General features: G+C 42.3%; 2 protein-coding genes across 3 annotated transcripts; both read right to left on the reverse strand.

The window, feature by feature from the left end:
* Nucleotides 1–8008: 8008 nt before the first annotated feature.
* Nucleotides 8009–85745, reverse strand: LOC137331392 (mucin-4-like). Of its 2 annotated transcripts, none has more exons than XM_067995164.1 (37): nucleotides 85571–85745; nucleotides 85143–85323; nucleotides 82883–83008; nucleotides 81972–82094; nucleotides 78556–78672; nucleotides 73433–73672; nucleotides 72706–72828; nucleotides 68909–69031; nucleotides 66991–67119; nucleotides 66450–66569; nucleotides 62369–63490; nucleotides 56571–56704; nucleotides 55478–55642; nucleotides 53184–53339; nucleotides 52246–52376; nucleotides 50236–50324; nucleotides 48627–48809; nucleotides 47931–48068; nucleotides 47705–47824; nucleotides 45899–46107; nucleotides 45632–45707; nucleotides 44064–44237; nucleotides 43230–43331; nucleotides 40257–40487; nucleotides 39822–39965; nucleotides 38393–38571; nucleotides 36660–36822; nucleotides 36444–36542; nucleotides 24685–24879; nucleotides 23398–23513; nucleotides 21222–21280; nucleotides 19498–19703; nucleotides 15194–15362; nucleotides 13538–13726; nucleotides 12452–12501; nucleotides 11268–11374; nucleotides 8009–8847 (listed from the first exon to the last, which is right to left on the reverse strand). In XM_067995164.1, exons 4-37 carry the CDS (start codon nucleotides 82033–82035, stop codon nucleotides 8791–8793), a joined length of 5679 nt encoding a protein of 1892 aa, XP_067851265.1. In that variant the 5' UTR covers nucleotides 82036–82094; nucleotides 82883–83008; nucleotides 85143–85323; nucleotides 85571–85745; the 3' UTR covers nucleotides 8009–8790. The 2 variants fall into 2 exon arrangements, with proteins under 2 accessions (XP_067851265.1, XP_067851264.1); XM_067995163.1 differs by having other exon boundaries at nucleotides 62369–63703.
* Nucleotides 82857–101788, reverse strand: LOC137331106 (mucin-like protein). The gene is made up of 12 exons (XM_067994711.1): nucleotides 101620–101788; nucleotides 101176–101406; nucleotides 97487–97606; nucleotides 96629–96840; nucleotides 94810–94879; nucleotides 92452–92619; nucleotides 89915–90031; nucleotides 89498–89761; nucleotides 88946–89092; nucleotides 85571–85755; nucleotides 85143–85323; nucleotides 82857–83008 (listed from the first exon to the last, which is right to left on the reverse strand). The coding sequence occupies exons 1-12, from the start codon at nucleotides 101786–101788 to the stop codon at nucleotides 82857–82859; spliced, it is 2016 nt and encodes a 671-aa protein (XP_067850812.1).
* Between the last annotated feature and the right edge of the window lie 12899 nt (nucleotides 101789–114687).

Below are 114687 nucleotides of genomic sequence, written 5' to 3' on the forward strand. Positions count from 1 at the left end.
AGGAGCAGTAGCCCTAATACTGACCGCTGGGGAACACCACTGAATATTTCCCTCCAGTCTGAAAAACAAGCATTCATTGCTACTCTCTGCTTTCTTTCCTGTAGCCAATTTTGTATTCACGCTGCCACTGCCCCTCTAATCCCATGGGCTTCAATTTTGCTAACAAGCCTATTATGTGGTACTTTATCAAATGCCTTTTGAAAGTCCATATACACATCAACCGCACTATCCTCATCAACCCTCTCTGTTACTTCATCAAAGAACTCAATCAAGTTAGTCAAACACAATTTGCCTTTAACAAATCCGTGCTGACTTTCATTTATTAGCTCATACTTCTCCAAGTGCCAATTAATTTTGTCCTGGATTATTGTCTCTCAAAGTTTCCCCACCACTGACATTAGGCTGACTGGCCTGTAATTGCCCAGTTTACCCTTCACCCCTTTTTTGAACAGAGTTGTAACATTTGCAATCCTCTAGTCCTCCAGCACCGTCCCCCCATCTAAGGAGGATTGGAAAATTGTGGCTAGAGCCTCCGTAATTTCTGCCCTTACTTCCCTCAGTAACCTCGGATGCACCCCATCTGGACCGGGTGACTTTTCTACTTTGAGTACTGCTAATCTTTTAAGTACCTTATCTTTTTCTATTTTTATCCTATCCAATATCGCTACTACCTCCTCCTTTACTGCTACAATGACAGCATCTTCTTCTCTAGTGAAGATGGATACGAAGTATTTATTTAGTACCTCAACCATGCCCTCTGGCTCCAAAAGAAAATCTCCTTTTTTGTCCCTAATTGGTCCCACCCTTCCTTTGACAACCCTTTTTCTATTTATATGTTCATAAAAGACTTAAGGATTCCCTTTTATGTTAGCCACTAATCTATTCTCGTACTCTCTTTTTGCTCCTCCTAATCCCTTTTTTAGATCTCCTCTGTACTTTCTGTATTGAGCCTGGTTCTCTACTGTATTATGCATCTTACATTCGTCATAAACCTCCTTTCTCTGTTTCATTTTAGTCTCTATATCTTTTGTCATCCAGGGAGCTCTAGCTTTGGATGCTCTTCCTTTCCACCTCGTAGGAATCTTCTTCCCACTATTTGGTGGCCTATAGTAAAGACCCAGTAGCGTAATAGCTCCTCTATTGTTCCTTAATTCTAACCAAATAGATCCTGTCTTTGACGTCTCAACTACATCATCCCTTTCCCATGCTATAATAGTTTCTTTTATCAATACTGGCCCATTTTCTTTCCTTCGCTATCTTTCCTGAATACCTTATAGCCAGGAATATTAAGTACCCAAAACTCCCCTTCTCTGAGCCAGGTCTCTGTTATTGCCACTATATCATAATCCCATGTGGCGACTTGAGCCTGCAGCTCACCAACCTTATTTACCACGCTACGTGCATTTATAGACATGCACTCCAAATTCATCTTAGACTGCCTCGCATTTGCCCCCTGTCTGATCCCTCCTATTTCTGAACTAATCTTTACTCTAGTGCTACTTATCCCTCCCAGTCCTCTGTGCACCTTGTTTCTCCTCTCTAATGTTTCATCCTGGTGCCTAACCCACCGCCAAATTAGTTTAAACCCTCCTCCACAGCACTAGTTAATATCCTCGCGAGGACATTGGTCCCAGCTCTATTTAGGTGCAACCTGTCCATGTTGAACAGATCCCTCCTGCCCCAGAATTGGTCCCAATGCCCCAGGAATCTGAAGCCTCCCTCCTGCACTATTCCTCCAGCCTGGCTTATCCTACTATTCCCGTACTCACTACCGCGTGGCACTCGAAGATTATTACCTTTGAAGTCCTGCTTTTTAACTTCCTTCCTAGCTCCTGAAACTCTGACTGCAGGACCTCAATCCTTCTCCTTCCTGTGTTATTGGTTCCCACATGGACCACGACTTCTGGCTGTTCCCCTTCTCCCCCTCAAAATGTTCTGCACTCTCTCAGTGATGTCCTTTACCCTGGCCCTGGGGAGGCAACAAACCATGCGGGACTCACGGCGGTTCCAGAAACGCCTGTCTATCCCCCTGACTATTGAATCCCCTACAACAACTGCATTTCTTTTGCCGAGTCTCCCACAGTGCCGTGGATTTGCCCGTGACTGCGCTCCCCCGAGGTGTCAACAACCTCACTGGTATTCAGCACTGAATACTGGTTTGTGAGTGGCACACTCCCAGGGGACTCCTGCCTGCCTGTTCCTCCTAATCTGCCTGATGGCCACCCACTCCCTCTCCGCTTGAACTCTCTGTAGCCGCGGGGTGACCACCTCCTGAAACGTGCTATCCACAAAACTCTCAGCTTCCTGTATGCACTGTAATGATGCCAGCCGTCCCTCAAGCCCAGAAACTCTGAGCTTCAGCTCGAACAGTTGGCAGCACTTCCTGCACATGTGGTTTTCGAGGACACACAAAGTATTCTGGAGTTCCCACATGGCACAGGATGTGCGTGCGACAGGCCCCAGCTGTCCTGTCATGTTGGTTAATGTTATTTAAACTGTTTGTTTAGCTTTAAGGCAATTTACTGTTTATCTAACACTAAAATACTTGATAGAATTTTTTTGAGCAGGTAACAAGGAGGATCGATGAGGGTAACACGTTTGATGCAGTGCACATGGATTTTAGCAAGGCTTTTGACAAGAGCAGACTGATCAAAAAAGTAAAAGCCCATGGGATCCAAGGGAAAGTGGCTAGTTGGATCCAAAATTGGCTCAGTGGCAGGAAGCAAAGGGTAATGGTTGACGGGTGTTTTTGCGACTGGAAGGCTGTTTCCAGTGGGGTTCCGCAAGGCTCAGTACTAGGCCCTTGCTTTTTGTGATATATATTAATGATATTAATGATTACTAATGAAGGGGCTCTGACACATATATTCAGAACCTCTCTGGCCACAGGGGATGTGCCAGAGGACTGGAGAACCGCTAATGTAATACCATTATTCAAGAAGGGGAGTAGGGAAAAACCGGGGAACTACAGGCCAGTGAGCCTAACATCAGTGGTAGGAAAATTATTGGAAAAAATTCTGAAGGACAAAATTAGTCTCCACTTGGAGAAGCAAGGATTAATCAGGGATAGTCAACATGGCTTTGTCAAGGGAAGATCATGTCTGACTAATTTGATTGAATTTTTTGAGGGGGTGACTAAGCGTGTGGATGAGGGTAACGCAGTGGATGTGGTATACATGGATTTCAGTAAGGCCTTCAATAAAGTCCCCCACAGGAGACTGGTCAAGAAGGTACGAGCCCATGGAATCCAGGGTGCCTTGGCACTTTGGATACAAAACTGGCTTAGTGGCAGAAGGCAGAGGGTGATGGTCGAAGGTTGTTTTTGTGACTGGAAGCCTGTGGCCAGGGGGGTACCACAGGGATCGGTGCTGGGTCCCTTGCTGTTTGTGGTCTACATTAATGACTTGGATATGAATGTAAAAGGTATGATCAGTAAGTTTGCTGATGATACAAAAATTGGTAGGGTGGTAAATAGCGAGGAGGATAGCCTCAGTCTGCAGGACGATATAGATGGGTTGGTCAGATGGGCGGAACAGTGGCAAATGGAATTTAACCCGGAAAAGTGCGAGGTGATGCACTTTGGAGGGACTAACAAGGCAAGGGAATACACAATGAATGGGAGGACCCTAGGCAAGACAGAGGGTCAGAGGGATCTTGGTGTGCAAGTTCACAGATCCCTGAAGGCAGCGGAACAGGTAGATAAGGTGGTAAAGAAGGCATATGGGATACTTGCCTTTATTAGCCGAGGCATAGAATATAAGAGCAAGGAGGTTATGATGGAGCTGTATAAAACACTGGTTAGGCCACAGCTGGAGTACTGTGTGCAGCTCTGGTCGCCACACTACAGGAAGGATGTGATCGCTTTGGAGAGGGTGCAGAGGAGATTCACCAGGATGTTACCAGGGCTGGAGCGCTTCAGCTATGAAGAGAGACTGGGAAGATTGGGTTTGTTTTCCTTGGAGCAGAGGAGGCTGAGGGGGGACATGATTGAGGTGTACAAAATTATGAGGGGCACAGATAGGATGGATACTAAGGAGCTTTTTCCCTTCGTTGAGGGTACTATAACAAGGGGACATAGACTCAAGGTAAAAGGCGGGAGGTTTAGAGGGGATTTGAGAAAGAACTTTTTCACCCAGAGGGTGGTTGGAGTCTGGAACTCACTGCCTGAAAGGGTTGTGGAGGCAGGAACCCTCACAACATTCAAGAAGCATTTGGATGAGCACTTGAAATGCCATAGCATACAAGGCTACGGACCAAATGCTGGAATATGGGATTAGAGTAGACAGGGCTGATGGCCGGCGCGGACACGATGGGCCGAAGGGCCTCTATCCGTGCTGTATAACTCTATGACTCTATGACTCTTTGAATGTGGGGGGCTTGATCAAGAAGTTTGCAGATGATACAAAAATTGGCCGTGTGGTTGATAGTGAGGAGGAAAGTTGTAGACTGCAGGAAGATATCAATGGGCTGGTCAGGTGGGCAGAAAAGTGGCAAACGGAATTCAATCCAGAGAAGTGTGAGTCAATGCATTTGGGGAAGGCAAACAAGGCAAGGGAGTACACAATAAATGGGAGGATACTGAGAGCTGTAGAGGAACAAAGGGACCTTGGAGTGCATGTCCACAGATCCCTTAAGGCAGCAGGACAGGTAGATAAGGTGGTTAAAAAGACATACGGGATACTTTCCTTTATTAGACGAGGCATAGAATATGAGAGCAGGGAAGTTATGCTTGAACTGTATAAAACCATGGTCAGGCCACAGCTTGAGTACTGCGTACAGTTCTGGTCACCACATTACAGGAAAGATGTGATTGCACTAGAGAGGGTACAGAGGAGATTTATGAGAATGTTGCCAGGGCTGGAGAATTTTAGCTATGAGAAAAGATTGTATCGGCTGGGGTTGTTTTCTTTGGAACAAAGGAGGCCGAGGGCAAATTTAATTGAGGTATATCAAATTATGACAGGACTAGATAGAGTGGATAGGGAGGACCTACTTCCCATAGCAGAGGGGTCAGTGACCAGGGGGGATAGATTTAAAGTAGTTGGTAGAAGGATTAGAGGGGAGCTGAGGAGAAATTTTTTACACCCAGAGGGTGGTGGGGGTCTGGAACTCACTGCCTGAAAGGGTGGTAGAGGTAATAACCCTCAACTCATTTGAAAAGTACTTGGATGTGTACTTGAAGTGCCGTAACCTACAGAGCTACGGACCAAGTGCTGAAAAGTGGGATTAAGAGCTGGATATCTCTTTTTCGGCCGGAATGGATACGATGGGCCGAATGGCCTCCTTCTGTGCTGTAACTTTCTATGATTCTATGATTCACTAAAAAACACTAACCAGCCACTAAAGATACTAACCATTGAGAACAATAACCACTAAAAACTCTAACCAATGAACTAAATACTTACTGCCTCATCCTCGGTACTTCTTCTTGTCTTGTGACATCACTTTTTGACTTTTTGATTCCTCGCGAGACCCCCTTTATGCTCCGCTCAGTCTAAGGAATTGGGATGTGGATGATGGCAGGGGAAATGTAGTCTTAGAATAAGTAAGTTAGATTCCAGAAAGTGTAGTCACTGTTTAAAAAGTATCTGTAGAGAGTGAGCATATGTTTAGTTGTTACTTCCTGGTGAATGTTGTTGCGTCAAGTAATGGAATGTGCTGCTGAAAGGGTGGTGGAAGTAGATTCAATAATAACTTTCAAAAGGGAATTGGATAAATACTTGAAAGGAAAAAAATTACAGGGCTACGGGGAACGAGCAAGGGAGTGGGGGCTAATTGGTTAGCTCTCCTCAAGAGCCAGCACAGCCACGATGGACCGAGTGGTCTCCTTCTGTGCTGTGTCATATGATAAAGATAGGATAATCAGATCGAGTTGAGAGTTCATTTCTGTGTCTGCTTTCAAACTGCTTTTGAGAGTTGGATGATGTCAGAGGAAATGTAGTCTTCTTTTTATGAAGGACCTTGGCAGAAGTCTTGGAAAGTGAAGAACATTGTGAGGGTGTGTGGGAGGAAGTGTGAAGTGACTTTATTTGTTGAGTCAACAGTAACTTCTTGAAAGTTTTGGGCTCTAATTTGTGCTCTCTTTGCTCTGGCAGCAGGCTGCCGGCTCTCTTGTTCCACTTCTTCTCATTCTTGTGAATCCTCTTCATGCTGTGGGGATCCCTAAGTAAGACCCCTTGGTATGTAGACCATGGAATTGAGTGTTTACTTGTAGGGAGGAGATACCATTGCTGCTGCCTAATTCTAAGAGCCTCCAACCTAACCTCTTTCATGTGTTCATCCTTCTCATCTTCATAACATCAAAATAAATGTATTTCCATTGAGTAATCCATGTTTAGAGTGCAGAGCATTACTTTGAGCAGTGCTGAGAAAAAGTTGTTGCAAAGGTCTTCACTCAATACTCAAAGTAGTAAAATGGTTGCTATGAAGGTAAAGAAACACCAACTTTTAGTAGCAGGATGCAAAATGGCCACCTCAATGTGGTATCCAACTCGCATACATTGCAGTAGTTTTTACCATCACTGATATCACGGTAGTAATTATTTGGGTCAGGTTTGGGGCAGAAATGGAGGGGAGGGTTCAGCCACACCCTCTTGACTGCAATTAAATGTGGCAGAATAGACATGCGGCAGGCTTTGAAGGGAACTGGTGAGTTTTTGGGAGGAGAATTCAGGTGCAATTTTTTTTGTGTGGGTATTTGAGTTGATAGCCTTTAAGAAAGCACTTTCCTCTGTTGACCACCCCAAATCTGCCCCCAAATGGGCAGTAATTCAAAGGAAAAACCCAGTTTTCTTTTTATTATTTGTTCATGTGATGTGGATGTGGGTGTCGCTGGCGAGGCCAGCATTTATTACCCATCCCTAATTGCCCTTGAGAAGGTGGTAGTGAGCCGCCGCCTTGAACCGCTGCAGTCTGTGTGGTGAAGGTTCTCCCACAGTTAGGAAGGGAGTTCCAGGATTTTGACCCAGCGACGATGAAGGAACGGCGATATATTTCCAAGTGACTTGGAGGGGAACGTGCAGGTGGTGTTGTTCCCATGTGCCTGCTGCCCTTGTCCTTCTAGATGGTAGAGGTTGCAGGTTTGGGAGGTGCTGTCGAAGAAGCCTTGGTGAGTTGCTGCAGTGCATCCTGTAGATGGTACACACTGCAGTCACTGTGCGCCAGTGGTGAATGGAGTGAATGTTTAGTGTGGTGGATGGGGTGCCAATCAAGCGGGCTGCTTTGTCCTGGATGGTGTCAAGCTTGTTGAGTGTTGTTGGAGCTGCACTCATCCAGGCAAGTGGAGAGTATTCCATCACACTCCTGACTTGTGCCTTGTAGATGGTGGAAAGGCTTTGGGGAGTCAGGAGGTGAGTCACTCGCTGCAGAATATCCAGGCTCTGACCTGTTCTTGTAGCCACAGTATTTATGTGGCTGGTCCAGTTAAGTTTCTGGTCAATGGTGACCCCCAGGATGTTGATGGTGGGGGATTCGGCAATGGTAATGCTATCGAATGTCAAGGGGAGGTGGTTGGACTCTCTCTTGTTGGAGATGGTCATTGCCTGGCACTTGTCTGGTGCGAATATTACTTGCCATTTATCAGCCCAAGACTGGATGTTGTCCAGTTCTTGCTGCATGTGGGTACGGACTGCTTCATTATCTGAGGGGTTGCGAATGGAACTGAACACTGTGCAATCATCAGCGAACAGCCCCACCTCTGACCTTATGATGGAGGGAAGGTCACTGATGAAGCAAGGTCTGCGGGTTCAAATCCCGCCGTGGCAAGTTGTGAAATTGAATTCAATAAATCTGGTAATTAGTGTGCTGGCACCAGGAAAAATGACCATTGAAGTTACATAAAGAAATCTAACTGGAACTCACCACCCCCAACTGGTCTGGCCTACACAAGACTCCAGTCCTGCGCTAAGTGGTTGACTCTTAATGCCCCCAGGGCAACGAGGGATAGAAAATAAATGTGGCATTGCTGTGTTACCCGTAGCCCAAGAGCAAGTAAAAAATCTTCCACTGATTAGATCAATTGGTAGCTTTATTTAAATCTTTGAAATTTTTATATATATTTTGTATAGAATTTTTAAATGATTTGCTTTAGAATAAATTACACATGACTCCGTCTCCAGTGCTTTTCATAGAAATAAGTTCTGTTGCCCTTCACCAAATAAAATACACCTTACACACTCAAACTGTATTTTACTTATCACAAAAAAATCAGATTCTAATTATAGTAACATTACGTGTAATTTGATGACCAAATATTCATATATCAAATATAGTAATGCAAACATTATAAAAGTAGTGCTCTAAAATGATACATATACATGTTTTAATGATGATTGTAAATATGATTTGTAAATGTCAACATTGAAGAAATATTGAGATGTTATATATTATGGTAACAGATAGTATTCTCAACAGCTGGTATTCTATTGATAACTCTCACAAAGTAATGAATGGCAATTGACTGTAAATGATAAGGTGATGATATCACCAGACACCAGGAACAAAACACACCCCTTTAATTCATATGAACCTTTATGGAATTTACTGACAGCATTGTTTTGGAGAGTACGAGTTACTAATTTGAACGTAAAGTGTTTACTACATGATATAATATTGGAAGATATTGTTGATTTAGAGGATAGATAACAAAAAACTGATTCAAGTATACATATCTAAGTAACCCGTATATTTATAGTACGTTCTCGGTGCAGCACTTCCTTTATGCCAGTGTGTCACTTTTCGCAAACTACAGACAGAAGCTTCCTTGAATTCTTCAGTGCTATGTTGCTGGATTTACGGCACATCTGTATCAATACCATTCTTCTTGAGTGATGGTCTTTCAATTTTTATCTAAAAATTGAGTATGTTCATTAGGTATGGTAGATACTGTACTTAAGGTTTCAATATACCACGAATGGCTAAATGTAAGAGAGAGAATATAAGAGATGATTTTGAGCTTCCAATGGGAAGCTTTGCTCAGAGGGATCTTAGGTCAGAGACTAGCAGCTAAAGTGATATAGCCAAATCCTCAGCATGTGCTCCCTGTAAGTACAGCTTTCCTGCTGAGATGGGATCATGGAATCACTCCTATACTATACTGAGGCTGCAGTTTTCTGTGCATTTTTATTTTTGCTGTGAACACAATTTAACAAGACTACATGATATGAATCAGCAATAGTCAACAAGTATCTGGCAAATCAAATTAATATTGCAGTATAAAAACTGTATATGGGATCCTATGTTATATAAAGAGGGGTATAGAGCACAAAAGCATAGAGGTTATTCTAAATCTGTACAAATCATTGATTAGGCCACAGTTACAATAGTCTAGTTCTGAGTGCCTTACTTTAGGAAAGATGTCAAAGCCATGAGGGTGCAGAAGAGATTCATTAAGAGGATAGCAAGGATGAGAAGCTTTAGTTATAATGGTTTGAAACTGAACTGCATGAATTGAGCAAACATGCAAATGAGGCATCTGAATTAAAGAGAACATTTTAGAGCCGTGGAGGGCACAGGAGGAATTTTTTGACACAAAGGGCCTTTTAAATGCTGATGTAGGAGAGGGTAAAGGAAGCATGGAGCTAGGAGTCGCAACTTGGTGATGTGAAAGTGCTGGAAAATGTCAGAGGTAATAAAAGGCTAGGCACAATCTCAGAGACAGAGAGGGTAGGGAATTTCAGAAACAAAGTAAGGATGAGAGACATCAGAGACAAAGAAAGGGTGGAGGATCTCAGAGATACAGAAAGGGTGATGGATTCGAGAGACACAGAGAACGTTGAGAATTCCAATGAGAGAGAGATAGTGGAGGATCTTAAAGATAGAAGTTGGTGGAAATCTCAAAGACATTAGAGCAGGCAGAAGGTTGGATCTTGGAGACAAGTAACAAGCAGGAAAGAGGAATCTCAAAGTGGGCCGAGGGGAGAAATGGCCTAATCCGAAAAATGCACACAATTTTCAAAATTGTAAAAAAAATCAGTAACTTCTTGAGATCAGTGAATGGTTTATTCACATCTCTACTAAATAACAACAAAATTATTTTAAAGCTATCCTCCTGTGACAGACTTCTGTAGTCTTTTTGTTCTGCAGTCTATGTACACGTGTGCATGAGTGAAAGAGCCATGATGTGGAGATGCCGGTGATGGACTGGGGTGGACAAATGTAAGGAATCTTACAACACCAGGTTATAGTCCAACAGTATTATTTGAAAATCACAAGCTTTTGGAGGCTTTCTCCTTCATCAGGTGAGTGTGGGATTCCATGAAGGTTACCGCATATATAGTCAGAGAACAATGCCTGGTGATTACAGATCATCTTTCCAACTGCCCGTTGTCAAGGCAATCAGATAGAGAGACATTACATACAGGACTACTGAATATACAAACGGTCCGAACCCAAAGACAGAGAGAGAGAGAGAAAGAAACATCCGAAAGGAAGAGAGAGAATGACCAGTTGTATTAAAAACAGATAACTCTTTTTTCGCTGGTGGGGTTACGTGTCGCGTGACATGAACCCAAGATCCCGGCCTCAACCGGGATCTTGGGTTCATGTCAGGCTACACATAACCCCACCAGCGAAAAAAGTTATCGGTTTTTAATACAAGTGGTCATTCTCTCTCTTTCTCTTCCTTTCGGATGTTTCTCTCTCTCTCTCTCTCTGTCTTTGGGTTCGGACCATTTGTATATTCAGTAGTCCTGTATGTAATGTCTCTCTGTCTGATTGCCTTGACAACGGGCAGTTGGAAAGATTATCTGTAATCACCAGGCATTGTTCTCTGACGATATATGCGGTAACCTTCATGGAATCCCACACTCACCTGACGAAGGAGAAAGCCTCCGAAAGCTTGTGATTTTCAAATAAAACTGTTGGACTATAACCTGGTGTTGTCAGATTCCTTACATGAGTGAAAGAGGGAATTGGTAAAACCAGTGGAGCAATTACGATGTGAAGTCTGGACCAATTAAGGCAGCTGTTCTTTTGTAATTGTTAAGTGACAAATGTCACTTTTATACTTTTGGTTTCATCCAAATATGGAGCACAAAAGCCTCTAACCACAGCGCTGGTGTCATTTTATGTGTAATATTGGAAGTGGACATTAATACTGTGGTTTGTGAGGTTAATGGTTTTACCACAATATTACTGTACCAGGATTAGAAACCATTAGTGAACAGATATGAACGAAGTAAGCCACAGAACGATGCCTGTTATATTTCACATATTACAATATCCATATCACCGTGAGAATCAGTGGCAAGTTATGTGTTGTTTTATACCTCTGCAGCTGGGCTGACGTTATCAAGAGATGGTTTCCAGGTCATAGAAGACAGATTCTTATTGTCCAATGAAGGCAACACATAGGTATCTTGAAACTTGGAAGAAACTGAAAGAGTAAATAAATTTGATTTAAAAATTACATTCAATAGGTACCATGTTGAAATAACGTGAATAAGCTTCAGCAAACAGTTATGTAAACTCAAGACATCAAAATAAAAATTCACTAAATGATGGATTGCCACAATTATTTTAATAATATGCACATAGCACATGAAAAGAACAACAGAGGTTCAGTGACGTATGTTCAATTTGACTAATGCGTAACTGATTCACTTATTATGCCAATGTTACTTGTACCACTGCTGGGAAATGGCTGTGGTGCCTCCTGCAGCATAGTGTGGTTGATGATGCCGGCTGAGTTTTGATTTTCTCACCTTGCCGAGTGCAATTGATCAGTCTACATTGAGCAAGGTATCTCTTTATATTTGAAACCCCCCCTCTGCTATCCTAGCAATGCTGGATGCCATAAACATACCAGCATTCCTGATGCTCAGTGGTTGCTAAGCTGCTAATGATGGAAAATCTGCCATATGGCATTGTCCCCTCATTAATGTCTGATTTAAATGTGCTGCCCAAATATGGGCAGATATATTCTATTTTTGCTGTTAGTTCCAGCAGGAAATCCTGGACGTAGTGGCGGATTCCAGGGAGCCAATGAAAACTCCTGTCCCATCTCATGTCCCAACCTCCTAATTACTGCCCAAAAGCAGGGCAGAAAATCCAACTCTCCGAATGGGACAAAATTGATTTCCTGATATTAATTTTAAAACAGGATTTAAAGAAATAGACAGTTAGCTTTGTATCATGGTCAAGTTAGAGGGGTTGGTCAACTTGTGAGGCTGTACTGTATCAGGTCTTATGACAAAGAATATCATAGCCATAAGTGTTGCACTAAAATACTTGTATTTGTTTGCTATCATAACTGAAATGAACCCCGCTATTCAATGAATCCCGCAAGGTTACGCTACATCGGCAACAAAAAATATATACACATTCAAAAAATGCAACAGCGATACAAAGGCTGAGTTAAACATGATGATCTAACACACACAGAACTATTACTCATGCTTGGTCTGGAGAGCCTGAGGTATAAAACATGTAAGATTATAACTATAATACTTACACGGACTCTTTTGCCAAGAGAATGTTGTGTGGTGTTCTGCATTTTCAGTGCTGTTAAAAAAAAACCTCTGAGCTGTTAGTAAACCTGAGTGGTACTATATCACCCTTTGGATTGTTAATAAACAGTCCAAGAAATCAGTGATTTTTTTTTCAATTCAGCCTTATGCAATGATTGCAACAATCTCAATTCCCAAGAATTATTGACTATCTGACATAAAAAAATTAAAAGGGCCTGAAATTCTTGGGGGTCCACTCTGTTGGAACCCCTACCCCAGGCTGGAGATCTCGTCCCAAATCTCAGGGATGGGGTCATCTGCAGGACCGAGGCAGGCTGTGCTTGCAAAGGCGCAACAGCAGCGCCTGTTCCAAATTGCCAGCAGAAAGGAGGCCCAGGGAGGCCCTATTCTCTTCACATCATCTGCTCCCAGTGGAGCAAGCGGGTCTCTTTAGGAAGTTAGTGATCCCCTCTGGGATCAATTACCTTACTCTCGTAAAGGTTTAGGACCTTTTCACAGATCTCAGCTGGTTCTACTGAGGTCTACGGAGGGCGTAAAGAGTACAATTCTTGGGGCATCCAGGCAATTTCCCCAGACACGCCCCTTTCCATAGGGAGGATGGGCGGAAGACCCCCAACCAAAAAATGGTTGAAGCTAAAAAAAAGTGGAATTCAGACGTAACCTGGGTTCCACACCATTTTCTGGTCCCTTGATTGGAGATCTGCCCTAGTTGTGCCTTGGGCCAGACCAGAATTTCACACCCCAAAAGTTGAAGTTAATTCACAGGTCACACTGCTGATACATTTTCAACCACAAATAGATCTAAATGTGCTCAAAGCAGTCAAATTAATTCTACATTCAGTAGCAATTATTTTTCAACAGTTGGAATTGCAATTCAGTTAGATTGGCAGTGTAGCATAAATTCAGGGCACAATCTTGTGATTCATGGCTTGGTGATAAACATTACATAATTCCCCACCATGGGTTTGAGTACTTTATTATAATTTTGCACATAGTCTAAGATACAAAAGTAGTAACATTTTGTATAATCCCCTGCAATGTTCTTAGGAATATAAAGCAATGTAGTATACCTGCATGTGTCATTTATGAGTCTTTCTCTTCCACATATTCTACATTTCCATACAATTAAAAATATGGCTAACATCAGTAAGAGCAGGAATGCTAAGGCTCCAAATAGAATGCCAAAAAATGCTCCAAGGTTCATGGTTAGATGTTCACAGCGATCACCGTAACTTGAATATATTGTTCTTGGAACACATCTGTAAACAAACACCAAACAGCATCAGGCACTGATATCATTGAAATCCTACCTAGCAAGATACCACTATAGATCTTAATATTATCTCTTTGGAAACTTTTGATTTGAAAACTTTTAAATGTTCAGGCCAACCATATCAAGGGCACTGGCCATAAAAATCTACCCATCATAACAATACACAATGAATTCAATTACTATTTACATTTTCAGTCTTTGATGACCATGGGTAGATAAGTAGCAGTCAAGAAATGATAATATGGAAATATAAAGTCTGGAAATTTCCTGCAGTTTTTGTTGTGGGAGGAGTCTCCACCACCCCAAACAAAGTACTTGCCACAGAGTGGGTGGGGCTGAGCGGGTGGTAAGGTCTCCCAAGACCGGGAGTTTCTGCAGTCCCCGGAAACAGTGGCTCCCATTGTAAGTGAGTCACAACTAATAATTTTTTTAAAAGGCCTGTTCTTCGGGCCTCGGCCAAATTCTTGCCTGGACCTCAAGGTGGGCCCCACAACTGCCGCTCCAGGGGACACTGCACCTCCTTTCACTGGACATACCAGCCTCTAGGGAACTGTATTTTTAGGGCATGGCTGTGCAAAGTTGTCCTGCCACATGCAGTCTGAACACGTGCAAATTTGTCACTTTAATGGCATTTAATCCAGTATGTAAGGACTGCTGTAAGCCAGGAGGTCCATGTGAGAAGTACTTTAACTATCTTTTTGCTTTATTGTACAATATTTAAAGAAGCAAAGTAGCAATCAGCTGGGCCATTTCTGAAAACTTTAGAAGCCCTTCCCAACAAAGCTTTTATTCTCAGTTCCATGTAAGCTGAATTTAAAATTTTTGGAACCACCAAATCTGTGTACTTAGCTGATAAACCAAGCCAAAAAGTTCACCAAAGCAAAATGAAACAATCTCAGGTCGTTCTAGTTGGCTCGTTAGGTGAGTACAATTTGAGAGACTCTCTTGAGTTTAACACAGTTTGCTGAAATTGAAGAAGTATTCTGGGGAATGATGTTTGAAGCACTGTCTGGCAGTCTTTCTGAGATAACCCAGAGGCATCTGAGAAATGGTGGACAGAATTTTGATGAAGGGTCATAGGCCTGAAATGTTAAACCTACCTTCCTTTCTCTGCAGATGCTGCCTGATCGGCTGAGTATTTACAGCATTTTCAGTTTTTATTTTGGTGGACTGGTTTCACTGACTAGAACTTTGAATAAAAGTGTGAGGATTAGATTTTGAAGGCGGAATGTGGGTTGGATTTTTCATTCAACTTTTATTTGGAAGTACTTTTCAAGGAGAAGAGCAATTATTTTTTTTTTAAATATGCAAATGATATGAACACATTTTGAGATATCATTTTATAGTGTGAGGTTGGCATATGTTGCCGTAACGACGTGTATGCAAATAAAGATAATTTCCTTCTACTTTGGTGAGGAACTGCTCAATGTTTTAGAATAAGTGTATTTCATACGTGCACACAGGTCCAGTTGTCGGATGCTTGCACTCTGCCTGATTCAGACAATAACCCATGGCACAAGGAGATCGGCAAATCACTCCACTTTGGTCATCCCACTGAAGCTTGTAACCAGCAAATTTAGTGTCATTGCAGCTGAAGTGATTCAGTAGCTCGTTGTATGATACTGTAATAAGAAAGAAACCATTCAGTATTTTGATTCAGTGGGGGTAATTTTAACCTCTCCCATGACAGACAGGAGAGGGTCGGGGTGGGGTGGGTTAAATCGGTAAATATGTGAAATCCAACTCCAACCCTCCGCGAACGCGCCTATTTCTGATTTAACATTGGCAGGTTTGGGGGAGAGCGAGTAACCTGTTCTGGAGAGGCAGGTCCATGATTACAATATTTAAATGAGACTCCGTTCCTCAGATTTTGGGATACATTTCAATTTACCGGCTGCGGGCCGGGTTTCCCAGGGCTTGGGAAACCCGGCAGCTAAAGGGAGGCGGGAGGTGCCGGCTCCAGCAGGTAAGTGCTTTTCCAGCACTGCTTGTGAGACAGGAGGAGCAGGAGTGCTTCCCCCCGGCCCTTCAAGCAAATCTTGTGCGGCGATCTGCCGACCTACTCGTGATCTACTGACCCTTCTTGATCTTCCGACCTTCCCCGCGATCTGCCGACCCTTACCACTATGCCCCGATCTTTCCCTCCTTTCTGCGCTCCGAGCTCCACCCACCACGCCCCAATCTTTTCCAATTGCCGGCGACCATCCCCAAGGGTCGCGAGCTGCGGCCTTGCACTGCTGGCTTTCCTGCCTGGCAGCTGGTCAGCCTCGCAATCTGGCTGGCTGCCGGGCGGGAAAGGAATTAAAAAATGTTGACGTTAAATTCGACAGGACCTACGTGTCGCCGGCATTTCCAGGTTTCCCTGCCGTAAACACGTGCCCTGCTCCCTCCCCGCCTCCCCGTAAGTATCGGGGCCAGTCTAGCAAATCAAATAGTGTATTGATAATTGATTATAGTAGACATTAATGATAATACATAGGAAAGGGGCACATTTGAGGGGAAAAAGACCAAATCAAGGGAATGATGGCTGAGGTACTAAATGAGTACGTTGCATCTGTCTTTCCCAAGAAAGAAGATGCTGCCAAAGTCACAGTAAAAGAGGAGATAGTTGAGATACTGGATGGGCTAAAAATTGATAAAGAGGTGGTAATAGAAAGGCTGGCTGTACTTAGAATAGATAAGTCACCCGGTCTGGATGGGATGCATCCTAGGTTGCTGAGGGAAGTACGGGTGGAAATTGCGGAGGTACTGGCCATAATCTTCCAATCGTCCTTAGATACCGGGGTGGTGCCAGAGGACTGGAGAATTGCAAATGTTAAACCCTTATTCAAAAAAGGGTGTAAGGATAAACACAGCAACTACAGGCCAGTCAGTGTAAACCTCGGTGGTGGGGAAACTTTTAGAAATGATAATCCGGGACAAAATTAACGGTCACTTGGACAAATATAGATTAATTAAGGAAAGCCAACATGGATTTGTTAAAGGCAAATCGTGTTTAACTAACTTGATTGAGTTTTTTGATGCGGTAACAGGGAGGGTTGATGAGAGCAATGCGGTAGATGTGGTGTGTATGGATTTCCAAAAGGCGTTTGATGAAGTGCCACATAATAGGCTTGAAGGCAAAGTTGAAGCCCATGGAATAAAAGGGGCAGTGGCAGCATGGATACGAAATTGGCTAAGTGACAGGAAACAGAGAGTAGTGGTGAATGGTTGTTTTTCGGACTGGAGGGAGGTACACAGTGGTGTCCCCCAGGGGTCGGTACTAGGACCATTGCTTTTCTTGATATATATTAATGACTTGGACTTGGATGCAAAGGGCACAATTTCAAAATTTGTAGGTGACACAAAACTTGGAAGTGTAGTAAACAGTGAGGCGGATAGTGATAGACCTCAAGAGGACATAGACAGGCTGGTGGAATGGGCGGACATGTGGCAGATGAAATTTAGTGCAGAATTATAGAAAGTTACAGCACAGGAGGCGGCCATTTGGTCCATCGTGTCCGTGCCAGCTGATAAAGAGCAATCCAGCTTAATCCCGCTTTCCAGCACTTGGTCCGTAGCCCTGTAGGTTACGGAACTTCAATTGCACATCCAAGTACTTTTTAAATGAGTTGAGGGTTTCTGCCTCTACCAACCTTGCAGGCAGTGAGTTCCACTACCCTCTGGGTGAAAAAAATTCTCCTCAGCTCCCCTCTAATCTTTCTACCAATTACTTTAAATCTATGCCCCCTGGTCACTGATCCTTCTGCTAAGGGAAATAGGTCCTCCCTATCCACTCTATCTAGGCCCCTCATAATTTTATACACCTCAATCAAACTCCCTTCATTGTCCTTTGTTCCAAAGAAAGCAACCCCAGCCTATACAATCTTTCCTCATTAGCTAAAATTCTCCAGCCCTGGCAACATCCTCGTAAATCTCCACTGCACCCTCTCTAGTGCAATCAAATCTTTCCTGTAATGTGGTGACTAGAACTATATGCAGTTCTCAAGCTGTGGCCTAACTAGTGTTTTATACAGTTCTAGCATAACCTCCCTGCTCTTATATTCTATGCCTCGGCTAATAAAAGAAAGTATCCCATATGCCTTCTTAACCACCTGTCTACCTGTCCAGTTATCTTCAGGGATCTGTGGACATGCACTCCGAGGTCCCTTTGTTCCTCTACACCTCTCAGTATCCTCCCATTTATTGCGTATTCCCTTGCCTTGTTTGCCCTCCCCAAATGCATTACTTCACACTTCTCCGAATTTCTGCCCACCTGACCAGTCCATTGATATCTTCCTGCAGTCTACAGCTTTCCTCCTCACTATCAAATATGTGGCCAATTTTTGTATCATCTGCAAACTTCTTGATAAATCCCCCCACATTCAAGTACAAATCATTGATCTATACCACAAACGAGAAGTGCGAAGTGATACATTTTGGTAGGAAGAACGAGGAGAGACAATATAAACTAAAGGATACAATTCCAAAGGGGGTGTAGAAACAGAGAGACCTGGGGGTATATGTGCACAGGTTGTTGAAGGTGGCAGGGCAGGTTGAGAAAGCGGTTAAAAAAGCATATGGGACCCTGGGCTTTATAGAGACATAGAGTACAAAAGCAAGGAGATTATGATGAACCTTTACAAAACAGTGATTCGGCCACAACTGGAGTATTGTGTCCAATTCTGGGGATCGCACTTTAAGAAGGATGTGAAAGCCTTAGAGAGGGTGCAGAAAAGATTTACTCGAATGGTTCCAGGGATGAGGGACTTCAGTTACGTGGAGAAGCTGGAGTTGTTCTCCTTAGAGCAGAGAAGGTTGAGAGGATATTTGATAGAGGTGTACAAAATCATGAGGGGTCTAGACAGTGTAGATAGAGAGAAACTGTTCCCATTGGCGGAAGGGTCGAGAACCAGAGGACACAGATTTAGGGTGATTGGCAAAAGAACCAAAAGCGACATGAGGAATAACTTTTTTATGCAGCGAGTGGATATGATCTGGAATGCACTGCCTGAAAGGGTGGTGGAGGCAGATTCAATCATGGCTTTCAAAAGGGAATTAAATAAGTACTTGAAGGGAAAAAATTTGCAGGGCTACGGGGAAAGGGCGGGGGAGTGGGATCAGCTGGATTGCTCTTACAGAGAGCTGGCACGGGCTCGACGGGCTGAATGGCCTCCTTCTGTGCTGTAACCATTCTATGATTCTATAATTCTATTTAAAATATGCATGTTGAAGAGTAATAATTGGGCTAAGGTTGGTCACTTCTATACTTCATGGATAAAATCAAAGAAAACAGGCTAAGGATTATCTTTTCAAATCTCGGAAGTTCGAAAAATGATTAACATGATAATTACCACCAATTGCATCTATATTGCTATTGTCTGTTTTGACACTTTGTGCTGCTCTGTAGTTTATCTGGCACTTCTGATTTTTGTTTTCTGATTTGGTCTTTTTCCCCCAAAAAAATCCACGCACAAATACACTTTGATAGAAAGCAACTTCTAACTTTCTGCATCTAGCTTAGATGTTCTTTGTTGCCAGATTAAACTGTTGCCGGATTTATTCAACAATGTGCTTTTATTGGGCTTTAAAAGTGTTTAATATTGTCTGGGGGGCTAATTGAATTAGTCTTGGGGCTAGGTGGACACCCAAGTCTATTTTAAATAAATCATATAAAGCATTTTATCATGTCACCTAGAAAATGATTATTGTTATTTGAGCTTAAAATTCTCACGTAGCATTTGTTCATAAAATATTACGTAAAAATCTTACACTTACATTTAGTTATATCTTGAATGTCAGTTGTAGCTACAGGCTCAAAATAAATATCAGCAGCTTTCGAATAACAACTAAACCCTTGTATGCTGTTGAAAGCTTGCATAATTGCAACATGTAATTCGTCATTTAGGAAATCAATGTCTGTCTTGTTTCCATTGTAACAGAAGAATAACATAACAATAGCAGTTACTTTTCCTCCCTGTGACCTGTTGGCGTGTAGCAGAGAAAGAAATTAATAATGTTTATATATTGATTCATAACTTATATTTACTTTGTGATGTATAATAAATGCATAAAAATATAAAAATATAAATATAAATGTTTTAATTTTGCTGGAATGACAATTGGGCCTACTGGAATCAATTGTAACTAGGATAGATACTCACAAATTTGATCCCGGTGGAAACAATTTGAAGAAGTTGCCAAAAGTTATGGCGTGGATTTTAACTCCCGGGCAGGACACTGGCTGACCGCTTGGGAGTTGCTGTGTGAGGCCCAGTCCATTTTAACAGCTGGGCCGCATTAATATTCGCCAGCCAGCTGACCGCTCGAAATGGGCTTTCAGAGGCAGCAAGGCAGCTTCCGTCCTGTGAAGATCGGGCAGCTGAGAGGCCGCCCAGCTGGCAGTCAGGATGTTCGAGATGATTTCGCAAGTCGGGGTTGGGGAGGAAAGCGGGGGGATCCTGCGACGGCAGTGGCCCAAACTTTCATAGTGGGGCCCAGAGGCGCACTCCTGCTCCTCTGAATCCCACAAAAATAAGTTTCTAAACTTAGCTGACAACTGAACCCCCGGCTTTAAAATAGTGGTGGGGTGGTAATAGGACCGCAATAGCAATAGCACCGATAAGTGGACCGCAGGGAATTCCCTCTTTATGCACAATGATATTCACATCAATAAAAATGTTGTAAAAATATTACATTGTTTCAGTACCTTCTCCATAAGCTATTTCAGACATGTCTCTATATCTATATATCTGTACAGAATTTTAAACCTACAGAAAAAAGGATCAGACAAATTCATAAACCATTCCATTCGTCAGGTTTACAGGCAGTGACACTGTTTAATGGATCAAGCATTCCTTCGCTCCTACCAAGACTAAGGTGAAAAGGGTGGTCTTAAGATTTCAGCCATTCAATGATATTCCATGGAATATTATTAGACAGCTAGTGCTAAGCAAGAGAAGCTATGGTCCTGTAACAATGCTTTAAAAATCCTCAGAGAAAATTATTTTTCTAACTTCTTCTAGTGACAATCCTGAGTCTGCTTTTCATTAAACTTCGAATCTGGGAATTTTCCAAATATCTTCTTCAGTTGCAAAAATGAGGGCATGGATTGCCTGTTGATTAGCTAATAAGAACAACGTATATTCAGCATAATTATTTTATAAATTTCTTCTCCCAATTCAGAGTGGGTATATGGGGAAACCTTGTGTGGTTTGTTTTTGAAGCCCATCTGTACACAAGCCTGCAGCATGATGTATGGTGGCTGTATCCATTGAGAAAATCAAACAAAAAAAACAAATCCGTGGAGGCATACAAGTAACAAATAAAAACACATTACTTTTAACACTGATCTAATAGTTATTATTTGTTCTCATTCATGGGTTGAATTTGAACTCAAATCCTTAAGTGGAGGATAATTATAAATATTTCCATCTTTAATATATTGTGTGGTTTTAAAATAAGCCTGAATATATATTGATCAAAACTTAAACTGTACCAACCGGAAATCAGCTGTCGAATTGTTACTGAACCTTGGCACGTTCGACATAATTTCAAGGACCTATGAAATTTAAAGGAACAGTTGAATAAATTTTCATCTTCATGATAAACCTTAACACATAATGACTGTCTGACATGCAAGTTAAACTAATAATTACAAAACATATTACATCCTTTTTGTATAATTTTTCAGGAACTATTTGGACAGAAACTATTTCCTATTCTAATGTTTTATTGGAAAGCACAGAAACGGGAGTAGATTTTGACCTTTGGGTGGCCGACCAGCGGATCGGTGATTTTGAGGCTTGAGCCTCATTTGAATCTGACTGGCGAGCTATGGACGCCAAATGGGCTGATTTTGGGCCACAGGAATGTCGGCTGGTTGGCAGCTGCAGATAGGGCCCAGTACTTTCCTGAAATGGGAATAGGGATCCTTGGACCCCAATTTGCATTTTAAATAGCCTACTGCATGACTCAGGGGTCAGTCTGGCCGCTGAGTTGTAGATTGCTGTGACCACAACAATGGCAGGAACAGTCGCTTAATTTATAATACAAAGAATTGAAATTAAAAATTCTGAACCTAATTATTATTTCAGCATGGTTGAACCAATAAAATGTTTTAATTGATGTTATAAAACATTATAGCTGATGTTTCTTTTAGGCTCTAATGTTCTATTGGGAACAGTGTGCAAATTCTAATGAATCAAGCCTGTTCTATCCAGATCCCATGTGCGATTATTCTATCATTGACTATCCTGCACACATCACCTGTTGATCTCCTACTTTATGGATACTATTTTCCTTCCCCTAACTTTGTGAAAAAGCAATTACATAGTGTCGTTAAAAATCTCTAATTCTCGCTCTTCTTTTTCAACAGATATTGCTCAGCTTATTTAAGATGCCAATTGACACTGAATCAATCATTTGTTACTGCTATCTGTTGGTCACCATCATAATTCCCCTCAGAACTGGACCTGTATACTGCAATGCTTAGCTGACCCAAGTTATACTGTCTGCTCCTGTGATGCTCTCAGCCCAGGCCCAATGGAGGTGCATTGGTACTAAATTTGCTCGATGGCTTCCAAATATTGGTTGTATTTTTAATTTTTTTTTATTCGTTCATGGGATGTGGGCGTCGCTGGCGAGGCCGGCATTTTTTGCCCATCCCTAATTGCCCTTGAGAAGGTGGTGGTGAGCCGCCTTCTTGAACCACTGCAGTCTGTGTTGAGAGATAATTCATGCCCATTGTCTGCTGACATTAAAAAGATTGAAAGTGAAGCTTCAAAGTTCCCAGGTGGCTCAATGGGCTATCCTAGGAATTTAACTCAGCTTTGCATGAGACTGCAGCCAGTATGAAACCCAAGCAGTGTGAGACTACCTCTTGGAGATGATCTCACACATCTTGCACTTAGAATGGTCCACAGTTAGATTGCTGACCTAATACCTGAGTTACACGTCTGTTTCACACTGACACAAATACAACATTATAATTAGCCAATTAGATTGATTAAGTCGATTAAGCATTTTTACAATATTAGAGAACACTTGTAAGAATTTATTATCTTAAAAAAAATTACATTTATATCATCTTATTTGCACTGTCAGGCAAATTATTGACTTGGTTAGGAGATTCACCAAATGTTACCAGAGCGCTAAGGGTTAAGTTATGAGAATAGATTACATTAACTAAGCTTGTATTCCCTGAAATATAGAAGGTTAAAGTTTGATTGAGATTTTTAGGATTTTGAAAGGAATTGATAGGGCAGATAGAGAGAAACTTCTTCCGCTGATGGGGGAGTCTAGGACAAGGGGAGAAAACATTAAAAATCAGAGTCAGGCCATTCAGGAGAGAAGTCAGGAAAGACTTCTTTACGCAAAGGGTGGTAGAAGTGTTGAACCCTCTCCTAGAATAAGCAGTAGATGTTAACTCAATTAATAATTTTGAATCTGAGATCAATAGATTTTTGCTAGACAAGTGTGTTAAGGGCTATGGTGCCAAGGTGGGTGGATGGAGTTAGGATACAGATCAGCTATGATCTCATGGAATGGCGGAACAGGTTTGAGAGGCTGAATGGCCTACTCCTGTTACAGTGTAACAGATACAACAGTATATCTGTTGAAACAGTTTTGATTGTCACTAAGCAAATGTTAAACAAGCAGTGGAAAATCAGATCATACCTTTGCTGTGGTGTTACTTGTCAGAAATGTGTAGTCTGTGCTGTTTCTGTTATTTAAAACACTCACATTAACACATCGTAGTGTCAAATTAATACTGACTGATCTCTTTGGAATAGCTGAAAATAAAAACATCAAAATGTATTTTCCCACAATTGATATTTAACGATGCTTAGGTATGTGTCATTGCTAATCAAAGTAAAGGAAGAACATCCAGAAATCTGACAACCATTTTCTACTTTTCACCCACTGACAATGCAAACTGCTTCTAGGAAAGGGAAAGTTCCTTCATTACTCTTGTAAGGTAATATGTGGTTCAATTCCAACCTCTCAGCAGCACCATTATAACACTAGTATGACATTATGATCCCTTCAACAATGTGGTAATGACAGTTCATGTCCAGGCAGACATAGTCCAGGAGTGTTCGAAACAGTATCCTTGATTATCATTATTGCATTAAATCCCATTATAGAATGATACTGTGAGCTGCCTCTCATTTCTCCCCTGTCACCTTTAAAATGTATTTTTGTCAGATTAGCAGGAGTACATAGATTCATAATGCCATGTGAACAAAAAACACAATTTAAAAAAACCATTCTAACAATTTCAGTTCCATGTAGCAGGTTGTAACTGTGATAATTTTTTGATAAAATTATAATGTGTCTGAATGAGACAAATCTAAAATAGGTAGAGAGGAATAACTCTGCTAATTCGGATGTCATGCAAACACAAGATCTTTCATTGTGTACTTACTTGTGACAACACAGGTGATCCAAACCAATCCACAAATAGATTTAATACTACTGTTCTTAAAATACAGTGTAAGCACAATACAAATTTAAATATGTTCAAACTAATATCGACAATATATATATATAAAATATATTCTGCAGTACTGTTTAGGAAAATTATCAAGATACATAAATGTTTCACCAACAGATTATCTGGTAATTACTCTATTTGATGTTTGTGGGATCTTGCTGGGTGTAAACTGACTACAGTGTTTGCCTACAAAACAACAGTGATTACACTTCTAAAGTAATTAATTGGCCGTGAAGCCCCTTTGGGCATCCTGAGGATATGAAAGGTACAATATAAATGCAACTTCTTCTTTCTTTTATCAGTTGACCGTTAGGATTATCTATTATTTCAGCACAAGTCAAATATCTGACTCATACATTTTAAAATATCATGAGAACAATCCTACTTAGATTTACAATTAATTGACAATAATGACTGAAAAACAAACATGTTTCTAAAGTTACAGTACATCAGATATGTTAACATACTTGACAACGGTCGTGGAATGAACTGCAGTCTTGGATCTGTGCACCGATCCCCTATGTACTGACGTGGACATTGGCAAACTGGTTTGCAACCATCAGCAGGGTTGGGTACACAGGTTCCTCCATTAAAACAGAATGAGGGAGGGCATTGGGAAGAGTTACACGGCTCCGGCAATGCAGTGCAGGTCGTACCATTTCCTAAAGTAGAGCAATTCAAAGTATTAAAATAGAATGAATATTAGCATTCTAAACTGATACAGATGGATATTGTAAAATAATGCTTAATTACATTTGCTTTTGTATAAATATATATTTGACTGGATTTCTTCAGTTTGCAAAAAGTATCACTTTTCTAGATAACTAGAAGGCACTGACAACCGTTCTGTACTATGGAAAATATAACATACTGTGGTTCACGTAATGGTTCAGACAAAGATAGCATGCAACTTTTCCGCATGTAAACAGCCTTGTTTTGAGGTGAAGAAGCCTTGTAGTAATTCAGCATCATTACTAAGAACTACATGCATAATCATTTTTTATTTGAGGTAATAGATGTTAGTGCTCTGGATCACTTTCTTAAAATAACAGCATCAAGCATTTCCAAGTCAGGTATAGTATGTACAGGAACTAAGCAAAGCACCCACCACTTTGCTCTTTTAATGCAACTTAAACAAACATCAGAAGAGCATCTACTACACAAGGGTAAAGAATTCAACCATCTCTATCAGCTATCTTCATGGCTTCTCTCAGTGAGGTTGCCATTTTTTTTTTGCTGAACTGTGGGTTGCTAGGTACTGTTGGGTCATGCTGACTAGCACCTGAGTGGCGACCACTCAAATTAACACGTTAGGCAATTTATGGGGTGAATGGTGTCAGCCCCGAGAGGAAATTCCCTTTTTTTGCACTTTGGGGCAGACACCCAGAATTTCTGGGTCCTGCCTCTGCTGGTCCTCTGCCAACCCCTGCACTCCGGAATTACACCCCAGCTTTTGAGGAAATTCAGGGTCACTGATACATTGTGTAACATTCCAGCCATTATAAATTAGCTTGTCATCTGATTTACCATGAGCAATGCCACAGGAGACCAACTAGTAAGTTAAGAAAAGTTTATGTTGGAAATTTAGAAAAGAAAATTTCAAGCCATAACTGCAAAATATTTTTGATTGGCCCACTGTGTCCGTGCCAGCTGAAAAAGAGATATCCAGCTTAATCCCACTTTCCAGCACTTGGTCCATAGCCTGGTAGTTTACGGCACTTCAAGTGCTCGTCCAAGTACTTTTCAAATGAGTTGAGGGTTTCTGCCTTTACCATCCTTTCAGGCAGTGAGTTCCAGACCCCCACCACCCTCTGGGTGACAAAAATTCTACTCAGTTCCTCTCTAATCCTTCTACCAATTACTTTAAATCTATGTCCCCTGGTCACTGACCCCTTTGCTAAGGGAAATAGGTCCTCCCTATCCACTCTATCTAGTCCTGTCATAATTTGATATCCCTCAATTAAATCTCCCCTCAGCCTCCTTTGTTCCAAAGAAGACAACCCCAGCCTATCCAATCTTTTCTCATAGCTAAAATTCTCCAGCCCTTGCAACATCCTCTTAACTGTCCTCTGTACCCTCTCTAGTTCAATCACATCTTTCCTGTAATGTGGTGACCAGAACTGTACGCAGTATTCAAGCTATGGCCTAACCAATGTTTTATACAGTTCGAGCATAACCTCCCTGCTCTCATATTCTATGCCTCGTCTAATAAAGGAAAGTATTCCATATGCCTATTTTACCACTTTATCTACCTGTCCTACTACCTTCAGGGATCTGTGGACATGCACTCCAAGGTCCCTTTGTTCCTCTACACCTCTCAGTACCTCCCATTTATTGTGTACTCCCTTGCCTTGTTTGCCCTTCCCAAATGCATTGACTCACACGTCTCTGGATTGAATTCCATTTGCCACTTTTCTGCCCACCTGACCAATCCATTGATATCTTCCTGCAGTCTACAGCTTTTCTCCTCACTATCAACCATACGGCCAATTTTTTTATCATCTGCAAACTCCTTGATCAAGCCCCCCCAACATTCAAGTCCAAATCATTAATATATACCACAAAAAGCAAGGGCTTGCAGGACCCTACAAGGTCGCTTCCTGCCACTGAGCCAATTTTGGATCCAACTAGCCACTGTCCCTAGGATCCCATGGGCTTTTACTTTTTTGACCAGTCTGCCATGTGGGACGTTGTCAAAAACCATACTAAAATCCATGTACACTACATCAAACACGTTACCCTCATCGACCCTCCTTGTTACCTGCTCAAAAAAGTCAATCAAGTTAGTCAGACATGACTTTCCCTTAACTAATCCATGCCGACTGTCCTTGATTAACCTGTGCCTTTCTAAATCACGATTTATGTTGGTCCCTCAGAATTGATTTCAATAATTTGCCCACCATCAAGGTTAGACTGGCCTATAATTACTCGGTCTATCTTTTTCTCCCTTTTTAAACAACGGTACAACGTTAGCAGTCCTCCAATCCTCTGGCACCACTCCTGTAGCCAGGGAGGATTGGAAAATGATGGTCAGAGCCTCCGCTATTTCCTCCCTTGTTTCTCTTAACAGCCTGGTTTACATTTCATCTGGGCCTGGTGATTTATCTACTTTCAAAGATACTAATTCCCTTAATACTTCCTCTCTCATTATGTTTATCCCATCCAATATTTCACACTCCTCCTCCTTAACTACAATGTCCGCATTGTCCCCCTCTTTTGTGAAGACAGAAGCAAAGTATTCATTAAGAACCATACCCACATCTTCCGCCTCCTCTAATAGGCCCTACTCTTTCCTTAGTTATTCTCTTGCTCTTTATATATTTATAAAACAATTTTGGGTTTTCCTTAATTTTACTTGCCAGTATTTTTTCATGCCCTCTCTTTGCTTTCCTAATTTCCTTTCAATTTCACTCCTGCACTTTCTATACTCCTCTAGGCTTTCTGCAGTATTGAGCTCTTGGTGTCGGACGTAAGCTTCCTTTTTTGCCGTATCTTACCCTGTATGCTCCTTGTCATCCAGGGGGCTCGAGATTTGGCAGTCCCACCCTTTTTTTTTGTGTGAGCATGTTTACTCTGAACCCCTTGAATCTCCCACTTGAATGTCTCCCACTGCACTGATACTGATTTAACTTCAAATTGCTGTTTCCAGTCCACTTTTGCTAAATCACTTCTCAGCTTAGTAAAATTGGCCTTTCCCCAATTTAGAACTTTTATTCCTGTTCTTTGTCCTTTTCCACAATTATGCTAAATCGAACTGAATTATGATCACTACCATCAAAATGCTCTCCCACTGATACTCCTTCCACCTGCCCAGCTTCATTTCCTAAAACTAAATCCAGAACTGCCCCCCTGCCCCCCCTTGTTGGGCTTGCTACCTCCTGGCTGAAAAAGTTCCCCTGAACACAATTTTATGAATTCTGCGCCTGTTAGTACTGGGTTAACTTCGATATGAAAGTTTCATTTAAAGCATGTTAAAGCTCATCGAATTGGTTACTATTTTAACTGTGAATCCTTGATTACATGTGCAGCTGAAATTTCCAGCTCTGTTACTACAGACAGAATTGGGCGAACACGGTGAACTGTCACATTCATTAATGTCACTGCAGAATGTTCCATTGCCTAGAACGGTATGAGAAATGGAACATTGGATTTTAGTACTGCAAAGTGTGTATTAATCATAATTTCTTATCCATCGTATGTTTTGTAAACTTAGGGAAGCAGCTTTACCCCACAATGAACATAATGCCATGAGTGGTTCATTCAAGAAGGTAGCAACCTCATGACGAGTTAAAAATTACTTAGAAATTATCAGTTATCACTTAAAAGGTACAAGTGAATACTTGAAGATAAGCCAATTGCAGGCTTCATCTTGGAGTATTTCTTCAAGTATATGGTAATCATGTTCTTACAATAATTGGCTCTGAAATTCTGCAGGGGTTCTCCCAGTCTCCCGTATCTCCGGCTGGAGATTGGTGGAAAGCCCAAGGAGACAGCGTAAAAGGTAGAAAACTGCCATTAATGCCATTTCCCTGAGGGTTCTGGCAGTTACCCCCATGGAATTAAAGTGCCCTAATGTACTTCATCTTTTATTGTTCGGTTCACATAAATATTTTGTCCACCTTGTTCTGTAACTTCTGAGCTGTCTCCTTGATTTCATAGCCTTTCCTACTGTGGTACCATCTTTTTTTTTATTCGTTCATGGGATGTGGGTGTCGCTGGCAAGGCCAGCATTTATTGCCCATCACTAATTGCCCTTGAGAAGGTGGTAGTGAGCCGCCTTCTTGAACTGCTGCAGTGCGTGTGGTGAAGGTTCTCCCACAGTGCTGTTAGGCAGGGATTTCCAGGATTTTGACCCAGAGACGATGAAGGAACGGCGATATAGTTCCAAGTCGGAATTTTGAGTGACTTGGAGGGGAACGTGCAGGTGGTGTTGTTCCCATGTGCCTGCTTCCCTTGTCCTTCTAGGTGGTAGAGGTCGCGGGTTTGAAAGTTGCTGTCGAAGAAGCCTTGGCGAGTTGCTGAAGTGCATCCTGCAAATGGTACACACTGCAGTCAGGGTGCACTGGTGGTGAAGGCAGTGAATGTTTAGGGTGATGGATGGGGTGCCAATCAAGCGGGCTGATTTGTCCTGAATGGTGACGAGCTTCTTGAGTGTTGTTGGTACTGCACTCATCCAGGCAATTGGAGAGTATTCCATCACACTCCTGACTTGTGCCTTGTAGATGGTGGAAAGGCGTTGGGGAGTCAGGAGGTTAGTCACTCGTCACAGAATACCCAGCCTCTGACCTGTGGCTGGTCCAGTTAAGTTTCTGGTCAATGGTGATCCCAGGATGTAGATGGTGGGGGATTCCACGCTGGCAATGCCATTGAATGTCAAGGGGTGGTTCTTAGATTCTCTCTTGTTGAAGATGGTCATTGCCTGGCACTTATCTGGCGCGAATATTACTTGCCACTTATCAGCCCAAGCCTGGATGTTGTCCAGGTCTTGCTGCATGTGGGCACGGACTGCTTCATTATCTGAGGGGTTGTGAATGGAACTGAACACTGTGCAATCATCAGCGAACATCCCCATTTCTGACCTTATGATGGAGGGAAGGTCATTGATGAAGCAGCTGAAGATGGTTGGGCCAAGGACACAGCCCTGAAAAACTCCTGCAGCAATGTCCTGGGGCTGAGATAATTGGCCTCCAACAATCACTACCATCTTCCTTTGTGCTAGGTATGACTACAGCCACTGGAGAGTTTCCCCCCGATTCCCATTGACTTCAATTTTACTGGGGGTCCTTGGTGCTACACTCGGTCAAATGCTGCCTTGATGTCAAGGGCAGTCACTCTCACCTCACCTCTGGAGTTCAGCTTTTTTGCCCATGTTTGGACCAAAGCTTCAACAAGGTCTGGAGCTGAGTGGTCCTGGCGGAACTCAAACTGAGCATCGGTGAGCAGGTTGTTGGTGAGTAAGTGCCGCTTGACAGCACTGTCAACGACATCTTCCATCACTTTGCTGATGATTGAGAGTAGACTGATGGGGCGGTAATTGGCCGGATTGGATTTGTCCTGCTTTTTGTGGACAGGACATATCTAGGCAATTTTCCACATTATCGGGTAGATGCCAGTGTTGTAGCTGTACTGGAACAGTTTGGCTGAAGGCGCGGCTGGTTCTGGAGCACAAGTCTTCAGCACTACAGCCGGGATGTTGGTGACTTCAGCCAAACTGTTCCATAGCCTTTGTTGTAACCAGTGCACTCAGCCATTTCTTGATATCACGTGGAGTGAATCGAATTGGCTGAAGACTGGCTTCTGTGATGGTGGGGATATCGGGAGGAGGCCGAGATGGATCATCCACTCGGCACTTCTGGCTGAAGATGGTTGCAAACGCTTCCATCTTCAGCCTTTTGCACTCACATGCTGGACTCTGCGATGATTGAGGGTGGAGATGTTTACAGAGCCTCCTCCTCCCGTTAGTTGTTTAATTGTCCACCACCATTCACAACTGGATGTGGCAGAACTGCAGAGATTTAATCTGATCTGTTGGTTGTGGAATCGCTTAGCTCTGTCTATAGCATGTTGCTTCCACTGTTTAGCATGCATGTAGTCCTGTGTTGTAGCTTCACCAGGTTGGCACCTCATTTTTAGGTACGCCTGGTGCTGCTCTTGGCATGCTCTTCTACACTCCTCATTGAACCAGGGTTGATCCCCAGGCTTGTTGGTAATGGTAGAGTGAGGAATATGCTGGGCCATGAGGTTACAGATTGCACTGGAATACAATTCTGCTGCTGCTGATGGTCCACAGCGCCTCATGGATGCCCATTTGCAAACTTGACTAACTTGCCTTGAGTTTCTGAATCTATGATGTGGAGATGCCGGTGATGGACTGGGGTTGACAATTGTAAACAATTTTACAACACCAAGTTATAGTCCAGCAATTTTATTTTAAATTCACAAGCTTTCGGAGGCTTCCTCCTTCCTCAGGTGAACGTTGTTGGAAATGAAATCCTCGAAATGAAATCGCATTTATAAATCACAGAACAATGCTTGGTGATTACAGACAGTTTTTTCAACTGCCCGTTGCCAAGGCAATCAGTGTGCAGACAGACAGGTGTTACCTGCAAGGTCTCCGAATATACAAATCACCAAAAAAAAGGAGATAGAGAGGTAGAAACATAGATAAGACAGCAACCAGTTCTTTACCCAAACACACGGAACAGCCATGGGGACCAAATTCGCACCCCAATACGCCAACATTTTCATGCACAAGTTCGAGCAGGACTTCTTCACTGCACAGGACCTCCAACCAACACTATACACCAGATACATCGACGACATTTTCTTTCCATGGACCCACGGCGAGGAATCACTGAAGAGACTACACGATAACATCAACAAGTTCCATCCCACCATCAAGCTCACCATGGACTACTCCTCAGAATCAGTTTCTTTCTTGGACACACGAATCTCCATCAAAGACGGGCACCTCAGCACCTCACTCTACCGCAAGCCCACGGACAACCTCACGATACTCCACTTTTCCAGCTTCCACCCTAACCACGTCAAAGAGGCCATCCCCTATGGACAGGCCCTGTGAATACACAGGGTCTGCTCAGACGAGGAGGAACGCGATGGACACCTACAGACGCTGAAAGATGCCCTAGTAAGAACGGGATATGACGCTCGACTCATCGATCGACAGTTCCGACGGGCCACAGCGAAAAATCGCATAGACCTCCTCAGGAGACTAACACGGGACGCAACCAACAGAGTACCCTTTGTCGTCCAGTACTTCCCTGGAGCGGAGAAACTACGCCATGTTCTCCGCAGCCTTCAACATGTCATCAATGACGACGAACACCTCGCTATGGCCATCCCCACACCTCCACTACTCGCCTTTAAACAGCCACCCAACCTCAAACAGACCATCGTTCGCAGCAAATTACCCAGCTTTCAAGAGAACAGCGTCCACGACACCACACAACCCTGCCACGGTAACCTCTGCAAGACATGCCAGATCATCGACACAGATACCACCATCACACGAGAGGACACCACCCACCAGGTGCATGGTTCATACTCCTGTGACTCGGCCAACGTTGTCTACTTCATACGTTGCAGGAAAGGATGCCCCAGAGCATGGTACATTGGCGAGACCATGCAGACGCTGCGACAACGGATGAACGGACACCGCGCAACAATCACCAAACAGGAGGGTTCCCTCCCAGTCGGGGAACACTTCAGCAGTCAAGGACATTCAGCCACGGACCTTCGGATAAGCGTACTCCAAGGCGGCCTTCGAGACACACGACAACGCAAAATCGTCGAGCAGAAATTGATAGCCAAGTTCTGCACCCATGAGGACGGCCTCAACCGGGATCTTGGGTTCATGTCACGCTACACGTTACCCCACCAGCGAACAAATGTTATCACTTTTTAATATAACGGGTCAGTTGCTGTCTTTTCTATGTTTCTACCTCTCTATCTCTGTTTTTTTTTGGTGATTTGTATATTCGGAGACCTTGCGGGTAACACCTGTCTGTCTGCACACTGATTGCCTTGGCAACGGGCAGTTGAAAAAACTGTCTGTAATCACCAAGCATTGTTCTGTGATTTATAAATGCGATTTCATTTCGAGGATTTCATTTCCAACAACGTTCACCTGAGGAAGGAGGAAGCCTCCGAAAGCTTGTGAATTTAAAATAAAATTGCTGGTGTTGTAAAATTGTTTACAATTTCTGAATCTAAGTCATTGATGTGAATTAGAAACAGTAGTGTTCCCAACATTAAGCCCTGGGGAACCCTACTCAGTCCTTCTCCTCACCCGAATATAACTCCACTAACAAATACCCGGTGTTTTCTACCCTTCATTTAATTTCTTAAGCCATTCCCAAGATTTATCCAGCATCATTTGAACATAACTAGTACCTTTGGGGTAGAACTCTGTCAAATGCCTTTTGGAAATCTAAATACACCACCTTATCGAATTTCCCACAGTCCACTTGGGTTGCCACTTCCTAAAAGTAGTCCCGGAAGATTGTCGTGCAGTTTCTGAAACCTGATTTACCAGGACTAGGGGAGGTCCTGTGGTTAGGTAGTATCGGGAGTGAGCGGTCTTGTGTTTTGTAGAACTGAAGTGGGTTCAGGGGTTTTGTAGGACTATGGTGAGGATGTTAAGATTTAGAATGAGTGGGGCTCCTGAGGTCTTGGAGTACTGGGGGGAGGATTGTAGTATGTGGTAATCGTGAACTTGCTGAGGTATAGATGTGGTGGAGGTTGGAGTATTTTGGACTTTGGGAGAGTTGTTGCGGTATGTTGGAATATGAGGGGATCCTGTAATGTTGAAGTATTGTGGGGTAGGTCCTGAGATCTGGGAGTCAGTTCACATCATCTGGGAGAAGTGGGTTGGGAGTCCCAGAGTATGTGAAGATTGGGCAGGGAGTTTTGGGATATGAGAAAATTGAGATGGAATCTTACAGTCTGGGAGCACTGAGAATGGTTTCTTGAGTGTCTGGAGGCAATGGGAGGGTTTAGGGTGCTAGGGTCTGGAATCATTGGGAAGGTGGTCTTTGGGTGTGAGACGACTAGCAGGGTAATTCTGGGATCTGGGAGTATTGGTAGGGGGAATCGTGGAAAATGGGTTTGGGCTGTGGTATGGGATTGGGGGAAGGGTAACCAAGAGCTTGCGGGAACTGGGGAGAAGAACACATGGGGTTGTGAGAGGTGGGGGGGAACAATAGGGTCTGGCACTATTGAAGGAAAGTTAGGTGTAGTTTTGGGGTGCTGAGGTCTGACAGTATTTTTGGGGAATAGGGTATATTGTTATTAAGGGGGAGGAAATGCAAGAGAATGGAGAAGTGAACCTTCATCCATTTCCCTGGAAATTTACAATTATTCTGAAGCTATTTATTTAGTAGTGATCTGGGAACTAGCTATTAGTAGATTAATTTTTCATACTGTATTTGCCAGTAAAAGTGCACCATGCACTTTAGTTAACCGGCTCAGTGCCAGGAAATCACTGGGAAGGTAACACAAGAGTTGGGGCCAATTGAGAGGCACAATGACAGCAGCTGGGAGTGGTGGGGCTTGGACCAGGTGATAGGAATGATGGTGCCAACAGGTAGAGGGTAAATAGGATTCACCAATCGAAGCAAATCATCAGGAATAAATTTAATGTTCCACAATGGTGCTTGCCTCGCACCTGAGCAGTACAGCACCTGTTCCATAATCCAAAGCAGATGACACCAAAAATAACAAGCTGGGAAACATGATTTATGGGAGGATAGAGGGAGAAACTACAACTATTTCTGATGAAGACCAGGTATGGTAATAATGACCAGTTCAGGTCTGTATTCTGTAGATATATTTAATTCTGTTATTGTGAAGTATGTCATTTTTAAAATGTTTTATCATCTATTAAAATGTTACTATTGAGTCATGCTGACTAGCACCTGAATGGAGACCACTCAAATTAATACATTGGGCAACCTATGGGGTGAGTGGTCTCAGCCCCGAGAGGAAATTTCCTTTTTTTGCACATTGGAGCAGATACACCCAGCATTTCTGGGTCCTGCCTCTGCTGGTCCTCTGTCAAACCCTGCACTCTGGAATTACACCCCAGCTTTTGAGGGCATTCAGGGTCACTGCTTGTTACATTGTGTAATACTCCTGAAATTACCAACATAAACTTTTGTTAACGAATTAGTTGGTCTCCTGTGGCATTTCTCCTTGTCATCTGATTTACAAGGAGCAATGCTGCAGGAGACCAACTAATTAGTTAACAAAAGTTTATATTCGTAATTTCACCAAATTTCTTAAGTCATTCCCAAGATTTATCCAACACCCGCTCAGCTTTGAATATAACTGGTACCTTTGGGATAGAACTCTGTGAAATGCCTTTTGAAAATCTGAGTGCACCACGTTATAGAATTTCCCACAGTCCACTTGGGTTGTCACTTCCTAAACATAGTTTGGGAAGATTGTCATGCAGGATCTTCACTTTCTGAAACCTGATTTACCAGGACCAAGGGTGGTCCTGGGGGTTAGGTAGTATCGGGAGTGAGTGGTGAGTTGGGTCGAACTGAGTGGTATCGAGTGTCTGGAAGGAATGGAAGGGTTTGGGTTGCTAGGGTCAGGAAACATTGGGAAGGTGGTTTTTGGGAGTGAGACTATTGGCAGGGTAATTCTGGAGTTTGGAAGTATTGGTAGGGGGAATCGTGGAAAACGTGATTGGGTCGTGGTCTGGGATTGGGTAAAGGGTATCCAAGGGCTTTGGGGGATTGAGGAGTAGAACACATGGGGTGGAGGTTGGGTCTGGCACAATTGAAGGAAAGCTCGGTGTAGTTTTGGGGTGTTGAGGTGTGACAGTATTTTTGGGGAAGAGGGTATGATAGTATTAATGGGGAGGAAACTTTATTCAACCAGCCAGAAAACCACTGGGAAGGTAACAGAGGAATTGGGGTAAGTTGAGAGACTCAATGATGGCAGCTGGGAGCGGTAGGGATTGGACCAGGTGATAGGAATGATGGTGCCAATAGGTCGAGTGTAAGTGTGATTAACCAATTGTAGCAGATCATCAGGAATATCTACATATTCCACAATGGCACTTGCCCCGCACCTGCAGTACAGCATCTGTTCCACAAACCAAAGCAGGTGACAAGAAAAGAAACAAGCTGGGAAACATGATTCAAGGGAGGATAGAGGGAGAAAGTACATCCACTTCTTATAAAGACCAGTCATGGTAATAAAGACCAGTCCAGGTCTTTATCTTGTAGATAAATTTAATTCTGTTATTGTGAAGTATGTCATTTAAAAAATGTTTTGTCATGTTTAAAATGTTATTTTTGACATCAGAAAAGAATGGTGGATTTGAAAAATGTTTTTAACAATTTGTTAATCTCTGGCTATCTTTTTAACAAATTAATATAGGAATAAATTTGCAAACCATCCATTCAGCTGGAAGAAACTTACTTGAAGTGGAAAAAAAATTTATAATCATCCAATCAATTGAAAATATTTGGATAAATTTGACTATGATTAAGAATGACAGGAAGTGTAATGAATTTGTGCCTATTCAAAATCATTTAATAAAGTTTAGCTATATTATAAAGAGCAAGGTATGACTTTCAACATAGTGGAACTATATAGTTAATAAATTTTACTGAGTTGTGCTTGAGGAACATTAATAATCATACAAAAACATGTACATGATGACATTACATATTATTTACATTACACTTACTTGAAAATCCTGAGTTGCAAGTACAATTATAACTTTTCACAATGTTGATACATGTTGCATTTAGAGGACACTGGTTGTTGTCCTTACACTCATCGATATCTGTTGGGAAATATACAATAAAGTTTGAATGTAGTTGTCTGTGTAATACGCTTATGTACAATGATATTACAAATTTTGCTCAATCTTTCTGAAATAGGAGAATTAAAGATAGGTTACCTGAGCAATGTGTACCATCCCCAGTGAGTCCAGCGGGACAGGACCCACAACCAGAAGAGGAGTTGCAGTTTATTCCAGGGAAGCAGCTGGCACTCTGACACCGTCCAATTGTAGATCGACAGTCACTACTAGTGAATCCAGGTGCACACTTACAAGCAGTTTTCTGTAGAAAAGCAATGAGTAAAATATTTGGGTTGCTGTAAATATTATTCATGAGGAAATTGAAAGTTAAGCATTTACAAATAAAACAAAGTGGAGGCTTATGAGAAGGCACAATGTTCTGACTGAGTGATGGGATTTAATATATGCTGATTTTCTCGTCTAAGCTGTATCACTGGAAATGTGTGCCAAGATGGGACCAGATGGCCTCCCAGAGAGAAAAAGGGAAAACACGGGTGCCAGAAGTGATAGGGCAGGTATGGGTATTTCCCATGGCAATAATGTATGACTCGCGGGTTTAAGGTGGCGCACAACAACTACCTGGGGCCCTGTGAGTCAACCGTTGGAGCTTTGCTAACAGCAAGTCTGGCCTACCCGTGTCATTCTACATCCAGTGTTCCTGGAAAAATGGAAGGAGAGTCACGTGAGCTGATTCTACACATACTTTTGCAGTTGGTTTTAGAGGAGAAAGGAAGAAAATACATCTTATTTAAAAATAACCAGATTTCCTCCTCCTCAGTACAAACTTGAATGATGTAATTGCATCAAAACATCTCAGTGAGCACTAAAAGAATAATATGCTTTGTAATTTTCCTGTTATTTAATATAAAATGCTTCACTGTTCTGGCAAGTAAAGCTCTATTGTGTACGCCAATGTAAAATGCAGCACAATTCAGTAACTAACAGCAGTTTGATGTGCATATAGCAGTTATATAGGGGGTTATAAAGAACTCTGACAGTTTGCTGCATCGAAAACACGTAGGAAATCTTTCCCCCGGTTTCTCTGAGATAGATTGGTTTCACCTTTTTGTTTTGCTTTACTCTGAATTTAATTTTTCTGATATACAAGGGTCCATCTAGAGGGTAGTTGAGGAACATGTAAATAAATAAGTTTATTTACTAGGTGAGTCTACAGTTTGAATGCAAAACACTCTAGGGTCGATTTTTCAAATTTGCACTCCTGGTGAGGAGCTTCATGCACCAGGAATGCATGTCTGGAATTTTGCTGCATGTCAGAAGGCTCCAAATTCCGACAGGTACTCTTGGTACATGAAGTACATGTCAGAGCACAAATTCATCAAATCTGTTCTTCTGTGCGGTTCAACTTACAAAGCTGAACCAGGCAAAATGTTAATTCCAGTGAAGGGTTCAAATAACAGGGAACATAGGTTAGAACTTAAGAGTCAGGTGCAACATTTTTACTCAAAGGTAATAGACTTGTGAAATAAATTACTGGGGAAGGCCATTGAAGTGGATAGCATAAGTGGGTTCAACAGGCAACTTGAAACTTTTCTGGATACAGAGTGATTGAGGGATATGGTAAGAAGGTGGGAAGATAGATTTAAGATCTATGAAAAAAGGATAGAATTGTTAGGCCTAATAACTTTTCCCTGTTCCTGATGCTAGAGTGAGCTGGCTGCTCCAGGACTCACACCTGTAAATATTCGGGTTTCACCAGTTCCATTGCATTTCATGTTCTACTGCTAGTGTTGTAACTTATCAAATAGCAATAGTACCAAAGTTGTTTATAGGTCAGTTATGTCTAAATCAATTTTTTTCATTTGCACACTCACATAGAGAGAGGAGCCATTGATGCGAGTGGTTTCGTTTCTAATGCACTGTCCTTTCCCACCACAGTCACATACCACTAACTGGGGTCTAATGACTGAGAACAGTTTATTGGACCCAACTGCTTCAATTTCTAACGATATTTCATTTGTGGTCTTTGGAAGCCAGGTTAAAGTTCCATTTTCTGTTGAGTTTTAAAAAAAAAGTCGATTAAAAGAGGTGTGAAAACAGACGGAATGACTTGTTTTAATTAATCTCACTCATTATTAACATTTTATCAATACAAATAATTGACCTTGACTAAAAATTGTTGAATATGAAGTTTATTCCATTGAATGAGGGAGATCTCAAGCCAGCCGGGAGTAAATTTTATGCAGGTCTTCATCACAAATGGCATAAACACCATATTCAATAAGCTCATTTGCAGAATTTGTAAAATATTAAAGTCTCAATGTAAAAATGAGTTTCCCTTTTAACAGTGGAGTTTGCCTGGTGTGGTAACCTTTTATTGTTCAAAGCAGAATACTTTGAATCAGGGCAGTTATTTTCCATAAGTTCTTGTGGTTATAGTTGTGTCTGTTTATTAACTGCCACTAGTGCTATTATATGTACATTTTTGGGACTAGATTTTGACAGATGATTGTGTACCAATGACGAACCGGATTCTTTCCCCTCAGTCTGGTTCAGCAAGAACTGATTCGAGTACACCGTAAAGTTCAAACAACTTTAATAGCAGATCTTAGTCTGTAGCTTCAATTCAGATTCCTGAGAGAATCCGAACGATTCTAACAGAATAAGGAGACCAAGACAAAGACAAAGACTCATACCTTTATACAAATCCATAGAGGTTGGAACATCATTATATTGATCTGCCATAAACATGGAGACATTCAGACCAGTCCTTGACTCACATCAAAGACCTATCATTGATAAGACAATGCAGGCCTGCTGACTAAGCAAACATATGGCCCAGCAGGAGGGCCAGGCCACTTGTATCAATCTCAGTTACTAACTAATTAACCCTTTCTAACCATTTTGCATTCTGCTTCTTTGCCACGTAGGCATTTCAATATTTTACTAAAAACTGACCACGTAGGGATTCTCACCAACACTCCTAAAATTGCATTATAATAAGAATATTAATCCTCATTGAAGAGAAGCAGCTCCTCCTGCACCAGTGTGACAATTTGCACTGTGCTATCTATTACTTTATTCTCTGCAGTGTAACTGTCCAAATCATGAAGTTTTGTGCTGTAAACTCATCTTTACTTGGAAACTGTGATTAAAACTGCCCAGACCCGAATTACTCGGAATCATTAGCAATCATTGCAGGGAACGTACAGTCATCTCATTTTGGGTTTGAATCCAAAAAATGAGTTTGTTTTTATAAGCTACAGTGTTTTAAAATGAACACTATTTTGGATAAAACATTACCTGTTACATTCAGATCTGGGGATACATAAGGGCTAAATAGAAAAGTATTTCCCATTTTATCCGTTGCTGTGTAGTAACAAATTATTTGCCAATGCAGTTTTGTATAAATCACAGACTTTCCTTGAATGGTAGGTGGATATGAGTCTAAAATAGGATGAGAATGTGAAACAAATGATTAAATACTGCTGAGTATGCAGACATTAAATTCTCATGAGTGTAATCTCAATGATGTCAAGCAGGCACAATGCAACTCAAAGTTTCTCAGACAAACTAGCTACTTTCCAACTATATAAAATCTATTCAGGATACTAAGTTTACAAGCAAATGTCAGCCCTGATGTGAATAGAGAGGTTTTCTTTGTACCTTACACAGATAGATATTAAGCCACATTCTCAGTAAATAATAGCTCTTTATTTTAGAGTTACAATTGCTTACTTAGTCTTTCATTGACTTGATCAAATTCTGTGATGTCCGCTGCTGTGGCCAATCCGATGTTTGTTTCTCCTGTACTTATTGCATCAAAAATACATTGAGTGTTATTTTTGCACTCAGTGGCCAACATGTTAAACAAGGTCTCATTCTGTTGTTGGAGATCATCCAGAAAGAGAGGTTTAAATGAATTGTTTGCAGCTCTTAACAAAACGGAACGGTTACTGGGCACTTCCCCTGTTGGTCAAGATAATGAGAGAAATGAGTAATGGATTAGGCTGATGGATACTACATATTGCATGTGCAAAACTGTGATAAGAGCTTTGTGTTGTTATAAAGGAAGTTGTATTTTTCCCATGCATATATTCAACACATGACACAAGTGTTCTGTTTATGTAGTAATAGTATCACTGTGTCGTAATTTATCATGTTTGAATAACTCTTTATTCTTCTTCATTCAGCATTCTCTGCAGGAGTCTGTCTCTTGTTCAATTGGTCCTGAAAAATCACTTGGACACTCGTACGAAATTGAAGCTATTGTCAATATGTCATTAGCTGTTCATGCTCTCTATACAAGGTAAACAGTGTACCTGAGTGACAGTTCATTTTCCTCCAGCTTTTGTGTGAGATTACAAGCTAAGCTTATTATTAATTCTTCACGGGGTTTTTTTTCTGCTCATCAACTTTTTTCTTTTTAGAACAAGAAAAAAGGAGGAACTGAAATTGCATCAGAGGTTACAGTCAGTAAACTAATCATGATGGCTTTGCCAATCCTGATGAAAGGGTTCAAACATCATAATTGATGCCATCACCTAGATGGGCATGGCCTATTTAAGCCCCTGGAAGGTGTGGAAAGTGCAAGATAAAGGAAATAGTTGCAATACCTATCTTGGTAGGGTGATCTTCGTTCTTCAAGCGAAGCATTCTTCACACACTGCCCTCCCTCCCAATCACCCCTACAAGCTCGGAAAAGTGTTTTTTTTGTTTACAATTACGATGTATCACTATCCAAATACTGTAATAAAATAACACTCAGTATATTGATTGTCTTTTATAGAGGGCGTGAACAGCCAATTGCTTTATGACATGACATTGTTCAAGTTACTCATCTGCTTTCTGCAAGACCACCAGCTCTAGGGTTAGTTTCTTGCGGTGTGCGAAAGAATGAAGAAGACATGACAAAGGTAAGCAATCCATTTGTTGTTCACATTTCTACATAAGCTTTTTATTAGTTATTACAAATTTGCCTTGGGCATAGCGCAAAACATGTGATAGCGAATCGGCAGCCCAATTTTCTTTTCCATTTTGTGCTACTGCCCAAGACGGATTTCACCCCCATTTAGGAATTAATAATGACAAAAAAATCTAATATCACCATTGGGAACTCATACTTGAGCCAATGCAGATTCAGCTTAAAGCGGCATCATTCCACTGCTGCTTTAAACTGGTTCCCCAAATGACACAAACTTAGAAAAAAAATGAGAAAAGATTCAAGTCAGTTCCCAGCTCAGGATATGTTGAATTACAGCCAGGAGTTGTGGGATGTACAAAAAAATTCAGAGAGTGGAATGGAAAACGGTGTCTCTTTATTCCTTACTTTTCTTCTTCTCCTCTCCTGAAGGTGCTGATTGATACTGGTGAATGAATCCAGAAAATCTAATATCTCATTCGAGTGGCCATTCTTCACTTGTAATCTTACACACTTAGGGGGTGATTTTAAACCCCAAGGGTGGGTGGGAGTTGAAAATAGTTGTTTTTTTGGGTCGCGACCGCAAAATTTTTGGACTTGGCATTCCCAATGGAAAGCATGTACTTTTCCACGCTGACGTTAAACCCAGGTTGCGGTCCCGACCCAAAAAACAACTATTTTCAACTCCCACCCGCCCCTATCCCACCCGTTCTTGGGGTTTAAAATCACCCCCTTAGTGTTCGTAGGCTATTTGACAATGCAGAGCGTCACACGACAAACCCAATCCTGTTCTCGCTCAATAGTTACACCACACATACTTTTCATTGGGGGTTGTTGGATTACAATCAGGTACAGTAACCATAGCCAGTTTCTCTCACTCCTCCCAACCAGGTGATTCCAAAGCCAACTGTCGTTCCCCTACCTTTGACTAAGATTGACTAGATCAGCACAGGTTGGTAATAGAACCTGCACCTTCCTGGTCATTAAGGCTCAGTTACTTACCTCTTAATAAACTGAGGTTATTGCGGGATCTAATGTCATTATTCCTGAGTTACAAAATAACCAACTAAAAGTTAAACACTGCATTCCGAGAACAGGTGCATTATAATAAGCCTGTTTATAATTGCTGATAGCATGAGGAACATCCCAATTATTGCTTAAAGGCTAAATGATGGATGCTTAGGACTTCAATTATTGCCTTGAATGGATTAAACAGAGAACAGTGATTTTATTTTCTGGAAGAGCACTATTTTTTTCCTGAGGTCCCACATTATGTTGTGTCATGACCTGATAATCCGTGAGGTCCTGTATCATACTGCTGCCTCATCCAATGGCAAAAAGCTGCATCAAGGGCAACAGAAAGTTTTAATAAATCTAATCATGCAGAATCACAGCAGCAATTTAGTCTCAGAGTTCAATGACTAACAAACCATTTGGGTTTTCGCCATCAGTGTTCTGTCTTCATTAGAACCTTATTCTTTCAAAAAGAGTATCCTCCATAAGAATTCTTTACGTGACTATGTTAAATGATATGTGAATGAGTTCATTACAAATGATTTGCTGTAAATCACATTTCACAATATCTGAGTTTACAATGAACAGAATGCACATTTCAATCAAAGTTCTGTACTGGATACACCAAAGCCTCAAAACACTAGTGAAACCACTAAGTATTTGTTTGAGTAACAACAGTTAAAATCTTCCCCTTGTATATAAATGTAAGTTGTTTTTGCTGTATCCAAACATTCTTTACAGCTAAACTACTACTTCAGAAACTTTGCTGAACTCACATGTTAGTCCATAATTGAAAATTGTGGATTCCGTGCTATTGGCTGGAATAACAGACCCATTAGGCATTGTGAAATCATCATTTGGGTTTCCATTCCATACACCTATAAGCAAATAGAGAACAAGAAATAAGTTGTGATGTGGAGATGCCGGTGATGGACTGGGGTGGACAAATGTAAGGAGTCTTACAACACCAGGTTATAGTCCAACAGCTTTATTTGAAATCACAAGCTTTCGGAGCTTTCCTCCTTCGTCAGGTAACAGGTTTGGATTTTGATTAACAGTGTTAGAAAAAATTTGTCAAATTTGACAGGAATTGCTTTGAAAGACTGTGCAAATTTTCCAATAACAACATGAACTCATTTTAATTTTTAAATTACAAACTTACCATGCAGCCATCTATTGTACTAAACAACCAAATCAATTTGCATTTCTATGTATAGTTATGAAAAAGCTCCAGATGATAACAGGTAGGTAAAGGAAGTTAGGAATAAGGGAAATTGTCGAACTGTAAAGCTGAAGCAGCTTGAGGAGCTTGGAGGAACCATGGGCAAGAATATGAGGCAGGGCCCTTTTCTGTGTTAAAATTTGGATAGTTTTCAGGATCTTTATATAAGTTTCCGACGATTATAATGCTGTTTAATTCTTCCATTACCTTTAGCTGAATCAACTCAACAAAACAAAGTCAGATGGCTTTCAGATGGAATTATAGAATGATAAAGTAATAGATAAACTACATTTGGTGCATTTCTTTCTACATAAAGTAAACATTCTATCTGTTTCTTAAAAAGGTGGGAAAGGGAACCCACATTTGTCATCAGCAAAAAATGACTTACCAAGAAGACCCTTTGTTTTGTTCATATAATCTTCTGGCAAATTGGTGATCGCAGATAACATCCCATATTTTGCTGATACTGTTAATGAAATTCCATCACCAAATGAAGCTGTCACAGTTGCATTTCCAATCTTCTCCAAATAAAAAGTACCTTCACGATATATTTCTTTGTTATCTGTGAGGATAAAACAACATGTGAATATTCAAGGAGACATTATTTATTTTTATATTTCATTTGACACAAAGATTCTCCAAAAACATTTAAACCTGGAAATGATAGCTAACGATATTAGCAGACGAAAGCTGAATGCATTACAATGACATTCCTTCCTCTGCTATTTTAAATGGGTTATCACCTCCTCTGAAACAGCGGACACAAGAATGTCATATGAACATTTTAAGTGTTTGTCCATTAATATCACCAACAGCAATTTCTAGGCTATACTTACTTCCCTTTCTAGGCTGGGCTGCTGCATTTTACACTCAGATTGCCATATCAGAAAGCTGTCTTAATAGTACATTTATTTAGAATTTTAAGCAAGTTTAGGCAAGATAGTGAAGTACTGAAAAAGTGGAAGAAAACTTCTTTCATCTTTATTTCTGACCAATGTCCTATGCAGTGCAATATGATCGGGCCCAAAGAACCACGGGTGGCACATCTTGATCGAGATACGTCCACCCCAGATCTCCACTGCTGACCCTGTCAAAGTTGGCTGGGTGAAGGGGAGGTCCTACAATTTGCATGGCACATGTGGGGTTCCTTGGTCAGCTGGTACATCTGGTCCAATCCGGTTTACCTGCGCTGACCATACGCCAGGCCCAGAGGAAAGCCTGGGGTGTGGAAATTCTGATGTTTGGCCCCACCCCTCCTTACATCAATGCTCTCGCAGAAGGCCAGTCCAGAAACTTCGACATGATTCCAACGGACATCTGCCGAAGTTATAGAGAGAGTCTGCTGGAAATACAGATGGAAAGAAAATACGGGTGGGATGTGTGACGAGCGGCCAATCTGATATCGCCTGTTTTACACCTCTGTTGAAGTAGTTAGTTCTGGCAATGGTGTTATGGCCTGCCCCCATACCCCCTACTGGCTGGCGACCGAAGATGGAAAGGGAAGTTTTTTTTTCTGCTCCACCCATCGCACCGGCACGCCCCACACCCCCCCAACAACCAGGATGTTTTCAGGTAATCAAGGCTTTCTGGCTGCTGCTCTCCATAATGACCTGCAATTGGAGGCCTTTAGCTATGTTTACATTTCCTGCCCGCTCTGCTGCCGTTAGGCCCTGGTTTGGAAGGGGGGGTGGGGTTTGGTGGGAAGGGATGGTATACCTTAGCCACAGTTGCCCTGGGTCCTGTCTAATGGATTGATCCTGGGTCAGGACAGGAACAGCACGGAAGTTGGGGGGGGGGGCAGGAAATTCTACCCCTGTATTGCTCATGTTTAATTATAATTTAATGTTTGACTTGCATAGAAGTTCACAAATGATTCACTGTAACCTTCAACGTTATATTCAGTTTACAACAAATTTGTATAGTTTTGAAGCAGTCAGAAGAATAAATTAGTCTCACCTTCAGTAAGAGGCTTGTACCTCTTATTATTTAATAGTACATCAATTGAGTCACTGCCTTTCAAATTCATCTGGACCTGCCGAGAAATCATGAACATCACCAATTAAAACAATAGTCACAGCACCTATAATAGTCACAGCACCTATAATACCAAGGCGGTTGAATTTCCTCGCCATTTCCGGTGCATATACCATATACCAAGGCGAATATGCAATTTTATTTGTTTATTCTTATGCTTTTCTGTTTTGATATAAAATCTTTACTCACTGTGGTCGTTTTGGTTGAGATGTGCTGGGCTGTGAATGCCATGAAGTTTGTGGCTTGAGCTGTACCAGTTTGGGATGTGCGACCATGGAGCTTAAAAATGGTTGTCCCATTGGAATCATTAACATTAAGCACTACAAAATCACCAAGGCCATTAAAAGTGTAGGAAAGCCCATCAAGGGTGATGAAATGGGGGTCTCCATTCATCATGGCTATCATAGCAACACACAAAAAGAACATGTGAAGATTTAACAATGTATTAAACTTCAAAACATCAACATTATCCAAAATGAAATTTCAGAGTAGCTCCTTGTTTCAACCTACAGCCTACAACTGGATTTAGCTATTTACATCATCTAAATTGATCTGAATTCAGAATGAGAACCAATCTTAAACCTCATTCCTATTAAATACAGTTTATAGCAAAAGTTTTTCATTGAGGATCTGAGAGCAGAAACTTTCCAAAAGAAACATTTAAACCAATATCTTGCTGCTTTTAATATCAACAAGTCGATCTCATGTGATGTAACACAGAGGGAGTCACGACCTGAGTGCATTAGTCAGGTCAAGCAGAGTTAGAACTGGGGGAATAAGTCAACCCAGGTGGGGTGGGGAGAAAATAGATGGGGGGAGAGGGAGAAAGAAGGATGGGCAGAGGAGGGGGCTGGGAGAGAGGAGAGGGGGATGAGGATTTAGAAAAGGTGGTGGAACAAGAAGGGTGACAGCGAGGGAAGAGTGAGGGGGTTGGGGATAGCAAGAGCAGGGAAGCTATCAGTGGGGGAAAGGTTGCTAAGAACATGCCTTGCTTTCCATAGGCCTTGATTTGCATCTCAGTAGGTTGGGGAGATGCCTGCAGACAGATTGCTTTCCCCCCACAGGCAGTTTTTTTTCATTTCTGTGAGGGAAAGGGTAACATTGAACGCCCTTTCCTCCCCTTTTCCATATTTTGAACTCGAGGCGATGGGGGTGGGGGGTCATATTGAGATTCCATTCCCATCTCCTCTCCCCGATTTCAAGCTGGCTGGGGAGGGGGAATTCAGCTCACCTGGCCTAATCCAGTCTCAGATTTGAATCTCTGCTTGGTGTTGGAGAGGGGTGCAGCCTGGAAGAAGCCAAATCAATTGGGCTCAGGAAAAAAGGTACTGTGCAGGTGAGAGCAGCCACTGATGGGGGAAATCCAGGCTGAGAATTATGTGCAAAGATGCTTGGGCAGTAAAAGTACATCTGTGACAGGTGGAGGGAGTGGGTAGGGGAGGGGGCAGCTAACTCTTAAAATGAAGTTATTGCGTGTGATAAACTCTGCTGATGGGGGTTCATTCAGAGTTCAGTGATGGGGTCGCTGTGGACCTGCGGTCAGGTGAAACAGAAATGGAACTGTCGCTGTGGCTGCCATTGCTTTGAGTTTCAAGCACAGGTGATGCCTGAATTTCTGACAGAATTAAATAAAAGTTATTTTTTTAACCGGTCAAGAGGTCTACCTTTCGGACTCTGTATTGATGACACGTGACGCAGGTTTTAAAATTCTGCCACAGACTCTGGGTCAGTGCATAATATCAGTTATGGGTTATGCAATTAACATTGCATGATTGGATTTGTAACTATTGTAAAAGTATATCACAGCACCACCTACAGGCATAACTGGTACTACACCCAAATATTGGCACTGTTAAAATAGATTTTGCCATACACAGAGTCTGACATAAGAGTTTTCAATGTATGCTGGAACAGAAGGTTGCAACCCACTCATAATTTTTAATATTGTAACTTTAAAGAGATTTTCAGCTCTGTAGCTTGAATAAAGTAAGTTACCTCGGGATGGTGGCTTGTAGTTTTCACAGGTAATGCTTGGTCTTTTCTGCCTGTAATATTCACAAAATGCTGGGTTGTCTATTTTTTTGCAGCACCAGTCGTATGGTTTCAGGTCGAATTCTGTGTGGGAAGATTGATAAAGTATGTCAATTGTGCACTTGTGTTAACTGCAAAAATGGAAAACAAAGTAGAAAAATATTTTCAACAGTTTCAAATAAAAACCTACCTTGGTTCTTGGTTGAGTTGGATGACGTCCAGTATCGTTCCTGCCAACCTTCCAAAAGTGCATTCTTCTTGTTGTAAGCACACCTTTGACCAGCATTAAATGCATTTGGACTGGCTTTACGAAGAAACTTGGTTGAAGCTGTACAAATTCAACAAAGATTGCTTAGAATTAATCATATAATCATGTCACAAATCATTGCGGTTTTCCTGATAATCGGAAGTATCATCTTCTAGTGCCAGATGGAAATGGTGTCCTGCAACTTCCTTGTCAATAGCCATGCTTTCTATTGCTCAAACTGTGCTATGATAAGAAGATTGAGGTAAAGCATCAGATATGTATGTATTTATGGAAAATAACTTGAATTGACGATACACTCACTTATAAAATGCTTCATAAAATGCTGTATTAGCAATAGGGAATTCTGTTACTTTTACCACTATAGCCTTTCAGCTTCCCTAATGTTTCTTGGAATTTGAGGAAGTCTTAAGAATGTACTTTCAAACCTGAGAGATCTTAACCATTCTAAACATACAACGTGATACATATTAGCATTATTTGGCTTAGTTTGTTTGACTTGTAGACTGCTATATATATATACTGAATTTTAACCATTTTGTTCATTTCGAATCTAAAAGAAATAATAACTGGGTCATGGTTTGTATTCAAAAATTCCACAGCAGCCATAGAATTCCTAACCTGTTTCGTAGTGCTGGAATTGATTGTCCTCCTGTCCTTGGGAAAAGGTGCATGGACAGGAAAGTAAATTTTGGTTCCATTGAGATGGCTCTGGCTCTAATGCAAACCAGTTCAGACATTCTGCTTTGTAATTTTTCAGTGGAATACCCTGAGTCAGATTATACTGCCACAGGCCTTTCAAATCTAAAAAGAATTATAAAATAGGTCAGTATTTAAATGTAAGCAAATTTCAGTGTTACTCTTCAAAAATTAATGATTATGTATATTTAACATATATATATATATATATATATATTTCTCTTTACGTGATCTTGGATTGAAATTAAATTACGTCAAATTTAATTATAAATTTTGGTGTAAAAATCTGGGCACCAAAAATCCTTGGTTCCCTTGGCACACTCCTGCCATAGTTCTGGTGGGAGTGCAGAGGAAGGGCTGCAAACTAGACTGGGACCAGGATATGCCGGGCCCCAGGCTTACATGAGGAATTCATGTGGCCTTTAATTTGGGGCAGAACTTCCACCAGCCCAAAATAAGGCCACTGATGCGGAGGGGGCAGGGCCATGATGGGAACTCACAACGTTGGAATTTCCCACATCCCTTGCCTGGCTGATTCCCTGAGAAGAAAGAGATGTACTGGCCTCTTCAATGGTAGTTGTGGAGCCGATCAAGGAGGTCCAAGCCTGGGTCATGGCCTGAACTCATGAAGATCTTTAAAAATTGGGCAACAATTTTTGGTCTCCTTATACCGGGTACAATTCAACCTTTCAAAGAACATTTCCGGTGCCCTCTTCCACCCTCGCAAGTTTGGCTTCCCTTCTGCTGGGATTTCTGGCCTCCCCTAACTGGCAGGCATCAGAGATATGTCCCTGACACCCGCTGGCCAAATTAGAATCATACAGCACAGAAGGAGGCCATTTGGCCCATCATACCTGTTCCAGCTCTTTGAAAGAGCTATCCACTTAGCCCCAACAAACCACCCCCCCCCCCACCAACCCCCTGCTCTTTCCCCATAGCCTTGAACATTTTTCCTTTTCAATGATATATCCAATTCCATTTCAAAAGTTACTATTGAATCTGCTTCACTACTCTATACACAAGTCCAGGCTGTTAATATAAACCAAAAAAAGCAGTGGACCAAATATCGACTACTGGGGAACACCACTGTATACTTCCATCCAGTCTGTCAGTGGAAATAGTTTCACCCTATCAACTCTATCAAAACATCTCATAATTTTGAACACCTCTATTAAATCTCCCCTTTACCATCTCTGATTTATATTTAAGTGAGGTAATCTCCCCTGACCCCTCACACTTTGGTGGGGTCAGTGCTAGAGGCCAGTGGTGAACGTGATTCTGCCATGACTGCCCTGTGTTTGTCGGGCCACTGATTTTTTGCTGCCAATGTTTAACAGTATTATAAAGTTATATGATCTAATTTTGAAATTGGAATATATTTGTTAGGCTATTAAACTTTAGACATTGAGTGCCATCAAATATCTACTTATTTTGCATAAAACCTTAACTTCATTGTGTTCTATAACTTAGTTATAGATATTTTCTTTATTTTCTATCATTTCTTGTTAACATAGAATAAATGGAGATAAACCTGTATTTGTTCCATGATATTTATCGGGCCGATAGCTTTCAGCATCAGTAAGGTTCATTTGTTCATCGTTCTTAAAGAATCCATCACCACTATGATAAAAATAAGAAACATGCATAACGAGGTGTATCCTTTGCTGACATAGATAATGACCCATCGAGGAGTTGCAAGAACAGCAGCTGAGGAGTGCTACTGCGAGGCACATGCCTCTACCAGAGTGGTCATCAAGAGAACCAATGGGGTTTTAAAGGAGTGTTTTAGCTGCCTTGATAGATCAGGAGGGGCTTTGCAATATAATCCATATTGAGTATCTGATATGGTTTTAGCTTGCTGTGCCCTGCACATCAAAAAGGGCCTGAACATGGACATTCCTGGGATGGTGGCCCCAGCTGCTTTGGAGGTAGAACAGCATGGAGTAGAAGATCAGGAGGACCATCAACTGGATGACTCAACTTATCAATGCAGTGTTCTCATCTGTTAAATATGGTTTACCTTTTGTCACCACTGCCATTACTCCTCCCTCACCTTCAAATAAATGTACTCCATCCAGTACCTATCCTAGAACATCACATCACATCACATGTCTTTGGCCAAATATGGCCAGGCAAATCTTAATCATCAGATTTAATATTTCAGCACGAAATACACGCAGCCTTTCCTGTATGATGATAATCTCCATGAATAACAGAGCATGAAATAAATGCACATTCTTTTTTAATACAAGGAACTCAAAAAGAATCATGAGCCAACCTATTCTTTCCTCACACCAGGCACGGGTCTAAATGTGCCCTTCTTTCTCCTATTTCAATACCTCTCCCAGGTGCAACCGAAGAGCCAGTATCATGAGAGGTGGTTGGCTGCTCCTCTGATACAAAAAGCAGACGGGACTGAGGTGGCTCTCCTCTCATGGCAGCTAGCTCCTGGGAGGAAGCTACTGCTGGCTGTATCTCTGGAGCTTCTGCATGGGTAGCCTGGTATCCCATCCTATGTGTCACCTTTCTGGTGCTCTGGTGGGGAAGGCTGGATGCCTCACATGTGCGACTGTCCTAAGAAATGACAGCCTCATATGGGTTGTCTCCAGCCACTGACATTCCAATGAACATTGGATACATGTTCTCATTCATTACTGGTCTGGCTGGTCTAATGACAGTTTTGAGTCCATTTTGTTTTAAACTGCTGGCTGGCACTAGAAGAGTCAAATATTCACATTCCTACTTCCTCTGCCTTTACAGTCCCTAGAACAATCACTTCTTCAAGTGTTTTGGGACCTCTGAATAGCGCTGCCAAAGTTATCTTCGTCTGCCACTGAAGTTGGGCGTCTTGTGGTGGCCATGCTTTAAGATAAATGTGGTGAAAGGTAAGTGGGGTATTGGGAAATGTGCCTTATGATCACTGTGGTCTCCTGAAGGTTCTGATTGCCTTTGGGGTCAGAGAGGAATTTCTCAGATTTTTCCCCCTGACTTGACCTAGGGTTTTTAAAAAATCTGTGCTTTTGCCTCTGCCAGGAGATTATGTAGTTGCTGGTGGGTGGAGGGCATTGGGGATCATGATGCTTCACCACACGGACTGCAGCGGTTCAAGAAGACAGCTCACCACCACCATCTCAAGGGCAATTAGGGATGGGCAATAAATGCTGGCCTTGCCAGCGACACCCACATCCCATGAACGAATATAAAAAAAATGCTAAGTTGCACCATGACTGTATGGACATCCTTGTTTAACCAGACGGTCTTTTCCTGTCTCCCACTATTGCATATTCGTATGTTCTAAACACTTTGAAAGGGTGCAAAAAAAAAGCGCAATTCTTAGTGTTACCTGTCCCGGTACTGTGTATAAGCAAAAAATAAATCTGAATGAGATTAAGGAAAAGATTGTTGTTAGAAAATTTCCAGCACTGCACTGGTGGTAAATGCCTGATTAATAAAAAAATGTAAACAATAGTGATATTATGGTCTATCTCTGAACAGTTTCTAAAGGAGTACAGTAATTTACTACACAGAGAGCTGAACCTACCTGTTGAAGCCAATAACAACATTTTTAGAAGCAAGTCTTGACACATCCCAGTTCATTCCTCCAGACTCATACAACATTAAAACGAATGAATAATAGCCATCTGTAGTTACAACTGCTTGGTAGGTGTTTGTCTACAATTAAGATGTGACATTTGAACATAATTGTTAGATTTTTGATCTGATATTAAAAATAATGAAACTAATTATGATATAAAATTATCACATATTAATGCAGGTGTGTAACACAATGCTAGAAATCTTTGTTACATATTTCAGGGGTCAATTGTAGGTTAAAGGTTCTTGGGAATAATCGAGCATGGTTTTGCTGTTTTCAATCTGTGGGTTATAAATATCCCCGACACAGTAGGCCGTCTAATAAAAAGGGAGAAGCACTAATCCTTTCAATCAGCTGTGAATTGCAATCAAGCACCTCAAATACCACATGGAGTAGTTGAGGCGAATAGCAGAGATGTATTTAAGGGGAGGCTAGATAACCACATGAGGGAGAAAGGAATAGATGGATATGCTGATAGGGTTAGATGAAGTAGGCTCGTGTACAGCATAAACACTGGCATAGACTAGTCGGGCTGGATTTCTGTGCTGTAAATTCTATGTAAAAAATAGTGCTGGGAAGGTACTCAACAAAAGTGCTGTAGATTTGGGCATTACAGAGTAAGGAACACCAATCCAACTGGCCAGATGCTACAAGCCCGATGACAAAGAGTCAGGGAAAGAAGGCACAAAATTTAGGAAAACAAAAAGCAAAATACTGCAGATTTTGGAAATCTCTAATATTTTATTTGGATAAAAAAAACTATGGCCACCTATAACCAATATTTGGCCTATTCAACCAGAATTTTATTTTCAATTGTGCTAACCTGATGATGGATCTTGCTGATATAATCACAACATTAATATACTTAAATGAGATAATAATACCTTGTTTTTTGTTTCAGCAGCAGGGGATGCAGGTACTTTATCCCAGGTTATCTTTAAGGTCCATTTTGCCTTATATTGAACCTTAGAATACTTTTTTATTGTCGTTTCTACTTCCTGTATTAGGCCAGGAGATTCAGATCCAAAAGTTTTGTATTCCTATAAAACAAAAGAAATACAATTCTAACAAATAAAACCCACCTCAGGTGATTATGGAATGTACATTATCTAATGCTAAATGATTACAATAGATATGTAGGAAAATACAGGGCTGAAGAAAACTCTTGTCCAGTCCCAAAAACAAATACCCCTTAAATGTCCATCCAATTATCCTTTAAATTTTTCCACATTATCAGCTTCCATTTTATCTCTGGGCAGTTATGTTCATCACCTTCTGAATAAAGTTTTTAAATCTGAACTACCTTTTGAGCTTGAGTTTGTGTCCTTTGGTTCTACAGTTTATGGTAAGCTCAAACATATCAGGGTTCAGTTTATCCATCCCTTAAGGACCTTGACTACATGAATATAATTTCCCCGAGCCTTCTCTGCTCCAGAATAAAGAATCACAAGCTTTTCAGCCTCTTCTCATTGCTCAGATGCCTTAAACTGGTACCAATTTGGTTGGCCCTTTTCTGCAGCGTCTCTGATATCTGGATATCCTTGCTGTAGTTATTAAATACCTTTTTGAATATTTAAAATAAAGTGAGCAGTATGATTAAATAAATCATAGTTCGATCAAACTCACCAAACATCATATAATACTGAATAAAAAAACTTTCATTTATATAGCACTTTTCACATCCTCAGGATGACCCAAACTGCTTCACAGGCGACAAGGTACTTCTGAAGTGTAGTCACTGTTGTAATGTATGAAAATAAAAATTGTTCCTAAATATGTTCCTATACCACCTTTCAACACATGTGCAAAACTATTTTTTCCAATTTTCTCCTGTTTTAATCTCTGCTTCAGAAGGCAGAGCCCATTCAATAACAATCAGCAACAGGAAACTCAGCTGTTTTTTACCCTCTGAACTGAGGGTGTGGAGATCGATTAAAACATTGCATTGCTGCCAGCTGAGTTTGGTGCAGCTGACAGTTCCCAGCAACCCTGCTCATCAATTAAATATTAATCCCTTCCTTTCATCCAGAAAAAGAATCAACATTTTGCATAATTAAATGCAAATAATGTTATTGATGTGCCAAAAGACAGTACTATTTTTAGTGAAATAGTTGGTAGCACAACTAAGTCTCTCCTGTTTTCTGTGGGGTTCCAGGAAATTTGGCCCCATTATCTCTCAGATAAGAGTGAGGTCCAACTACCATAGATTTAGTTTTTTTACAATCTAGGCTGATACGTCAGTGTAATACTGAGGGACAGCTACACTCTTGGAGGTGCTGTCTTTTAGATTAGACATTATAGAAGTTTACAACATGGAAACAGGCCCTTCGGCCCAACATGTCCATGTCGCCCAGTTTATACCACTAAGCTAGTCCCAATTGCCTGCACTTGGCCCATATCCCTCTATACCCATCTTACCCATGTAACTGTCCAAATGCTTTTTAAAAGACAAAATTGTACCCGCCTCTACTATTGCCTCTGGCAGCTCGTTCCAGACACTCACCACCCTTTGAGTGAAAAAATTGCCCCTCTGGACTATTTTGTATCTCTCCCCTCTCACATTAAACCAAGGCCCTTTCAACCCTTTTAGCTGGACGTAAAAGATCCTATGGCACTATTCTAAGAAGATTAAGGGAGTTTTCCCAGTGTTCTGGTCAATATTTATCCCTCAACAACACCACTAAAACAGGTTGTCTAGTAATGTATCTCATTGCTATTTGTGGAACCTTGCCGTGTGCATATTGGCTGCCATGTTTCCATACATTACAACCATGACTTTTCCAAAGTAATTCATTGGCCATGAAGTGCTTTGGGACATTGTGAGAAAGTGAAAAGCACTATATTAATTGCAACTTCTTTCTTTTTAGGTTGTGCATAAACTCTGTGGGAAATCATAACAAATTAGCTTCAAATGTTCAATTATTTTGTCTGCTGCTGACTTTGCTGCATGGATCTTGTTTCACCAGTATACTAATTACTGTACTCAGGCACGTGTTACAGTCTGGCAAAAAAGTCACCCTACACTTTACCAATAACCTCACTTATTTTTCAATATTTTCCAGCAACACCTTGACCAGCATATCAGTTTTTTTTCATCATTAAGCATTCCATTGATCAAATTTTAATTCAGCCTGTTCGCAATAGAAATTACTAACAATGTGTTCAATGTTAATTCTACCTGATAAAAAACTGCTCCAACACCAGCTGAGAGGTCTGCATCACTCCAGAACACAGCAATCATGGGTGGTTTAGAACTTGTAGTAAATCCATTTAAGAATGGATTGGTATAATTGAAGACCTCAGACTCTGATGGTGGAAAAACTATCAATCCATTATCTGTAAACTATCAATCAAAAAAGACTTTTAGTGACTTAAATAAGTAGTATAAAGGTAATATAAACAATGGGAGTGTTGACACAGATGAATTTCAAAATTTAATGAATCCAATTATGAACAATATTGTCAACCTTATTAATTTGATAGACATGTAATACTCCAGATATTAGTTATCTGAAAAATTGTATAAAATTGAAGAAATGGCATTTGGCTGGCTGACCATTAGGAGGTGTGTGAGGATGATTAGACTCATATCCCAAGGCACTAATTTTCCATCCAGGTGCTGGATAGGCACAGCAGAGATGAAGTGCACTGCGTCTCTGCAGGCCCAGAGCACTCGAATTTGGTGCACTGGGTCACTTGCATGGTCAGGTTGCTCTTTCGGTATAGGCCCACCCCCTGTCAGGGCTTTGTGCCTGGGGGCAGGAATATAGGTGCAGCTGCAGGCCTGAGAGGCTTGCCATTGCAGGACTAGCTGCCAGTCTCTGGGTCTTCTGGCTGCTGTTGGAGAAGCCCTCAAGATATATTTCCTTTTGTTGCACAGGAAATTGAGGCAGGAGGGCTGGGAACATCCCCTCCCACCTCGTTTCCATGACTGCCCTTATCCTGTGCCTGTTGCAAGCGCAGGTCCAGGTCCACCGAGCTGGGGAAGCCCTGGAATTCTGAAAGCATTTCCCAAGCACTTTGGAGAGGAATATTGGGGCCTATAACTTTACTTTGCTCTGCCTGGGAAAGTGCATCACTTTTGTTTGGCAGTTCTCTCTGATGATTTAGTTGCGGGTCCTCAATTGTGCATGGTAAAGCATAATTATACATTATGCACTGTGCTGCTGGATTACTCCATTATAATAGATATTAATCACTTTATTAGCATTCTGTTTGTATTCAATCTGTGATGAACTAATGCTATAGTTGAAATCACTTTGAATACTTACATAAAGTAAAGGGTTCAGAGTTTTCCCAAAAGGAAAGGAATATTCTGGCTTAAAAATAGGAGAGGAGACATCAGATTCAGTTGACGTCAGCATTTGATCACCAGCTTTCTCTCCATATTCAAAATGTCTGGCAGCTAAACAAAAGAAAAATAAACGAGAATATGAAATAAGAGAAAAATTTTCACCAAAAAAGGTAGAAACTAATTTTTTTTAAAACTCATTCTCGGGTTGTGGGTATCACTGGCAAGGCCGGCATTTATTGCCCATTCCTAACTGTCCTGAGAAGGTGGTGGTGGGACATCATCTTGAACCAAAGCTGGTTTGATACAACTGAGTGGCTTGCTAGCCTACTTCTGAGCACAGTTAATAGTCAACCATATTGGTAGGAATCTTACAACACCAGGTTATATTCCAACTGTTTTATTTGAAAATCACAAGCTTTCGGAGGCTTCCTCCTTCGTCAGGTGAGTGGACCTGACGAAGGAGAAAGCCTCCGAAAGCTTGTGATTTTCAAATAAAACAGTTGGACTATAACCTGGTGTTGTAAGATTCCTTACATTTGTCAACCCCAGTCCATCACTGGCATCTCCACATCATGGCAACCATATTGGTGTGAGACTTGAGTGGCACAATGACACTGTATTAAATCCACCAGCAAAACCACAAGGTGATTAGCTTCCTTTATTGACATAAAGGGCATTGGAGGCAAACCATAATTTAAATGATCACTTGTTCAGCTTTCTTGTGTTTGGTGCCCTTCGGTGATTTGAGTTAACTTAGAGAAAACAATCTGAATGAGGAAGGTGGGTTTTCAATTTACGTCGTTATGAGTGACAGGGGAAAGAAGTAACTGAGTTCTAAATTCTTCCTCAGCAAAGAGGCAAGCTCCAAAGGACTATGGGTCGACGATAAGACGACAACACTGTAGTATCGATTCAACAACCTGTATGTCCTGCCTAGAGTCCAGAATTGGTGAATTTATTCTTCTATGTGTAGAATCAGATTAACCATTTAAGCCGTCAGCGGATAATCGCTGCACTTTCTAGTCTGAGGGACAGGTGGATTATACTGTAAATTGTCTGTAAGACAATTTAGCTTACGGATTTGATAAAACATTTTCTCAGACTGTGGATTTGATATTAATTTCATACTTGTGGATTGTTCAAAAGGAACACCTGAATAGTACAAATCCATCAAATGTGTGCGAACCTTTTCAACCTGGTCACTGTTAGATTTCAAGCATATAACTTTGAGGGCAGAGTATTTTACATATGAAGATTATGCTATTCTATATTTGTTTCATTGGATTTAGTTAAAATAGTGACTTTTGTAACAGTTATTTATCTTAAGGGAATTTTTTTGCTGTGGTGCTCCTGGCACACACTGAGGGCACTTACGGGAAATAGCTCACCCCCAGTCCATGATTTTCCATTCATTCACTTTAATTTTCTGAAGTGGAAAATCTCACATGCATTATTCAAATTGCCTACATTATAATTTTTAAATTATCAGAGCTAGTTTCTTGCAGAACTTGGTAATTCCCACAGAGAACACATTGGGCCGGATTTTGCTGTAAAAATAACGGTGAGACTAACACCACTGATTGGTTTTTGTAAAAATTTGTTCATGGGATGTGGACATCGCTGGCAAGGCCAGCATTTATTGCCCATCCCTAATTGCCCTTGAGAAGGTGGTGATGAGCCGCCTTCTTGAACCGCTGCAGTCCGTGTGGTGAAGGTTCTCCCACAGTGCTGTTAGGAAGGGAGTTCCAGGATTTTGACCCAGCAACGATGAAGGAACGGTGATTTATTTCCAAGTCGGGATGGTGTGTGACTTGGAGGGGAACGTGCAGGTGGTGTTGTTCCCATGCGCCTGCTGCCCTTGCCCTTCCAGATGGTAGAGGTCGCGGGTTTGGGAGGTGCTGTCGAAGAAGCCTTGGCGAGTTGCTGCAGTGCATCCTGTAGATGGTACACACTGCAGCCACTTTGCGCCGATGGTGAAGGGAGTGAATGTTTTGGGTGGTGGATGGGGTACCAATCAAGCAGGCTGCTTTGTCCTGGATGGTTTCGAACTTCTTGAGTGTTGTTGGAGCTGCACTCATCCAGGCAAGTGGAGAGTATTCCATCACGCTCCTGACTTGTGCCTTGTAGATGGTGGAAAGGCTTTGGGGAATCAGGAGGTGAGTTACTCGCCACAGAATACCCAGCCTCTGACCTGCCCTTGTAGCCACAGTATTTATGTGGCTGGTCCAGTTAAGTTTCTGGTCAATGGTGACCCCCAGGATGTTGATGGTGGGGGATTCGGCAATGGTAATGCTATCGAATGTCAAGGGGAGGTGGTTGGACTCTGTCTTGTTGGAGATGGTCATTGCCTGGCACTTGTCTGGTGCGAATATTACTTGCCATTTATCAGCCCAAGACTGGATGTTGTCCAGGTCTTGCTGCATGTGGGTACGGACTGCTTCACTATCTGAGGGGTTGCGAATGGAACTGAACAATGTGCAATCATCAGCGAAAATTCCCATTTCTGACCTTATGATGGAGGGAAGGTAACTGATGAAGCAGCTGAAGATGGTTGGGCCTAGGACACTACCCTGAGGAACTCCTGCAGCAATGTGCTGGGGCTGAGATGATTGGCCTCCAACAACCACTACCATCTTTCTTTGTGATAGGTATGACTCCAGCCACTGGAGAGTTTTCCCCCAGATTCCCATTGACTTCAATTTTACTAGGGCTCCTTGGTGCCACACTCGGTCAAATGCTGCCTTGATGTCAAGGGCAGTCACACTCACCTCACCTCTGGAATTCAGCTCTTTTGTCCATGTTTGGACCAAGGCTGTAATGAGGTATGGAGCCGAGTGGTCCTGGCAGAACCCAAACTGAGCATCGGTGAGCAGGTTATTGGTGAGTCGTGCCGCTTGATAGCACTGTCGACGACATCTTCCATCACTTTGCTGATGATTGAGAGTAGATTGATGGGGTGGTAATTGGCTGGATTGGATTTGTCCTGCTTTTTGTTGTCAGGACATACCTGGGCAATTTTCCATATTGTCGGGTAGATGCCAGTGTTGTAGCTGTACTGGAACAGCTTAGCTAGAGGGGCAGCTAGTTCTGGAGCACAAGTCTTCAGCACTACAGCCTGGATGTTGTCGGGGTCCATAGCCTTTGCTGTATCCAGTGCACTCAGCCGTTTCTTGATATCCGTGGAGTGAATCGAATTGGCTGAAGACTGGCTTCTGTGATGGCGAGATGGATCATCCACTCAGCACTTCTGGCTGAAGATGGTTGCAAACGCTTCAGCCTTGACTTTTGCACTCATGTGCTGGACTCTGCCATCATTGAGAAAGGTTGGCACCAGGTTGGCACCTCATTTTTAGGTCCGTCTGTTGCTGCTCCTGGCATGCTCTTCTACACTCCTCATTGAACCAGGGTTGAATTCCTGGCTTGTTGGTAATGTTAGAATGAGGAATATGCTGGGCCATGAGGTTACAGATTGTGCTGGATTACAATTCTGCTGCTGCTAATGGCCCACAACGCCTCATGCATGCTCAGTTTTGAGCTGCTAGATCTGTTCTGAATCTATCCCATTTAGCACGGTGGTAGTGCCACAAAACACGTTGAATGGTGTCCTCAGTGTGAGGACAGGATTTTGTCTCCACAAGGACTCCTACCAATACTGTCATGGACAGATGCATCTGCGACAGGTAGATTGGTGAGGACGAAGTCAAGTATATTTTTCACTCGTGTTGGTTTGCTCACCACCTGCTGCAGACCCGGTCTGGTAGCTATGTTCTTCAGGACTCGGCCAGCAGTGGTGCTACCAAGCCACTCTTGGTGATGGACATTGAAGTCCCCCACCCAGAGTACATTCTGTGCCCTTGCTACCCTCAGTGCTTCCTCCAAGTGGTGCTCAACATGGAGGAGGACTGATTCATCAGCTGAGGGAGGGCGGTAGGTGGTAATCAGCAGAAGGTTTCTTTGCCCATGTTTGACCTGAGGCCATGAGATTTCCTGGGGACCGGAGTCAATGTTGAGGACTCCCAGGGCCACTCCCTCCTGACTGTATATCACTGTACTGCCAACTCTGGTGGATGATGATCGTAGAGTCTGGGACGTTGGCTGAAAGGTATGATTCTGTGAGTATGGCTATGTCAGGCTGTTGCTTGACTTGTCTGTGGGACAGCTCTCCCAATTTTGGCACAATTCCCCAGATGTTAGTGAGGAGGACTTTGTAGGGTTGACTGGGCTTGGTTTGCCTTTGTCGTGTCCGGTGCCTGGTAGTCTGATGCCGGTGGTCCGTCCGGTTTTATTCTTGTGACTTTTCGTTGCAAGATTGTACAACTGAGTGCTTGCTCGGCCAATTCAGAGGGCGATTAAGAATCAAGCACATTGCTGTGGGTCTGGAGTCACATATAGGCCAGACTGGACGACAGGTTTCCTTCCCGAAAGGGCATTAGTGAATCAGATAGGGTTTTTACAACAATCCGGTAGTTTCATGGCCACCATTACTGATACTAGTTTTTTTATATTCCAGATTTTATTTAATTAATTGAATTGTAAATTCCCCAGCTGCCATGGCGGGATTTGAACTCATGACTATGAACGGATTATTAGTCCAGGCCTCTGGATTACTCGTCCAGTAACATAACCACTATGCTACCGTTATTCACGTGCAAATTGGACAGCAACTTCCGGTGACCGCACACGCGCAGTTAAACGTGGAAATCGGAAAGTTGCTGTCCAAGATGCGGTGCTCCTCCAAAAGCCGTGTGAAAATGGCATCTCGCTGTCTGGCTCCCCATATTGACCAGCGTGAAGTTCTTGTACCTGATAGGTTCAGACTAAACTCGCCAAAAAATGTTAGGGCTTGCCTATTCCAGTGTAATTACCATTTTAAGAGCGTTATACGTCTTAATTACTGCCAAACAACCTCTCTGGCACTGAAAATCAACTGTAGTCTCGTTCCTTTAGGTATTAATTATTATTGGACATTTAAAAAAAATTTTAATTAACATTTTTTTCTTACTTTTTCTTTCTGCCTCTTTTAACTCTGTCTCTGAATTCAATATTTCTTCCCCTCTCTTTATTGTGCTTTCTGTACCTGATTTGACATTGAATTCACGATTCTAACTTCCACTTCCTGGTTCAGTCTCTGCGCAGCTCATTAATGATGCTTCAATCCGATTGGTTCAGGAGATACACAGCTGCTTGCCCTGTTCACACAGGTCCCAGATGCCCTGTAGAGGGCGTTGGGCTTTTTGGATTTCTAACGTGCAGTAACTTGCCATGCAAAATCTCACAGAAAGTTTATGGGCAAAGGCAAGTCTAACCAGTGGTGTCGCTCACTACACAATCCGGTCCATTAATTGAAAATTTTCATCTGGATATTCAATGCACGTTTTCTGGCTGGAGATTGGCAGAATCCCTCAGAGAAATGGTGTAAGTGGCTAAAAATGGAAGTTACGGTGGTAGACTGGGACAACCTGGTGGAAATTCTCTCCCTTTGTCTTTTGTGCTCCCCATGAAGAGCTTAGTGAGGCGGGGACACATTTCGAGATCTGGCATTCCACTGGACAGAAAATCATGGACTCCCAAGGTGCCTTGCTGCAAGTGCAGGACTGTGGAATCACCTCTTTTGAGAATGGAAAACTATGATGAGGGCTACGCAGCCTAATTCCTGATATGCGTTTCTGTACCTGGAGCACTAAAGATGAAAATTTACCCGATAATGATTACAACTTGGTTCATGTTTTACATCAAACTTCAATTCAGTTTATCATAGATAATGAAAGTACTTACATGCAATACCAGAGACAGTAGTAATTCCAGCTGTGGTAGTTGAAGTGGTTGTCGTAGTTGAGGTAGTTGAAGTGGTTGTAGTAGTTGAGGTAGTTGAAGTGGTTGCTGTGGTTGTCGGCGTTGTGGGGACTGTGGTTGAAGTAATTTTGAAGTTTGTTGCAGTTGAAGTGATTGGAGTAGTCGTGGGGATTCCTGCGGCTGGAGCAGTCGTGGGGATTCCTGTGGATGAAGCAGTCGTGGGGATTCCTGTGGTTGGAGTAGTCGTGGGGATTCCTGTGGATGAAGTAGTCGTGGGGATTCCTGTGGTTGGAGCAGTCGTGGGGATTCCTACTGATGAAGTAGTCGTGGGGATTCCTGCGGTTGGAGCAGTCGTGGGGATTCCTGCAGTTGGAGCAGTCGTGGGGATTCCTGTGGATGGAGTAGTCGTGGGGATTCCTGTGGATGGAACAGTCGTGGGGATTCCTGCGGTTGGAGCAGTCGTGGGGATTCCTGTGGATGGAGTAGTCGTGGGGATTCCTGTGGATGAAGCAGTCGTGGGGATTCCTGTGGATGGAGTAGTCGTGGGGATTCCTGCGGTTGGAGTAGTCGTGGGGATTCCTGCGGTTGTACTTGTTGTAGGGCCTACAGTTGTAGATGATGTAACTGTAAGAGCTGCTGCCCTATTTGCATTTGTTCCTGTGGTTTTCTCTGATGTTGCCATTGTAGTAGATGTAATTACAGTTGAGGTTGGTGCAGCGATAGAAGGTCCAGTGTTTATTTCTCGAGCAGCACTGGTAGATGTGCCTGTAGTGCTAACTGTCGATGTTGCATCTGCTGGTATAGTAGTAATAGAACTGGTGATATATGCACCAGTGGTACTACTTGTTGATATTGCAACTGCTGGTACTGAGGTAGAGGATTCAGTGGTAGAGGTTTCAGTGGTGGAGATTTCACTGGTGGAGATTTCACTGGTGGAGGTTTCACTGGTGGAGGTTTCAGTGGTGGAGGTTTCAGTGGCGGAGGTTTCACTGGCGGAGGTTTCAGTGGCGGAGGTTTCGCTGGCGGAGGTTTCAGTGGCGGAGGTTTCAGTGGCGGAGGATTCAGTGGTGGAGGTTTCAGTGGTAGGTGCAACTGTGGTACTACCTGTTGAGGATACAAGTATTGATGTAGGATTAGATGTTTGATTGGTTGATGCACTTGAAATACTTGATGTTGAAACGGTGACTGTGGGAAGGCCTGTAGAAGTTGTGTTAACACTTTTCATATTGGTTGTTGTGATTATTGGTATGAAAGTGCTGGAATGGTTTCTGGTACTAGGTAATGTTGTGGTCGACATGGTGTTTAATTCAGTCGTGTCTATGAAAAAACATCCAAAGTTACATTCATTTAATGTTCTTCAATATAAAACCTAAGACTAAATTAGATGTCTATTAACAGCACTAATTCCCACCTCAAAAGAATAAAATAAGTAACAATCAGCCTTTCAATATTCTCTTTTTCTGCTACATCAGCATTGAAGAGCTGCCATGAGGTGCCATGGAAGGGGCCAGGACAGATTGCAAATGGGGAGGGAAAGCATTCAGAACAACCTACCATTCAATTTGCCTTTCAAGGGGATAAGCTAGTTATAGCTTCAAAATTGCTGCTTTGCATTCTTCAACAACAAAACAGCTTTCAGTCATATAATGACTTTAATATAATGAGACACCCAAAAACATTTCAAAATATAGGGCAAGAGTTAAGGGAAGTTAATGCCGTGGTCAAAGAGGTATATTTTGAGGAGGCTTTTCAAGCAAGAGAGGAAGGTACAAGCTGGAAATTAGAGCAGGAGGAGATTGCAGAGATAGGGGCTATGGAGGGATTTGTAGATGAGGATGAGGATTTAGACATCAAGATGCTGGGGGTGGGTACCAGTGGAGGTCCTAGAAGAAAGAGAAGACAGATGAGTGGAACTTAGTGCAGAAGAATGAGAGGAATGTTGGAGATTGATCCTGGAAGTGAAAAAGGCATGGCTGAGGATTTCAAAGGAGGTGGGGTGAAATAGGCACAGAGGTAAGTGATGCTTTAAAGCTGAAAGAAGGCTTTCCTGGTGATGGCTCGGGTGGGATTTGAAGTTCAGTTTAGGGCCAATCAGGATACTGGGATTATGCACCATCAGGCTCAGTCTCAGTGAGAAGCTTATTTAGAGTAGGGGATTACGGTGTGGAGTTACTTGGTAGCTTCAGTCTTGCCATTGTTGAACTGGAGAATGTTCTGATTCATCCATGACTTATTGTTGGGCAGACACTGGAATGACACAATTACAGTTGTGGAGTCGAGGGTGGTGGCAGTAAGATAAAGCTGGCTGTCATCAATATACATATGGAAGCTGATCACATTCTTATAGATAATGTCCTTGAATGATAGCATGTAGATGAGGAATAGAAGGAAGCCAAGGATGGAACCTTGGGGCAAGCTAGAGGTAAATGTGCAAGCATGGGTGGAGACATCATTACAGAAGATGTACTGGCTCTGATGGGATATGAATGGAACCATGAGAGAATGGTGCTATGGAAGTGTAGCAGGAGTCGGACAGGCATTGAAAGAAGGTGGAGTGGTTTACAATACTGAAGGCCAAAGATAGGTTTAGGAGGACCAGGAGAGATAATAGTTTACAGTAACAGTCACATAGGATACCATTTTCTTCTGTGTTTGTACTTACTGAGTACATAAAATAGAGTGCATAACTTCATGAAACTAGTTTTGTACTTGTTCCTTGACCCACCCAATTCTTAACTCGCTTTTATACAAAGGGAAAAGGTCTCCTCATAGTCACTGGTCCTTCTGCCATCACTCAATAATAAACCACATTGATTGTTGAACATAAAACTTTTCCCCCTGATGCAATCTTTATAGGGTAGCAGTATCTTGGCATTGGTTTTGTGTTTTCAAGCTACATTGCACACTGCCTAATTTTGTTCTGTGCTGACCCCAGTGAATGGCTCAGGCAATATACTCAGAATTTCATTACCTTCTGAGTCCCCTCCCTCTATACACACATCTCTGTACTTTGAACATTGTACAGGGAACCTGCTGGTCTCCATAGCTAAAGGCAGGCGATTTGGTCCCCATCATTTTGGCACTTTGGTGACTGCTATTTTATAATGATGAAATCCAACCATTCCCACATGGCCTTATCTTTACATACATAAACACAAGGTAAAATAGAGGAAAGAAAGACACGAGTATCTATTACAAATCCTTCTAGGGTTCAGCGACATCAGTTGTTCACATAATTGTCTGAGTGGGGTAGATTTCAACTTGCCACCTGATTTTCCTTTGCATTGAATTGAATAAAAAGGAAAATTGGGTGGTGTCAGTAATGGCAGATCCACAACGCTAGTTTTACGCCTGGACAGCAAGTTGAAAATCTACCCCAGTGCCTTAATTTTGTGAGAGTAGACTCATGCTACCCGATATCCACTTGCATGATAGTATAACCCAGAGGCAGGACAATAAACAACCCTTGTGATCTGGACCAGATATTCACTTCTTTCACACATGTACTTCTTCAATCTCTCCGAAGATGGACCGAGAAAACATTTGGTGAGGTGAGGCTTGATACAAATCAGTAAGCTGCTTCATTTCACATGAGGGAATAGTTATAATATTCACTTGGGTCAATCAGTACAAGTTATCTTTGTAGAATGTTACAAAATAAAGAACATGCCATGCTTCCCCACATCACATCTTATTTGCCAGTATCTCAGATATAAAGGTAGATATTACTGTTGGTGATATTGTGCATCTGCTTAATGCACTCAATTTAAATTCCTTTTCCAACCATTATAAAGGAACTATTAACCATTCATTCTAATTGGATTAACACCTCTGTTAAAATAGTAGAGAAGGGAATTTGGTCTGAATGTTTGTACAATAACATGAAAGAAGGCAAAATCTCATTGAGAACACATTATTCTAATCCATCTTTTGTATGTATGTTTTTGATAAAAGGTGACTAAACTGGTGATTTTATACAGAGTAGAAAGGCAAATGTGAACAACAGCTGTTACAAGACCAATTCTTCCAAGGACGCAGTCCAGTGTTTAAATATATTCCTCACCTGTACAGTTGGGTCCTTCATATCCCTTTAGACATGTACAGTTGAAAGAGCCCTTAGTATTGACACACATGGAATTATTTTTCCCTGAACAGACATTAGTATCAAGACACTCATCCACATCTGAAGGGATAAAGCAGAAAAATAATATTGTTATTCATTCCAAGAAAATTAGGGATGATCTATGGTTACAATTGTATTTTACAATGCTGTGTTTGGGGTACATCTGCATTTGTTACTCCTGAGAGGCTGGGTTAAATTTTATGGAGCTCCAACTTTTTGAAGAATTATGTGTGATAAATTGCCACTCTGCCTGTATTTTTATACATCTTGATGTCAGTGGACTAAATCTAAAGAGTGCCCATCCTTACGGTGAATGATATGTTATATTGCTTGGAAACTGAGTTATTTCATTGCTTGCCCTGGGTAATTGTCCATGGAGATAAGGTAAAATTTAATCTTTTGAGTTTAGGCCTGGTTTGCACCTGCTTCCTATGAACCATAACCTTTGGAAACATATAAAATTGGGAGATTCTATACTTACCATTGCAAGTAACACCATCTCCAGAATATCCAGCCTTGCACTGACAGATATAGGAACCCTCCAAGTTAGCACAGATACCTTGACTTTTGGAGCAGTTATTTGTTTCTGCCACGAGGCATTCATTTACATCTGCAGAGTACATTTTCTGATATTAGTAAATGGATATCCACGAGACCTCATGTAGTGACTGGGTCATAAAAAGGAGCAACTTAGGTGATTTTATTTAACTTTTTAAAAATTACTGTCAAATAAAAGGGTTTAATTTTCCACATTTCTGCATTCATAATTATCTGTTGAATTAAAATTCTCCCATTGTGAATTATGCAAAGAAACATTATGGATATGGTCATCAATAAGACCGTCTAATAAACTGTTCTTATCTGATATTTTAATTTTTTCATTAAGTAATGGAGAGAAAATGGCACAGCCTGATGCAGAAACTGTCAGTCAGTGTTGAGCTGGAACTGAATACCTTCTCAAAATGAGTAAAGAATGGATTTCACAATGCTAGTAATGGTAGGGACCATTTAAATTTACCAAGTGCCTCCCTCGATGTCTCAATGGATAAGTATAATGTGTGATGTGCACAGAAAGCTCAGAGAAACCTAGAAGATCCTAGATTTGTTCCTTTTTGCTTCTTTTGAGTTAACTTATCATTGCTGGGACACTGGCAATACTATCGTTGACTTCAGCATCCTCAAGCTATGGAGGGAAAAACTTATCAGGGTTCCCCCTCCTGGGGCATGATTTTATCGGGAAGCTGGGAAGGGGGCGGATGCGACTGGAATTCCTGACGGGAAACCCGGATATACGGGTTTCCCATACTTCCTGACGATTTTGACGTAAGGACGTCTTTTTTTTTGTACATTTCCCGCTCGACATGCCAGCTTGATTGACAGGCTGGATCTCATCTGGACGGGAGAGAAAACAGCGAAAGGACGTGAAAAGGTAAGTGTTAGATGGGGGAGAATCATTGGTGGGGTGGCTCAATCATCAGGGGGCTATCATCGGGCTGGGGTATCGGGGTCGGTGGTCATCGCGGGGGTCGGGGATCACGAGGGGTGGTCGGAGATCGTGAGGGGGGTGTCGGAGATTGTGAGGGTGGTCGCTACAGGTAGGCTTGTTGGGCCTGGGGGAAGCACTCCTGATCCTCTGGGCCCAGAAGCTGTGCTATAAAGGCACTTTCCCACAGTTTTGGACCTTCTCGCCTCCTCTCACGAGGTGTGAAGAAGGCCCAGGAATCCTGGCCCCCTGGGGTTAAAAACAAAAAATCTGTAAAAATAGAGGCCCGCAAACTCCTTAAACGCTGATACTGACGGACCCTCCTCCTGAGAGCGGGTTGGTCCCCCGCCCCTCGCCCAGCTCCGTTAAAACCAGAAGTGGGTAGGTTGGAGGTGGGTTGGGGGCGGATTTTAGATTTTAACAATTTTTACTGCCTCTCCACCCCCAACCCACCTGTTTTTCCCATTTAAAATCATGCCCCTGATCAGCAATGAGTGTGTGTGTGTGTGTGTGTGTGTGTGTGTGTGAGAGTGTGAATGCATGTGTGTGTTGGTTGGTTGGTTGATATATGGAGAGTTCTATATGGGTTTAGCTTTGTGGTTCTCATGATTAAATAGCCAGTGTCACTCTCCAAGCTGGAGAATGGCCCCTTCGGTGAGATTTTGTAGAGGTGAGATGAAATAACTTGTCACATTATTAATTACTTTAATATTAAGGGTTAAACCAAATAAGTAGCTGAATGAATTGAACATAACTTTAACACAATAACAATTGTAATAAGTTTATTAGCCCTTGGCTCAAAATTCCTTTACACTGGTGTAGCAACCCTGAGGAAAATTAATCCCAGCATGTTATTTATCACATGTTGCTGACAGTCAATGGTATCAGGTGAAACTATTTTACAATCTGTTTGTACCTCTGCATGTTCCACTGGTATTCAAAAATCCATTCCTGCATTCACATTTAAAGGAAGCTTCAGTATTAACGCACCGTTGCCCATTATTTGAACAATACACTGGATTTTGGCATTCGTCGATATCTGAAATGACAACAAAACAAGATAATTGTACTTCAAAACTAAAACACTCAGATCTGATTTGCATTCCCCGTGCAACAAGTTTGCTTTTTAAAAATTCTTAGGTGGTTCAATAATTGAAAACAAACAGGGATAGATTGGAATAGAGCATTATCAATTAATTCTGTCAAATTTCCCTTTGCTAACTACAGTATGTTTTATGAACTTTGCAATTTAATTTTTTTTTACCCCCTCCACCACCTGCCATTGACTCTAACTGCACAAACATCAGTCTCATTACTCGTGTTAGAGTAATGCCCCCCAAGTAGAGGGAGGCTTGAATTCATGTTGGCTAGGACAAAAATAAGACATTTTTGTCTGTGATGAATTATTTATTGGATTCTCTCTTGCTGATCAGAGTATACACAGTTAAAATCAACTACAGGGGTAAAATTAGATGTTCCTGTGGGAACAAAATGTTATATAATATGCTAATGTGTGTTGAGTGCAGAGCCATTGTTATCATCCTTCCCAGCGGTATTCCTGATAGCTGTCTGGATAAGTACGGATTTCCAACAATTATAGGTCTTGAGCTTCAAAGGCTGCTGGAGATTATTTTGACCAGCAAATATCCGTGGTATGTGGAAGCTTGTGAATGGCTGACTACTAAAATGTTCTTTGTTGTACTGTTGCTGCAAAGAAATTGGGGAGCTATAGTGTGAGCTATATTGCACCAAGCTGTCTGAAGCCAGGAGAGATAAGGGGCAGGTCAGTCATTCCAGTGGCCAGTGGCAGGTGGTGCATAGCCATGCCAGAAGTAAGAGATTTGTTTTATGTTGGTAGTTAGCACAGAGAAAGAGCTTTTGTTATTTTTGCATCCCAAGGAGAATAGTGAAGTCTGCATTTACAATAAATCTATTGTTTTTATTTTAGTAAAATTTATTTACCTGTTTAATATTTAATATACTTGTCTAGTAGTTAATAAGTTAAGCCATAGTCTGAAAAAATGTTTAATTTTCTGCCTTCTGAAGTCAATAAGGTCATGTGCAGCTTGTGATACATTCCAGTAAGCCGGAATGCAATGACAAGTGTTCTCTGTTCAATAACTGAAGCTCACTACATTTACCTAAATATTGAGCATGAAAAGGCACATCCTGGTTCGTAGAGGACATGAGATCTACTTGCAGGAGTAGTCAGTGATGCTGAACTCAAGGAGAATAACTAGCATTAAAAACCCCAAAACACAGGTGATGGTGAGGTGCTGCTTTACCTCACTTTGGAGGATGTTATTAGAAGTAAAGTAGGAAAAAAGAACAGAGGGAGAATTTGGAAAATTGTGCTTTATTTTAAGCTCCGTTTTACTCCAGACACTAGTCTCAAACTGGTATGTGTAGAATGTTATATTCAGCTGTCAGACCCGAGTTACACTGCCAATGACAATTGTAAGAAGGGGCTTCGCTTTGCCCCCAGGTGACTAATTTTTGTTAGAAATAAGTAGGTGGGAGTGTTAACCTTCTAATAACATGAAATTTGTTGATAGTAGTTCATTAAGTTCCTGGGTTGTCCAACGGACTGCCCGGGTACTTTTAAAACCTAGTTTAAAGTGTGGGCTTTAATTATATTATACCCAGCACAAACTCGAAGCAACTGAAAGGGCTCGATGTTAGCAGGGCTGCGGGTTCGCGGCGGGGGGGCTATTGGGCGGGTGGGTAACGCGCCCAGTGAAATCAGTCTTTGCAAATCTTGTCTGGTTTGTGCAATAATGCCCTTTCCTGAGGATCACTATGGAGACCCACAACTGATGCCACCCATTGTGTCACTGCAGAGTGGGTGTAGGTGTATTTGCAGGGCTCTTTTGTGCAGACGACTGAGAGACGTCGGCGATGACCCCGGTGGCACCCTGGAAGGATGTGGAGGAGAAGTTGTTGAGGGCAGTGGTGACTTTGACAGCGACAGGTAAGAAGATGGTGCTCGGGCCAGCCGGGAGCAGCTCGGCATGAAGGAGGCTGCAGATGTCCACGACTACATGTCGAGTGACTCTGAGCCTCCCTGTGCACTGCTGCTCAGAGAGGTCCAGGAATCTGAGCCTCGGTCTGTGGACCCTGTGGCGAGGGTAGTGCCCTCTGCGACGCATCTCTCTCTGCGGTTGCCCTCCCTCCTGCTGTGCAGGTGGATGTGTCACAGCACTGTGTTGTGGAGCTCCACATGTCAGAGGTGGATGGCGTGGCCGGCGAGGCTGGTGAGGCTGGTGATGCTGTTCGCCCTCCGAGGAGGTCATGACTGCAGCTACGGCGGCCCCCATCCGGAAGATGTACATCTGAGGGGGTCCGCAAGGTAGGTAAGTGTGTCCTCACACCGGGGTTGCGGTTCCAGGTCGGTGAATTTTCTTGTTAGGAGGAGGGTGGTGGAGGCCAACCTTTGTCCAATGTGATGGAGTGGCCTCCTGTCGAATGCACCTTTGTAGCTGCCACAGGCTGCTGGCTGCAACACCTCCGTTTGAACTGGGAGTGTTTCCCCCAGTATGGGAAACAGTCTCAGTTCAGTGTAAAATCCCACCCCTCCTAATAAAACAGCTCAATCAGGTCTGTAAACGACCTGAGCAAGCAACATAAATACTTTCAAGTGGCATCCCGCTGGCTTTAATTGCCTGCGGGATTCCCACCTGCGGGGGCTGCGTGCGCACGCCTGCGCGTCAGTGGGGAACCCGGAAGTGGGCGGGTTGGAGCCGGGCTCTGGACCTGATCCGGGATTCCCCGATTTTCGGAGCCCCCCCGCCAGGAACGCACCCGATAGCAGGTGCTAAAATGATGCCCAAGATCTCTGACCTGACTCCCAAGGCTAATTGCCATCTTTTCATTTACTTGATATTGGCAGCAAAATGGCAGCCTTCGTTGTATAGGGGTCATATTACAATAATCAAGCTCTGATACTTAATTCCTTATTACTCTTTAATGTTTGTTAGATTCGTTTTAGATTATTTAATATTTATGTTTATTCAGCATCATGGCATGTGAGGTGAAATGCTTAAAAACTGACCAGCCTGGGATATATGGAAATTTCCAAGTATTGTGCATCAGTGTATGTGTTCATTAAAAAGGAAAAAAAGAAAAAGCTACAGGAACGTATTCAGAGATAGCAATTAGTTGAACAGTTAAGGTGCCTCATTACTCAACAGAGCTCTTTACAGAGTGACAAATACACAAACCATGCAAGTTACTGTCAATAGTTGTGAAATGGAAAATTGAAAAGGTTATAAATGACAAATATTAAATTAGCAATATTATTTATCAAAGTTTAAAGATACTAAACACAGATAACTTTACATATAGATACAAAGGGGTGAACTTTCACTTTTAAGGCCAAGCTGGAGCGGATCGAACACCCATTTCCCCCCACCCGATATTCATTTCCATTGAAACTAATGAAAATGAAAATCGAGCAGTGTGTAAAATCGGGCGGCTGATCCACTCCCGCTCGCTTCTGGCCTGACGGTCAAAATGAAAATTCACCCCAAGGAGAGGAAGATATAAAATCAATAAGAAAGGTAGTTCCAGTTAAGGTGTCCCAGTATATTGCCTGAACTGCTGCAGGTGTTGCTCATGCGATATGATGGCCCACATAAATTCTTTATAGAACGTTAGATACCCATGATACATGTTTATTTAAAAACATGAATTAACAGACTTTTTGTTATTTACCTTGGCAAGAACCATTTATCCTTTCATATCCAGTAAGGCAATTGCAAGTATAATTTCCAAAGCTGTTTTCACAGGTCTCTTTTGAAAGACAGACCGCAGTACGCTCTGCACACTCATCAATATCTGAAACACAAGGAGATTCAGTTATGTAATGGTCTTTATTAATACACTTCAATTTTTCACAATTTTTTTTTACACACATTAAATCCATAATCTATCCACTTTGAGGAGATTCAGGGATAGATGTTCCTGATTCTGTGCCTTGGCCTATTGGATTGACTGGCTGCAGCAAATACAGGAAAATTGGCTGTGGAGGAGCGCATGCCGATAAGGGACCCATTCTGATTTTCTGTCTATTTAAGTTAATGAAAGAAAAATCTATCCCTGATTATCCAGGTATTTAAATCTATTATCTTCCACTATGAAGAGACCGCTGTATATTTTGCCTATTGGATAAATTGTTTATTGGAATTATCTTCATGTCGCATTTAAGAAAAAGAAATAAAAACAATGTTAAGTCTGTACTTAACAGTCATGTTTCAATTTTCCAGTCGGTTACATTTAAATAAAAAGATTTTTCATGCACGATGACTAAATTCAGAACATACTGGTATCATATTATTCTATCCATTACTTTAAAGTAGGTGTTAGCCAGTTTAAAATAAAAATTTGATTCATTAAAATAGCCTGTTATATGGTAACAAATATCCGGTGAAGCAGTCAGTACCTTCACAAAATGTTCCATTTCCTTGGAATCCGAGCATGCAGGAGCACAAGAATGAACCCGGTATGTTTTCACAGCTAGCCTTATCATGACAGTCATCCAGAAATTTGGTACATTCATCAATATCAGTGCAGTTAGAACCTTCATATCCTTCATTGCATTGACATGTGTACGAGCCATCCGTATTGAGGCATTGAGAATTCAAGGCACAATCGCTCCGATTTGATGTGCATTCATCAATATCTGCATCCATTGAAAAATGAAACAAAAAATATTAAATCTCGCAAAACAAAAAGAAAAAGTGTGACACCAACCTAAAGCACATTAGTAAAGGATTTCAAGATCATTTGGTTAATCTTGATCAGCCCCTTCGTCCTACCTCATATCACTGCCTTTCTCTCCATGTTCACTACTTATGCCCCATACTGACCTTGCTTTCACAGTTATATGAAGTAGTAAGGGGAAAGGGAATATCCCAGCATTGTGAGTGCCAGTGATGGGATAAGGCAGGATTCATTAATGCTAATGTTATGACAATCTCTGTCTTGTATGAACATGAGAGAGGGATCATGGCAATGAAAAGAAAGGTAGCAAGAGGCATGAAGTGAATAGGGGTGGATTTGAAATTGGGTTAACAGGTGCAAAAGGGCTTTTGACGGAGACAGAGAAATGACACTGGTATTGTGAAGGGAGGATTTGAAACGTATGGAGAAAAGCAAAAATGTCAGAGAGAGGAAGAGCACTTCAAAGACATGGGGCTCGATGTTACCAGGCCTGCGGGTTTCCGGCGGGTTGGGTTTCGGGAGCGTGGTCAACACGCTCGGTGAAATTAGTGGGTTGCCCGCGCGATCGTAGCAGGCAACACACTAATGGGAATCAATTACCTGCTCCTTCGGGGTCCACGCTGCTGGTCTGCGCGTCGGGCGGGCTGCGCATGCGCAGTACAATCTGTCAGCTGGAGGCTCTCTAGTTAAAGGGGCAGTCCTCCACTGACAGATGCTGCAACCAATGGAACAAATTTCAGCATGGAGCAGCCCAGGGGGAAGGCTGCTCCCAGTTTAATGATGCCTCACCCCAGGTATAATCAGATGGGGTGAGGAGGAGGGCGAAGACAGAGATCTTCCACCCGGCGGGCGGGAGGAAGCGGCCAGCCTCTGCCACCAAGAAGGCCTGGCTCGAGGTGGCAGAGGGGGTCACTTGCGCAACCAACATATCGCCCACCTGCATACAGTGCAGGAGGCGATGCAATGACTTCAGTAGGTCAGCCACAGTGAGAACACGAAGTCTTTCCCCTACACTCCATCTGCCACAACACTGCCCCAACCCCACATCTCCTTCGGCACTGCCAACACTACTCTGTCACATCACCCCTCATACCCACTCAAACCCCATCCTCATCTTACCTCCACCTACTCACCTCGCCAGTACTCATCCTGCCACTAACACGCGACCCAATCCTCATACAATCTCATGGCTCTATCCCATACTCACCCTCTCGTGCATCTCCCTCACGGCCAGCCTCACTCAACCTGCCACCACCTGTGCTGCAGCCACAGGGCATGCATCACATATGTGCAGTAGGCAGCGTAAGGCAAATGTTTCGTGAGCATGAAGGGGGTGCACAAGGGTGTCGGAGGGTTTGCCATGGGTGTTACCTATATTGAATTTCAGAGCAACAAACAGCACACATTATATTGGCACCACCACTGCCATGTCTCCGCGAATCCTGTCTGTTGTGTCCAATAATGCCCGCTCCTGGGTATCACTATGAGGACCCACCACTGATGCCACCCATCGTGTTACTGCAGAGTAGGTGCAGGTGTATTTGCAGGGCTCTTCCGCGCAGACCACTGAGAGACATCGGCGGTGTAGCCGGCTGCACCCTGGAAGGATGTGGAGGAGAAGTTGTGGAGGGCAGTGGTGACTTTGGCAACGACAGGTAAGAAGATGGTGCTGGGGCCAGCCAGGAGCAGCTCGGCATGAAAGAGCCTGCAGATCTCCACGACTACATGTCGAGCGAATCTGCGCCTCCGTGTGCACTGCTGCTCGGAGAGGTCCGGGGAGCTTCGCCTCGGTCTGTGGACCATGTGGCGAGGGTAGTGCCCTCTGCGATGCGTCTCTCTCTGCGGTAGCCCTCCCTCCTGCTGTGCAGGTGGGCGTGCAACAACACCGTGTTGGGGGACTCCACGCCTCTGCGGCAGACCGCGTGGACTGCGAGGCTGCTGGGGCTGGTCATGCTGTTCGTCCTCCCAGGGTGTCCACGCACCACCCATCTGGCAGGTGTTGGTCTGAGGGGTTGTGCAGGGTAGGTGGGTGGTTCCTCGGACTGGGGCTGCGGTTTCGTGTCGGTCTGTCCTCTGGCTTAGCGGGGGGTGGTGTGGGGCAGGGGTTGCCCTATGTGACGCGGTGGCCTCCTGCATGGGTGAGGGCTCTCCCCCGTGGAGTGCACCTTGGCAGCTGCCACAGGCTGCTGGCTGCAACACGCCTGGTTGGAGAGAGACTGTTTCCCCCAGTGTGTGAAACAGTCTGCGATGAAGGTAAAATCCCACACTTCCTCTTTTGACAGCTGATTCAGCTCATTAACTGATCTCAACAAGCAAGGTAAGTACTCTCAAGTGGAACTCCGCTGGCTTTAATTGCCTGCGGGATTCCCACCAGCGGGGGCCACGCACGCAGCCCCGCACGTCATCGGGGAACCCGGAAGTGGTCGGGATCGCGGTGCGATCCGGTCACGTGACCTCATATCGGGATTTTCGGGGCCCCCCCCCGCTGGAAACCCGCAGGAAACCCGACCCTAAAATCGAGCCCATGAATGAAGGAGAGGAGACCTGAAAGACAAGGAGGGGGTGGAGACAGTTCTTAGAGACATTAGGTGGCAGGAGGGAGGATTTCATCCACATGGAGAGGGTGAGAACATTTTCAGAGACAAGGGGCTCAATTTTAAACTTAAATTGCGGGTGTGTGGGGGTCGGGAGGGCTGCGAAAATTGCAAAAATGCAGAGCGGGTTTGGAAGCTGGCTCCAACCTGCTGACTTCCGAGTTCCCCACAGACGCACCTGTGTACGCACGGGCATCCCGAATCCGGAAGTCCCGCCGGCAATTAAAACCGGCGGGATGAGAGTTAAAGAACCAAATGTACCTCATTGAGGTACTTAAGGCACTTTACTTGTGACATATTAGGTAATTAGAACGATTTTTAACTTACCTGGGCGTGAAACCAGGTGTGAAATGCCGGATCAGGCAAAAATAAACAAAATAAATTAAATAAAAAGCCATTGCACAAAGTTAAAACACAAAATCAACCTCCCTTTCCACCCTGCTCCGACGTCTCCCTCTCCGGTGTCCCTCTCAGCCACCTAATGTCTCCCTCTCCGATCTCCCCCACTTCCCCCGATGTCCCCCTGATCTCCCCCTCTTCCCCCCGAAAGCCTCCCCGATCACCCCCTCTTCCCCCTGATGACCCCCTGATCTTCCCCTCTCTACCCCCACGTCCCTCCTATCTTCCCCTCTCCCCCCAAATCTTCCCCTCTCCCTCCCAATCTTCCCCTCTCCCCCCACCCTGATCTTACGTTCCTGCCCCGGATGACGTCTCTCTCTCTCTCTCTTTCTCTCCCCTCCACCTTGGCATTGCAGCTCCTGTTGGCAGTCAGCCTGTCAATCAGGGGCTGCCGGGCACGAAACCCGGAAAGAACTTTAATAACCATCAATTACATTGCGATCGCGTTGGAAACAGTAAGTTTTTTATATTCGGGTTTGCCAGGCGCACCTTCACCCCCACCCCCCACTGCCAACCCACCACCATTTCAAAATGAGCTCAAGGAGAGTGTAGCAGAGAGGAAGCCTGTAGACATAGAGTTTTTAGGAAACATGAAAAGGAAAGGAGGGGGAAACCTTGGAGATTCACAAATGGGGGGTGGGAGGGGGGAAATTGGAGATGTGCAGAACACTTGGGGATCTCAGAAACATTTTGCAGGGATATTGACTCCATGGAGAATGCAGGAGGGGAAAATCTCATGGACCCAGAATAAGTGGGAAAATCTCTGAGACATGAGGGTCGATTTTAGTGGAGACCAGGAGGCTAGGCAGTTAAAATCGACTGGGTGACTTACCCACCGATATCTCGCCTGGATCCCGCCGTCTTCAACTTGAACCTACTTTTCTGAGCAGGCGGCAAAAGCACCCGCCTGAAGCAGGCAGGTTCCTTTTTAAAAATGCAGGTCAGAGTCCAATTACATCATCGGGCCCTGACCGTAATTTTAACTCCAACCTGAGCGGGGTAGCCGCTGTGGCTTTCCCGTCAGGTAAAGTCAAGAGAGTAGAAGTATAAGTGGCCATTCAAGGTAAGCAGTTCTCCTGACCCCATAAAGAAAGTTTCTGGCCTCCCTTGCCCCGGCCTCCTCCTCCTTCCATACTGTGAGACCCCCAGAACACTTACCTGAGTGCTGGAATTTCCACCGTCGGCAGCCAATTCCCACCCGTTCCAAGCAAGAAGTCAGCCAGCAGCCTGCTAATGAGGCTCCATGGTTAAAATCGCCATGACTTCATTCTGCTGCAGGTGGTAGGAATCTAACAGAAGCTGCAACCTGCTGGTCGTTATAATCCCCCCATAGAAACAATAGCGGTTAAAAGATATAAGGATATAAATTATTGTCTGCAATGTTAGTTTGCTCACATCAAACTCCTGTTCCACTATTGTAAAGGAAGCATTAATTAATTTACTTTAAATGGATAAATGCCTTTGTTAAAATAGCAGACAGAGAACTTTGGTACAGTCCTGCAAATGTTCATGTAACATTGCCAACAATAATTTCGAGCACATATAGAGCAGAGGAAGGAATCTTGAGAAACATGGGTGAATCAGACAGAGGAACGTCAGGAAACAGACAGCAGGTTGCATGGAATAGGCATGAGAGAAGGCAAATGATATGTACCGCTGAGAACACATTTGGTAGATTTTCAACTGCTGTTATTGAAACTGCACGATTTTCATTTCCAGTTTTACGCCCGGGTGACAAGTTGAAAATCTACCCCATTACGTCAAAACCGTTTGTTGTAAATGCGAGAAACTGCTGTTACAAGACCAATTCTTCCAGGGGCACAGTCTAATATATAAATATATTCCTCACCTGAACAGTTGACTCCTTCATATCCCGTTCGACATGTACAGTTGAAAGAGCCCTCAGTATTAGTACAGATGGAATTATTCCCTGAACAGACATTATTGTCAAGACATTCATCCACATCTGATGGAATAAGTAGAAAAACAATGAAAAGTAGTATAGTATAGTAGTTTGTACAGTGTTAAATTATAAGAAAACATATTGTTGACAACTGAAATCTCCCACTAAAATGTGAAAAATTGACAGAAAAAGAGATTGCAGTGGAGTTAAAGATAAATTTCTTAATTGAGCTCATCAATATTACGGTAATGTAGAATTGAAAACTAAAAACTAAGTGTGGAAGATAGAGTTTTTATGCTTACCTAAATAACAATCAGTGCACCAAAGCAATTTGTTTTATGTGAAGTGCTTTGAGACATTTGAGAGACATGATAAGATGTAAATCTTTCTTTCAGATGGAGAGATTGATCAGTATGACAAACTTGAACATTGGGCTCGAATTTAGCAGGCCTGCGGGTTCCCAGCGGGTCGTCCTCCGGGAGCGTGGACAACACGCTCGGCGAAATTAGTGGGTTGCTCGCGCGATCGTAGCAGGCAACACACTAATAGGAATCAATTACCTGCTCCTCCGGGGTCCACGGTGCTGGTCTGCGCGTCGGGCGGGCTGCGCATGCGCAGTACGATCTGTCAGCTGGAGGCTCTCTAGTTAAAGGGGCAGTCCTCCACTGACAGATGCTGCAACCAATGGAACAAATTGCAGCATGGAGCAGCCCAGGGGGAAGGCTGCTCCCAGTTTAATGATGCCTCACCCCAGGTATCATCAGATGGGGTGAGGAGGAGGGGGAGGACACAGATCTTCCCCCCGGTGGGCGGGAGGAAGCGGCCAGCCTCTGCCACCAAGAAGGCCTGGCTCGAGGTGGCAGAGGAGGTCACCTGCGCCACCAACATATCGCCCACCTGCATACAGTGCAGGAGGTGCTGCAATGACCGCAGTAGGTCAGCCACAGTGAGAACACGAAGTCTTTCCCCTACACTCCGTCTGCCACAACACTGCCCCCACCCCACATCTCCTTCGGCACCGCCAACACTACTCTGTCACATCACCCCTCATACCCACTCAAACCCCATCCTCATCTTACCTCCACCTACTCACCTCGCCAGTACTCATCCTGCCACTAACACGCAACCCAATCCTCATACAATCTCATTGCTCCATCCCATACTCACCCTCTCGTGCATCTCCCTCACGGCCAGCCTCACTCAACCTGCCACCACCTGTGCTGCAGCCACAGGGCATGCATCACATATGTGCAGTAGGCAGCGTAAGGCAAACGTGTCGTGAGCATGAAGGGGGTGCACAAGGGTGTCTGAGGGTTTGTCCTGGGTGTTACCTATATTGAATTTCAGAGCAACAAACAGCACACATTATATTGACACCACCACTGCCATGTCTCCGCGAATCCTGTCCGTTGTGTCCAATAATGCCCGCTCCTGGGTATCACTATGAGGACCCACCACTGATGCCACCCATCGTGTTACTGCAGAGTAGGTGCAGGTGTATTTGCAGGGCTCTTCCGCGCAGACGACTGAGAGACATCGGCGGTGTAGCCGGCTGCACCCTGGAAGGATGTGGAGGAGAAGTTGTGGAGGGCAGTGGTGACTTTGACAGCGACAGGTAAGAAGTTGGTGCTGGGGCCAGCCAGGAGCAGCTCGGCATGAAAGAGCCTGCAGATCTCCACGACTACATGTCGAGCGAATCTGCGCCTCCCTGTGCACTGCTGCTCGGAGAGGTCCGGGGAGCTGCGCCTCGGTCTGTGGACCCTGCGGCGAGGGTAGTGCCCTCTGCGATGCGTCTCTCCCTGCGGTAGCCCTCCCTCCTGCTGTGCAGGTGGGCGTGCAACAACACCGTGTTGGGGGGCTCCACGTCTCTGCGGCGGACGGCGTGGACTGCGAGGCTGCTGGGGCTGGTCATGCTGTTCGTCCTCCGAGGGTGTCCATGCACCACCCATCTGGCAGGTGTTGGTCTGAGGGGTTGTGCAGGGTAGGTGGGTGGTTCCTCGCACTAGGGCTGCGGTTTCGTGTCGGTCTGTCCTCTGGCTTGGCGGGGGGTGGTGGAGGGCAGGGGTTGCCCTATGTGACGCGGTGGCCTCCTGCGTGGGTGAGGGCTCTCCCCCGTGGAGTGCACCTTGGCACCTGCCACAGGCTGCTGGCTGCAACACGCCTGGTTGGAGAGAGACTGTTTCCCCCAGTGTGCGAAACTCACTGCCTTGAACCTAAAATCCCACACTTCCTCTTTTGACAGCTGCTTCAGCTCATTAACTGACCTCAACAAGCAAGGTAAGTACTCTCAAGTGGAACCCCGCTGGCTTTAATTGCCTGCGGGATTCCCACCAGCGGGGCATGCGCGCGCAGTCCCGCACGTCAGCGCGGTACCCGGAAGTGGGCGGGATTTCGGGGCGATCCGGTCACGTGACCGGATATCGGGATTTTCGGCGCCCCCCCGCTGGAAACCCGCAGGGAACCCGACGCGAAAATCGAGCCCATTGTCTCTGGAACCTGGTTTGACTTAGCTCAGGATAAAAGGATAAAAGTCTCCTGGTTAAAAGAGACTTGAGTGAAATGAACTTCGGCAGGCTTAAACAAGTTTTCAAGGGATATGCATAATGATAAACTGTCCAAGATTTGGCACGAATTGTTAGTTTTATTCAGAGATACTTTAAGAATGACTACTGTATAAAACAGAAATCAAGACGCTACACCAAGGAGTGCTCTACTGAGCTAGGATTAAGTTATATTGTTGGGATAGTGCAGGAAGAGCTTCAGCTTGCTTTTAACTTATGCTGTACCTGACCTTGGATGCTTGACACTAACACAAGAACCGAATTCCAGAGGTAAGGCAAGAATGACTCCGCTTGACAGAAAGGGGCAGAATTCCTAAGTTTATGGACTATAAAGATTGATATTAATTGATTAATGTGCTGAATGTAGCAAATTAAGGGAGACTGCTTGTCCCTCATGAGCAATTTTTAACTTTTTTTCTTTGCTGTGAAAATAACAATAATTTAAAAATTTAATTTTTCACCTACAATGGCTAATATAATGTGACTTTAGTCAGGAAGTCCTGTAACAGTATTTGCATTACAAGAAAAATGTAATTAAACAGCTCAACCAATGGCAGTATATCGCTCTGTCCATTTAAGAGGGAATAGATTGTACCCTAAAAGTACAATGGGAATGGTTTGTGCGTCCGATGGACAGAATGGGCAGAATTATATGCTGTTGGTAATGGTGTGCAAAAATGTTGTTGTAACACAGTTCAGATGCATTTTGTTTTAATGTTCTATTTGTAGCTGAATGTGTATACATTCAAATGTTCTTTTGTGTTTGCTTATTAAACAGTGAAATAAAAAAATATATCATACCAATGCAGAACCTGTATGGCTCTCCATCATATCCAGACTTGCACGCACATGAATAGTTTCCCATTAAATTGAGACAGTCTGCATTTTGGGGACATGTAGAACTATTATTGCATTCATCAATGTCTGAAAGAGAAGGATTAAAATAGTGACTATCACAGTGTTTAATTTTATAGCCTCCTGTTCCTCTCAAATATCCATTATTAGAAGCAAGATATATATCATGGCATAGGATAAAATTCCCATTTTTGCCTTTGGTGTTTTCACATGTAGGATTTATGAGACATTCCTTTCAATTTTAATAGAATACAATACTTTCTTCAACAGTTATATTAGGAGAGTATGCTGGTACAGTGCATTGATCTACAAATAGTTACACTGGAGAAGAAAGTTGTAGCTTTGGATGTGTGATTTCCCCATATGGCAAAACCCTGATTTCAGCTATGGGGTAAGAGGTTCTCTGTTCATTAACTGTAACAAAATCATAAATGCAAGCAAAGGAATGTCTGCGATTTTGTTACAAAAAACAAGCAGAGGAAAGGATAATATTTTCTCTACGGGTGTCTGCTGGGTGCCTGACAGGCACAGTGTATCTGAAGTGCAATTTTCCTGTCCTTGGCTGTTTGCTGAAATGGTTCATGCAGTGAGTTCATTGGGCTACACATCATGATTAAAAATAAAATAAATGGTGTAATATTTATGGTTCAATGAAATAACGAGCCGAATGTATTGACGGCAACTTTTAGAAGTAACTGCTACAGTAGAATTTGAATAAAACTAATTCTAACATTGCAAAATTGAATAATAAGCATTTCAGTGTGGTTAAATAACACAGTAAGGTTTTCTTGCTTTGTCCTTTCTTTTCTTCTACAAAATGTTACTTTTTGTTCAGATAATAAGCGTTGGTTCCTCACCAGTACACAGGGAGCTGTTGAATATGTTTACTGTGTAACCCTTGTTACAGCTGCAGTTGTATCCTCCAAACACGTTTGTGCAGATCTGTTCACAAGAGGCTTTGTTTTCTTGACACTCATCTAAGTCTAGAATGCCAAACAAAAATACATAAATCAGTTGTTAAAAAGTCAGATTCGAGGTAGATTTTCGTGTGATTGCATCCATAGGGCAGGAGGCAGGCAGGGCGAGCCTGAGACTCAGTCTCTTTTTGAGAAAAAAGAGAACTTGCTGAAGAAGATCCATTTGAGGCATTGGAAGAGATAGAGAAAGAACAAAGAGAGGAGGGAAAGAGAAACCCCTGCTGCTGAGGGGGAGAAACCAGTAGAGTGGAGGGGGGAAAGCAGTAGATCTCGTATGGTGTCGCTCACAGTGAATCAGCAGATCCACTGACTCACTGAGCAACACCATACAAGATCCATTGGTAGACATCAATATTTGTATATAATACAATGAATGTATTATATAGACATAGGTTTCCTTAACTAAGTCACTGGACAACATCCAGGCTTGGGCTGATAAGTGGCAAGTAACATTAGCGCCAGACAAGTGCCAGGCAATGACCATCTCCAATAAGAGAGAGTCCAGCCATCTCCCCTTGACATTCAACGGCATTACCATTGCCAAATCCCCCACCATCGACATCCTGGGGGTCACCATTGACCAGAAACTTAACTGGACCAGCTACATAAATACTGTGGCTACAAGAGCAGGTCAGAGGCTGGGTATTCTGCGGCGAGTGACTCACCTCCTGATTCCCAAAAGCCTTTCCACCATCTACAAGCCACAAGTCAGGAGCGTGATGGAATACTCTCCACTTGCCTGATGAGTGCAGCTCCAACAACACTCAAGAAGCTCGACACCATGCAGGACAAAGCAGCCCGCTTGAATGGCACCCAATCCACCACCCTAAACATTCACTCCCTCCACCACCGGCGCACTGTGGCTGGAGTGTGTACCATCCACAGGATGCACTGCAGCAATTCACCAAGGCTTCTTCGACAGCACCTCCCAAACCCGCGACCTCTACCACCTAGAAGGACAAGGGAAGCAGGCACATGGGAACAACACCACCTGCACGTTCCCCTCCAAGTCACACACCATCCCGACTTGGAAATATATCGCTGTTCCTTCATCGTCGCTGGGTCAAAATCCTGGAACTCCCTTCCTAACAGCACTGTGGGAGAACCTTCACCACACGGACAGCAGCGGTTGAAGAAGGCGGCTCACCACCACCTTCTCAAGGGCAATTAGGAATGGGCAATAAATGCTGGCCTTGCCAGCGACGCCCACATCCCATGAACGCATAAAAAAATTTTTTTGAATGAGCTGATTTCCCACAAGGTGAGAATTAATGTCCTTGAGGAATTAATGTCCAAGTAATACTAAACTATGTAGCAAATGATTATATCTAAAATTAATTTCTGATTCTATTTTGATGTATGCAAGATTCATGAGTCGAATAGTTGTGCTGCTTTATCGCCATTAATGGGCTAGTAATAGAAGGACAAAGCTTCTTTAAATTGATGTCCCAGACAATGTATATTATCAACATTTAATAATAGCTTGTGCATAATAATTTGCATTGTTGCTCTCCGTCTGAATGCATGGCATTATTCAACAAATCTCAATGGGTTTATATAATCTCAGAAATCGGCTTTTGCCGATCATTTGTTCAAATTGTGATGATAAATTAAATTTATGGATCTGCAATAATTCACTGAATTCAGACCATAGTACAGAACGTTGCTTGCTCCAGTTATGAAGCCAAATGCTGAACTGAAACACAAAGCATCTGGAGAATGGAAGCAGATAAAAAAACTCATGAATTGGAGTATATTTAACAATATGAAATAAGTACACCAATAGACAAGAGCAAAATTTCAGCGTTTATAAAGATCAAAGAAAGACTTTCTTAGCCTTAAATTCCAGCTTTAATATCAACTCCATCTGAATGAGCATACTTTAAAAATTAATATCTTGTACCTCACAAAGTATACTAATATCAAAAGAACATTTAATAGTAGAATATTTAGAACATTCCATATGGTGACATCCTAGAATCTATGTACTGTCAACAGAATTTTAAATAATAAATACAAACAACTATTTATGATTGTGCTTTCTGCTGAAGGATGGTTATCTCAGTCATCCCTAATTTTTACTATTTATTGTTGTGTGTATATTTTAAATACACAAGAAGGAAAGGGAGATGTTTCTTACCATAACATTTCAATCCATCTCCTATTAAATTGTCTGGACATGGATCACAGGTGTAGCCCTCCAGTGGTGCAGGTTGGTCTTTGCAAGTGTCATTCAGGAAACATTGGTTGTCTTGACAAGCATCAAAATCCTCGGTGCAGTAATCACCCGTGTAAGCAGGGGTACAGGTACATGCTGGGACCTAAATTATGAATAGGCAGGTTTTAGATTTATATATGATTTATGTGGAGAGCTTTTCTAATCATTTCTCCACCCCCCCACCCACAACCAAATATCCCAAAAGAACAGAATACCCTACACTTTAAGATAGAGTAGTCAAACTGTAGGTGTTTTGGACTTTCCAATGAATTTACTTTCTCTCTCAGTTATAATCCATTCTAATCACATAACTAAAGTACATCATGAACCATGCGTTCGATTTATCTTACCTTGAAGATAGTATTGTTTCTTTCTGTGCTTAAAATTGATCTGGAATAGTTACAGGTTGAATTGATGCTGCAGTTGCACAATGTAAGTGTCAGTCCTAACTCAGAAACAGCCTTGGAATCATTAGCTTGTACTACGGCAAACACTGGAGTGGAGCTTGTTGGATGCCAAGAAAAGTTTCCATTTTCTATAAGCATAAAAGAAAGAATTCATGCATGTTTTTTAGAAATATTGTACATTCATATTCAGATAAATTTATTCAAATTACAAAATGCCAATTCCCCCAAGACAAAAATAATCTGAACAATATAAGAACACTAGAATCAGTAGACCAATTAATCTTGTAAGGGATATTAATTGAAGGGTACCAGATGAATCATTAACTCCTTCACCTATAATCTTCATCGAAAACTGCCTGGAAATTCACCATCCTCCATCTAGGGAGGTACCAGATGCATGATTTTGGCTCGGCAAACTCTCTGACATCAATTAGTTCAGAGTATATTAACATTTACACCAACGCCTCCCCACCCCAGTTTAGGATATTTATTGGCTGCGCAATGAATGAGTCAACCGCTTCTTGCCAAAGTTATGAAAGATCATGAAATCACAAGCTAACACTTTTTTTATTAACACATATATGATTATACAATTAGTAGCATCTTAATGTTAAACAGGGAGAATACATAAGGAACTGAGGTAGGTATTATTAACTGATGGAATTAATATCTGAGGTTAGAAAGTTAGTTCACATACATCACAGTAACTTAGCATCAACTGGGCTCTACATATAACAAGTTGATATTATGCTCCATGTCCAGAATTGACATAAAGCAAAAAAGAACCTGGATTTATGACCTCAGGACGTCCCAAAGCACTTTGCAGCCTATGAAGTACTTTTGAAGTGTAGTCACTGTTGTAGTGCAGGGAAAAGCGGGAGCTAATTTATGCACAGCAAGGTCCCACAAACAGTAATGAAATCAATGGCAAAATAATCTATTTTAGTGATGCTGGTTGATGGATTATTATTGGCTAAGACACAAAGACCGCAAGGTTAGTTTAAACTAAACTCTGTGTATAGCTGAAAGTCTGGTTAGTTTATCTTATTGTTGATAAGTTCACAGCTTTAGTAATGATTCCAGCAGTTTATACAATCTTGTCCTTCTGAGTTGGTGCAGTAGGGTTGTTTGTCTTGTCTCTTTCCGGGATGTTTGGGCTTATGCAACCTTGGCTCAGTGGTAGTATGCTCACTCCTGTGTCAGAAGGTTACAGGTTCAAGCCCTACTCCAGGTACTTGAGCATATAATCCAGGTTGACACTTCAGTGCAGTACTGAGGGAGTGCTGCACTGTCGGAGGTGCTGTTTTTTGGATGAGATGTTAAACTGAGGTCCCATCTGCCCTCTGAGGTAGACGGAAAAGATCCCATGGCACCATATGAAGAAGAGCTAGGGAGCTCTCTTGGTGTCCTGGCCAATATTTATCCCTCAACCAACATCACTAAAACAGATTATGTGGTCATGTATCTCATTGTTGTTTGTGGGACCTTGCTGTGTGCAAATTTACTGCCGCAATTCCCTGCATTGCAACAGTGACTACATTTCAAAAGCACTTCATTGTCTCTAATACGCTTTGTGACATCCTGAGCTCGTGAAGGGCACTTTATAAATGCAAATCCTTTCCTTCCTTATGTAGGCACAGTGACTCTCAGTCTGTAATTGTAGTCTTCCTTCCGCTGTCTGTTTTCTCAATATAACTAACTTTGCTTCTGTACTCAGAAAGTTAACTCTTACGATGCATGATACATTGAATTCTCTACCTATCCCTGCCTATTTTAAACTTCAATGAACTCTGACGTCTCTCTACCTCTCTCCTTCTGATTTTTTCTGTCTTCTACTTTCTATTGAACGTTTGTGTCAAAAACACTGGGGGCGATTTTCACCCTCATTTTTAGGCAGGAATGGGGTGGTAACAGGCCAAAAACTGTGACATAACACTTACTGTGCCATTTCTCTTGATGCCTGGCCTGCCACAATTTTGGAGCAGGCCAGGACACAGGCGAGCAGTGCTCCCTCCCGAAACAGACAGGAGCCTATTTACAATATGCACATTGAGCCCCTATGTTGTATTTAGGGCCCTGATGCAATTTTGGAATTGAGCATTGTGTAGCCGAACCAGCGGTCCTTAAAGGGACTGTTGCAGGCTGCTCAGAAAAATAATTTTAAAAACTGTTCCCATTCAAAAATCTTCCCATTCACTGCCAGTCCCTTCATGGTCTCCCCCTGGGATTGCTTCCCCTCCATTCCACCCCCCCCCCCCACCAATTAATCACTTCCGGCTTGGCTGTGCAGAGAAGCCTCTAGATTCATTTTAGAATTATACCGGGGTTTAAAGGGTTAAATTGTGAAGACAGGTTGCATAAACTTGACTTGTATTCTCTTGACGATAGGAGATTGAGGTGTGACCTGATCGAGGTGTTTAAAATGATAAAGTGATTTGATTGGGTAGATACGGAGAAACTATTTCCTCTGGTGGGAGAATCAAGAACAAGGGGACATGTTCTTAAAATTAGAGCTAGGCCATTCAGGAGTGAAATCAGGAAGCACTTATTCACATAGAGGGTGGTAGAAATTTGGAACTCTCTCTCCCAAAAGGCTGTGGATGCTAGGTCAATTGGAGTTCTCAAGAACTCTATTTGCCATACTAATGGTTCCTCCTAACCAATCATAACATATTAATCAAACAACCAGATTCAAGAAAGTGGACGAATGCTTAATCATAATTTTTGTATATGTAGATAAAATTTGGCTGCCTCTGTTCCTCCTCTCTTTTATACTGTGACTACATCTAAGGCCAGGGTTAATGGCCAACCACAATGATGTTTAGTTAAACCGGATACTTAGTCAAACATATAATTTCCTGAACCCAGCAGTAGGAATTTGAATTTTGGAAAGAACATTGACCACTTCATAAAAGGTTTTATATGGAAAACAATAGGGAAACTATCAGGTCCTGGTGATTTATCTATCCTCAGTTTGAATAATTTTTTAAATAATATTTCTCTTTGAATTGTAAATGTGACCAACTGTTCTACACCCACTTTTGGCACTTCTACAATCGGAGTATCCAAATCCTCTTTGAAAACTGAAGCAAAGCATTTATTTAGTATCTTTCCTGTTCCCTCATTTCCCATTACAAGTTTGCCTTCTTCATCTCATGGAGACCTTATCCTTTCTTGACTATCCCCTTACTACTAATATGCCTATTAAAACACCAATAAATATTCAAAATATCATTTTTGATCCAGACTGAATGCTAAAATAGTAATTGACTAGAGCTGTAAATACACCTGATAAAATCATTGGTAGTCCAACTTTACCTGTCATTGTGATATCTGGGGAATCAGTCAACACTGAAAATGTCACTTTATCATTATTGACATCAGTTGCAGTAAAAAGAATGAACACTGGTTCATCAAGATGAGTTTGAATAGTTGAAACTCCAGTGATGTTAGGTGGGAAATTATCTGTGAATATTACATTAATGTTATTGGAAGTCTTCAGTTTGAAGTCACTTTTAGTTTGTAAACAAATTTAAGGTATTGTACACAAAATAAACACGATATATTCTTGTTTAAACATTAGAAATTCAAAGACATTAAGAGATAGAAACTTTTAAAGTATTCTCTAAGTTAGCAGTACCATTGACAAAAATAAAGTTGATATAGCAAAAAGCAGAGTCCAATCTTTCAGTATCATGTTTTATACCACACATCAGGAATTAACATAAAAACAGATATTGAATATTGAACAGACCCCACCCCATACTTCCAGTCACCTTTGCATTTAATAAATCCTCTTCAGCAATCCTCTATCTAATACTGACTATGTGTCAACAATAACTTCATCATTTAACAAATGTGAATACATACTCATTGTGCTGTTTTGTGCTGCAAATGATGTCACACTTTGTAATGTTGCTGTTCCAAAAGATAAATCATCTGTACTTAAAACATCAAAAATGCAGTCGTCGTTTCCTTGGCAAGTTTCATTAGCTTTGTCAATTTTCTCTTTTTCTGTGGTTTGCAAAAGCTCATCATAAAACTTAGGCACAAAACTGTTGTTGTTATAGGTATACCAAGTCTCTCCTGAGGGCATGTTGTATGTGAATACACTGTTGTTCTCAGTCGTTTTCCCTAAAAAACACACACATAAACAAATAGATAAATGTAAGAAGAATCATATTGTCATTGTCACATAATTAGTTTGATGCTGGGCCAGTTATCCAGATTATCCATTACTTATTACCTAGCAATAATATTGTGAAATATGTGAAAGCTGTGGCTTACATGTCACGCCAAAATCAAAGAATATCTGACTTTCATTGGGCAAATTTGTTCCATCAAAGTCAAGGTACGTTCCATTGGCAGCTTTAAAGTCATCTGTTTTATCATCATTCCAAACACCTAGACACAAGACATTGGAAATAATGTTGCAGTACATGGAAAGCTAGGATTAATTCCTACATTTTGTTCTGCTTCTGAATGTTATAATTATCATTCAAAATGAGAACAGCTAAACATACAAGAAAAATAAAGCAATACTCGAGCTAACCTTGAGATGGAATTTTAAAACTGATGCATCTCAGCTCTAACTCATCCAGAGTTTTGGCTCAGACACTAAAAGAAAGACCTTGCATTTATATAGCACCTTTCATGACCTCAGGATGTCCCAAAGCACTTTATAGCCAATGAAGTATTCTTGAAATGTAGTCATTGTTGTAACATAGGAAACGTGACAGCCAATTTGCGCACAGCCAGGTCCCACAAACAGCAACGTGCCAATGACCAGATAATCTGTTTTTAGTGATGTTGGTTGAGGGATAACTATTGACCAAGGAGAACTCCCCAGCTCTTCTTCCAATAGTGCCATGAAATGTTATATGTGCACCTGAGAGGGCAGACGGTGCCTCAGTTTAACGTCTCATCTGAAAGACTAAAACAAAGCTTTGATTTGGCCTTGCCTTCACTCTGTGTTGAAATATCTGGATTGCTCAGTTCTGTTTCAAACATGCTAAGCAATTAGTCTACAATATCAATCGTTAATAAAATGATTTTACAAAGAGCTTTTTTATATTAGTAATAAAAATTTACAACTGTACTTGTGATTTATAATGGTCCACATGTCATTCGTAAGTGTTTGTATGATATAAGGTTGTTTATGTGCCATATTAAATGGCACAGGATGTGTGGAGCTGTAATTAATTATTAGAAAATTCCTGCCTTTGTCTGCATGGGTTGTTCAATCGAACAAATTAACAGAGCTGCTGGACTGTAATTTCTTCATTTTAAACTAGACTACACAATGTATTCTCTTTGCCCTTAAAGCACCACAGTACAGGCCTGACTAGGGCAATATTGCAGATGTGATTAGCTGTTGAGCTAGTTATCATTCCAGCTGACAAAAATTCAGTGGGGGTCACTTTAACTGTTATCGTCAGGTGAAAAACAAGTAATAGCGAATCGGTTCCCGTTTTATACCCCGCCTGGATTTGAAAATTGGCCTGCTTTTCACGCAGAAATAAAAGTCAAAATTACCCATCAATTCTAGCTTTCAGTGATGCTGTAAGATCGCCCATTATATACCTCTGCTGATTTCGGGCGAGGTGAATAAAGGGCAGCCGATCTGATATTGCCCGTTTTACACCATCACTGAATTTTAAAATTAGAATCATAGAATCTTAAGCACAGAAGGAGGCCATTCGGCCCCACATGCCTGTGCCAGCTCTTTGAAAAAGCTGTCAAATTTAGGCCCACACCCCAGCTTTTTCCCCATAACCCTGCAAATTCATCCTCTTCAAGTACATGTCCAATTGCCTATGGAATCTGATTCCACCACCCTTTCAGGTAGTGCATTCCAGATCTTAACAACCGTCTGTGTGAAAACATTTCTCTTCATTTCCCCTCTATTTTTTTTGTCAATTATATTAAATCTATGACCTCTCGTTACTGAACCACTTGCCAGAGGGGACAGTTTCTCCCTACTTGTTCTATCAAAACCCCTCATAATTTTGAATACCTCTATGAGGTCTCCCCTTAATCTTCTCTGCTCTAAGGAGAACAATCCTAGCTTCTCCAATCTCTCCACATAACTGAAGACACTCATCCCTGGTATCATGGTAAACCTCTCCAAGGCCTTGATATCCTTCTAAAATTGTGGTGCCCAGAAAGGTACACAATATTCCAGCTGAGGCCTAACCAGTGATTTGTAAAGGTCTAGCATGACTTCCTTGTTTTTGTATTCAATGCCCCGTTTACAAATCCCATATGCTTTTTAACCGTCTTATCAACATGCCCTGCCACCTTCAAAGATTTGTGAATATGCACCCCAAGGTCCTTCTGCACTTGCACCCCCCTCAAAATGGTACCATTTAGATTATACTGTGTCTCCATGTTGTTCCTCCCAAAGTGCATCATTTCACACTTATCCATATTAAATTGCATCTGCCATGTATCTACTCATTTCACCATTCTGTTTATGTCCTCCTGAAGTCTGCTTTTATCCTGTTCACTGTTTACTACTATGCCAAGTTTTGTATCATCCACAAAGTTTGAAATTGTACTCCCTATAACCAAGTCCAGGCCATTTACATATAACAAGAAAAGTGATGTTTCTAATACCAACCCCTGGAGGACCCAACTACACACTTCTCTCCTGTCAGAAAACATCGATTCACCACTACTTTGTGCCTCTAGGTGACATGCATTGCAACAAGAATAGAAAGTAATCTTTGAATTGATAAATGTAACAATCAGATTATATTGAAGACTGTTTATTCTTTAAATTGGAATAAGGACACATTTCTAAAAGTGCTGTCATTACTCACCCAAGAGACCGTCTGTTTTATTTTTTAAAGAATTATCTAATGAAGTAGTGAAAGTCAAAGCCCCCTTTGTTCCTGAAACAGTAATGGATGTTCCACCTTCAAAAGTAGCCACTGTCTCATTGTTGCTTGTCTTTTGTACGGTCACTTGATTTATATAGGTAGAATTTTCTGTAAAGAAGAATGATAACAAAAATCTAGTTTAATTAATGTTTTATCTAGTGTTATATTTGTCTGTTCAGGTAATTAAATATTTACTGTTGTGCAAATAAACTTATTAACAGGGCCTCCTTAAGGGATAAATTCGGTTTGTATTAAATTCCAACTAAAATCAAAGCATTAAAAAAAAGACCATGAAAGATATTAATTAATACTGTTATCAATATATCAAGATCAAATCCTCCTGCAGGTAATTTTTCTGAGTATTATATAGAATTACATAGAATGTACAGCACAGAAACAGGCCATTCAGCCCAACAGTTCCATGCCGATGTTTATGCTCCACATGAGCCTCCTCTCTCCCTATTTCATCTAACCCTATCAGCATATCCTTCTATTCCTTTCTCCCTCATGTTCTTATCTAGCTTCCCCTTAAATGCATCTATGCTAGTCACCTCAATTATTCCTTTAGGTAGCGCGTTCCACATTCTAACCACTCTCTGGGTAAATCCTGAATTCCCTATTGGATTTATTAGTGACTATTTTATATTTATGGCCCCTAGTTCTGGTCTCCCCTGCAAGTGGAGACATCTTCTCTAATGTCTACCCTATCAAACCCTTTCATAATCTTAAAGAACTCTATCAGGTCACCCCTCAGTCTTTTCTTTTCTAGAGAAAAAAGCCCCAGCCTGCTCAATCTTTCCTGATAGGTATAACCTTTCAGTTCTGGTATCATTCTATTAAATCTTTTTTGCACCTTCTCCAGTGCCTCTATATCCTTTTTATAATATGGAGACCAGAACTGTGCACAATACTCCAAGTGTGGTCCATCCAAGGTTCTATACATGTTTAATATAACTTCTCTGCTTTTCAATTCTATCTCTCTAGAAATGAACCCCAGTGCTTGGTTTGCCTTTTTTATGACCTTATTAACCTGTGTCACAATTTTAGTGATTTGTGTATCTGTACCCCCAGATCCCTCTACTCCTCTAATCCATTTAGACTCTTATTACCCAAGCAGTATGTGGCCCCCTTATTCTTCCTACCAAAATGTAATACCTCACACTTATCTATATTGAAATTCATTTGCCAATTACAGGTTCATTCTGCAACTTTATTAATGTCTTCCTGTATTTTGTCGCAGTCCTCCTCAGTATTAACTATATACCCCAATTTGGTGTCATCTGCAAATTTTGAAATTGTTCTTCTATTCCAGAGTCCAAATCGTTTACGTAAATTGTGAACAACAGTGGTCCCAGCACCAATCCTTGTGGAGCACCACTTCCCACTTTTTGACAGTCTGAGTAACTATTTTTAACCCCTACTCTCTGGTTTCTGTTTTGTAGCCAGCTTGCTATCCATTCTGCTACCTGTCCCCTGATTCCACATGTTCTGACCATAGTCATGAGTCTACTATGTAGTACCTTATCAAAGGCCTTTTGAAAATCCAAATATATCACATCTATTGTATTAACTTTGAGTAGAATCAATTGTGTCTCCTCTGTAAACCATAATAATTCGATAATCAAATTTTTGTGTGAATAAGATTTTCATCCTTATAAATTGAGTCAAACATCAATTCAATTAACAATAACAAGAAAACCTTAGGCATGTATCCCTAAACATTTAATGATTGGTTGCATAGTTCTCTTAATGGAGGCCCCATTGTAGGTACTTTGTAAATTAACATAATGCTGTTATTCATTACACTAATACAGAAAATCTAGATATCCACAAGATTTTTGTGAGGGCAAGAGGAGCAACAGTGCTCTTCCGGGCCCCATAAAAATCTTCTGGCCAGCTGCTTGCCCATTCTTGCCACCCCCCACCCTCTGGCATCCCCCCTCCTCCCCCCACCCCACACCCCCGGCAGGCCTTACCTGCTGGCTTGCTATGTCATACAGTGGCCGATTTTATGACTTGAGAAACCAGCGACCTGAAGCAGGGCATCTGTTTGGCGCCTGCAAATCGCCGGGAAAAATTAAAATGAGGCTCGAACCTGAAAGTGGTCGGGCGCTGCGGGCATGTCGCCAATATTGTGCCCGTTTTGTGCCCAAACTGAAAGTCTTGCCCATAAATACTACTAAATATCTGTTTTGATTTTTGCTATCAGCAATATAGCATTCTTAAAAATTTATGTACTTTGCTTGTGGATGCCACAGATAGGAATGGATGAAGGTAAAGTTCAATATTTACTCTAACCTGTAACGTTGACAATATTTCCGTCAACCATGAGACTTATTTCATCATCATCATTGAGATTCCACTGAACCTGTAAAAAGAAAATGATTTCATTGCCTGTACTCAACCAATGGTAGATACCGAATATTTGCAAATACAGTCATGTTCACTCCATTGCTTTTTAAAAAATTCTTTTAGAGTAAATTTTCTGAGCGTACATTAAGGCCTCGATTTTATATACCCCCGTCTGGCAGGAATTAGGCGGTGGGCGTGGGGTTGGGAGCAGTTAAAATGGAACGGAAGACTTAACCACTCCTTTCCTGCTTTGATCTGACCAAATACAATTTTATTTTTCAGATGGCAAGGACACATGCCCCATGCCAGCAGGGGCCCCTTTAAATATTCAGATCATGCTCCGATGACATCATTTTAATCTGAGGCCTGAGCGGGGAAGCATTGATGGCCAGGCCAAACCTACCGGGAGCTGGAGTGAGGGCTAGAAGATACCCAGAAGCGGTTCAAACTAAAGTCTGAGTCTGAATATGGAAATGAGGCGCAGGAGTCAAAATCGTTCTGGGCCACAGCATGCAAGTTTGTCGCTCACACAGGCACCCCGCACAAGTTAGAATCGAGACCTAACAGTCAGCAACCCACACCTGAGGAAACCATGGGCAATGTGATGTTGCGATACGTGCTGGTGACAGGTAAGGTTACTTGCTGCCAACATGTACTCAGAAAAGTTAGACGCTAGTGTCAGCATCAAAGGCCTCCTGGTCAGGGATAACAAGGCTAGATTTAGAATAAAGTTAAATGACAATGGGGATGATGCATTCTGTGTCAACTTGTAAACAGAGTGGGAAGATTTCCTATGCTTGCTACTGCCAGTGAAATTGTAAATGCAGTCCAGACTAAAGTACCTACGATTTGCTATTTTTACTGAGTTTCTAACAATTAGGAACCAGAAAAATATTTCACCCATTGCAGCTTGCAATGGTATCCATCGAGCTAGGACTGGCCACATGGACTACAATCGTCTTTACCGGTTTTGTGCATTCCAATATTCCTGCATATTTCTAGGTAAGTTGTGAATTAGAGACAACAGAAGTAACGTAGCCACATAAATCATTGGAAATGCACATTACTGTTTTCAACAGCATGAGTCAGAATAAAACTTGTTCAACATTGCTTCTAGATTTCGGAATCACTCAGTTATTTTTTGTTATTTGTTCTCACGATGTGGGTAATGCTGGCAAGGCCACATTTGCATTCAAGGATTAGATTTAAGGTTAGTAAAGACAGTCAAAGAAATAAAGCACTGCATTTATATAGCACCTTTTACTTCCTCGGGACATCTCAAAATGCTCCCGAACAATGAATTATTTTTGAAGTGTAGTCATTGTTATTATGTAGACAAGTCTGGCAGCCAATTTTCTCACAGTAAGATCCCACAAACAGCAATGAGCTAAATGACCAGTTAATCTGCTTTTAGTGGTGTTGGTTGAGAGATGAATTTTGGCCAGAACATCAGATGATCTCCCCCATCCTTCTTCAAATAGTGCCTTGGGATCTTTTATGTTCAGGAAAGGCTTTAGTTTAACGTCTCATCTGAAAGATGGCGGCTTCAACAATACAACACTCCTTAAGAACTGCACTGAAGTGTCAACCTAGATTATGTGCTAAAATCCTGGAGTGGGGCTTGAACCTATGACCTTCTAACTCTGAGGTGAGAGTGGTACCACCGAGCCAAGCTGGCTCTTAAACAGGTTGGTGCCTCATTAGAGTAATGTAGATTATTTAGTACGCAGTTTTCTGTGAATCTCTTATAACCAACACTAATCACCTTTGTTCCACTTGATCCTTGTGCTGCCAATGCTACAAAGCTTGTTGCCTGTGATGTTCTATTTTCTCCAGCTCTGAGGGTTCGTCCCTGTAAGCTAAACGTCAGTGTATCATTGTCATCTCTCACGTTTAATAGGATGTATTCTCCCAGACCGTTGAAGGTATATTTTACACTATCCAGGGTCACCACATGAGGATCTCCAAAGAAGAAACCTGGTAAGTTTAAAAAAAAATTGTAACTTGTAAATCTTTTATTACTTAAAGTTAAAATGGAAACTAATGGGAGAAAGTTTAACTCTCCTTGCTGGGCGTGAATAGAGTCGGTGAGCAGTTAAAATGGAAGGGCTCCATTTGTCACTCGGTTCCTGCTGATTTTAATGCCGCTGGATTTTGATGGCGGATGAGGAACCCGCTGGACTCAGAGAGGAGCTTCCTGCATAAATAAATGCTAATCGGGGTCCTGTGACGTCAATAGGATTCTGATTGTATTTTAACTGGGGCCTAGTGGGGAAGCTGCCATATCTTTCCCGCCAGGCTGAAGCAGGTTGGCAACTGATGGTTGAGGTTGAATGAGGTTTTGCTGGAGTGGAATGCTTATAACTACTTAAACACACAAGTAAAGAAAATTAAGTTGAGACATGCATATACTCTTATTTGGAGTCAAGCAGGACATGTTCTGAACTCTTTGAAAATCTCTTTTATTGTGAAAAAGGATAATTCTTTCTTTGTGCTTGTAAATTGTTTAAGTCAAAGTACCATGAGAGTAGAACTGCTGAGGTCAGGTAGACGAAAAAAAGATGGATCATTTTTGTTAAAAGGAAAAATGTACCAAAATGTCCGCATTCTTTAAATTACATACCTATCCGTGGAGGAATGTATCCAAAGCAGAAGTCCAGAGGTCTCTTCCTTCGGAAAAGATCACAGTAATAATCATCACCAGAGTCTCTGCAGCAGTCATGATAAGGGTCAACTTCCATTTCTAAACAATGACAGAGAAAAATAATTTAATGAAAATAACCGATTGGGATTAACAAGAAACACTAGCATTAGATATGGGGAATAATCCTGACACTTCCTGGCCAGTTTCATTTCTAGTTTTGTTCCTAGTAAGGAAGGAGAATGTACCTGTAAAGGTTTCCTTATTCAAGAACTAAAACTCAAATATAAAAATAACACAATTGAAGTTTTATCACGAGTGTCTACAGATAACTGGAAATGTTTTATTCTCTCAAATAAAAACAAAAATTGCTAGAAATTTACAGCAGGTCAGTCAGTATCTGGTCTCTCCCATGAGCAGACCCTGCATTCCTTATGATCGGGAGTTTACCTTTACAGACCAATATCTGGTCAGACTATAGCATGATCCAGGGACTGTAACAATAAAACTCCCATTGTTATATGAACTGGTTATCATAATCTTGCATGTGCCATGTGCACTTTTCTAATCTTCTGAAAAACAGACTTAGTGAGATGAGGCCATTGGTTTATTTTATAATTGTTAAGAGAATGTACAGAGTAACAGTGAAGGTCATAGGTAGGTAGTTGGGCTTTCTCTTGGTGATGGCCATTGCCTGGCACTTATGCAGCAGAAATGTTACCTGCTATTTGTCAGCCCAAGCCTGGGTGTTATCCAAGGCTTCTATATGCCAGCAGCGACAAGTTGTGAATGGAGCTGAACAGTGTGGAATCATCAACGAACAGTACCACTTCTGATCCTATAATGGATAGAAGGTCATTGATGAAGCAGCTGAAGATGGTTGGGCAGAGAATGCTGTTTTGAGCAATTCCTGCAGTGATTTCCCACGATTGGTATGATTGGCTTCTGAAAACCATACCCATCTTGCTGCTTGTTAAATATGACTCCAGCCATTGGATGATTTCTGCCTTGACCCCCATTTGCTAGAGCTCCTTTGTGCCCTACTTGGTTGAATGCTACTTTGATGTCAAGGGCAGCTACTATCGCCTCTTCTCCATCATTCAGCTCTTGTATACATATCTGAATCAAGTCTATGATGAGGTTTGGAGCTAAGTGGTTCTAGTGGTACCTGAGCTGAGCATTGTTGAGAGCTTATTGGTAAATAGGTGCTGTTTGATGGTATTATTGGCTAGTGGGGCAGCTAGTTTTGGTGTGCAGGTATTGAGCATTACAGCGAGGATGTTGTCAAGATCCATAACCTTTGCTGTGTTCAGTGCACTTAGATGCTTCTAGTTGGCTGAATGGCACCCTAACTCCAATAGATGTACCTGATGATACCAGCATAACTGCATCTTTAGAGAGTGAGGGACATACCATAACATTGGCAGATGATTAGTGCATGCTGAGGCTCTGCTTCACAAGGTAGGTTATGGCAGCAGTTCTGATGGCACTAATATATGTGAAGGCCTAACTAACCATTACCACAGCATATCATGGTTTACATGGTACTGCATGAAAATAGGCATGATAGGTCATCATCATCCAGCAAAGCTTCATGGGCTACACACACCAATTGCCACCAACCATATCTGCTTGCATTGTTATACTTACCTGGCAACAACTTTGGGGAACTGTATTCACAGGGTCCAGGTGAGCAGATAGCCAAAGGCGCAGCTGTGCCATCTGCTTAAGAACACCTGGTGTTAACATGAACCATAGGGCTGGCATAGCCAGTGAAAGTACAGATCAGCTGTGGCCTCAAACCTGCCTCCACCATCTTCCAAGCATAGTTTGATATAGACTTATCCTGTGGGTGCTACTGAGTGGTACCCACCGCATAAGTTTTTGCAATCACCCCGTGCAGCACCACCTCGACGTCAGCAGCCATCAAACATGGGGGGTGGATTTTGGTTTGCTCTGTCACTTTCTTGTAAACTCATGCTTGCATTTAAATTTCCATTTATCACTTTTGCTTATCACATCTTAATTTTCGGTACATTCAGCCTTGGCAAAGCTTTTAAAAAATTTTTCCCAGGATATGGGCATTGCTGACAAGGTCGGCATTTAGTGCCCATCTCTAGTTGCCCTTGAGAAGGTGGTGGTGAGCCGCCTTCTTGAACCGCTGCAGTCCATGTGGTGTGTGTACTCCCACAATGCTGCCAGGTAAGGGCTCCCAGGATTTGACCCAGCGACCACGAAGGTACAGTGATATATGTCCAAATTGGGATGGTGTGTGACTTGGGGGGATCTTGGACGTGATGGTGTTCTCATGCTCCTGGTGCCCTTGCCCTTCTAGATAGTGGAGAGGGCGGGTTTAGGAGGTGCTGCCAAACAAGCCTTGGTGACTTGTTGCAGTAAATCCTGTAGATAATGCACACTGCAGCCAAAGTATGTCGGTGGTGGAGGGAGTGGATGTTTAAGCTGGTGGGTGTCAACCAAGTGGACCGCTTTGTCCTGGATGGTGTCAAGTTTCTTCAGTGTTATTGGAGCTGCACCCATCCAGCCAGGTAGAGAGTATTCCATCACACTTCTGACTTGTCTTTTGTAGGTGGTGGAGAGGCTTTGGGGAGTTAAGATGTGAGCCACTCGTCGCAGAATACCCAACCTCTGACCTTCTCTGGTAGCCACAGCATTTATGTGGCTAGTCCAATTGAGTTTTTGGTCAATGGTGACCCCCAAGATGTTGATGGTGGGGATTTGGCAATGGTAATGCCACTGAATGTCAAGGGGAGGTGGTTAGGTTCTCTTTTGTTGGAGATGGTCATTGCCTGGCACTTGTGGCACGAATGTTCCTTGCTATTTGTCAGCCCAAGCCTAGACATTGTTGAGGTCTTGCTGCATGCGGGCATGGACTGCTTCATTCTCTGAGGAATTATGAATGGAGCTGAACATTTTGCAATCATAAGCAAACTTCTGACCTTATGATGGAGGGAAGGTCATTGATGAAGGTTGCTAATCGGTTGAGGTGCCTTTTAAAGGCCTGCAGAATTTTTGTCATTTTGTTGTGACAGTTCCTTTGAATTGTCCCTATCCCTTTAAATTTCACTGACATTCCATTTTCTGGTCCACTGCTAGTGTGCTCCCTACACCCGCGCAAATCTGTACCTGGATTTGTGAATAATTCTGGCGGGATTATCACTGGTAGTTAGCCATTTAGAACTGACTTAATACTAGTAGGTGAAAATCTTCCCCTACTTCTTTTAGGTCTGGGTCTTCCTTTTTGGAAAGATGAAACTTTGTGGATGTGACTTGTAAGTTTTTGTACATTCTGTACTGGGTTAAATAAATCTTCATCACTATCCCAGTTAATTGTCTATTTAGGTGTTTGAAAAGTGTGAAATAGTATTGGTGCTGGTGGGTCCTGATTGGCCATTTTCCTTTTGTTGATGCCAATGGTTTTGAATTTCACAAAAAATTAAAAAGCCAAATCATGTGCATACACCATCTTGATTTTAATGTATTATTTTCCATGACATAAGGACAATTAACCCTTTGTTCATGAAAAGATAAATTTGACCCGATATTTAAAATGTCCACGTAGCTGAAAGAAGTATCAAAAGTACAATATTTTCCCTGGTCTTTTCATTAGTATTTGAAAACATTACTTAAAGCAACACCTACTGTTTTCTTACCTTTGTATTGTTTTCTCAGAGATGGTAAAACTTTGTTCCGAAAGTTGTTCCACTGCTGTATATAATAAAAGTATCCTCTCCACCACCAGGCCCACCAGTTGAAGTGAGTCCATGGTGTTGGGAGGAATTTTTCTTTTTCACCGTAGACTAAACCGCCATTCCTTGAATAGTAACATCTCACTCCAGAACCATCACTGTTAGGGAATCTGCTTTGCATTGTGATATAGAGATCTGGGAAAAAAGAAGTGTTTTTCCACATTTAATTTACACTCAATTACTCAAACAATGACCTCACTTGTCCTACCATCCTATACCCGACATAAAATCCATTTTCAAAAATCTGCTGCATTGTTCATCAACCCATTCTTCACTGATTTATTTCGGCTCCCGGTCCCTCAATGCCTCAAGTTTAAAAATCTAATCCTAACTTTTAAATCCCTCCACGGCCTTGTCCTCCCTCTCCATCATTGTCCTCTAGCTCTATATCTGCCCAGCCCCCAAACTCTCCATTCCTCTGACTTGGGTTCCTTTTGCTCACCTCACTACTGGTGGTGGAACCTTCAACTGCCTGGGTCCTACTCTCTGGAGCTTCCTGCCTAACATACTCCGCCATTGCCCCTTTCTCACCTTCTTTAAAATCCTCCTCTTCGACCAACCTTTTGTCATCTTTCCTACTTTATTTTTTCCTGGTGCGGTGTCTGTTTTTTTTATACATCTTCTGAGAGGCACCTGAGATTTTTTTTAAATTTAAGGCATTATATCAATGGAAGTTGTTGTTGCAATTTTTCCCACTTCTTTCTCACTCCAAACCCAAATTAGTTAGTTTGAGTCTCCAGTGCCTACAGGCACTTGGGGCAACCCATTCCTTTCACTGCTGTCTGTCCAGAGGAAGCTATTTGACTCCATCAGAGTATCATCTTGCCTTACATTCAGCAGCTCATAGGAACATAAGAACAGGAGTAGGCCACTCAGCCCCTCGAGCCTGTTCCGCCATTTAATCTGATAATAGCTGATCTGTATCTCAACTCCATTTATCCGCATTTGCTCCATATCCCTTGATAACCTTATCTAACAAAAATTTATTCACCTCAGTTTTGAAAATTTCAATTGACCCAGCATCCACAGCCTTTTGGGGGAGATAGTTCTAAATTCCTACTACCTTTTGTGTGAAAAGGTGCTTCCTGATTTCACTCCTAAATGGTCTAGTTCCAATTTTAAGATTGTGCCCCCTTGTTTTGGATTCCCCAACCAGAGGAAATAATTTCTCTGTATCTACCCTATCAAATCCCTTCATTGTTTTAAACACCTCAATTGGATCGCCCCTCAACATTCTAAACTTAAGGGAATACAAGCCCTGTTATGCAACCTGTTCTCATGCTTCAACCCTTTAAACCCCAGCATCATTCCGGTGAATCTGTGCTGCATCACCTCCAAGGCCATTATATCCTTCCTGAGGTGAGGTGCCCAAAACTGAACGCAGTACTTCAGATGAAGTCTGACCAAGGTTCTGTACAACTGAAGCATAGCTTCCTCCCTTTTGTATTCCAGCCGAACTGAGATAAAGGCCACATTTCATTCGCCTTTTAATTGCTTTTCGTACATGTGCACTAGCTTTTAGTGACTTGTATACATGGACACCCAAATCCCTTTGCTCCTTCAGAGTTCCTAGTCTTTTGCCATTAAGAAAATATTCCACTTTGTCTTTCTTGGATCCAAAATGGATGTCCTCATACTTCCCCACATTGAATTCCACCTGCCACAGTTTTACCCACCTATCTCTTTCCCTTTGTAATTTTCTTCTCCCATCCACACAAATACTGTGCCCTCCTAACTTAGTGCCATCTGTCAACTTTTATATATCCTCATCCAAGTCATTGGTGAAAAGCTAAGGCCCCAGTACAGATCCCTGGGGAACACCACATGTCACACTCCACCAATCAGAATACATTCCCTTTATCCCTACTCTCTGTCTCCGATGGTGGTTCTCCACAGTTATATTTGCAAGTCTGTGACAGATTCATCTTGTCTCCGGATTGTTTCCATAATGAAAGGCATTTTTTACATGGATGTGTCGTTAGCCAGACTCACAACCTCCTACCAGATGAAATGATGGACTGCCTTTAGTCTGGCTCCCACCTTTCGACTTGTGTGGCTTGGGTGGCCCGACCAGGAGTTCCACACCCGCCTGCATAGCTCTCAGGGTCATAGGAGCATGCAAATCTCCCCATCATATCAAGATGCAGTCCCTGATATAAACCTCTATTTTCAAATATTTTATCCCTTAAAATATATCTCCAATTTTTAAAAAAATAAATCTTTTCAAGTTTGTTTTCTTTCTACATCATTCCAACCCACCACACCAAATGCTACTAAATGCTCTTTTCAGCATACACTCCTTTGCATCAATTGTCCTGTCCCAGGAGGCAGCGCACCTCACATTCAAACCTTACCCACAGAATCACATGTAAACGGCCAGGGTTTTTGTCAGTGTGTTACAATCTGATCCCTTTTCTGTGAAGACCAAAATCTAAAGGCCTTACCTATGATGGAAAAGCAACTGGTCATGCTGAGAGTGCAGTGGGCCTACATGCCAACCATCAACTTTTTAAGCTGACATTTAGCATTTCAGCCCATGTATCAACTTTCAGTATTTCAGAAGAAAAATGTTTTTTTCACTGATTGAAGGCTATCAGTCAGATCATTTGGAGGGCAGAACTGAGGCTGTTAGGAGAAACCATTCAGAAGTTAGTTCTCCAGCAGTTTGAATTTGAGGCAGAAACATTCTGAATCTGTTACCGGTCTCCTGAGCCAGTTTGGGACTCACATATTCCCAGAAACATTGCACACCAGTAAAAATGTCACAATCGCTTGAACTTTACATATGCTTGCAACTTTATGCATGCACACAAGGAACTTTTGGGGTGATTATTAGGGCAGAAAAAGAGTTGATTTCAGTCAACAAATGCTGACAAGGATTGGGAAATGCTGACAATCAGCATTTTGGCACATATGTACTAGCCTGAGCGAATCATTCCCTTTTATCCAATGGGTACTCTACATGGGACTGACACTGAGCCACAGAAGCTGTACAGTAGCATGCTTTACTTAATGTTCATTGATCAAATAGTGTGCAAATTGAAAACATCAAAATTAAATATTTCATTAGAAAAAAATGACAATAAAAATAAGTGAAGCAGATTTAACTTTTTCATGTTACAAGCCCATGGTTAAGTTGGGACATCAACTTCTGTTTATACTGCACTTGCATTAGTACAAAATCAAATTTCATCTTTGGAATATATCCTGAAAATGAGATGTACAGCACCAGCTGATTTGCAGTTAAAAGCTCTTTTCCATCTTAAATTATAAGTCCCTCCCCTTATCCTTATCCTTCTCCTCAGAGCAGAGACGATTAAGGGGAGATTTGATAGAGGTGTTCAAAATCATGAACGGCTTTGACAGGAAGGAGAAACTGTTTCCAGTGGCAGTAGGGTTGGTAACCAGAGGACACAGATTTAAAGTGATCGGCAAAAGAGCCAGAGGCGACATGAGGAAAAAAATTTTTACGCAGCAAGTTGTAATGATCTGGAATGCATTGCCTGAAAGGGTAATGGAAGCAGATTCAATAATAACTTTCAAAAGGGAATTGGATAACTACTTGAAGGGGGAAGATTTGCAGGGCTATGGGGAAAGAGCAGGGGAGTGGGACTAATTGGATAGCTCTTTCAAAGTGCCAGTACAGGCACGATGGGCCGAATGGCCTCCTTCTGTGCAGTATCATTCTATGATTCTATGTCTACTGTTAAGTGTGGGACCAATGTGTACTGATTCCTGGTCACACTAATTTGCATATGGACACATGCCAATAACTTATGAGCATGTGTGGATGCCAACAACTTGCACACGTATGGAGCTTTGCGCTTGTGCACAAGTTATTGAGCCTGAGGGTTCACATATGCACACTACAAAATTTTGGGACATTCTGAAGCAACTTGAGGGGAAAAAAACACCTCATGCAACAAAGCCCCTGATTTCTGATGCTTGCTGCTATTCTGTACTTCTAATATTATTTCTGAATACTCAATCACAAAATAAGAAAATTAACCATTACCTTGAGGTTCTTTAACATCAAATTGATAATAATATATACTGCTTCCCCATGTAAAGGCATTATCAAATATAGCCTGCCAAAATGAGCAGGGACACGGGGAAGTGAAGGAGCTCCTGTATGGCTCAGGTTCCCTTAAACACCAGTCAATGCATTTTTGTCTTGGGTTTCTTGTAAATTGATTATTTCTTTCCAAGCGGTAAGCCCACTGTCCATTTTTGCCTATAAATAATAAAAGATTATAGAAATTAAAACAAAAAACTACCACCCTCAAAAAATCACATTCAATTCAACTGAGTGATATTATTGCATATTAAACACATTGGGTTGTTGCTAAGGAATCGGATTGGATTGTCTTGAATTATGAAAACTTTAAACATTTATAACGTTTGGTTTAAACAGGAGAAGCATTCTTGAATGTAACAGCAACTGATTACTGTACATACATTCCACTCACCTTATAGTAAAGGGCCTAATGAGCCAGAATTTGGTTGCAAAATAACGGTGAGTTAAAGGCGCACGCTGTTATTAGTATGTCAAAAATCCAACAATTTATGCCGAGGAAAAGATACACCATGAGTTGCAAATTGCCACAAATTGCTGGACGCTTTGCACCACTCTTCCGTTAGCCTCGCAAAAACTGGAGCTCGCCACCAATCATGTGTGTCGAGAAATTGCTGCATTTGCACTGTAAATACGAATTAAACTTGCCGCAGAAAGTTAGGGCTGCTAATTAATGGCGTAAGGAACCTATTATTGGGATAATTTATGTTTCCAATGGCCATCCACTTTGAAACCAATTAGCCTTGAAAAGATAATTGTTCTGCACATTCCACATTAAGCACACAACCAGGATGCAAGTTAAACTGATTTGTTGTGGATTCTGGCTGGGTGTAAAGTTGATGCTAAATTCATTTCAGCTTGTCAGGATTTAGAGTTCCCCACCCCAACAAAGTATGTGGGTCCACTAATTTGTAAGTAATCTGCAATCACCATGCTGATTCCACAAGTAACACATGCTTTGAATTGCAATAAAATACATAGCTTTTGCACGTAGGCAGCAGCTGCCTTCAGTTCTTGAACTTCATGAATTAAAAAACAGTAAGAATCTAAACCCTGGGCAGGAGGAGGCTGCATTATTCATATGTTTATGTGTTATGTTCCATAGGCAAAAAAACTTCGAACTACACATTTTCCTGCATGTAATTCGGTGATAAACTTTGTTTAAAGATGTCCAAATTGACACTTCAGAGTTTTGTTAACCATTCAAATCCTTAAATTTAATTGGTTAAGGAGATGGACTATTGGTCCCATCGTTCACCAAGGTCCCAGATGCCCCGTTGACCTTGGTGTGCCATTATCAACTCGCACTTCCAACAATTTGCGGCGCAAAATTAATTGGAGCTGAAGTGTGAGGAAAAAAATCCAACTCACAGTGTTCACTGTGAGATGCCCCACTCCACAAATTCTGGGCCATTGAGTGATGCAAAAGAGCTAGATTACAGCAAGATTAGAGTCGATAATCAGTAGAGGAATTAGCACCAGTACAGGCAAAACAGGCGACTTTGTATCAAAATTTCTATGATTCCATAATAATGCATATGCAGGAATGGCAAACAAAAGCTGCAAATTATACCTTCATCCCACTAAATGTTCGATCATTCTTTGCTGCAGAATTCCTTCCAAGGGTACGGATTATGGTAATGCAAAGGGAAACCAGTTCCTTCATGCCACTATCGGAATATCAGTACTGTACCTTTGATCATAAGCTGTTTTTACACTATGCTCTAGTTGCCAATGTTCAGGTCTCACATAGCTGGCTGCAACCTGAAAGCAAACTTACTGTGATTCACAAAGGCTGGTGGCCAGGAATGACAGTACTGCTTTTACTGGCACTGCTAGCACAGACTTCCCAATATAAAAAGAGCTATCAGTTATTACAGTGTGGGCAAGAACTTCAGTGCTGTAAAATTATTTGGCATGATGAAACAATAGACTATGATTAGAGGTACAGTACCACTGACCTGATGAATGTAACTGAATCCCAGTGATCATTATAAATAAATGGAACCACACAGACACTTATGGGTTTCAATTTTTGGGAAGAACAGATCAATGATCACTGCAAGCATTGATCACTAAAACCAAATTCCATTATATGTTGAACATCTTAAATATCTATTTAGCATTTTTTTCAAATTTATATCGCGCTATTCAAGGACATATTGTCTGTGGAAGACAGGCCCTTTAAAACAATACTGCATTAATAGATTTTTTTGTATTTTAATATTACCAACCTGTTTTAAAGCCAGGGTTTTTATCTGGGTGGTAGATTTTTTCAGGTGACACATAAAATCTGGTGTGAGGGTCATTAAAGGCTGGAAATTTGTTTGAATCAAGGGATAACTTTGTAGACCCACTGTAAATGAAAAAATATGAAATAGTATCAACTTGTAGTACAATGAATGAATTGGAATTCAACAGTGGCATCTCGGCCTAGCAGAGAAGGTCAAGGAGAAAGGTCCACTGAACAAACATCGCAACATAAAAAATTCCAGACAAATAAATCATTATGATGAAGGGGTCAAATACCAGGAGACACAAGTTACAAACTTGGACTAAGAAGGGATTTCAATTGGAGCTTTTTTTGCTCCAAGGCTTGTGGGATAAAAGCCACACGGCTCCAGACCTCAATTCAGCCTTGGTTCAAACATGAACAAAAGAGCTGAATTCCAGAGGTGAGGTGAGAGTAACTGCCCTTGACATCAAGGCAGCATTTGACCGAGTGAGGCACCAAGGAGCCTTAGTAAAATTGAAGTCAATGGGAATCGGGGGAAACTCTCCAGTGGCTGGAGTCATACCTAGCACAAAGGAAGATGGTAGTGGTTGTTGGAGGCCAATCATCTCAGCCCCAGGACATTGCTGCAGAAGTTCCTCAGGGCAGTGTCCTTGGCCCAACCATCTTCAGCTGCTTCATCAATGACCTTCCCTCCATCATAAGGTCAGAAATGGGGATGTTCGCTGATGATTGCACAGTGTTCAGTTCCATTCGCAATCCCTCAGATAATGAAGCAGTCCATGCCCGCATGCAGCAAGACCTGGACAACATCCAGGCTTGGGCTGATAAGTGGCAAGTAACATTCACGCCAGACAAGTGCCAGGCCAACAAGAGAGAATCTAACCACCTCCCCTTGACATTCAATGGCATTACCATTACCGAATCCCCCACCATCAACATCCTGGGGGTTACCATTGACCAGAAATTTAACTGGACCAGCCACATAAATACTGTGGCTACAAGAGCAGGTCAGAGGCTGGGTATTCTATGGCAAGTGACTCACCTCCTGACTCCCCAAAGCCTTTCCACCATCTACAAGGCACAAGTCAGGAGTGTGATGGAATACTCTCCACTTGCCTGGATGAGTGCAGCTCCAACAACACTCAAGAAGCTCGACACCATCCAGGACAAAGCAGCCCACTTGATTGGCACCCCATCCATCACCCTAAGCATTCACTCCCTCCACCACCAGCGCACCGTGGCTGCAGTGTGTACCATCCACAGGATGCACTGCAGCAACTCGCCAAGGCTTCTTCGACAGCACCTCCCAAACCCGCAACCTCTACCACCGAGAAGGACAAAGGCAGCAGGCACATGGGAACAACATCACCTGCACGTTCCCCCCCAAGTCACACACCATCCCGACTTGGAAATTTGTCGCTGTTCCTTCATCGTCGCTGGGTCAAAATCCTGGAACTCCCTTCCTAACAGTACTGTGGGAGAACCTTCACCACACGGACTGCAGTGGTTCAAGAAGGTGGCTCACCACCACCTTCTCAAGGGCAATTAGGGATGAGCAATAAATGCTGGCCTTGCCCATATCCCATGAACGAATAAAAGAAAAAAATTGCAGGGGAAGGACATTCATCAGATTGTGTTAGTGGGTTCAAGAAAGACTCGGGATTAAGAAATATGATGCAAAGGCAGGTAGGTGGAGTTAAGATCTATTAAAGAGGCAAAAGCTTGTTGTACCAAATGCTTTTACCTGTTCCTAAAAAAAATCTTGTGTTCTGCTACTAATAAAATAAAAATTGGCCGGATTTTGCTCTCAAAATAACGGCGAGGCTAACAGCGCTCATCGTTATTTCAGTGCATCTGGTACAGCAATGTCCGGCGATTGCACAGGCACAGTCAAACACAGAAATCCGGAAGATCCTCTACCAGATGCCCTGCTCTTCCATAAGTTTCGCGAGAACTGTTTCTTGCCGGCTGACTCACCGTTGAAATGAGTGCAACAGTGTGAAACTCCTTTACTGCCCTGATGGAAATGAAGTAATCGCGCCAAAAAAAGGTACGTCAAGTATTTTAAGTCTAGGCAAACTTTTAACAGTGTGGTTAGTCTTAATGGGCCGGAAATTGCTCACGTCGGCGTGGCAACGTCCGCAGCGGCTCCTACGGATAAAAGGTACGAATTTACTTACCGCGAATCCGAGGCGTACACTTGCGTGAATTTGAAGATTGCAAAAAAATCACGACATCAGCCCAGCGTCTGAACAGCATTGGGTTGATGCACATGGGAAATGTCTGTGAGAACGGAAGCCCCGCCCACAAGCAGGCAAGTAGAAATCATTCATTTCAAGTTCTCTATGTTAGTATAAATAAAACTTTAACATATCTTATAAAAAGCCAAGCAAATGATTTATTTTAATGAAACTTACAGAAGTTAAAAGTAAAAAAAAGTTTAAAGTTTTTAATTTTTAAAATTATTTTTAATGGTCAAAAAATATTAAAATAAGTGTAATTTGACATTCCACATTTTTAAAATTACATTTTTTGTTGTTTCGAAGTCATTAACAGTCATCACGCTTTTAAAAAGTAGTGTAGGACTGGTATTTTCCAGCATACTTTGTGATGGCGTAAGGATCTTCGTTCCAGCTGGGCAGATGGGTAAGTTTACAAATGTTTAATGATTTCTATGTTTGTAGCGTAGGTGGCCCTTCCATTCGTACCTGTCAAACCCGGCAAAACAAGGGGAGCAAGTTCGTGATTTCCGGGTTTCACGAACTTACTCCATCGATTCACCGGCGGTCGGAGAGGACGCCAGTATGGAACGGCATCCCGAGGTGAGTAATATCTGGGCCAATGACTGCCAAACAACTTCTTTGGCACTGAAAATTTACTTACACTTCCTGGTTCTGACTCTGCGTTGCTTATTAACATGCTTCAACCTGATTGGGAAAGGGGATACACAGTTGCTTGCCCCGTTCACACAAGTCCCAGATACACGGGAGAGGGCACTGTGCTGGATTGAGGACCCGATAAGAGGAACTTGCCGTGCAAAAGCCCATGAAAAGTCTATGGGCAAGTCCTAGTCTACCAAACGGTGGGTGCTGTTCGTTCGACACTCAGAGCAAAATCCGGCCCAGTATTTGCAACCAGTGTCTTGGAAATCTCCATTTTAAAATACAGTACTGAATGTAAGTTATAAATACCTATAATATCCCATGAGAGCGTAATTTCTGTAGTAAGGTCTTATATAATATCTCCAGTTCATTCCACCATCTTCGAATTGAATTAAACAGAAGGAAAAGATACCATCAGTTGTGAGAACTGCTTGGTACGTATTGGTCTGAAAAAGAAAAAGTCAGATTTGTCATCCCATTAGTGTAAAATGAAGGTGGAAAGGCACATTCCAAATTTCAAAGAAGAATATTGAGTTAAACCTCTGAACATTGAGGGAAATAAACCAGTGTTTACATTAAAAGAAGTTGCATATGTATTCGGTCAGAATGTATCTAGATACAACACACTCTCTGTACAATGACCCTTATCTGCACTGTTATTATAATTAATGAATAAAATGTAGAATCATGCTCCAGTTAGCTTTTAACTTTGGTTAGTTTATATTTCCCTATATGGACCACATGTAAGAGCAATACAGAATGTATGACTTAGTGATCTATGTAGAAATGAGAAGCACATAAATTAACTGGACAGAATTAGGCTGAATGTATTTTAATCCTGAATCCCAGCTGTAAGATTTGATTTATGTGTGTGAAAAATTCCACATTTATCGTATCATTACGGTATCAGTCATGAAACATTATGACCCCGACTTTAACTCCCCCGCCTGGCATAAACGACTTACCCGCCGTGATCCTGCTGCCTTCCCACTGGGTCCTGATATTAACCTGCTTTTGAGCAGGCGAGCAGGACACCTGCAAGAAAGTAGTGGGGGTCCTTCTTTAAACATGCAGATCAGGTCCAGAAGACGCCATAAGGACCCGACTGCAATTTTAGTTAGAGGTCTGAATGGGAAAACAGTGACGGCTTCCCCATCAGCCCAAACCTGTCGAGAGGTGGATTGTGGACCAGAAGAGACCGAGGCTGGTAAGTTTTTTTACATTTTTGTTTAGGTTTCCTTGTGGGCCAGGAGATGCATCAGTGCTCCTCCAAGCCTCACAAGGAAACCTTGCGTCTCCCTTGTCCTGGGCTTTCTCCCCCCACCCTCGATTGTGATCGACCCGCCCCCCCATACACCACTTACCTGATTGCTATGGACTGTTCCTGTGGGTCTCCAGCTGCGGCCTCCTGCCACCCAAATTCCCACTTCTGCCCGCTGGCCAGGTAACGGACCTGGCCAGGTTCAGGCAGGCACTCAAAGAAATTTATTGAAATGAGGCCCAGCAATTAAAATCATCTGGGTCTCAATGTCTAAGTTGTTTCCGGGAGCACTGCCCACCACAGGGCTTGGGTGCACTCTTCCAGCCCCACCCTGTTAAAATCGGGGCCCATGGAATAGCAACTCTTTTTCAGTGCTAAGCTTCAGAAGTTGGTTGCAACTCTTGATATTTACCAAAGCTGATCATCCATGCTCAATGATTCCAAAGTGAAAGCCACTGTAATTGAATTCAGAGTGAGGAGCTTCGAGAACAAATTTTTGCTTCACCATGGAAGTGAGTTTTGCATTTGAAATACACACAGGGCCTGAAAATCCATGGGGCGTGCTTTGTACCCACCAACACTGCTGTTACAATGGGAGGAGGAATTTTGGGGCCACAATCTTTTGTAGTTTAGTTGAAGACTAAACAAAGGCTTCAAAATTGCTCGGAGGTTCTGCCAGTCTCCTGCTCTAACTCTGGCATAGACCATTTTGGGAGTTGTGTTCGCCTTGTGAGGGGTGGAACTACTCACCACTTAGCAAGCAAATGATGCCAGGGGAGACTGTCAGGGACAGCGATACCCTAAACCGGGATTCCTGCTCCTGAGGCTGGAAGGGGATCTGACATTTCTATGGCAAGCTGGTCTGCTGAGTGGAGAGGTGCAGGCCTCCACAAGGGAATATGTGGGCCCCAAGCCTGTCAAGTGGTATGGATCACTGAAGACTTCAGCTTTTTAAATTTAACCAGATCAACGCAGAGGGCTAAGGAGAATGTGGCTGGCAGTGAGCGGGGCTTCTGGGCTGGTGGTGGAGTTTCCAGCATTCATGGGCAGGCAGGCACTGGACATTGTAGGGATCACGACCCAAGGAATTTCAGAACCATTTTCTTTATCAACATAAACGTGTAAAGTGGCAGTCAAGGGGAACTCTGACACAGTAATGGGAAATTAATTAATACATACATCTTGAAAATCCTTATTCCTATATCCAGTGTACGGGAGGACATTTTCCCAGGTGATCTTGAGTGCCCATTTAGGTGTGAAGTTTGAATTGGCAAGTTCTGATCCATAGTATTCATTCACTTTTGACTTAAGGTCATTCTGGAGATTTTGACTCGGAGAATCAGTCCTGACTTGGAAATCATACACCTGAAATGGTAATTTTAAAAAAATTGCTGTTGTTAGTTTACTGTTGCCATGTACGCAGACAGAAAATGTTTTGTGAAATTCGTTGTGTTAAGCTGATAGCTATTTGGAATCTATTATGAACAACAATTTATATATGGTATGGCAAGTATGGTTCAGTAAACACAATAACTATAACAACTGTGGTTCAGTAACGGCCAATTTTTTCTGGGGAAGTGACAAAGCCAGTTATGGGTCTTTATCCTCTCCTGAATTGCTGCCCAGAATGGTTGAATACTGGGCAATGTAGAAGATTGCCTTTTGACTATAACCCCTCCAACACTCACCAACATTGAAGGGTGAATAAGTCGACAATAGATGATTCTGAATTCATCATCTTTCATAGAGGTTCTGAGCATTTGCCTCTGTACGTCTCCCTGTTCCTCCTCTATTATGTATCAGCTTAGAAGGCCAATTTCATAATCATGATGCAGAGGTGTTGGGACTAGCTTGCAGTATTGTTTAAAGGCAGACAGTGTGTGATTTTGCAAAGTGAGCTCACTTACATGTGACCAGCAAGCTCACTACCAGGATTAGCCCCGGGGCTCACTGATTGAAAGGTGGGATATACTGCGCAACAGCGGCTGCTATAGGGCTGATGATGCTGTTTAAAAGAAAGCAACTTGTGCTGCTGCAAGTTCCTATTTTGGAATTCTGACAATGGAAACTCGAGAAGTCCACCTTCGAACTGCTCCTTTTGAAGTTACAGTACTTGAAGTGATTCTGCAACAACTGCAGCATAGGGGCGAAGGGTCATGGTCCTTACCGCACAGCAGTCTGCCTTGTATGAGAGGAAGTAGCCGAAAAGGTCTATGCTACCTTTCACATTGGTGGGTATCAGAGTAAATGAGAAATAAGTTTGGCAATGTCACAAACAATGCCAAAATAAGCCTACCCATTCATTTGCCTATCCAAAGTATATGGGCATAGCATGCATGCTACTTTTATCCCGCTCGCCCTGATGCCCTTAGACTACACGCAAAGCACTCAGGCAACTTTTCAGCTGTTTCACTCACGCACATGAATACCCAGAATGCTGTACAGCAACCTTTGTAATGGTGACTGAAATTAGTAGCTATTGTCACATTTAACTCTAATTTAAAGTCATGGCCACTAAACAAAGGAGAATGCCAATTTAAATGGGGTAGTGGAGGAGGAGTGTCAGCTTTAACTAGTTGTGAGGAGTGGTGGGGTGGGGGGGGGAGAGAAAAGTCCCAGCTTGAACAGGGTAGCTGGAGGGAGAGAGGAATGCCAGTTTGAACTTGGGAAGGGAAGAAAAGACTGAGGGGAGAGGAATGCATGGTGGAATTGAGGGCACAGAAGGGAAAAGAGTGCCAGTATGGATGGGGAAGGTTGGAGGTGTCTCTGTGAATGGATGGGAGGGGTCAAAAAGGTGGGTGCGGTTTCCCACTGGCAGTGTGTACTTGGAAAATTGGTCTTCAGGTCTTTCTAGCAGTGCCCATTTTATATGGGCTTAAAAGGCTGTCACCACGTTCCTGTCAAGAAATGCAGAAAATCACACCTGCCAATCATAATTAATTTGCATAATTTTCAGGGCCTT

Source organism: Heptranchias perlo, chromosome 13 (genome assembly GCF_035084215.1).
Source record: "Heptranchias perlo isolate sHepPer1 chromosome 13, sHepPer1.hap1, whole genome shotgun sequence".
Lineage (NCBI taxonomy): Eukaryota > Metazoa > Chordata > Chondrichthyes > Hexanchiformes > Hexanchidae > Heptranchias > Heptranchias perlo.

Coding starts and splice junctions, on each gene's coding strand:
- LOC137331392 (XM_067995163.1), bottom strand. CDS start 82,035: ATGGGAAACTATTCATGTGCGTGCAAGTCTGGATATGATGGAGAGCCA. Junction 43,332..44,063: donor CAAAACAAAGGGTCTTCTTG/GTAAGTCATTTT, acceptor ATTTGCTTATAG/GTGTATGGAATGGAAACCCA. Junction 38,572..39,821: donor CCCAGATCTGAATGTAACAG/GTAATGTTTTAT, acceptor AAAACTCAACAG/AAAATGGAACTTTAACCTGG.
- LOC137331106 (XM_067994711.1), bottom strand. CDS start 101,788: ATGGCGGAGTATGTTAGGCAGGAAGCTCCAGAGAGTAGGACCCAGGCA. Junction 89,762..89,914: donor CTTTGATTTTGGCGTGACAT/GTAAGCCACAGC, acceptor TGTGTTTTTTAG/GGAAAACGACTGAGAACAAC. Junction 83,009..85,142: donor AGATGGATTGAAATGTTATG/GTAAGAAACATC, acceptor TTGGCATTCTAG/ACTTAGATGAGTGTCAAGAA.